The 144,179-nt window shown below is 37.5% G+C and overlaps 1 protein-coding gene across 1 annotated transcript; it reads right to left on the bottom strand.

Annotated features, from left to right (window-relative positions):
• Nucleotides 1-42,379: 42,379 nt before the first annotated feature.
• LOC149220824 (rho GTPase-activating protein 1-like) lies at nt 42,380-109,782 on the bottom strand. Its single transcript, XM_089384929.1, has 5 exons — nt 109,077-109,782; nt 88,623-88,743; nt 88,364-88,483; nt 43,462-43,692; nt 42,380-43,332 (listed from the first exon to the last, which is right to left on the bottom strand). The coding sequence occupies exons 1-5, from the start codon at nt 109,466-109,468 to the stop codon at nt 42,628-42,630; spliced, it is 1,569 nt and encodes a 522-aa protein (XP_089241055.1). The 5' UTR covers nt 109,469-109,782; the 3' UTR covers nt 42,380-42,627.
• Between the last annotated feature and the right edge of the window lie 34,397 nt (nt 109,783-144,179).

Genomic DNA, 144,179 nt, shown 5'->3' with positions numbered 1-144,179 from the left:
GGTGGTCATGGTGCTCAAGAAAGATGGGGAATGGTGGATGTGTCTAGACTTTAGGGCCCTCAATAAGTTGACAGTCAAAGATAAATTTTCCATCCCGGTTGTTGATGATTTGCTAGATGAACTCAATGGGGCTCAATTCTGCACTAAGCTCGATCTTCGCTCAGGCTACCACCAAATTCGCATGAAGGAAGTCGACATTCCAAAGACTGCTTTCAGAACTCATGAAGGCCATTATGAGTTCCTGGTCATGCCATTTGGTCTTTGTAATGCCCCATCTACTTTTTAGAGCCTTATGAACCACCTTCTCAAACCATATCTCAGGAAATTTGTCCTTGTCTTCTTCGATGACATCCTCATCTATAGTTTCACTTGGGCCGCACATCTTCAGCATGTAGATCTGCTCTTGCAACTGCTCCACAAGCATAAATTATTTGTTAAGATGTCCAAGTGTTCTTTTGGCATGGAAGAAGTTGAGTATTTTGGCCACATTGTGGGGCGTGAAGGTGTCAAGGTGGACCCCAAAAAGATCCAGGCAATGCAAGATTGGCCTCAACCTAAGACCTTGAAGAGCCTGAGAGGATTTTTGGGTCTCACAGGCTATTATCGCAAATTTGTCCACAATTATGGTCTCATTGAGAAGCCCCTCACTCAACTCCTCAAGAAAAATTCATTCTTCTGGAATGATGACGCACAACAGGCATTTACAGCTCTCAAAAATGCCATGTGTTCCACTCCAGTCTTAGCACTCCCTGATTTCACCAAATCTTTTGTCATTGAATGTGATGCTTCGAGTACAGGTATTGGGGTGGTCTTAATGCAGGAAGGTCGACCCTTGGCCTTCACAAGCCAACAACTAAGTGGGAAGAATCTGGGACAATCTACCTATGAGAAGGAAATGATGGCCATCTTACAGGAAGTAGATACCTGGCGACCTTACTTACTAGGGCGATGTTTCCAAATCCACACAGACCATCACAGTCTTAAATATTTTTTGGAGCAATGCCTATCCTCCCCACAACAAAATAAATGGCTCGCCAAAATGCTGGGATATGATTATGAGATCATTTATAAGAAAGGGCGCGAAAATAGTGTAGCAGATGCATTATCTCGCCAATTTGAGGAGGAAAGTACCCTGCTCGCAATTTCCCTTCCCATTCCAGAATGGATTGAAGAGGCTCGCAGGGAATGGTTTTCACATCCCTGGCTCTCCCAACTCATTACTCAATTGCAGGCGGATCCAAATTCCACCAAGGGCTACTCGTGGCAGGATGAGATTCTTCGCTACAAGGACAGAGTGGTAATATCACCAACATCCACCCTCAAAAGCCGCATTTTGGCAGAATTGCACTCATCCCCCATTGCAGGACATTCAGGCTTCCAGAAGACATATGCTCGCACTAGAATATCATTTTTTGGACAGGCATGAAAAAGGACATCCTTACTTTTGTAGCGGAATGCGATGTCTGTTAACGCCACAAAGGGGAGACAGTCAAAGCACCGGGCACATTACAACCGTTGTCCATCCCGGCATCAATATGGACGGAGGTTTCTATGGATTTCATTACAGGTCTTCCAAAGTCAGGAAACAAGTCGGTCATCATGGTGGTTATGGACCGACTTTCCAAGTATGCTCATTTTTGCGCCCTACCCCACCCGTTTACACCGACTTTGGTCGCTCAATCTTTCATGGATCAGATCTTCAAATTGCATGGCATGCCCACTTCTATTGTGTCTGATCGTGACCCTATCTTCGCTAGTAATTTTTGGCAAGAACTCTTCAGGCTACAAGGCACCCAACTAAAACTCAGTACTTCCTATCATCCACAAACGGATGGTCAAACTGAAGCCGTCAACAAATGTCTGGAAACCTACCTTAGGTGTTTCACTTCAGAAAAGAAACATCTTTGGGTACAGTGGTTACCTCTACTTGAATGGTGGTATAACACCAACTATCATGCCACCGCCAAAGTGACTCCCTATGAAGCAATTTATGGTAAACTCCCTCCTTCCCCTACTTCTTATATCAAGGGGTGCTCAAAGGTACAAGCAGTGGATCAACTCCTACAAAACCGCACAACCATGCTCGCTCATCTTAGAGAGAATCTTCATCAAGATCAAAACCGCATGAAGCAGTAGGTAGATCAGCATCGCTCAGAGCGCCAATTTCAAGAAGGGGATCAGGTATTTTCGAGGCTACAACCGTATGAGCAAACATCACTCAAAGACAAGGGTTGTCAGAAACTATCTCCAAAATTCTACGGACCATATCAAGTACTTCAGCGTATTGGAGAAGTGGTCTACAAGCTAGCTTTTCCACCCACTACAAAACTCCATCCAGTTTTCCATGTCTCATGCCTCAAGAAAGTGATTGGGAATAATTTCAGAATTCAAACCAGTCTACCTGAATTGGATGAAGAAGGGTCAATCTAGCTCCAACCTGAACAGGTCCTAGACACACGAGAACGGCACCTGCGTGGTCGCATGATCAGGGAAGTCCTCGTCAAGTGGAAAGACACCTCTCCGGAAGATGCAACCTGGGAACCAGCCACTATTCTTCAGCAGTTTCCGCAGCTTCAGCCTTGAGGACAAGGCTATTCTTAAGGGGGAGGGCATGTTAGGGTCCCACCCTAACCCCCTTATTTATGTAGTAGGATCGAGTCATAGTAAAAAGTCAATAAATCCCATATTAATAATTGTAAGTGGTTAACCCGCATTTAATGACGGGACCACAGTTAGTTGAAAATGGGCCATGGTATTAGATAGATGGTATTAATAAAAACCATGGTATTGATCCATGGTATTGCATGTATGAGTCATATATAAAGGATAGAGACTCCCTGCGAGGAGCATCGTGTCTTATTTTGTCATCGAGCTCTGCTCTATTGGAGGTTGCCCCCTCGAAGAGGCAAGTGAACATTGCTTTCTGAATAATAAAATAGGGTTGTTGTTACTCACTATTCTATGTTCTGGGTATATTTCTTCGCATATTCGGTATTCTGGTCTCGTCTTGCAGGTTAAGAGCATAACAAATACTGGGTATTTTTCATGCAGAAAAATGATCAACCTTTAACAAAGTTTTGTGAGTTTAAAGCATTGGTGGAGAAAGAGTCAAGCAAGAAGGTTAAGCCTCTATAGAGTGATAACAGTGGTGAGTATGTCTCAAACGAGTTTAAGAACTTCTATGTAGAAAAAGGGATTAAACAGGAGTTGACGGCACCCCACAACCCTCAACAAAATGGGGTGGCCGAGGGGAAGAACAGAAGCATAGTAGGGGCAGCAAGAGTGATGTTGCATCATCAGGGCCTGCCACTACACTTGTGGGTTGCGGCATGAAACACAGCAATTTATGTTCAGAACCATAGCCCACATCGGATACTTGAGATGAAGACACCAGAGGAGGCTTATTTTGGTAAGAGGCCAAATGTTGGTCACTTCGGGATTTTTGGGTCATCGGTATATTGTCATGTGACCAAAGATGCATGGAATAAGCTTGAGCCGACACTAGAGTTAGGGATATTTGTGAGGTACATTAATACACCTCACAACTATCGGGTGTGCTTGTCGACCAGCAGGATGACAGTGGTTTGTGGGGATGTCAAATTCGATGAGGAGAAGGCCATGCAAGTTCCATTGAGAGGGATATTGAGCTACATACGAACGAGGAGCTTTTATCTCCTAAGGTTGAGGAGCCCCAGATTGATGTGGAGTAACCACATGTAAAGGATCTGGTAGTGGAGACATCCACTCAGGAAAAGTCTTCCAGAGAGGGAAGAAAGCGCACCAAAGAGGCTGAAAAATTGTTGGATGATGCATGGGAGAATGTGGAAGCACCCACTTCTCAACTCACATAGAGGAGGTCACCTGAGAGGTACACTGGATACATGGCTCTTATGGGTGAATGTGTTGTGACAGAGCCATCTTCCTTTAAGCAATCAGTGCAGCAGCCAGTTTGGGTTGATGCCATGGCGGAGGAGTATGACTCCATAGTTCATAACAGTGTTTGGGATGTGGTCCCAAGACCGGAGGACAAGTCAGTTGTGAGCTTCTGTTGGCTTTACAAGGTAAAGCAAGCTGCAGATGGTAGTTTGGAGAACCATAAGGCTATATTTGTGGCCCGTGGCTTTTCATAGGTAGAGGGGATTGACTATGATGATACCTTTGCTCCTGTTGCAAATTACTCATCAATTAGATCTATATTGGCACTCTTAGCACAAATGGGTTGGAAGAAACATCAGATGAATGTGAATACAGCATTCCTTAATGGCATGATTGAGGAAGAGGTGTACATAGAGCAACCTCAATGTTTTGAAACCTTTGACTGTGAGTCGCATGTGTGTCGACTAAAGAGAGAATTGTATGGGCTGAAGCAAGCACCCCATGCTTGGTACACCAGGATAGATAGCTACTTCACAAGGTTGGGCTTCACGAAGAGTGAAGCGGATACGAACCTCTACCACATAATGGTGGAAGGTAAACTGTTGATCATTGTACTTTATGTTGATAATCTCATATTGGAAGGTGATGATCAGTTGATCAAATCTGCAAGGAGGACCTTGCAAGAGAGTTTGAGGTGAAGGATATGGGGCTCATGCATTACTTTCTTGGCATGGAGGTATGGTAAGGAGATGGGGAGTTGTTTGTGCCTCGGGGAAAGTATGCTAATGAGATACTCAGGAGATTCCATTCTGTGTTTGTCATACTCGTCGGCTTCTTTGCCTTTCTGCTCAATGGTTGGTACATATCTCTCTAATATAGATAATCTTCCATCTGCATCTTCCACAGCTGGTAGTTTTGGCCATTAAATTTTTCAACCCTAAACCTACCATCTTCCGCCATTTCTCCCACTCGAACCAGGAACCCTTCTCTCCTGCGAGTTTATCATCCAAATAGACCTTCAGCTCTGATACTAGTTGTTAGAAAATTATATATTATAGAGCAATGGAACACATAAAATATTGCATAAATATAAACACAAAAAACGCATAAAACAAGAGAGACACAGATATACGTGGTTCACCCAGTTTGGGCTACATCCACGGAGAAACAACCAATCCTTCCTTTTATATTATCCAGCAAACTTAAGAGATACAACCTACAGCAGATCCACTATAATTCCCTCTTCGCTCTCAATCTCCTCTCTCTACATCACTCAGAATACAGATCTACATAGACACAATACAATTCCCTCATATATAGCGAGGGGTTACCTTCTAGGGCAAGAAACCCTAAATTAAACATAACTTCTATTGTCAATCTCCGTCTAATGAACGACCCAGATTGACTACGAAATTACAACATTTTACAAGGTAATTTTACGGGTGGCTTTGCCGCCCCATTACGAACTGGGGTCCAATGCAGCGATACCTTTGAATACAGAAGATAATCAGGCTCCACACCCAAAAATCTCCCACTTGGAGACTGATTATAGCAACTCCACCGCTGCTTCATTTGCTGGACAATGAATCCACTTTGGACCTGGATGTTTCTCATCTTCTTCATCATACTTGAAGACCAATTGAAACTGAGTAGATTCTCAGTTTCTCCCTAGTTACAACTTTTGTTAACATATCTGTAGGATTCTGGCTAGAGTATCTTTTCCAAATTCAAATGTCCATCTTCCAATGCTGACCATACGAAATGGTACTTGAGTTGTATATGTTTTGTCTTAGAATGAAATGCAGAGTTCTTTACAAGATGTATGGCGCTCTGGCTGTCACTATATATCCTGCCCAACTCCTGCTTCTTACCCAATTCATCCAGAAACCTTTGTAACTAAATCATTTCTTTACTAGCCTATGTAGCAGCAACATACTCTGCTTCCGTTGTTGAGAGTGCAACAACACTTTGTAGTTTGAAACCCAACTGACAGCTATTCCACCTACAGTAAACACATACCATGTTGTGCTCCTCCTGTTATCTCTATCACCCGCCATATCTACATCAACATATCCCTGTAGAGAAATGTTTGAACCACCAAAGAATAATGCTTCATTTGTGGTACCTCTCAAATACCTGAGAATCCACTTCACCGCCATCCAATGTTCTTTCCCTGGATTATTCATGTACCTACTTACAACTCCCACTGCATGTGCAATATCAGGCCTTGTGCAGACAATTGCATACATGAAGCTTCCAACTGCTGATTCATATGGAACTTTAGACTATCAGCCATTTCTTCCTGATTCTTGGGACACACCTCCTTACTTAGTTTGAAATGGCTAGCCAAAGGTACCCTAACTGGTTTTTCATTCTACATATTAAATCTTTTCAACACCTTTTCTATGTACTCACTCTGAGACAATGTTCATTTTGTATTCTTCCTGTCACTAGTTATTCTCATACCAAGGATTTGTTTTGCAGCACCCAAATCCTTCATTGTAAATGAGTTCACTAATTTTGTTTTGAGCACATTTATTTCCTGCATGTTAGAACCTGCAACAAGCATGTCATCTACATACAATAACAATATAATATAGCTGCCATCATTTTTCTTTTTGAGATAAACACAATGATCAGAGTGATATCTAGTATAACCTTGTTCAGACATAACCCTGTCAAATTTTAGATACCACTGCCTTGGAGCCTGTTTTAAGCCATACAAGCTCTTCTTCAATTTGCACACTAGTTTCTCCTTACCTTTTACCTCATATCCTTGTGGCTACTTCATATATTTCTCTTCCTCCAAATCCCCATGGAGAAAGGTTGTCTTTACATCTAACTGTTCAAGATGCAAATCTTCAGCTGCTACTAGACTTAAAATAGTTCTTATTGAAGTCATTTTAACAACAAGAGAAAATATCTCATCAAATTCTATACTCTTTTTCTGTGCAAACCCTTTCACCACAAGTCTAGCTTTATACCTTTTTCTACCTCCATCTTCTTCCTTCAACTTGTAAACCCATTTATTCTGCAATGTTGTTTTACCTATAGGCAACCTGACTAAGTCCCAAGTCTGGTTATGTGCTAAGGAGTCCATCTCTTCTTTCATGGCTTACTCCCACTTCTTCCTGGTTTCTACCTGCACTGCTTCTTCATAACATTCTGGTTCACCAGAATTAGTGAATAATACATAATATAATGAAGGAGAGTATCATTTAGGGGGTCTACTTATCCGGGTAGATCTTCTAACACCACTTTCAGGTGTTTGAGGTGCTTTTTGTTGTTGTGGTTGTTGTTCTAGCCGTTGATTATTATGATTTTCAGGCACCATCACTTTTTCTATGATCTCATCAAGCACTGTGTATTCTCTATTTTCTTTTTCTTGTTTCTTTTCCTGCAGCCGATCCTTATACAAAACCTTTTCATTGAATATAACATCTCTGGTACTAATGATTTTGTGTTTTTCATAATCATAAAAGCAATAACTAAAATCATTAACACCATATCCAATAAAAGTACATTTCTTTGATTTTGCCTCAAGCTTTTTTCTATTTTCTTTATTAATGTGGACAAAGGCTTCACAACCAAAAGTTTTTAAAAATGAGTAGTTTACCTTTTTACTTGTCCATGCCTCCTCTGTAATACCACCATCCAAGGAACTTGAAGGCCCTCTATTTATTAGATAAATAGCAGTATCTACAGCATCTACCCAAAATTGTAAAGGTAATCTTGCATGCAATCTCATGCACCTTGCATGCTCCATGATTTCCCTGTTCATCCTTTCTGACACACCATTCTCTTGTGGTGTTCCTGGAACTGTCTTCTCTCTGCGAATTCCATTCTCTAAACAGTACCTATCAAACTCTTTGCTGCAATATTCACATCCATTATCTGATCTGAGACACTTCAACCTTTTTCCTGTCTCATTTTCAACCAAAGCTTTCCATTTCTTGAAAGTATCAAATACATCAGATTTATTTCGAATACAATAAATCTAGGTTTTTCTGGTTGCATCATCAATAAAAGTAACATAATAATGAGAGCCACTAAGAGATGATACCTGAGCAGGTCCCCATACATCCGTATGCACAAGCTCTAATTTTTCGCTCTCCTTTTCTTTCCCAACTTTGAGAAATCTGAATCTCTTCTGCTTTCCATAAACACAATTTTCATAGAATTCCAAATCAACATGTTTCAAACCTGGCAAAAAATTTCTTGAGTGAAGGATCTGCATCCCCTTGTCACTCATGTGCCCAAGCCTATGATGCCACAATGTCATATCTGCTCCTGTATAGGTTAAAGCATTAACAGAATTAGAAATACCATTGCATAAATACAATGTACCAACATTTTCTCCTTTTGCTATTACCAGGGCTCTTTTAGTGACCTTCCAGGTTTTATCTATGAAAGTAGTTACGCAACCTTCACCTCCCAACTGCCCTGTTGAAATCAGATTTTTCTTCAGATCTGGAACATGCCTTACCTCCTTCAATAGCCATTGATTTCCATTCTATTGTTTTATGAAAAATGTACCCATTCCAATGATTTTACAGGGTTTATCATCACCCAATTGAACCTGTCCAAAATCTCCTTGAACATAATCATGAAAATATTTCCTATCAGGTGTGGCATGGAATGAGGCCCCTGAATCTACCACCTAAGCATCAATAATATTTTCTAATGAAAGAATCAAAGCATCTTGCAACACATCACCTGTTACATTCGCTTCATGATTATTTTCTTGTTGCACGTCTCCTTATTTTCCCTTCCGAGACTTGTAGTCTTTCTTCAGGTGTCCTTTCTTCCCGCATTTCCAGCACACTATCCCCTATATGGACTTGGATCTACCTTTTCTTGAATTACTGTGATATCCAAGTCTCTTTCCTTTTTCCATTTTTCTTCCCCTAGTCTCTGCAGTCAAAGCATTACCTGATGTCTCACTAGAGCTTTTCCATCGCATTTCCTCGCTAAGGATTGCACCAAAAACATCATCAAACTTTAAAGTACTAGATCTAGAGACAAAGTTACTAATGGCCATAACTAAACCATTCCAACTTTCTGGAAATGAGCACAGAAATAATAGAGCCCTAACTTCATCATTAAAAGTTACCCCTACAAAACTTAACTGACTAGTAACTGTATTAAATTCATTTAAATGATCAGCAACAGATCCACCTTCTGACATCTTTATATTAAATAAATGCTTCATAAGAAATACCTTATTTGAGTCTGATGGTTTTTCATATAGTTTGGCCAATGTCGACATTAAACCCTCTGTTGTCACTTCCTTTGAAATATTAAAGGCTACCGATGCCGCTAGGCACAGCTGTATTGTTCCAAGTGCCTTTTTGTTGAGAATATCCCATTCTGTGTCTGTCATACTCGTCGGTTTCTTTGCCTTTCTACTCAATGGTTGGTACAAATCTCTCTGATACAGATAATCTTCCATCTGCATCCTCCACAGCTGGTAGTTTTGGCTGTTAATTTTTCGACTCTAAACCTACCATCTTCTGCCATTGCTCCCACTCGAACCAGGAACCCTTCTCTCCTACGAGTTTATCAGCCATATAAACCTTCGTCTCTGATACCAGTTGTTATAAAATTATATATTACAAAGCAATGGAACACATAAAATATTGCATAAATATAAACACAGAAAACGCATAAAACAAGAGACACAGATATACGTGGTTCACCCAGTATGGGCTACGTCCATGGAGAAGCAGCCAGTCCTTCCTTTTATATTATCCAGCAAACTTAAGAGATACAACCTACAGCAGATCCGTTGTAATTCCCTCTTCACTCTCAATCTCCTCTCTCTACCTCACTCAGAATACAGATCTACAAAGACGCAATACAATTCCCTCATATATAGCGAGGGGTTGCCTTCTAGGGAAAAAAACCCTAAATTAAACATAACTTCTACCATCAGATCTCTGCCTAATGAACGGCCCAAACTGACTACGAAATTACAACATTTTACAAGGCAATTTTACAGGTGGCTTTGCTGCCCCATTACGAACTGGGGTCCAATGCAGCGATACTTTGAATACAGAAGATAATCAGGCTCCACACCCAACAATTACGATATCTTGCTTCAACTTTGAAGCACACCCTGCACTGTAAAATTGTTCTCCTACTTCCTGACCTGGTTTAGCCAATACTTAGCCAATTCAATCCTCGTCCAACCTATTATTTCGTTGTGCAATCCCTGATGAATTAAGCTCCTAAATAATAGGGAAATTTCTTATTTCCTTGCGTGAAGCCAAGGGGAATTGATCACCTGCTAAGTGAAAAAGTATTGTACACTCAACATTATAAAATTATAAATACAAATGTGCCTTTTCCATCCACTCAACTATGCAATTCGATTCCCATGCTTGACTAGGTCTATTTTTAGTTGATTGACTAGTTAACTGAGAGATCAGTGAGTTAACAAAAGTCATAAATACTCAACTGAACTTTAACTCACTCAACTAATGACTAGAGCTCAGTTAGATGAGCTCAACTAACAACAAATCATTTAGATTACTAGATCTTAGCAATCAACTCATGCACAACTCTACTTCTAGCCTACAAACTCAAATTTATTGACTTAACTAGTAGACAAGGCCATGTGACTCTAGCTAACTACAATCCAAGTCATCCTACTGATGTGGAAAATCAATTTTTTTCCATTTGACTAAGGCACTAGTAAAATGAAGCATTTTCTTGCTACAATTTCAACATTCCCTCTTAGCAAGAAAAGGGTTTTTCACAACCTCAATCCTGCTACTATAGGAATGTACTGTAACAAGACTCCCTCTCATTGTTGTTGTTTCTATTGCAACAACTAAAACTCAGAAGCATCTAAAATACTGAATCAACTCTCTCTGAGCTACAACTATCTCCTGAGCATATGACTGCTACTAGTCTTTGCACTATATACTAGGAAATTTGCACTATTGTTGATTTTGCACTATGCCTCCTGCATTATTATCGATATTAATCTATTCTCCTCAGCATCTGATTCCAAATAGTCTGCAAATTTCGCTCAAGATATGATTGCATTAACTAACATTGATCTTTTTGCTACTAAATAATGTGGGACCCTGTAGCAAGGGTAATTGTCCATAAGAAGAGTATATTGCAACTGCTACTGCTCTCCTATGGACCCTACCCAAACCTTTGCAACTATGGTACTAAGGCTCTACGTCGCCCCACCTCACTCCTAGAGGTATAGTTGCATGCATGGTGAAATCTACCTCTAGCTTGTAGATATTTTTCACTCTATATCCAAACTGTTTCACTTGTCTAGTAGCAACATGCTTCAAAAAATATTTTCCCTTACTAAACACTACTTCATAACCTCTTTCCTCCAATACAGCTACAAAAATAATTTTTTTCTTCAACTCAGGCACATACATTACATTTTTCAAGTGAATATGGGAGCCTAACACCCTCTTAAAGGTGAGAGTACCAATTCCTTTGGTACCATACCTCCTATCATTTCCAAATTATATGTGCAATTTCAGATCCTTCTCCTCTAGGCTACTGAATAATTCCTTGTTTCTTGTCATATGATATGAGGCACCGTAATCTAGGTACCACTCACTCCCTCTTATTGTGCTTGCCATGCAAGAAAAGAGGGTAAAATATAACTCGAATTGAGATGCCAAAGCATCTCCTCCAACTCCTATTGTAGACTCCTTGATGAGTTTCTTGTGCAGATACTCGGTTGCATAGTGTCTATATTCATGGCAATGAAAACATTTTATTTTGTTGAGTTCCTCCTTTCCATTTTTCAGGATAGATTATGCCTCACCTTGGGCCTTCATGCCTATAGCCTTATTTCCTTTGCCAACTAGAGCACAATATTCTTCCTCATCTGCAATAGATCTGACACCATCTCTAGTGTTTCTTCTGATCTCCTCCTGCACCAAATCAGACCAAAGTCTCTCCCAATATGGTAGCTTGTCTCTTCCATTAACTAAATCCTAATAGTTGTGCCAGGATTTCGAAAGGCCAAGGAGTGCTAAGCTCACAATTTCAGATGATGGCACATTTTCTCCTACTTCTCCAATTTTATCTCGAACCTGAGTGAATCTAGATAGAAACTGAGGAATGGCTTCATTTTTCTGCATTCAAATGCTCCTAAGTTTATCTCTCAATGCCAATTTCTTGGCATCATTGTTTCTCTAGAAGATATATATGAGATTTTTTCACATTGAAAAAGGAGTCTCCTTTTCATGCAAGTTCTAAACCACATGATATCTGACACCCTCCATAATAATCCTCCTGGATCATTTTGTGTCTTTCTTCCACTAACTAAGTGTTTGTGCATCTGATGTTGTTGGTTTTGGAATATCAGTTTGTGTATAATCCCATACTCCATTATCGTCCAGGACATCTTCCATCATGTCTTTCCAGGCACAAAAATTCGAGGTGCCCTCCAATGCATACTCCAACTTTCTATTCGTTGAAAGACATTTTTCCTGCACCAAAAACTCTGCAAATTAAAATTTCTATGAGAGAATATTTGGAACAAGGTTTCTATGTAGTCTCTTGAGGCTCTGATACCATGTAGAAATTGCAACAAATTTTCTACCGCTAATGAAATTGAACTAAAATCAAGAGATATACATTTCTTATACTATTCTATAGAAAGGATAACACACGATAGAAACACATGCAATAACATGAAACCATTAAAACACAAGGAACACATTGATTTTACAGGGGAACCAAACTGGGAAAAACCCCTTTGTTGCTTTGCATTAATTCAGATGAGAAAGAGAAACAATTATAATGTCTTGCTTCAACTCTGAAGCACACCCTGCACTGTAAAATTGTTCTCCTGCTTCTTGACCTACTCTGGCCAACACTTAGCCAATTCAAGCCTCGGCCAACCTCCTATTTCCTTGAACAATCATGGAGGAATCAAGCTCCTAAATAATATGGAAATTCCCAATTTCCTTGCGCAAATCCAAAGGGAATTGATCACCTGCTCAACGCAGAAGCACTATACACTCAACAGTAACAAGTATAAATACAAATGTGCCTTTTCCATCCACTCAACTAGGAAATTCGAATTCCATGCATAACTGGGTCTATTTTTAGCTAATTAACTAGTTAACTGAGAGATAAGTGAGTTAACAATAGTCATAACTAATCAACTAACCTTCAACTGACTCAACTAATGACTAAAGCTCAGTCAAATGAATTCAATTAACAATAACTCAACTAGATTGCTATATCATAAGAATCAACTCATGCACAACTCTACTTCTAGCCTACAAACTCGAATTTACTGACTTAACTAGTAGACAAGGCCATGTCATTCTAGCTAATTGCAATCCAACTCATCCTGTTGATGTGGAAAATCAAATTTTCTCCATTTGACTAAGGCACTAGTCAAAAGAATCATTTTCTTACTACAATTTCAACATCCCAAATAGTTGATATGAAGGATGTTATAGTTTTGCAAGTTGTCAATAGTCCAACGTTATTCTTGTGATAATATCTTGTTTTATTGGATACAATGGGATTTCTAAAACGTAAAAGATCTACATTCCATCACAAATAAACATTATGGTGAATTGGAATTTGAATTTTGGTGTATGTGTGATCATGTAGATCACAAATATATCCTAGAATGAATCAAAGCAGTATGTAGGTTTTTATTCTAGAATCTAATCATAAATAAGACAAGAGTCAATTTGAGTGTGGGAAATCCTAAGGAATAATATGTCCTTACCCTCTAATTCAACCCATAGGAAGATAATATGGCTTAATTAGGGATTTTAGGATGAAAATAACATATATGAGCCCCTCTATATTCAATGAGGGTGAGTATATATCATAGGGGACATGAAAACCATGTTACATTGGCTACTTCCATTTTTTAGCCTTCCGTTTATTTTGAGTAAGAGTGGCATGATGCCTTGATGGAAGAGAGTGATGTTTGGGTGACATTTGTTTTCAAGGGGACAATGGTTGATTCCAATACTATAACAATTTCATATATGTAGAAGACAAGTTTAGTTGAGATTCAAATTAGCTAGAATATTGGTGTTGGTGAAAACACACTCTTCATATTAACTCCTAAAACTATGTTTTAAATGTTATAAATTCCCTTAACAAGCTAAAATATTGGGGCACTTAGAAATATTGTTAATGTCACCATAACAATTTTTCTTCCCTTTAGGTTGGTTCTTTTATGGCAAAAGATGGGAAACCATATAAAATGTTTTTTTTCATATTTCTTTAAGATAATATAGGTGAAACAACATGTCATTTTCTACCAAGTTGGTTGACAGAGTCAAGATAAATAATCAAGAGGGTTAAAAGAGTTCACTTCAACTATTAATAACATAATCTAACCAACCATGTGGATTTCCTTTAATATGCATAAATTGAAACAAAGGCCCTTTCAAAGGTGCACCTCTCAACAATTACAACCCAACAATACGTATTATGCAACCATGAACAAGAAAGATAGCAACAACCCTTCAACATGAAAAAATGATAGTAGCAACACATTTATTGAATAATAATAATAATAATAAACAATGAGGATTACACCTCAACCGTATCTCTTATTATTGTAAAAGAATTGCCCTTCTTCAAATATTATTATAGGAATTTTGCAAGAGTAACTTCAACTGTTAAATTCATATACAAAATGAAAGTGGTAAACCTCAAGTCAAATTTCCTTTGACTCTTTCACTCCAACTAGATATTCAACTAAGCACTTTAACTCTTCTTCACACTTTGTTCACATCCTTTCAAAAAATGAACTTTTCTCTATTTATAATACTTTATCCTAGATAAACCCTAATTAGGGTGATCCTTCACAAAGGTCATTTAAGGTTTCAAAAGTCCACACGACATTTTCTAAATGCCACATGGATTCTCCTCTAGTGAAGGCACACCTCACATGACTCTTCCAATACCCTTGCACACCTATTCTCTCCTCAACATAAGTGTTCCACTCTTCAATGACCCTTTTTCCCCTATGAATTGAGCCTTGTATGTTTATTTACACATTGGGTCGAAGCCAACCTCTTCAGCGATTTCAATCTTTAAGAATGATTTCCCTTTAAATTGGGATCTCTCTTAATAGGGTCAATCTCATATGGAATAAATACAATTCCCCAATTCACAATTTTTGTACCTAACCTCTTGTATGTTTGGGCATTCTTCCACAAGAGTCATTTATCACCCTTCCTCATTTTTTATATTCCATTGAATTAGATTTTAACCATGTCAAGGGTGCTTTAGGATCACACCAATAAGGGAATTCCCCTTTAAGCTCTTCACATCACCCAATTTTCACATCAAAGATCCATATGGTAACACTTGAAAACAGAGACTATTAGCTCTTAGTTTTCACTAAAAGTGTTTACACCATATGATGTACCCTCATGTGATGTGGGGTGCATGGTGAAACCCTATCCCCTTAATTTCATCATACACCTTTTGGTTGATGACATTTGAAAATATTTTTATAGGGGATTTCTTGAGCTTAGACATGGTGCTATAAATGGTGCATTTCTTGAGGAGGTGATTATACAATGTGGCATGTTATCTTCTACATGGTGCAAGATTTGGGAAGATGAATGTTTAAATATAAGGTGGACCTACATTGAATGATGAGCACTAGGAACGAGGAGGAAGGGTGCTTAGCCCTACAAGCATCAATGCCATGTGGAGTGCCTTAAAGGATTAGCGCTTGACTTGAGCATGCATGGGATAAGGGTAGACTACTTGGTGTTAGTTGTGTTACTTGGACACATGTTGAAAAGGAACATTGGAGCATTATATGTTGGTCATGGAGAGAAAGGTACCTTATGATGAGGAGTGTTTGACACTTGTATCCAATGCTTGAAGAGTGTACCACTTGAGCATTGATCTCTTAACATGTGTAGACCTTGGAGAGATGACACTTCACTTAGAAACCTCATCTTGTATATTATGTCGGTTTTTTATGGACATATTCCACCTCTTCTATCATTATCCTCCCTCACATATTCCATATAAATGGAGGATCTTTTAGCTGAATAAGAAATAGAGTTGTATGAGTTCCTTGAATCATTCTCTCTCGACAATAATCATGTCTTGAGTCATTGTACTTATATTAATTCCAAGGAAAAAGGCATAGGGTTTTTGAATAAAAATATAAAGAATACTTGAAGTGTTAGGATTGGTGTCCTTGCGTGAGAAGGGTCTAAGTTTTGTAGCAAAGTGACCTTAGAGGAGACTTGAAGCACTTTTCTTGGAGAGCTAATGGGAAGCAAGTTTGGAAAAATATCATTGATGGATTTATTGGAATTAATGTTAGCTTCTTGTCAAGCCTCTAGAGTGGCTAGGAGTTGCTTTATGTAATACCTCATTGGGCCATATTTTTTGGTTAAGGTTTGTTAATGATGATGGATTTTGTAGCTAGGTTTTGTATGCATCATAGAGTCTGGAATTGTGATAAGATTGAAGGAAAACCTTGGAACAACTTCATATGGATTGGATCATTATATTTTTTTCATCCATAACGATACTTTCAGGGTGGAAAAATCAAAAAAATCAACTTATAAGAGTAGTTTTAGCGGTAGGAGCCAAGTTGGAGAATTGGGGTCAAAAACCTTGAAGGCTAGTTTGAGGCCTTAAATGGCATTTTTTTAGGGATAAAACATTTTTGGGGGTAAGCCTCATGAAATTATTGTACACTCAAATACCTTCCCAATAGTGCCATAATTGTGACAATGGAAGTTCATACGCAAAATTTATGCCTCCTGGAAGTTGGCTTATCGTGATTGACCACCATAATTTTAGAGGATGCGATGTTGGCCCATGTTAGTCATGGAAGAAGGACTAGATACATGGGGACGATGAAGAATACACTAGAAGAGTCGGATTGTAACTCATGTTGAGGGCTTAATGGGTCAAATTTAACTCCTAATTGGCTATCGAGTTGTGTTATAATAGGGTCGCTTGGAGGAAAAGGAGTTCAATTCTATTCAAATGTATTAATTTCATCATACACCTTTTGGTTGATGACATTTGAAAATATTTTTATAGGGGATTTCTTGAGCTTAGACATGGTGCTATAAATGGTGCATTTCTTGAGGAGGTGATTATACAATGTGGCATGTTATCTTCTACATGGTGCAAGATTTGGGAAGATGAATGTTTAAATATAAGGTGGACCTACATTGAATGATGAGCACTAGGAACGAGGAGGAAGGGTGCTTAGCCCTACAAGCATCAATGCCATGTGGAGTGCCTTAAAGGATTAGCGCTTGACTTGAGCATGCATGGGATAAGGGTAGACTACTTGGTGTTAGTTGTGTTACTTGGACACATGTTGAAAAGGAACATTGGAGCATTATATGTTGGTCATGGAGAGAAAGGTACCTTATGATGAGGAGTGTTTGACACTTGTATCCAATGCTTGAAGAGTGTACCACTTGAGCATTGATCTCTTAACATGTGTAGACCTTGGAGAGATGACACTTCACTTAGAAACCTCATCTTGTATATTATGTCGGTTTTTTATGGACATATTCCACCTCTTCTATCATTATCCTCCCTCACATATTCCATATAAATGGAGGATCTTTTAGCTGAATAAGAAATAGAGTTGTATGAGTTCCTTGAATCATTCTCTCTCGACAATAATCATGTCTTGAGTCATTGTACTTATATTAATTCCAAGGAAAAAGGCATAGGGTTTTTGAATAAAAATATAAAGAATACTTGAAGTGTTAGGATTGGTGTCCTTGCGTGAGAAGGGTCTAAGTTTTGTAGCAAAGTGACCTTAGAGGAGACTTGAAGCACTTTTCTTGGAGAGCTAATGGGAAGCAAGTTTGGAAAAATATCATTGATGGATTTATTGGAATTAATGTTAGCTTCTTGTCAAGCCTCTAGAGTGGCTAGGAGTTGCTTTATGTAATACCTCATTGGGCCATATTTTTTGGTTAAGGTTTGTTAATGATGATGGATTTTGTAGCTAGGTTTTGTATGCATCATAGAGTCTGGAATTGTGATAAGATTGAAGGAAAACCTTGGAACAACTTCATATGGATTGGATCATTATATTTTTTTCATCCATAACGATACTTTCAGGGTGGAAAAATCAAAAAAATCAACTTATAAGAGTAGTTTTAGCGGTAGGAGCCAAGTTGGAGAATTGGGGTCAAAAACCTTGAAGGCTAGTTTGAGGCCTTAAATGGCATTTTTTTAGGGATAAAACATTTTTGGGGGTAAGCCTCATGAAATTATTGTACACTCAAATACCTTCCCAATAGTGCCATAATTGTGACAATGGAAGTTCATACGCAAAATTTATGCCTCCTGGAAGTTGGCTTATCGTGATTGACCACCATAATTTTAGAGGATGCGATGTTGGCCCATGTTAGTCATGGAAGAAGGACTAGATACATGGGGACGATGAAGAATACACTAGAAGAGTCGGATTGTAACTCATGTTGAGGGCTTAATGGGTCAAATTTAACTCCTAATTGGCTATCGAGTTGTGTTATAATAGGGTCGCTTGGAGGAAAAGGAGTTCAATTCTATTCAAATGTATTTTGTTCCATAGTAATGCAAAGTAATTAAGAGTGGATAGAGAGAGAATGGAATAGAGGGGTTTTGTTTTTCGTAGCAACCCAATGGGCTAAAAGTATTAGGTAACTCCATAGAGAGTGTCTTCTCCTTTGTATTTGCATCATTTCCATTTAGACAAAAGATAGCAAAGAGACATCACATTCTAGCTTGTTTTATCCCAAAAGGGTTTCCTAGATAACATTTTGCATTTTATTGTGATTGGTGTGTTTTTATTTCATTATTATCTATTTTTTGCATTTTATCCATTGCATGAATAAGCAAAAAAACAATAACTAATAAATCCAAAAATCTAATGAAAGTTAACCGTCATAGTATAAATTTCAAATTTCATTCTATTTTTTTCAGATTTGTTGGGACGAATTGTCCAATGGAATATCCACAATAGTTTATAGATCACAACTTGTGATAAACTATAAGTATGCACTTATAATTTAATTTGTTGTATAAATAAACTATGTTTGTTGTCTAAACTTGGTGTACTTGCAAATCTAATTTTCAAAGCTCATCTTCTCATATTGATTGAATAGTATAACATTGAACAAATTTTATTGAATAAATTCACAAGAAAGTAGAAGCTAAGATATTTGTGACTGTGACAAACCTATTGTGTATCCATTGTTTTCAAATCTATGACATGTTGGAGATTGTTCCCTCAAGGTTGGAAATCTAGCTCCCTTGATGTACATTGTTTTGGTGTTTATTCTCTTGCATCGTCTTATGTATTTGGTTGGACATAACTGGAATATATGAAGTTGTAGTTTATATTTTTTATTTTCCATGAGGTTGAAAACTCATGAGGAATGTTAAACATGCACTTATATTGAGAAGGAGGGAAGGGGTGAATCAACATAAAACAATCTTTTACTCATTTAAATTCAATCACCACAATAAAGAAATGACACATATGATCTATCAACTACAGAACATTGAACACAAGATTTACATGGAAATTTGAAAGAAAAACACAAAAATATAATTCTCTTTATAACTCTCCATAGGAAACCTAATATTACAAAAATATTTGCAGGAACCAACATATTGTTACAAATATTTGTAGGCACCAACCTACTAGAGACACCAATCCCCACTTATACAAATCCTTGTAGGTGTTGAAATTGTAACTAGGTTCGGTCTTCATAATGTATAATGTTGTAAAGAGTCAAAAAGAATTTTTTTAAGTCAAAATAAAACTTATTTTTTGTCATGTCACATTTGGACATTTGAAAAGAAAAAGAAAAATCAAATTTTTATGTACCTTTTGGTCAAATCCCAACTGTCAATTCGGCCCTCCATATGCCAAGTCGACTCAGCCTTTAGAGGCACCTTTTTGGACATGGAAACAACTATATATTGGCATATATTCTCCACCATTTGGAAATAATTCGGTGTTCTTCTATGGACAATAATTTTGGATATCTGAGACAGCTTGTGTGCAACATCATAGGCAATTCTGAGACAGTTTGTGTACAACATCTAGGGCAATTTTGAGGCACTTCGCATGGCATATATGAGGTAGAACAAAGGGAATTTCTAAAGAAATATTAAGGACAGGTATGTGGCAAAGCTATGATTGACATGTGAAAACTTATGGATAAAACTTCATGAAGACTGATGGTGAAGGGCTGACTTGGCACTTGGGAAGTCCTACTAGTCAGTTTGTATATGACTTGGATTTCTCTTTTTTACAAAGATTATATAAGGAAAGGATTGTTGGGTTTTTCCCTTATGGGTTTTTCCCTAGCCTATGGCCTAATCTTTGGTGCCTTGAAGTCCTACTGGTCAGTTTGTATATGACTTGGATTTCTCTTTCTTACAAAGATTATATAAGGAAAGGATTGTTGGGTTTTTCCCTTATGGGTTTTGCCCTAGCCTATGGCCTAATCTTTGGTGCCTTTTGTATTTTATGCATTGTGATATTTATTTTCTTATACTTGAATGGTTAAATTGATAACTACTTGATGAATAATAAAGAAAAACTAAGAAGGAACAATAAATATATTCACAAGTAATTATCATGATCAAAAATCCAATCTTGCAATCGAATTTCAACATGGTATCAGAGCTAGTTTTTAAGTAGTTTGAATTATCCCTATGAAGAGATTTTAATTTCATCTAAGATAATGGGTTGAGTTTCCAAATATATATATCCCTAAGAATTAGTAATAAGACCAAGGTCAGTAGAGGTCAGTGTAAGAGGTCCAAAGTCTGCATACTTATCAGAGCTAGAAGGAGACGTAAAGAAGTCATCTAAGATACATATCTGTGATGAGGTCTGAGTTACCTCAAAATGAATCCATCTTTGATTCGAAGATCCTCCCTGTGGATATCACTGTGATGAAGTCCAAACTTCCATGAACAATAATTTTATCAAGCCAAATGATCTATATACTATGGATATGATCCATATCTAAAAAGGTTTGAGTCCCTGTGGTAAACCAAAAAACTAATGATATCTATGTGGTTCAATACCAAGCCACCTCCTTTCTAAAACAGGTCCTAATCTATGCAATAAAATTTTGAACTTGTAGAAGGTGATATAGGCTAAACAATCTAAATCCATGAAGCACACCAAAGTCAAAATCTCACCTCTAGTTTAAATGGAATCCTATTTTGAGTCCAAGGTTCAAAATGAAGGATGGTATACAACAATCTTGAGTTTGTACTCTTGTAAAACGAATCTTTGTGGCATACAAATCTCTATGGCATATGAACCTTTGTAGCATACAATTCTGAAGTATGATCCCTATGGAATACTATCTCTGAAGTCCCAAGTATGGTCTCTATGGAATGATATCTTAGATAGATCCGCAATTGATCTGATTAGGGTGATGATAAGGACCTGCAGTGACAATCTGAGCCTAAGAGCTATTCAAGAAGGAGTTAATATTTCTAGTTACAATTTCAGACATCTTGTGGTTGAGAGTATATTGATCAGAATACAATCTGATGATAGGATTCTACCCTTAAATAAAAGAGGAGATGAGACCTAATCAAAATACTATATAGCCGACCTAATATCCTTATGAAATTGGAAAAGAAATGACCTGGTACATATATTTTCCTAATCCAAATAACTTTCAAGGTGCGTATAACTTTCAAGAATTAACTTGGTACATGTCTTTGTCTGAATCTTGACACTCAAGGTATGTATTTGTTTATTTTTAAAAAAAATTCAACAAAATCTAGTCTAGGTCAAGTCACAAAGTTGTTCTCTTTGAATCTAATGACTTCTAATCCAATGAAGCAAGATGATCTCAACATGATCATAAAGGTATGTGAAAAATAGTGGTTCTCTTTAAGTTAGAAGATTGATTCAATATCTTGGTATTATTGACAAGTATGAATGTGTTTACAATACTAAGTTACCTTGTTTTCATGTGAATAGTGACCAAAAGAGTACTTGTACCTAGAAGCCAGAAATATGGATTGCAACAAAGTATGCAAGGTATATACCATTAGGTCACATTCAGAAATTTTGGTTGAAGGACCAGGTATGAGTCTAATTCAAAGAGATTTGTAGTTAGACTTGTGGTTCTCATTGAAACTAATAATAACACTACATCTGAGTGTATCATGGATTGATCTAGAGACTATAAAGTATACTCAGAGAAACCTTCAAGATTCCCCTCATTCACAAGGAGTCTCGATCATATGATATATATCCTTGAAGACAATGTCATATGATACAATCATAATATGCGCAAGACAAGTCAAACATTTGTAATTGACCTGTTTATTTACTTGAAAAATATCACATTATGTTTAGAAGTAGGTCATTAAAGATGCATTGTATGTGACAAGACATATGTGCCTAGACCCTTCCTTGCACATGTAGGCTAAGTTTTTGTGGTACAATTAGAGTTAGACAATCAGTGAACAAAATATCGATGAGCTCCATCCCAAGTATAGAAGGCATGTAAATGAAAATTCTAGGGTTTGTAGCTAACACTTGTAGAACTTGCAAATCTAAAAGATGCCAGGTCTTGTAGATTTTGGATATTGAAGCATCTAGGGTTTGTAAACCCTAGAAAAAAGTTTGACTAAGAAAACCACATGGACAAAACCCTAGGACTAATCATTTTTGCTGACGGAAGAAGCCCTATCTCTTGCGAATGATAGTAGTAACATCATGACGATGTGAAGACAAGAATGGTGAAAATTACAAAAGGACCAAGATTAAGAGGGGGCTATTTTTTTTCAAAAGATAAGTACTCTACATCTTCTTTCTTTGATTATTGTTGTTGTTATTTTCTTAACCTTTGGATAGTCTCTTGTTTAATTGTATTTTTTCTTCCTCCTAGTGAGGATTGCAGGTTGATGACAAGGGCCACCTAGGTCTTGGAAGTAAATGAAAGAAATGGAAGAACATATCAAAGCAAGAGGACTTTCCACAGTTAGAGAATACTGGAAGGTAGGAGGAGCAGGTATTTTGAAGAATCCCTTGATTGTATCTAAAATAAGTCAATATCTAGCATATAAATAGAGGCATGGAAGAAATATTATTCTCCCATGTAAGAGGGAGAGAATCGTGATAAGACATTTGTCTCAGTTGGAAAAATTTACCTTAGATTTTTGAAGAAGCATGACTAAAGAAGACCTTGATTGGATCAAGGATGATCTCATATTTTTTTGTATCTGACGGAAGGTAGTTGTTGTAGAAGAGGGAATATGTTAATATGTTGCAAAATGTGATTCGGATGCAAGGTTACATTGACTCTATTTGGATGATAGTGATGATGATGGAAAAAGTACTACTAGTGGTTGTTTCAGCTCAAGGTATAGTATTGTTTCTTGGAAGATATATATATCCTTGATTTGAGGTGTACATTTTTGTTTTGAGGCCCATTTTTTACCTCAAAATTTCTCTAATGAAGTAGGATTTTGTTGCACTAAGCACTAAGGAGGAAGAAGATATGGAATTTGGTGTAGTTAAGCAATTTGGCTCTAACATATTTGATGGACTTTTCAATGACATATTAGATTTGACCGTGATACTTGGTTGTATAAAAATTGTCAGAGAACCTGGTTTTTTATGGAAGGTCGAAGCACATTATGATTTAATATGTGATGCATATTTGAGCCAAGAAGCTACAACATAGGTCCACGAATGAACAAGTATTTGATGTAAGGGAAGTATGAGTACTTCCAAGACAAGCTTGGGCTTGTGGATTACTCCTCCTAGGTTGAGACGGAGTGAGTTTGGACACATAGTTCTCCTTGTGTCATGTATTGTGGCTAGGACTAACAATCATAAGTCAAGTACATGAACACAAATAGGGATTGGATAATCATATTGGACAAACATTCTTAAGTCATGTATTGTGGTCGATTAGGATTAACAACCTAAGTCAAGTACATGGACTTGGTTAAAGAATGGTCCAGTGCACTGATATTTCCTTGTGACAAGTAGGAAATGGTTCTATGGAGGACATACTTTGGTAAACCTAGGTGGAGTATGTGCCTCGGAGAGGCAGTATGGTGTCCTATTAAATGCCTCCCAACATTATGCTCTAATTCAGTCGAGAAATAGAACTTACTTGTCAATGCCTTGGGAATTTGACAATTCTGGTTATGATGATGTTATCATCAATGATGCTTATCGATCTGGGTCATTTATTATATAAGTCTTCAACATGAGAAATCCCAATGAGTCATTATGAATACCTCCCTAGGTAAGAGGGACTCTTGAAATTGTAACTAGGTTTGGTCTTCATAGTATGATGTTTTAAATATTCAAAAATAATTTATTTAAGTCAAAAGAAAATTTATTTTTGTCATGTACCATTTGGACATTTGAAAAGAAAAAGAAAAAAGAAAAAAAGTATGGACCTTTTGGTCAAATCCCAACTACCAAGTCAGCTCAGCCTTTAGAGGCACCTTTTCAAACATGGAAATAGTTACTATATATTGGCATTTCTTATCCACCATTTAGCAAGAAATTTGATGTTCTTCTGTGGACAAGAAATTTGGGTATGCGAGGCAACTCATGTGGAACATTAGAGGAAATTCTGAGACAATTTGTGTACAACATCTGAGGTCATTCTGAGGCACTTCTTATGGCATATCTGGGGCAAAACAAACAAAATTTCTAAGGCGGTGTTAAGGACAAGCATGTGACAAAGGTATGACAGACATGTGACAAATTATGGACAAAACTTCATGAACACTGATGGTGAAGGGCTGACTTGGCACTTGGGAAGTCATATTGGTCAGTTTGTATATGACTTAGATTTCTCTCTTTGTGAAAGATTAAATAAGGAAAGGATTGATGGGTTTTCCCCTTGTGGGTCTTTCCCTTGCCTCTGGTCTAATGTCTGGTGTATTTTGTATTTTGTGCACTGTGATCTTTACTTTCTTATACTTAAAGGTTAAATTGATAATTTATTGATGAATAATAAAGAAAATCTAAGGAACAATAAATATCTTCACAATTATCATGATCATAAATTCAATCTTGTAATCAAATTTCAACAGTAAGCACCAGCCTACTCTTACAAATATTTATAAGCACCAACCTACTAGAGACATTGATCCCTACTACTAAGCACCAACCTACTAGATACATTGATCCCTACTACTAAGCACCAACTTAAGAGGCACCAATATCTTCTTTTGAGAAACACCAACCCTTAATTAAAATTCTTTCTTTCTTGAATATGATCTCTTCAAATAATCATTTGTGTTTCCTTCACAATTATGCTAACCCCTCCCCTCCTTCACATTGTTATTTCTTCTTAAAAGGTTCCTCTTTATATAGGATTATATTGCTCTTTGGCTCAAACTCTTTTCCCTTCAATTCTTTCTTTTTATACATCATTGTGACCCTTCACGAAGAGGTGTGTTGATTTGAAAAGACGAGTCAACTGAAAGTTAAATAATTAATTGCTTTTTATTTCACCTTTGAAAATACCATGTGAAAATACCATCGGCTTGAAACCACCAAACATATAACCAATTTATAAAATATTTATGATTTCTTTATGTGCACTTTTAGTCAAATTCATTTTCTACCTTTTCACATGCAGGCATTTCTTATATGTGTGTGTGTGTGTGCGCGCTTGTGTGTGTGATTTTATTTTTTTTGTTTTACTTCTTATTTTTCTCTTTTTACTTGAATGGAACATCTTTGAATATATATAAAAATATATATTACTTACAACTATCATATATCTTCTTTGACATCAATATATGTTCATAGAGAATTAGATCTGAAAAACCTCAAATAAATGAGATGAAATTTCTAAATTTATTTTAAACATGAATTCTAAATTTCCAAATGGAGACATTAATTCTCATAGTACACATGCCTGTGTACTATTGTAAGGAGGGAATTATTCATGTAATATGCATTCTTTCTTTAACAACATCCAACTATAAATAAACTGATATAGAGCAGTGTCTACAATCAATATATCTTGAGAAGCATTAAACATAATCTCAAATGTCACACATCCATATAATGATTAATGGCATCTTGAGAAGCATTCTACTTGCCCTTAAGTGTTTCACACATCCCTCTTTGGGGGTTCTAGTCGACATGTTGGCTAGGATGGTTTGGGGTCCCCTTCGTCAACATCTCTAAAGGGCATGTTGGAGACTTCAGGGCATGTATAAGGTATCAGGGAACATGCCCTACCTTGGGTGTGTTGGGATATAAGTTGATCTCTAGTTGAATTTATCTACTATCAATTCCATCACCATCGAAGATGTTTTGCATTTGAAAATAATCTTTTTTCTAAACATAGCTTCTTTTTTTTAATGAGAAAGCTTAATAAATATTTTTAAACATATGAAAGAAAACGATGTTGAATTTTGTTGTCACTGATGCCAACACCAATCTGATGCTTTTAATATGTCAGTGGATTACACTAATTAGAAGTTCAAAAGGACAGGAAACCCTGAAAGGAAGCCCAAAAGTTTAGATGCCCCTATGGTGTGGTCAGGTGGCCTCGCATTTGATGAGAAAAATGAATGGGAATATTAGTGAATTGGAAAGCCAGACCATCATAGGATGATCGTACTCGTCATTCCATTTCTAACGGTAGGTGGCTCACCTCATGACCCCTCTCGAATAAGGAGATATGCTCCTTCAAAGTTGAAGCATCAGAGCTTGGTCAAGGTACCCCTAATGAATTGAAAAATAAGCTCTGTGATTGGTTTAGTTGGAATTTAAAAATCATGGAAATTTATGTGGGTCTTGATTGACCAAGTCAACCATTCATAAGTGAAAAAATTATTATGAAATCGGCCTCAAAAGGAGAAAACATTCATTTAGAAATAATTTCAAAAGGGGTGTTAGGTTGGCTCAATAAGGATGTAAATTTGAAAATTCAAATTTTGATTTTGGGTCTGGTCTGCTCCAGGTTTGAAGGGCATGTCGGCCCCCTGTTGACCCCCTCCTTCAAATATAAATATGAGTCTCGTTTGACCTCCAAGATCATGAATTTAAATCTTATTATTCTTTGAAATTCCAAGGCAAGGGCAACACGTAGATTTGTAGAGGTCGTGTTTCTTAAGTTCCTTTTGGGTTTATTGTTTATCCTTTTTGAATGGTGTTTTCACTGGGGCAGAGCAATGTTTCTAAGACTAATTTTCGGCTTGTCTGAGGTTCTTTCTGAGCATTGTTTCAGCATTGTTCTAGGGCTTTCTGAGTTGAGAGATGAGATGATAGGCGAAGGTTCAAAATATGACTACGAAGGTTGAATTCTGGTTTTATGACTAGCCTAGTTACACATAAGCCCAACGCTTGTTTCGTTTCGGTTATGGTTTACTAGGGAGTTTTTGTTTTGGTTATAATTGGGGCTCGATGCACCAAATTTGCTTTCCATTATGTGATTAGAACCTGACCACAAATAGCAATGGTCAAGAGCCTGTAGTGGAGGCATTGTTTTGGTTCTAATATATACTATTTGCATATGATATGGTGCAAGTTTCTAACGCACGACAAGCGTTTCCAAAACTATTAATACATTGCATTATCATTGGACATGTTGTAGTCGCCAAAATCTGGTGTTGTATGCAAACATGGATTGACACAATAAGCATAATCGATCGGATGTGGACTAACCACAGGATTGAACTGTGTTATTGCTCTTTTCGATTCAACTCTTATATGGCTACGTGGATCAATCTCTCATGCAGCAATTGAATATTGAATGGATTGGCAGGTTGTAAATAACTCCCATATCATGGCTATGTAAGCAGAGGTGTGATGTGATTTTAGTGATTGGTTGTTATGTGAGAAAAACTATAAGGCATAAATTGAACATTGACTCGACATCCAAATTAGACCTCGTGTCCCTTTGAATTTAGCACTACCATAACAAAAATTGTTTGTAAGGATAGCTTATGCCCAACGTGTTGGCCTGGTGATTATTTCATTGTTGAAAGAATTGTGTTCTCTAGATCCCTGCATCAACAATTTGTTGAATCTATCAAAAGTCAGGTTGACAGTACGTATGTTGCAAAAAGTGCATTGATGACAAGAGAGGCTTGTAATTTTTCATTCGAGTTTATATGTTAGTTGCTACTATTCTTGACAGTGAATGCACATCCTTGTTTACTGAACTTAATGAATAAAGAGTGAATGTGTTGTTGAAGATGGTTAGTAACAAGGATGGGTCAGAATGTGTTGTTGAAGATGGTTAGTAACAAGGGTGGGTCATTATGAGTTGTTGACAGAGGTTATTTAGCTGAGAGTGAAGTTTGTTTGCTACTAGGGTTTATGTACCATTATCTAACAATGCAATGGTTGACAATATCTTGTATCCCTGAGCAAAACTAAGTTTATGGTTATGCTAGGGTTGGGACAAATTTGTTGAGATCAGGGCTTGATGTGTTGCAGAGTATAGATACTTATTGTCTTGCTGACTTGATCTTATCAGAGACCTGCAGCAAAATGGTCATTGATTATTCTTCTATGATTATAGGGTTTGCTATTAATGAGCAAAAACATATTTGTTTTGTATTATAGAGTTTGTTGTTTTGCTTTAGAAGTGGATTTATATCAGATTGATTATTGATGTATGCGGCTAGGATTTTTCATTGGATGAACATGTTGAACTGAGGTTGATTTGATCATTACAGAGAAAATTTTTGTTTTCGATTGTGCGAAAAAGGAAATATTGGGTCCAGTCTAAAAATTGTGAAACATGGTCCACTATGGTGAATTGAAGGTTGGAGCATTCAAGGGAAGTGGTGGCTTGCAAAGTAGGGTGGTGCAGGGCAAAGTTTGGAATCTACTTTAGGTTGGAGCTCGAGAACACTTCAAGGTGGCAAGGTAGTGCTAGGGCAAGTTGGAGTTTGCATGGTGTTGGAGCATCCTTTCAGTGGGAGTTGATAAAACCAGGGTATTGAGCATCCTTTCAATTGGAGTTGATAAAACCAAGGTGTTGGCGCATCCTTCAATTGGAGATGATAAATCAGGGGGTTAGAGCCTCTTTTCAGTTGTTGTTGGAGAATCTTGGAAGTTGGATATTCATGATGTAATCTTTAAGACTTATATTAAAAGTGTTCGGTGGTTTTTCCCCCAAACAGGGGTCCACCTAAAATCTCATGTGTTGTATTTGGTGTTGTGCATTGTTGAATGGCATTATTCATTGTTTAATGTTTACAATTGCATGATATAATTAAAAACGTTCATAAGTGTCCAATACTGATTCACACCTCTCTCCCCCTCCCCCCCTCTTTCTCAGTATTGGTGAATATTCCAACAAATAAGTCTTAAAAATATTCTATTTTTTACATTCTAAAATCATTTAATGAAATATATTCTGCAAAGTTTAGAGTTGATCATTAAATATTTTTAACATTTGCATTGTGAACAAATTTTGTACAAGATGACTTAGATATTAAAGCACTTATTTATTTCAGTTTAGATCCATCTTATAATTGTTGCAAAATATTCACCAATTACTGATAGCAATTCTCAGATTTCATCATCTTAGATATAAAAGGGCATTATCCATCTACTATAACTTTGTTGTTAGAAATGAATTCTTCTATAATCATCTAATATGGCACAGGACTGAAATTGGCTGATTTAGAATTCATAGTTAGGATCACATTTTATAAAAATAAAAAATAAAAATCCTCTTTTCCTCTTTTCAAAAGAAGACAGAAAATGGTCCAATAAAAGCCTATTCCCAATTTCCCAATTTCGGGTTGGAGCATAGGAATGATCCAATGAAAAATTCATTTTTTCTCTTGTTTCAAAAAGCTAGAGCATACAAAATGATCCAATGGAAATTTTCCATTATCTTCCCAAATATTCAAGGGCCAGGGCACAGAAAATTATCCAATGAAAACTACAAATGTTACAGGTAATAACATGAAAATATATAATTATTAGTTTCTTTATTAAAGGATATATTAAATATTAAGTTGTTAGTGATTAGTCAATTATGAGTGTTGAAATATGGCAACAAGAATATTCCAATTTAATTTGTCCTTGAATTAAAGTATGAATTAAAATCGAATTAGTCTTAACAATTACATAGAAATAATTAATTAATTCATTTTGAATTAATTAGTTGGAGAAATTCAAGTTAGAAGTCTTTCTGAAGTCATGCAAGAGTTATCTCTTAAATTAAGGAGATAAGATTGAGATATATTTGAGTTGTAATTAGTTAACTCAGTTCACTAAGTTAAGTCCAGTTAAATTAGTTCCAAACTGTTTGAGGAACTAATAGAGAGTTAACAGTCAGTTGATACATGCATGCACTCAACTAATGCTACTCTAGATAACTGAAGATTCCCTCATCAAAAACTCATGCATGTCTATTCTGAGAAAGATCCAGTTGAGATTAAAGTCAAGGACAGTGTACTATCAGTTGCATGTTTTCTTATAAAGAAAACTCATGCATGCAATCAAGGAATCATTCCTTAAGGATTGCGCATTTTTGACAGTGTGTGAGATCAGGAGATCATCCACTTGGTTGAAGGTGAATCATCCAAGAGGAACAGCGCAAGGAAATAGCAGCTTGGAGGGCAGAGAGGAAAGCTGGAGAGCAGCGAAGATTGTCTATGAGCATCTGTGAGGATTGTACTAAGAGCTGGCTAATTGTGAGAGCTAAGGCTTTGTATAATTCCCATGTATTTCCACCTTGTATGATAATACAGATAGTGGGGTTCTTAGCTGAGGCTTTCCCCAAAGTATTCTCATGTGTATTGTGCGATTTATTCTTCTTCTTCTAGTTATATTGTTTAGCTCGATCTTTAAGCTTCCGCAAATTGATAGCAAAAGTAGGTTAAAGTATTCTGCTTTGATTTATATTGCATTATCGGGTTAACCTACACAGATTTTCTACATGGTATCAGAGCAAGATTTGTAGAAATTTTCTACATGGTATCGAAGTTGTGAACAGTATACTGAGAAGAGAATTCAAAGTTTGAAGTTTGGGGTTGCATGTGAAAATCGAATTCATATCATACTTCAAGGTTAGCCAATGGCATTCTATGGCTTGAGACTCGAGTATGCCTTGGAAGGTAGCTCGAATTACATAGCATGGAAAGATAGAATGGAGGTTGTATTAGAAAACAATGGCTTGAAGGAATTCATTGATCAAGAAATCCCAAAGCCAGTGTCAACTAATTCACAAGAGTTCGCTGAGTGGAAGAAATGTGTGGCGAAGGCGAGATGGATCATCCTTGAGGGAGTTCGAGACCATATTGTCTTGAGTCTCCATGGGAAGGATACTCCATTTTCAATGTGGAAGACATTAAAGGACCTCTACCAGAACAGTAGCGACCAGAGGAAATTGGCGCTCAAGGATAAGCTTCGAAGAATCAAGATGGAAAAGGGCGATACTATTTCCACATATCTAAACAAGCTCACCACCTACGAAGATGAGCTTGGCAGTGTGGGAATAACTACTGTCGATGATAATATGGTGAACCTCGCTCTCCTTGGCCTTCCAAAGAGTTGGAATAGTTGTCAGGACTCTGTGAATGGAAGGGAGAAACTATTGGATTGGGAACGACTATGATCCAATCTTATGCAGGAGGAGATCAGGAGAAGACACGAGATGGTTCTTCATCCAAGAATGATGATGAAGAAAATCTGGCCTTAGCAAGTAAGGCAAGGAAAGGGAAGGGGAAGGCTTCCCATTTCAAATCTAATTCTTCTCATGGAGGGAAGAAGGGTGACACGTCTAAAGTAAGATGCTTTAATTGTCACGAGATGGGACATTATGTGACTAATTTCCCATCGAAGAAGTCCAAGAAGGGATCCTCGGAAGGATCGGAAGGTGAGGCATTAGCCTCTCAGTTTGAAATGGACTTTACCCTTATCGCATGCATGGTGTCATCGATGATGGGTTGTGTCTGGTATCTTGATAGTGGAGCCTCATTCCACATGACCGGTGATAAAAATTTATTCAGTGCCTTGGAGGAGAAATACCTCAAGATGTGCATAGAGATGGGTGACAATGGAAGGTATAGTGTTTCAGGAGTGGGCACGGTTGCTTTTCAGAGGGAACATGGAGCTCCTATCACCTTGACAGATGTGAGGTATGTGCATGGACTGAAGAAGAACTTAGTATCGGTCACGATGTTGGAAGACAAAGGCTACGATGTTGTCTTAAGTAAAGGAAAGGTGTTCCTAAGACACACAGCGATGCGTCAAACCAAGAGGATAGGGATTCGGGTGAAGAATATCTATAAACTAGAGATAGATGATTGTGCAGCATAGAGTACGAAAGCAGAATTGGTGCAAAGCCAAGACATGGCGAGTTGTGGCACAGGCGGTTGGGCCATTTGCATCATGGGGCTTTGAAGATAATGCAGCAGATATCTACAGGACTTCCCAAAGGTAAACTTGAGCAAGTTGACACATGCAAAGGTTGTACCTTGGGAAAGTACACCAAGTCTTCCTTTCATGATCGAGAAAGTCGAGCAGAGGCTATCTTAGAGCGAGTTCATACTGATGTATGTGGACCATTCTCGATAGCATCCACAGCGAAGCAAAGGTATTATGTGATTTTCATTGATGACTATTTTCGTAAATGTTGGATTTATTTCATGCAGAAGAAGAACCAAAACTTCACAAAGTTTTGTGAGTTCAAAGATTTGGTCGAGAAAGATTCAGGGAAGAATATCAAGGTCTTGAGAAGTGACAACGGTGGAGAATATGTCTCTCAAAATTTTAAGGACTTCTGTGCAGCGGAAAGAATTAAACGAGAGTTGACGGCACCTCATAACCCACAGCAGAATGGAGTGGCTGAGAGGAAGAACAGAACTATTGTAGGGGCAGCATGGGCAATGCTGCATGACCAAGGCCTACCACTTCACTTGTGGGATGAGGCAGGCAACACAACGGTCTATTTGCAGAATAGAAGCCCGCATCACATATTTGGGATGAAGACACCAGAGGAAGCTTTCTCCGATAAGAGACCAGATGTGGGTCACTTCAGGATCTTTTTCTCATTGATATATTGCCATGTGACAAAATATGCAAGGAAGAAGCTTGAGCCGACAACAGAGTTGGGGATATTTGTGGGGTACACTGATACACCTCACAACTATCGGGTTACTTGCCTACCAGTCGAAGGACAGTGGTTCGCAGAGATCTCAAGTTTCATGAGCAGAAAGCCATGCGAGTTTCCCTTGAAAGAGAGCTCCAACTACAAGCTATGGAGGAATTGTTGGTTCCTAAGGAGGAGGAGCCTCAAACTTATGCGGCACAGCTTCATGCAGAGGTTCCAAGAGTGGAGACATCCACTCAAGAAGAGTCTTCCAGAGATGGGCAGAAGCGCACAAGAGAAGCTGACAAATTGTTGGAGGGTGTGAGAGAGAATGTGGGAGCACCATCTTCTTAATGTAGACAGAGGAGGTCACCTGAGAGGTACATTGGATACATGGCCCTTGCTGGGGAATGTGTTGAGACCGAGCCATCTTCCTTTGAGGAAGCAATGCAGCAGCCGATTTGGGTTGATGCTATGGTGGAGGAGTATGACTCCATAGTTCATAATAGTGTTTGGGATGTGGTCCTGAAACCGGAGAACAAGTCAGTCATGAGTTCCCGTTGGCTTTACAAGGTAATGCAAGCTACTGATGATGGGAGGATCATGTTGTTGCAGTATGTTTCGACAGAAGAGCAAGATGCTGACGTTTTGACAAAGGCATTGTCAAAGTGTAAATTCAAGTTCCATAGAGACAAGATCGAGGTGGCAAATAATCCCTTTCTTGTTGAGAGGGAGTGTTGAAATATGGCAACAAGAATATTCCAATTTAATTTTTCCTTAAATTAAATTGTGAATTAAAATCGAATTTAGTCTTAACAGCTACTTGGAAATAATTAATTAATTCATTTTGAATTAATTAGTTGGAGAAATTCAAGTTAGAAGTCTTTCTGAAGTCATGCAAGAGTTATCCCTTAAATTAAGGAGATAAGATTGAGTTATATTTGAGTTGTAATTAGTTAACTCAGTTTACTGAGTTAAGTCTAGTTAAATTAGTTCCAAACTGTTTGAGGAACTGGTAGAGAGTTAACAGTCAGTTGATGCAAGCATGCACTCAACTAGTGCTACTCTAGTTAACTAAAGATTCCCTCATCATAAACTCATGCATGTCTATTCTGAGAAAGACCCAGTTGAGATTAAAGTCAAGGACAATGCACTATCAGTTGCATGTGTTTTCTTATAAAGAAAACTCATGCATGCAGTCAAGGAATCATTCCTTGAGGATTGCGCAGTTCTGACAGTGTGTGAGATCAGGAGATCATCCACTCGGTTGAAGGTGAATCATCCCAAAGGAACAACACAAAGAAATAGGAGCATGGAGGGAAGAGAGGAAGGTTGGAGAGAAGCCAAGATTGCCCATGAGCATCTGTGAGGATTGTACTGAGAGTTGGCAAGCTGTGAGAGCTAAGGCTTTGTATAATTCCTATGTATTTCCACCTTGTATGATAATACAGATAGTGGGGCTTTTATCTAAGGCTTTCCCCAAAGTATTCTCATATGTATTGTGCGATTGATTCTTCTTCTTCTGGTTATATTGTTCAGCTCGATCTTTAAGCTTCCGCAAATTGATAGAAGTAAGTTATAGTATTATGCTTTGATTTATATTGCATTATCGAGTTAATCTACACATATTTTCTACATGGTATCAGAGCGAGATTTGTAGAAATTTTCTACAATGAGGAGTCAGGGGGACACTAACCACCATATATACAAATAAAAATGTACTTTACACATTGTAAATTTCACTCTATAGAGAATTTATTATTTGATTTCTCTAGTGAGAATACTTGTGCACGTCTTCTCTAATATCTACACAGTGTCAGATGGAATCCTTGAAACCTGCGATCAAAACTTGAGAATTCCATTTACAAATAATCCCAAGAAGACCAAGAGAATACATGTCCAGCAAAGAAATGTGTAAAATGTTCAAAATTATATTAAAATATTCAAAGAAAGTCAAATTATTTTAACTCTCTTAAATATAGACTTCAAAATTATCTAGAAAGAAATAGCATTGAGTTTTGTTGCAAGGGAAGGATAGACACAAAGTGTTTGGCATCATAGAGTGCAATGACACATTGAATGCAAGCACCTTCAAGGGAGGCACCATTACCAGGTTATGCATAAGCAAGTAACATGGAATGTCACTTCAATTTGTGCATAGCACTAATACAAACTGAGATGTAGATGTTAGGCGAGCCGCTAGATACCCACAATATAATTGGCAAGGTGAACCCCCCAAAACATAACAGAACATCAAATTCGTAACCACAAATCAAACCCCAAAATAAATGAATGCCGCAAAGATATGGCAGACTCTAAATCATGTTTCAAGCATAAACACCAATCAGTTTAACAGGCATTAGAAATAATATTGTCCCCGATAAGAAGAGTGCTAGGCCAGGAGGTAACTCCTCAAATGAAATTATGTTTATTCATTTGGGTTGTTCATAGTTATATACATGAGGGAGTGACTGTTGAGCTTCATCTCCTGATGACTCTTCATTTTCTCTTCTTAATTATTTACACTATTTACAATTGTTCACCCAATCCCTATGATTAGGTGTCAACATTCCCCCTTAATCTGAAGGGATGTTGGTGAGTCCAAGCATCGTTCTGAATCTTTTAAGCTTTTCTCTTCCAAGCGCTTTGGTGAAGATGTCTGCAATCTGCTCATTAGTGGAACAATGGCGAAGATGGATTGTTTTGGCCTCAACATGATGTCGAATCAAATGGTATTTTGTATTGATGTGCTTCATTCGATCATGGAACTTTGGGTTCTTGGCCAACTTTATTGCAGAGGTATTATAAATCATGAGTGGAGTCGAATGTACTTGTTTTACTTGCAAATCTTCCAAAATTTTCCTGAGCCACACAATTTATTTTGTTGCCTCAGTTGCTGCCACATATTCTGCCTCTATTGTGGAATCTGTTGGAACTGATTGTTTGCGTGATCTCCAGGAGACAACGCCTAATCCAAGACTCATAGCATAACCAGAAGTAGATACCCCAGTTTCTTTGTCTCCATAGAATTCTGAATCAGAGTATCCAATCAAGCTGAAATCACCCACCTGTGTATACTTGAGTCCAAAGTTTTGCAGCAGACCAATGTCCCTCACAAGGCTTTTGCATAAACCTGGAGAGGATTCTAACAGCAAACGAAATGTCTAGTCTGGTAGTAGTCGTGTAGTTGAAACTTTCTACAAGTTGTCTATACTTTGTTGCATCCTCAAATTCTTTTCTTTCAATGGATGTGAGCTTTAAGTTTTGTTCCATTAGAGTAGTTAGAGAATTGCATTCAGCGATGCCAAACCTGTTCAACAAATCTCCAATGTACTTCTTTTGAGAAAGGAATATGGACTTCGGATGTTGAGTTACTTCAATACCAAGATAGTAATGAACATAGCCCAAATCAGTGATTTCAAAACCTTTCCTCAATTCCTTCTTTATGGATGCAATGTAGCTCTCACTGTTCCGTGTCATCAAAAGATTATCTACATATATCACAAGATATACAAGTGTTTGGCCAACTTTCTTGACAAACAAAGTTGCATCATCAAGATCATAATGTTTGAAATTCAGTTTCAGAGGATGCTCAGTTAGTTTTTCATACCAGGCTCACGGTGCTTGTTTGAGGCCATACAAGGATTTCACAAGTTTGCATACTTTATGTTCATGTCCTTTCACAGCAAATCCTTTAGGTTGAGACATAAAAACATTTTCTTTTAGATCTCCATTTAAGAAAGAAGTTTTTACATCCATTTGATGGACTTTCCAACCATTCTGAGCTGCTAGGGCAAAGAGTGTCCAGGTGGTAGCCCATTTTGCTGTGGGGGCAAAAGTCTCCTCATAATCGACCCTTTCCTTCTATGCAAAACTATTTGCCACAAGCCTGGCTTTGTGCTTGTCAGGTGAGCCATCAGCGTTATACTTGTTCTTGTAGACCCACTTGTAGCGAATTGGTGGTTCCCAATGGAGGATCAATCAGCTTCCAAATGCCACTCTTTATTAAGGCATCATACTCCTTTTGCATCGCTTCTTTCCATTCATCATGAGAAGCGGCTTCTTTGAAGGAAGTTGGTTCAAAATCTGTAGACAAATTCAATTCACAATCATAAGAAACATCCATATCAACGGGTGAATCAGAGTCATCCACATCACCTTCATTTTGTTGAGTTGAATTTCTAGTTCCTATCTTTCCAACCTCATCAGGATGAACACTTTCAAGTGTCTTTGTCAACCACTTTGGGGGACCTTTCTGAGATGGTCCAGACTGCTCAGTGGATTGAGTTGGGACTGAATCAAGATTGAGTCTCCCAATTATGTCAATCACATCACTCAAAGTATCATCAGTTGTTGGAGTTTCATGCAGGGGAGAGAGTGCTTCAGAAGAAGATTCCACAGGTTGATATAGTATAGGAATCCCCCCTTCAAGATGTGGAATCTGATTATCAAATTCTTGAAATGATTTTGCATTTGCGAATCTATCCAAGCGATCAAGTTGCTGCTCAACAACAATGTTAGCTTTGGATGATTCAAGAAATATTACATCTCTAGATACAACAAACTTTTTATTGACTTCATCATAGAGACAGTATGCTTTGGAGGTGTTTGAATACCCCAGGGAAATACACTTACGACTCCTTGCACCAAGTTTGTTTCTATGTACCTTTTGTATCATGGCATAACATGTGGAACCAAAGACCTTGAGATGCTTTACCGAAGGAATGTGCCCATACCACATTTCATAAGGAGTCTTGTTTCTAATAGCATTAGATGGCCATCTATTCTTTACATATACAACACATAGAACTGCATCAACCCCAAACATCAATTTTACATTCTTGAAAAACATCATGGAGTGCACCATATTTAAGATTGTCCTATTCATTCTTTCAGCTACTCCGTTCTGTTGGGGATTATAAGGCACAGTTGTTTGATGTTTGATCCCATGTTGGGGAAGATAGTTTTCAAATTTATTTGAAGTGTATTATTTTCCATTATCAATGCGAATAGAGCCAATATGAGATTGTGCATCATTTTCAATCCATGTATGAAAGTTCTTGAATGTTTGAAAAGCATCGGATTTGTTTTTCAATAAATAAACCTAACACATTCTGGTGCAGTCATCAATAAATGTCATCATATATTTATTTCCATTTGTAGAAGGAACGGGCATTGGACCACATAAATCTGAATGAATGAGTTCAAGTTTTCTATGTGCTCTGGAATGTGAATCATGAAAACACTGTTTGGTATGCTTTCCTAAAATGTAAGCATCACATTGCTTAAGTTTCCTAGGAATTGTAGGCAAATCAGTGACACCATTTTTCTTCAACAAGAGGGGGTTATGATAGTTCAAGTGTCCAAATCTAGCATGCCATAATAAATTTGATGGAAATGTACCTTCTTCATAATGAGAATTTTATGAGAAATTTGGTGCACGCGCAGAGGTACCTTGCAGCGTGAGAAACCTTTCTTCTTCTATCCCCGTCATGACAAGTGAGTGATCTGATGCGTTCTCACCTCAACCTTGCCACCAAACATATGAAAGGAGTGTCCTTGCTGGCGGATGTGGACCAAGGACAACAAGTTTCTCCTCAGTTGTGGGAGATATAAAACATGATGCAGAAGAAACTCTGGAAGACTGGGCAATTTAAGCCTGATTGTGCCAAGCCCTGATGGCTTGAGTTTTGATTTGTCTGCAAAGTCCATCAACATTGTCAGTGAATTCTTCAAAAAAATCTCTTCTAAAAGTCATGTGGCAAGTTGCTCCTGAATTAAGCAACCAATCATTTTTCCAAGAAGCAAGTGAAGCATTAAATAAGTCTTCATTTACTCCAATATTACAATGTGCCACAACATAGTGAGCGGATTCAGGTGCTTTACCTTTCTTTTTATCATTAGTTTTACCTTTCCTGCTCAATTCCGTCCCAACGCAACTTGCATGTGGATGCATCATGTGATCCATCTTTATTACAATGTATGCAATGCAAATCTGACTCTTCTCCTTGAGAGTCTCTGCCCCCCCTACATCTGAAATTTCTTCTTCCTCTTCCTCTTCAACCACCTCTTCTTTTGGAAGAATCTTGAGCAAGATTCTTCTCTCTATGTGCAAGACACACAGTGTCTTCAGAAGACTGAGGAGTTGTTTTCTTCCCAAAAGCTTTCTCTCTTTCAACAAATTTTTTCACAAGGGAGTCAAAGGTAATTTCTTTAAGGGTTCCATTTGCTTGCAATGACTCAAGATAATTTGAGTAAGTGGGATAAAATGCTTTGACAAAAGCTATCAGAGGAATGTCCAGTTCAACATTAGTGACTTTGATATCATGCATAATAGATTTTACTTCTGATGCAAAAGCAAGAGGATCGTCATTTTGTAATTCAAGGCTGAACAATTTAATCATGAGTTGAAAAACTTCAAGTGCAGAGTGAGTCATAAAGTTCCTTCAGTTTTTGTAAGGCTTCGAAAGCATTTGAAAATGGTGAAATATGGTGACTCGCCTCTTCATTTATTGATGATGCAATCAAGGCATAAGCTTTGCTGTTCTTATTTTCTCAAATGGTGAATTCCTTGTCTGAGGTAGGTTGTTATAGTTCTTTGTCTCTGTCTCCAACACACACCCCTTTCCACAGCTCATTAAAAATGAGAGTGTTTGATTTTTTGCTATGATTCTGGATGTTCTCCTTGCCAGTGAGAACCACTCCCACAATAGATATCAATGAATGCATTTTAAAAATATGTGTACTATAAAAAATATACTTCTGCTGCCAATGAAAAAAAATCACCTCTAGTATTAAAAAAAATGCAATTCTAGTGTAAAACTGGAAAAAAAATCACTTTGATATATAGACAGGTATTTTGTGGGGGAGGTGATATATCTAGCGGAGGGTGTATCTGGAGGAGGGTCGGCGCATTTGTATGGAGGGGCGACACTGCGAATTTTTATAACAGGGGCAGCGAATGGATATCTGAGGAGCAGCGTACAACATATATGGGAGCAGCGTACAGCGTATGGAGGGAGCAACATACTGGAGGGACCAGCGTACAACGTATGGAGCAACTGCAGCGTATTGGAGCGTTTACCACAGCGTATTATATAGGAGGAGGGGCAGCGTGGAATGAGCAACCAGAGAGGCCCGGAGGTCTGCGCACTGGAGAGGCCGAAGGTATGAACAATATAGTGAAGAGAGGCTGGAATAGGACCGATTAGTCAAGATTGGGAACCGGTTGTCATCAGGGAGAAGGCTCCTAACACTACAACCAAGAAGGACGAGAAGGTTGTCAATGTTCCCGTCAAACAGGAGGCCCCATTGAAACTATCAATAAATTTTAATGCAAGATCAAACAAAGCAACCTCGAGCAGCACCACCTTGAACACCAAGAAGCTTGATGATGAGACAGAAGTTCTCGCTCATGAAAGAGTTTCATCAAATTTGAAGAAAAACATAATGCAAGCGCCTTTACATAAAAAGTTAACACAAGTCCAGCTTGTCATGATTGTCGATGTTGTCGACCAAAACCACGCTTCAGCGTTAAGAAATCAGGAATGGAGACGTTGACTAGGAGCAGGTCGCAAGCTGAGGATGAGTCTTGGGACTTGTGCATGAATGAGTGTTACACCAGATTATCACGAAGAGGGCAGAGAGCATAGGAATGAAGAATATGGCAAACTGCAGGAAATGGAGGACAAATTTTTGAAAAATGGCAGAAGAGAGTTACAATGGCATATTGCAATGCCAAAAATGGAATTGGCTCTGATACCATGTCAGGCCAGAAGGTAACTCCTCAAATGAAATTATGTTTATGCATTTGGGATGTGCATAGTTATATACATGAGGAAGTCACTGTTGAGTTTCATCTCCCGATGACATTTCATTTTCTCGTATTAATTATTTACACTATTAACAATTGTTCACCCACTCCATATGATTAGGTGTCAACAAAGAGTCTTGTCCCTAAAGCTTAATGAAGCAAAAGCAATTCTGTTAGAAATATTAAAAAAAAACACAATGATGTTTCTTAAAACCTTGGCAAACATTGTTTGGCACGTAAAAAAATGTCTCAGGTTTGACATTCAAGAATTTGATGAGTTGAGAATTACAAATTTGGCATATATGACAAATAGTGAATTTCATGATTTGTGAGCAAAGGAAAATTTCTTAAAAAGTGATGAATACTTAATGTATAAAGCATGTTCAAAAGGTTAAAATCACATTTATTGAGGATGAAATAAAACAAATAACTCCAAAGTTTAGAGGAATATGATGATATTTGAGTGATGAAGAGGGTATTAACGGTGATGGGAGGCATTAGTATTTCTTCTAAGTCACCTTTTTAGGTGCCTCCTTTGGAAAGAGACTTAGAGATGCCCAAAATGAATCCTTGCACAACTGAGTTCATGGCAGTTCATGGCTCCAATGTTAGGGTATAATTTCAACTTCCAATAGGAGGGTGATTTACAAATTAGGGGATTCTATTTTCATTTTCCTGAAGGTAATGGCAACGTGGTTCCAGATATGTCAAGGGGAGGAAAGAAATATGTTTATTAGTGTATGTAATAAGGGAACTTTCAAACACCTATAAATATCTCACACTTCACATGAATTCCACTTTAACGTGTTAAAATCATTTGCAAAGTATAATAGTGGATTTGATTCATGATAAAACATCAAAGAAAACACTTCCGGAACCAAATAAAAAATGCAAAAGACGAGTGATAAACAAAACAAAACAAAAACAACCAAAAACAGAGAAACCAAAAAAAAAACTCTATAATGAAAATGTGTTTTTTTTCTTTTTACACACTGGATTTTATCAAATGATGACCAGTAACTGAATGCACAGATTAATAGACTTTTTTAAAGATCCATAACTGTTCTGGGTTCTTTTGGATATTTCCCTTGCAAATCCTGACCCATTTCACCAAGTATCTTATAACTCAACAAACCCTAACCCCAATTACCAATCATCCAATAACTGATCAAGTTTAAACAAAACCAAACTGTAGCACTAGATAAAGGCCATAAAATTAACAAATCAATTTGAAACACTAGTGCTAAAAGGAATGGCAACCATTGCCTACCATACAAAACTAAGTACATGCTCTCTAAGCTAGATCTGCAATCACATGAAAATAAATATTATTACAAATAGCTCTGCATTTCAAACGGTTTCAAAATTATTCATCTTCTACCAGATCTCGTGCCATATAATTTTGAGATTTAAAACGATGCAGAATATTGCAGACCAAGATGATAAACAATAACAATGGAAAGAAAAGCAACACTAAGGACCTTGATCAAATCTTATTTATAAAGAAGAAACAGAAAGGAATAGTATATTATCATTATGCATTTCAAACCAATCTAGAAGAAATCTACGAACACAAGCATCAAAAGGAATAGCCTAACACATTGCCATCCATCATGTGCTACGATTGGACCAAAGTGTGGTATAATCAAATAATTTACAAAAGGTTACATAGTTATTAGGAAACAATGGGAAGACTTGGCTGTGCACTGGTCTACTTGAGAAAGAAGAATTCAAGACCACTGCCCATTAACCACACACTGAGCACAAATTGTTCAAAACTGTCAAATACCAAGACTCCTCCCATGAGAAACAGCAAATTCATCACACAACATATAAGGTTTGTAAAAAAATGAAACCAATGTAAGTACATATTCATCGCCAAGCTTCTGCTCGTTCAATCTGCTGATTGATTTGGTTTATGACACTCCTGCCTTTTGATTTCTCTGTTGGCTGCATCACTTGAACCATGCACTGAGTACACTGTTTCCCAGCTCCCTTGGCAGTATCTGCATTGTTCCTCCAAAATGAATCACTTGTAATCTCATTGATAACAACAGAATCACCTTCACTTGTGCTTGCCCCCTCATGGTCATTTTCTGAATTATACATCATAGCACCTTTTTTAATGCCAAAAACATCAGATACATTAAATCCCTCTATTCCTCTAGTCTTCCTTAGTTTGTTACTAAGACTGTCCCTTGGACTGAAGTCATCTACTTTACCGTCAATGGGAATTCCATCTGCATCAGAGATATCTTTCTCACCAAAAGTCAAAAAGCTCTCCTCTACATCATTAACTGATTCATCCTCAGTGCTATGTGAATAGCCATCCAAAGGAGACTCAACACTGCCACATGCATTTTCATCATCTTCTATGTTATGCCCTTGTTCGTGTTTTGCCCTTAACCCTAGTGGTGCATTATCATGATCATTTTCATCATACGGATCTCTACAAGAAGAGTCTGGTCTAGGATCTAATGCTGCCACTTGTCGATCTCTTAAAGTTTGCATAATTAAAGTCTTCAGAAAATTCATTACTTGTACAGCATACATCAGAGCTGTTAAAGGGTCAGCCATCTGTAGGAAGACATGCAAACCAAATTGCATTACTTTTCATATATTTATCATAAACATTTTGCATTCTTAGAACCTAGATCACTGATCCAGCAAAGCATTAATTGCATGACTGTAGCATGCAAACATTACCTGGGTCATGTTGGGTGCAAAGACCATTGCAATGTTCCGTGAATTCATCTTGTTGTATTGCTCTTCTTGTACAACATCTGCCATTAGATTGATGGCCCAGTCCAAGAGAGCTGCTTGAGTGGGAGGTAGACCCCTGACCAGTTCAAGACACTGATCTTCAGTATTGCATTGCATTACTTGTTCAGGAGTAAGTGAGTCTAACACCCCCCTTGGAAGCTCCCTGAACCATGCCTGCAATTACAGGGAGTTGATCAACATTAAAACTCGGCAGTATTCAATACAGTAGCAAGAAACATAAACATATTAGTCATGTTTCAAAAGTTATGCCAGTATATTCATTACAAGGCTAGGTATAGATAAGACTTATTTTAAATAATAAATCAAAAGACAAACATGCTAGCAACACCAACCTCCAGATTAAATACCAGCACACAGTTTCAACCTCCCAGATAGGTCGAATTGATAAGTCTTTGACTGTCATGCTTTTACTATTTACCTAAATTTCCTTCAAATGTAATGGCCTCTGACAAAAGGAAATGTTTTTGCAGAAGAACTTGTTTTACTACAGAGGTTGATTTTTCTTAAAAACAGAATTTGTTCAGATTTTGGGTTCCATTGCATTATTTATTTTTCACTTGATGATGCCATTACATGTTGGAATGTTGGAATAATATCTTGATTGCAAATGGATTGATTCATAGTTTTAAAGGAACAAGATGTGGACGGAGCTCATTAAGCTTTTAGTAGAGGCTAATCAATACACCATGACTACAGGAAAGACGATTTCATTGAGACCCCATCGAAGGACATCATCACCCACAACATTCCTTTATAGGCTTCCCTCACACAAAAGACCTGTTCAAAAGGTTTTTGAAATTTGTTTGTAAAAATTGTAAGAATACAATGTCCATTTGAATTCAGATTGAAGACAGCTCATTTTCTCCCATGAATGAAATGTGTAATCAAATTATATTGAGTGTCCAGTTTATAACACAACATATGATGGAGAAATGTGCTTGGAGCAAAATAATTGTTTGTTTTCTGTAGGTAACATGTTCACAAATGAGGGAAACACGTTAAAAATAGCATCAAAGTTTCTGAATGCAATTTAAAAACAACCACAGCCTCAGCTGTTCCAATGGGGAAAGTGGCAATCATTTTTTAACAGTGTGGATCTGCCCATCTGAAGGTACATTCCCCTTCTGTGATTATGCTCACCAACTTGGGATAGAAACCTCTACAACAGAGCTGTTGTGTGTCTCCTCGAGAAGAAATCACTGTGAAGAGTTTGATCCAGGGAAATGGGGAATGCAAAGTTCTTGTTTTCCCTGCCTCTCCTATAGTTTAGGAATGCAAACACTGTTTTCTCTTTGCTTATTTTATATATGTCTTGGAAACTTATCTTGACCGAAGACAATTGGTTGGAAATTTACATTTTAAGGTACATTCATTAGCCTCACTACCGTGCCCCTTGCTAATTCTGCTTTTCCCATGAACAGAACTGTTTCTTTTACATGCTTCTGATTACAATACAAGTAGCCTATAAAATTGGAATCATAATTTTAAAAACCGGCTGGCTTGAACCGGAAACCAGTCAAAACAGCCGGTCCATTGGGCGACAGGGTCAAACCGGACAAAAACCCGGTTGAAGGGTCTATTTCGCCCAAAATTCACAAAAACCAGCCCTAACCAGCCGGTTTAGGACGGAACCAGCCGGTTCATTGCCAGGCCAGCTATGGACCCCACAGAATGCAATTTTTGAATTTTGTGAGTTTTGGAGCTGTTTTGAGGGAAATTTAGGATTGTTTTTCTCCAAACATAGCCCCTCCAAGAAAAGCATGCCTACCCTCTCATTTGCTTGACACATCTCAACCCTAGCATGTTCGCAATTAATGGTAATGTTAAATTCTTAAAGTAAAAGGAATCATTTTACTTAAATTTTTAACATTACCATGAAATGTCTCAGGGCGTTTGAGAGTGGTTTCAACCTCATTGGATTTCATATGAAGAACCTAGAATTTTAGATTTTACTCAAAATTCAGCAGACTTGATGGTTTTCAGGATTTCAAGGTTTGAGGGTTTGCAATGTTTCCATTTGATTCTATAATGTGTGAGGGTATGAAATTGGCACTTGATCAAGAGCATAAAGTCCTTTAAGAACTTTGATGTTGGTGCCATTGTTTGTTGAACTTTGTTGATGTTGGTGGTATTGATTGTTGAACTCCTATACCATGGCCTTAACAAGAATGTACCCTTCACTCAAAGGAAAACAATTGGTTAGGCATGCTAATCTTTTTCTACCACATTATAAGGTTGAGGAGATGAAACCTTCACTCAAACCAAAATCATTGGTTAGGCATGTTAATTTTTTTCAATTTCTATCATGTTATAACTTAAAAGGTCGAGTAATCCAAGTCTGAAGACTTTGAGCTAGATGATGTTTATGTAACTCTTGTTGATGATCCCATTTCTAGTAGCACTGAATCAATGATGAGTATCATGAGTGACCATGTTGATCACTGATTTGTAATTTTGATGTCTATTTTTGCTGCTACTACTACTAATAAAGTTGTAGAGGAGTTTTAGGAGTCCTCAAACTCTGAGTCATATTATTTATGTAGCTCATGATAACGATCCCTTGTCTAGTAGTGGTGATGAGTTTGATCATGATGAGGAGTGATCATGTTGTTGATCACTGATATGTAGACTTGTAGTAGGTCAGTGGCCCCATAGCTTAGAGCGTCGTTTTCAGACTCTAGAAGCCATTTAGAGCCTCATTGCTTATGTATTTTGTCGATGATATGTATTGCACTCAGTGACATTTTGATATATTCACCTTTACATGGTATATAGATGAACAAAATTTGCATATTTTGTCTCTATTGGCTTGGAATCATGGTTTTAATTCTTAAAAATAGTTTTTTTCATTAAAAATTAATTATTTGATGTATTTGTTTAAAAACCGGTTCATTGAGATCTGACTAGTCCTGGTTTGACCGGTTCCAGTTTGAAACCCAGTTTATTAGGTGGACCGGTCCAGTCACTGGTTCTGGTTTTTAAAACTATGGTTGGAATCATTGATCACTTGCCCTCATTTAATGGAGTCAATCTGTGGGTAAAGAATAGCCATAATTTAGCATTAATTCACACATACAGTACACATTTATCCATAATGTCAGTTGGGTGGCCTTCTAAAAATTGCAAGGTGTGTAAAACTTCTACGTGCAACATTGTGACACACATTGAATTTGTATTCTTAGTTTTTCTTCACTGCTTCAAGGTACCTGCATAGGGAGTTGTGGGACTTTGAACACCTGAAGGTAGCCAGCATAGACTACAAAGGATTTGTAATTTAATACATATTCTTCTCAATCCTAAGAAAAATGGCCAAACAGATGCCCCATCCCAATTTAAAAAATTTGAGTAAATGGAGATGACAAGAGGATAATATGGGTGGCAGGAGCATGGGGAATACTTTTAAATCCAAGGGAAACACAGGTAGTAACCTATACATGGGGCCTAGTAGCACTGTCAAACAATGGGAAAGAATCCTATGCTCTTCTAAGAGGTCTGATCTTAGCCAAAGAGTTCTAATAGGTTTGGTCTTAGCGAAAGAGTTAACAGGTCACCTTGTTAATTGTAGTGGAAAACTCTATGTTGGTCATTAATGTAATGTCGGGAAAGTCTTATCTGCTGGAAAGTAGGCTGACCAAAGTCATAGGACAAGCAACCAAAGAGGCAATAACAATTAGCACCATTTCATTTTATCCTGCCAAATGAGAATTCAACAAAGAGGCTGATAAATTGGCCAAAAGAGCCACAGAACTAACCATGGGCAAATTGGGAAAGGGAGGAATTGGGGGAAGGGAGGAGCGAGATATATGGAACATCCCATAAATGATCAGTTAATATGGTTGACAAGAAATTAATTGCGGCCAGGACTTCACCTCAAGTAAATATGGTAATCAATCTCCACTGTTTTGAAACAAGAGCACGAATGAAAGCTCCCACACTGTCTCATATGTGAATGCTCAATCTGCTCTGGAATATTGAATGCTGTAGAATAGATGTCCACAAGTGTGGTGGATATTGCTACACAAGGGAATCAGGAATAGCTACTAGCTTGGCCATCACCTTGGGACCAATAATATTCTGGTGATTTTCATGCTTTGTTTTCAGCGGTTTGCTTGGGATTCCAGATTGTTCATCTTATCTAGTAGGAGGACGGCCTGTTTATTCTGGGTATGGATTCATTTTTGCAATCCTCGTGGTCCCTTGGATTCTTTGGTCCTGTTCTGGGCTGTTGCAAAAGCTGTGTCCTCTCTAAATTGGGCTCTTTCCCAAGGGATTAATGTTGGCCTGGCCTTGGTTTTCCTCTCAGCAGCAACCTGATTATGATTTCTGTTTACTAACTAGCAGAGTCTTTTGGATAACTTATTCCAGCTAGCTATTGGATGGTGCGCAGTGCAATGACTCTTCAAAATTGGGTTCTTTGACGAAGGCTTAAAGTAGGCTTGGATTCAATTTTCCCCTCAGTAATGGTCTGGCTGTGGTTTCAGTCTGGTGACTGTTATGGTTATTTGGATAGTTGGTCTGTCTCTAGGTTGTTATACAGAGCACTTCCTGTCTGAATTGGACTCTGTCAAAGGCTTTAACTGGATTGGCAAGAAACTTTGGTTCAAGGCCTTCACTTAGCCAGCAATTTTTACAATGGACGGGTTTTGTGGCTCTGTCCTCGTTCAGGCCTTATATTTTGAGTGTAAGTAATTATCTCTGGCTCAGTTCTGGTATTTGTTGCCTTGTTCGTTGGACTTTTCACTCTAGTATTGTGGGTGCAACAATGGAACACAGGGATATGATGGCCATTAAAAACGTTTTGAGGATGCAAGAGGACTTTATCCACTGTAATAGGACCTCACTGTTTTCAGTCACCACAAAAGTTCATGAAAATGAACCTGTGTTACTCAGCATGCTTCCCTAATGAAACTGCGAGCTGATCAAGTAGAGGACGGTGATCTTGAGGCAAAGTGTAACATGCTTAGAAATCTAGTGATCAACATGCACAAAGATGCTTTCTCAATAGCCTCGAATAACAAAACCCCTGTGAACTCCATTCAGGATGATGCTCAAGAAGAGGAAACCATGCAAAAACTCAAGGATTCTATGGAAGTCAAGAAGCACTACTCTCCCTACACTGATGTTAGGATTAGAAATTCCGTGTCTCAGGCTAGGAAGCAAATCTGGAATGTCTTGCATGCGAAATGTAGTAAAACTTGCTATGTAGGCAGAGAGCTATTTTGTGATCAGCTCTAAATATGTTGAAGCAGGCCCATGTACTCTGTTGTAGCATTAGCTACAGCCTTTATAAATTCCTCGTCTCAGGCTAGGAAGCAAACCTGGAATGTCTTGCATGGGAAATCCGGAATGTCTTGCATGGGAAATCCGGAATGTCTTGCATGTAAAACTCGCTATGTAGGCAGAAATAGCTATCTTGTGATCAGCTCTAAACATCTTGAAGCAGCCCCATGTACTCGGTTGTAGCATTAGCTATAGCCTTTATATAAATAAAGATTTTTAGTTCTGGATTAAAAAAAAAAAGATGACAAGAGGATAATGAAGAACGAAAACAGGGAAGCATGAACATTTTTTGGTCAGCATGCGCAGTTTCTTTCTATCAGCAGCAAAACCGTCTCAGATCTGTCCCTGGGAGACGGACTAGGTCCTCCAGACCTCAGCAGTGCGCAAACTCCCCCAGACAACAAGTTAGTGGACAGTCCGCACCTCCCACTGGCCCTTCATCAGGCCAGCAAACTTTGTGGAATTTTTTTCAGTGTTCTTCAGTCAGCCTCGGATGTTAGGAGAGATGGGTCTGATCCTCAGACCCATTAGCCCCTGGATCTTCTCCGTCAAGGCATTCCATACATTGTATCTTTTATGTTCCTGCATTGTACCTTTTATATTCATGCATTGTATTTTTTATAGGAGACCATTTGGTTCTCCCGCATTTTATGGACATCATTGTACTCAACAGTCCCTTTGACCTACTTTGTGGTCATTAGTTGGACATAAATATTATTATCTTATCTTATCTATCATGCATTAGTATCTGTTACACAATGTATTGGATGAGATCTCCAAGGACCGTTTCATGACACCTTGCAGGATGATGCTAATGGACTTCCTATTTACCAGTTACACAACTAGGGGGTATTATCATACTGTATATGTTATTCTGGCACTACCCTTGTAGCTTACCTGACCCTTGGCCAACCAAGGGGGAAGGTGACATTCTTACAGGATGACTCGGCAGTATTATGTCATGCTATTTATTCATTTCAGCTTTATCAGATTGATTGGTCATGTTTGTACCTTTGGCGGAGGTTGTTTCAATGGCATATCACGTATCTTCGTCGTCTTACAGGTGCTACTCCATGGTTGATTATTGGTGGAGAATTCTCATATTATCTTTCTCTTGTGCTCATAATGTTCTAATCATTGCCTCACACTTGGTCATTGCATGATGGGTTCAAGTATTATTCCTAGTAGTCGTGTCTTCCAGCTTGGTGGGGTACTTTCCTAGTGGTACCCCCCTTTTGTTATTACTCTGTCATTTTACCTAGGTACCATCCATTATTTCATCACACTATCAATTTACCTAGAAATAATTCATATTATGCCTATATTCCATTATTTACCCACTCCCAAAGGGTGCAAGATTCTTTTCAGCCATTTTCATATACATTTTCCTTCATAACTAACCTCTCATTTGACATATTTCATCCTTTCACATTTTCCATGTAATCTATTAACTGTCGTGGATATTCCACTAGAATATTTTCGTCATAACAGATTTGATAAAATACTAAAATCATTACTATGAAGGTTAATTTCCTTTAAATCTCAGATTCTTTAATTACTAGTTTTATGCTTAGATGTATGAAATAGCTGAAATGTGAAAAATAGAAAATAAAAGAATACACACGCACCCTCCACAAACAAACACAAGATTTACCCTAGGAAATCCATACAGGGGAAAACACAACTAGAAGGCAAGACCACTCTATTCTCTTTTCTCTAGTATGGAAATAGGTAAGTACAAAGAAAGAGGTACTCTCAATGGAGTTACTGAAGACTTATGGCCTACACAGCTGCTACAGAATATTACGCCCCTGTTCTACTCTCTGGCTTCCCACTGCTAGATGCTCTGCTCAACTATGGAACAAATACAATGACATATAATGGAACCCCTTCTCCTCCTAGTAATCTGATATTTAACGCTGTCTTATGATAATTTGGGTGGAGGTTTTCGACTTCCTCAACCCTCAATTAGAGTTACAGTTTTGGACATTCTAGAACCTTCCTGAAATTCCACATGTGTCTAACCCCACATGACTAAGTAATAAGGGTTGATGTGGCATCCTCTTGTAGCATGGTGGCCAACACGGTTGCAAAGCGCTCTGAATGTAGATCAACATCAACAGGTTTTCTCTAAAGCCAAGAGAGTTTTGACTCCCAAAAATGTCATTTGATGCCTCAAAATTGCTCCAAAATGTTTCAAACCACAATTTTCTTAACAGGGACCTACAAATTGATTCCTCCAATTTTTCCCAACTTGGAAGCATCGAGATAGATGACAAATAATATAATGATCCAATCCAAATCATAACTCTCTGTTTAGGGAGGCTTTTGGTCACCAAAAGATTTACAAAATGAGGTGAGGAAATTTTTCCTCTACCTTCTCCCTGGAATAATACTTTGCTTTGCCTAGAAGTTGTCCTTTGAACCCTACAAATCAATTCCTTCAATTTTTTCCAATTTGGAAGCATTGAGGCAGATGACAAATAATATAATAATTCAATCCAGATCATAACTCTCTGTTTAGGGAGACTTTTGGTCACCAAAAGATTTACTAAATGAGGTGAGGAAATTTTTCCTCTACCTTCTCCCTGGAATACAACTTTGCTTTGCCCAGAAGTTGTCTTTTGAACCCAAACTGCCAAAGGTCATGTTGCCCCTGTGTTGTAGTTTTGGACCTCTTCTACAAACCTATGTCCTCTGCCAACTTTGCTTGAGCATCTAGTGCTTTGCCCAGAAGTTGTCTTTTGAACCCAAACTGCCAAAGGTCATGTTGCCCCTGTGTTGTAGTTTTGGACCTCTTCTACAAACCTATGTCCTCTGCCAACTTTGCTTGAGCATCTAGTGCTAAGTCTGTTGTAGAAGGCAAAACCTGCTCCTCTTCCTAATCCAAGATGGAAGACTCACAGTTTGAGATTCTCCACATTCATTGCTGAGTAAATGTGCATATATGGGGGTAGATTGAATTTGTCATTTTCCAATATCTCAAAAGGACCATAATACAGAGCCTTGATCTCCTTAACAGGACCCTGTACTCTTTCCTTGTTCAATTGTAACCAAACTTTGTCTCACACTCTGAACATTTCATCTGTTCTGTGTTGATCATGTTTGACCTTGTATTTCTCTTGTGATTTCTTCAACATTTTCTCTACTTGCAAATGGATCGACCTAATTTTCTCAACAATTTTCTCTGCTCTCAATGCATCTCCTATGAGGTCCTCCCTTACTCCTCGTTAACCATATAAAACATCCAAGAGTGAAGATGAAAAATATCCAAAGCATGTTTCAAAAAGTGACTTACTAGTAGAAGTGTGGATTGTTCTATATAAGAATGTTGTATAGAGATCAAATTTTCATCCCAAGTCTTCAGATGCTTCTAATTGTAACCCCTCAAAAATTCAACCAAAGTATTGTTGACTACTTGTGTCTACCCATCTGTCTATGGATGGCATGATGTAGATATCTTCAACTTAGTGTCCATTTTCTCCCACAATGTAGCCCAAAATGCACTGAGAAATCTGGTATATTTGACGATGCTCCTTGGTATCTGAAAGTGCACCCAGACTTGTTCAAAGAACATGTTTACTACTACTAGTCCTTTGATGGTCTTTTTGCAGGGCATGCAAATGCACATCTTGTTGAACCTATCAACTACCACAAATAAATAGTCATGTCCCTTCCTATTGATTGGTAAACCTTATACAAAATCCATGAAATGGTTTCCCAAGGTTGAGAAGGTACACGTAAGGGATGGTATAGAACTTGCTTCTTGTTATTGGGCTTGCTAGTACAACAAAGCATACATCCTCTAATATATTGTGCTACATCATCTTGCATTATAGGCCAATACACATACCTTTGTAAGTTGGCAACTGTCTCACCAACACCAAAATGTCTTGCAACCTTGGAGGTGTGAGCCTCTCTAATAAGCTACAATCTTCCAATTTAGGAACATAGAGCTTGTCCAACTTGTAGAGTAACCTATTGAATCATGAAAATGGCAATATTTTCACAACCTTTTTACCATTTTTTATAACATTTCCCTTGACTTTTATCATTTTCTACACTTCCATAACCTTGTTTTACAACATTTTTATACTTATATGTGGGATTAAGCTCAATATTTCCCATGCATTTACTTTAGTATTTTTAAATAGGTTTATGATTAAATATTAGAAAAATAACATGTTTTCATTTATCTTTGAAGTTGGGTGAGTTTGGTAATGGTTATAGGTATACTTGGAGATTCCAACGATGCAAAATTTGACCATTAAGATCCAAATTCGAATTTCCTCTTCAACCCTTGAAGATTTGATGAGGATTTGGGAGGATCACTCATATACCTTGGATGGAGAAGAATCATGGAAAATTTACTATCAAATATTTTAGAGAGCTTTGTGGAAAGAGTTTTAGACATATTACTTCTTAATTATTAGTAAACGGTTGTAATCGCACAACAGATATGTGGATCTGGATTTATTGTTGGTTATCTTAATTTTTGTATAAATAAGAGTGCCCACTCCATTCCAAAGGGAGGACTCTTGGAGCATATGTCCAATTTATGATGGAATAGAATAAATTTCTTGATATTTCCTTTCACACATATTGTTGTTTTCTCTAGTTTTAGATATAGTATGTTTTCATTTAATTTATGATGTTATAAAGTAGTTTGTTATCTTGTTCTTGGGAGAATTAAGCTCATTTCAAATAGAACATGGTGGTCTTATGCAATCTCACTCCATAGTTTTTACATTGATGCAAGTTTGGTGTGTTTCCTTCTATCAAAACTTGCTAACAACATGAGCAATAGTTCATGGAAAATGATGCAAGGGGATAACCTGGTAATAGTGGGATCCGTGTTGGAAAATGTAACTAGGTTCGGTCTTCATTAAATATATTTGAGTCATCTTGTAATGTACTTGTTAAAAGAATAAAGAAAAGAATTTTTATTATTATTATTGTGACTTATTAAAGCATGGGTTTCATGCTTGGGTCAAAGTCCCCATTCAGGACTTCTAGGATTGATTCTAAGTCAATAGAGTCATTGTACTTTTAAAGAGACCCTTCTTGGGCTTTTGAATCATGTAAAAAGGTTAAGTATTGAGTCAAATGTAATTTATGTATCCTCCACATCAAGTCGGCCTAGAAGAGATCAAGTCGGCCTAAGGACATCAATTCGACCTCCCTTGAAGCAGATAAATAGAAGCTAGTCGAGTTCATTTGGAGCACTTCATCTCAAGCAAGCTCGATATCTCCAAGGAAGATAGGAAGTGCAAAGTACGAAGCCGGGAAGCCAAAGGAAGTGCAAGTTGGGTGGAGTCTAAGGAGAAGAAAAAAAACAAATTTTGGTGCTCTCTCTCTCTCTATTTCATGCCCTAGATCGAAGTCTTCCAAGTTTTGTTGATGCTAGAAGCTGCCTGATGCTGAAAGCTGCTACATAGTCGAAGTTGTTGGAAGAGAGGTCGAAGATCTGGGAGGCTGACTTGGTGTGGAGGGAAGGTTTGGTCTTTGTCTAGGGTGAAGAGTCTTAAAGAATACTATTGAAAGGAAGAGAATTTTGATTGGGTTTTCCCCTTGAGGGGGGTTTTGCCCTAGCATAGTGCCTACATCTGGTGTCCATTGTTTTATGTGCTTTCGCTTTGGTAATTGCTTGATGAACTAAAAGAAAGAAGATATAAATAATCGTAATAACAAATCAAGAACATCACAAGTAATTATCAAGAATAAGAAAATCTTTCTGCCTTTCTGACTTTGTAACAATCCATACCTAATAGCATAATTGATGACAAGTACATTAATATTGCTAGGATTGATTAAGCTTGTTTTTGTTTTATCATTTTCTTTGAACTTTTCTCTTATACATTTCATATTTTACTTAGTCTAGAATTTGAATTGAATGCATTCTTTTAAATTATGATTTTGTTATGCATGGCTTATGATTACTTGCGTAGATTCTTCTAATTATTGGTTGAAGTAGTGAAGAGAGTATTGTCACAAGAGACATCTAACCACATAGTTAGATAAAACCCTATGACTTACATTGCTACCATTGAAGCTACAATAAAACTCGATTTGAAGATTAGATTTCATTTCAAATTGGCATTAGGATAGAATTTATGTTTATGCAAATAGATAGTTCTAGAAAGGTAGATCATATTACAAATCTAATTTTGCACATACATTGAGTTTACAAACTCCGGGTTGATAATAAATGTTACACAATTTATGTAAATAAATTTCCTGACATAACCCATTCTAGAGATGATAATTAACCTTGTTGTCACCATATTCTACATGAATCTGGCCCTGTAGTTGCTAAAACACCTCCAAGTCCTCATATTTTTGTGTGTGTCTCTCCATATGCATCATGGGTAAAAGGCTCCATGTGCATCAAAATTCCCAAAGTTGTAATCTCGGATGTAGGTGGTCTTGAAAGCATGTCTACCAACCTATTTGTGTTTCCCTTCTTGTACTTGATGACTAGGTGAAACTGCTATAAAACCCCATCTACTTGAAATGTTTGTTTTGTTGTAGCTTAGTCTAGGCCTACAAATACTATAGAGGCTAGTGATCTATGTGGATGATGATCTTCTTTCCCATCAGAGAGTGCTTCCCTTCTTGACAGCTTGAACCACAGTGTAGAGTTCCTTGTCATGGGTAGGGTAGTTGAGAATTGCCACCTGAATATTTTATAATGACAGTAAATAGGGCTTCCTCCTCGCATCAAGACTACTCCCATAACATACCCACTTGCATCTGTCTCTACTTTGAAGGGCTCTGCAAGTTTGGTAATGTGAGAACTAGTGCTTGATTGATCTTTCTTGTTAGCTCATTGAAAGCATTTTGTTGGTTCTTCCCACACTAGAAACTCTTATTGCTTGTTGTTATGTTGTGGGGTGGTGCAGCTATTACTAAAAATTGTTGAAATTCAAATGCAATGTTGAATTTCTAATCATGATAATCACCTGTGACAGTTATATATGTTTTCCTTTTAGTATAAACTTCATTCAATTAGGTCATCAAGCAATTATAGATTCAATTATGCACATATAAAGACAGTAGAAATCACAATGCACAAAAAGACGAGACGCCAGAAATTAGGTCGGTGGCTAGGGAAAAACCCACAAGGAGAAAAACCAGCAATCCTTTCCTTATAGAATCTTTGTCAAAGAGAGAGATCCAAGTCATAGACAAACTGACCAGTACAGTAGAAAAATAGCCATCCTTCAAGTGCTAAGTCCACCCTCCAAGATTCAAGGCAAGTATTCTTTAATTCTATCTACAAGATGTCAAATGTTAGTTACAGATTTGTCCTCAAAAAGATTCTGAAAATTATCTTTTGTTCCAACCACAAAAGCTTCGTATAACTTCAAGCTGCCACAGAAATTTGTCCAAAACTTCGTATAGGTATGATGGATGCATACCCAGAACTTCGCTTGAAGGAGAGATAAGAACTTCAGATTACTTCATATAGAACTTCAAAGATGTAGTGATTTGATATACTCCATGAAGGAATGTGAGTAGGCCTATTATATAGCCTTCTGTCCATGTGAAAAGGTGCCACTTGAGCTAAGTCGACTTATCTTCTTGAAGGGCCGACTTGGCCTACTTGAGGGACAATTCAATTATTCTTTCTTATAATATTTTTCTCAAATAAAATCCTTTTGAATCCAGTATGAAGAACATGCTTAACAAGTTATAATCAATGACAAACTATACATTATGAAGACCGAACCTAGTTACAATTTCAACAAAAATGAAGCTATGAACTTCCGCAAGTACTTTGTTACCCCAACAGAGCTCCTAACTTCAATGACATTTGTAGGAACTGGACATTTCGTGATGGCTTCCATGTGAGATCTATCTTGAGCTCCCCTCCATCAATCACATACCCCAAATACACCAAAGGTTGCTATGCAAACTCACATTTCTTGAGGCTAGCCAGTAGTTAGTTATTCTTTAGAGTCTCTAAAGTCTAAACAGTTGCATAATATGTGAGATGTGCTCCTCCCAGGTAGCACTATAAACCAGTATATCATCCAAATAGACTATAAAGAATGAAACCAGATATGGGTGTAATACATCATTCATTAGTCTCATAAATGTAGTTAGTGTGTTGCATAAACCAACCAACATAACCAAACATTCATACAAACCTTGCCTTGTCAAGAAGGAAATCTTCCAGATGTCTTTTTCTTTGACTCGAACCTAGTGGTATCCTAATTTCAAATCTAGATGGTTGAAGTACTTGGCACGTTGCAATTGGTCTAACAAACCATCGATCTTGGGCAGAGGGTACCAATTCTTGAATGTAAATTCAACACTTTGTAATCAATACACATAATCCAAGTCTCATCATTCCTAGGTACCATAATGATAGGTGACCCGCAAAGCGAGGTGCTTGGATAAATCACTCCATGCTCCAGCAACTATTGCAATTACTTCTAGAACAAACTGTCTATACAACCCAATATTTGGGAATGGGAAATCAAGTAATAATTGTATCTTATGCTCCACTTCCTCTTAAGACGGTAGCCCCTTAGGCTCTTGGAACACCCATCTATGCATGTAGCAACTCCTCCAAGTGATGTTTCTATTTTTTAGTACACCCCTCCAAGGATTCACTCTTACTAATTCATCACCTAGTTGATTCTCCCTTAAGAAAAGTAACACATTTTATATTTCTTGGCTTTGTTGGCACTTACTAGTGAGATTTTTGCCTTGCCTTTATGTGCATTGATGATGTAGAATTTCCATCCTTGATTAGGCGGTATTGGTTGGCTCTCTGCATGAAGATTGCATCCCTCATAAACATGTAAGGGCTTCTAAACACTACTCCACATACATCAAGGGGTACTACATCCAATTCCACATCATCAAAAAAATCAACACTTACAACAAATCTAATCTTACATTGTCTCGCTATGTTGATCGTTGCATCCTTGTCCACCCATCCCAATGGATATGGGCTAGGATGATCATGAACCTCCAACCCAAACTTGTTGACCAAATCCATTGTGATGAGATTAGTTTGTGAATCAAAGTCAAACAGAGCAAGTCAAACAGAGCATTTATCTTGGTCTTCTTGACTTGGATCTTGATGTGGAAGAGTTTGGTCATCTTCTTCTCTCCCTGGGGATGAAGGCTACTCAATTCACCTCCTTATTCACTGATGTGCAAAAAAATCTTCTCATCCACATTGGAGCTACTTTCAACCTAATTGATCAAATTTGTGGCTAGAAGATTCTTTTTCTTTATATCCTTCTTGTGATACTTTAGGATCAATTCTAAATGTAGGTTTCATCACGTTTCTTCAATGTAACCATTAATATTGCAATGGTTACAATGGTTACTAGGATCCTTACACTGATGTGGAATGGTTATTGTCTTCTTATCCCCCCCCTTCCACTTCCTCTATTGAGAAACCAAGTGCTTGAAGATAATGGTTGATTTCTCTTAACTTGATAATTACTTGTGAATATTTGTTGGCTTCTTATTACTTATATTATCTTCTTCATCAAGTAATTATACAAATGTGCAAAACATAAAGATCACAAAGAGACAAAGAACACCAAAAATTAGGCTCCAAGCCAGGGCAAAACCCCACAAAGGGGGGAACCCAACAATCCTTCTCTTATAGAATCAGATCAAAATGAGATATCCAAGACCCAAGACCAAAACTGCCATAAGAATCCCAAGTCAACCCTCCTCCAAGTCACCTCCAACAAGTCAAAGTCAATGAAATTCAACGTTGGTCAAACTCACAGAAATTTGGTCAAAACACAAAAAATTTTGGACCTTCAGTGGAGGTCGAATTTTGGCACTGTAATTACCTCAAAGTTGCCATAGAATCTTCGCATGTGTGAGCCAAAACAAGGCAAAAACCCTGAATTTTATCTCTCCTTTGATTTTCTTCTCTCTCATTTGACTTCGGCTCTCTTTCTTCTTGATTAGGCACAGAAATTGATGGATGATGTGATGAGTGAGTGAATGAATCCAAGAGGTCAAGTTGACTCAAAAATATACTTGTTCAAGACGGTCAAATAGTTGCCACATAGACAGACTTGTCCAAGGAGGGCCAACTTGGTCTTGTGTTGACTCTTTGACTCAAAATAAAAATCTTTTTCTTTTCTTACAAAAGTCCAAATAGGACTTGACTCGAATACATTTTCTTTTTTGACTCAATAAATTCTTTTTGACTCTTTTGACTCTATAAGCATGAAGAACATGCTTTGACCAAAAAAATAATAATGAATATAATAAATATGTCAATGATAAAAATTACATTCTATTACACTATGAAGATCAACACTAGTTACATTTTCAACATCCTCCCCTCTTTTGAAGCTTCTAAGTGATCTTTCTACTTGGAACCACTTTGTCGGCCTCTCATGTGGCTTATGCTTTCCAAACACTATGCATGTACGCATGCCTCATCCATTGTCCTTGGCTTAGAAAGAATCACTTCCTTTCATAGATGGTTATGTGGACCCCCTAGATATTTGAAGAGTACATCTGGGTTCTTGGGAAACATATTCACATGACGGTGATCTTTCTGAACTTAGTGGTGTACTCCTCTACACTATGCCATTTCTTGTGCCTAAAATAGTGACACCTCCCCTCCTTTGAAGCTTCTATGTGATCTTTCTGCTTGGAACTACTTTTTCGGCCTTTCATGTGGCTTATGCTTTCCAAACACTATGAATGTACGCATGCCTCGTCCATTGTCCTTGGCTTAGAAAGAATCACTTCCTTTCATAGATGGTTATGTGGACCCCCCAGATATTTGAAGAGTACATCTGGGTTCTTGGGAAACATATTCGCATGGCGACCATCTTTCTAAACGTAGTAGTGTACTCCTCTACACTGTGCCCTTGCTTGTGCCTAAAATAGTGACACCTAATCCATTGGTACTTTTCATACCCAATGGAGTAGAATTGGGACTTAATGAGCGTTTTGAAGTCCTCCCACCTAGTTATGGGTGGATCACCCTCTAGCCTAGAGGTTCCATATGGAATTCTTGCTAGGTTAACGCATGGCCCTCTAACTTCATTCTGGCAAATGATATTTTTTGTTCCTCACCTATATGGTGTACATTGAAATAAGCTTCTAATTGCTACAACTAATGATTCAATTCTAACGCATTGAGCTCACCTTGGTACTTTTGCTTCCATCCTGAATAGTGACTATGAAGGGTTAAGGGCACTAGAATTCAACTACCCTTTCTTGTGTTCTTTTCTTGACTACTTTTATGGGTCTTCATTATCTCCTAATTTTCCCTCTAATCTGATCTTTGAGTTAGACCCTCTAGCCTCTCCAAATGGTTCAATCTTTGCTTGCTAAAGCCACCACGAGGAGGTTCATATCATGATTGATATTGGCAACTTGTGCTTCCAACCTCGCAAATCTCTCTTCTGCTAGATCTTGGGGGTTATTGTGAACAAACTCATTTGCCATGGCTAGGGTTCTACGACTTTCTTCTTAAACTAATTTATGTATCCCTGCAACTTCCCACAAAATACCCCAAAGGAAATTGTTATGATACCAATATGATCTGTAAATTGTCATGGATATTCCACTAGAACAATTCGTCACAACAGATTTGATAATATACTAAAATCTTTACTATGAAGGGTACTTTCCTTTAGATCTTGGATTCTTTAATACTTTTCTTTATACGTAAATGTATGAAATAGCTTAAAAGTATCATTGTGGGTGCTATGTTTTATTGTAATAGTACCTAGATATATTGATATTCACATAACAATTACTGGGGAATGGCATCACAGATACCAACAACCTTGGATACTTTAATTTCAACTAGTTTAGTGTGCTAATCCAATAAGCTTTGATGTAGCACCCCTACGATGACCTTTATGTTGTATCTGTATATATTTCTATTAGGTTGATAAATCAGTTTGCGTTGGGTTTACGTGCACATGTATATATTTGTTTTGGTGCCTGTAGGCCAATGTTTATATCTTTTGAGGCAAGAGTGCCTATGCAATTAACACCAGTGAGCCTAACAATGTAATATAGAAATCACACCCATGCTATAAAATACACCGTTGTTGTCGACCGAAAAAGACATGAGAGATGGGAGGGGCTAGGACTCTACAAGAGAGAAAATTGAGGGAGTGGAACCAAGACATGGTTACTAAGCCAAGTAAATAATAAAATATCCATAGTCACTTTACAAATATAACCCGAAGTCATAAAGGGCATGGTATAAGCCTAAGTCATACCTTGGTATTTTATCCTATGTCTAAAAGTGCATGGAGGTATAGTCTAATTGACTTCCAAGGTGGTGGGGCTAATTTCTTTGAGAGACATTTGGCGAAAACGACTTCATGTGTACTTAAAATGTGTTTTCCATGGTAGCCAAGATCTTGTTCCATCATTCAACCACCATTAGACTATCATGCTTCCTTATTGCTTGTTGGTTTGTGTTGGGATTGGTCATTAAGTGAGCTTGGATAGCTACTTGGCCTATAACCTAATAAACCTATGTTAAATTCCTAGGTGGAATTTCTGTGGCCATTTCTCCTTGCTCGCCTTGGGTAAGGTTGGAGCTTGAAGGGGGAATTGATTGGGTAGAATTTTCCAATGTGAGGCCTAAGGGGTGCCTAGGAGATTCCTAAGGGCAATTGGAACTCACCGAGCTACAGTGTTTTGAGACTTTTTAACTAGTCTATGCTAGAAGCCCAAGAAGAGTAGGGGCACAAGGCGATGGACTACAAAGATAGAGAAGGGGCATATTAACCTTAGGTTGTGTAGGTTGGAGGATGTGGGACTGTAGTTAGGAAAATTGTTGGAGTTGGTACCTAGCCTAGTACTTGTTTGGCAGTATATGTATGATCGCAATTGGCTCTAGGTGAGCCTTTGCCCTAGTGGAGTCATAGCCCCAGCTCAAGGGTGACCCACTACTAAGAGATTTAGAGCAGTGAGGTCTATGGATAGGTGGAAAATCTAAGGTCAAAATTTAGCCGGTGAATTACATAATATAAGCATATTTATTATGTGTTCAAATACTTAATGATGTGTTATTTCATGCGTGTACATGGTGTTTGCATATTCTTTGTGTTGTACACATTTATATTGTCATTTTGAACATGTTAATTGATGCATAGCATGGTAGTATGCATGAAGTGTTTATGACAAATTTGAATTATGTTATAGGGGTACTATAATAAAGAAAATGAGCATAGTAATGCACCTAAAAAATATTGAAGACTTGTCAAAATGTTGTTGACTATCATTAGAGTCTGGTGGGCACAATTATGAAACAGTGAATTCATGTATTCAGTGGTCAGACAATCGAAAAACAACAAATTCATTATTTTGTTGAAAAGTAGTCGATAGACAACAAATTCGTTATATTTTCAATAAGCAGTCGACGTATAGAAATTCTATTTATACCATCGACGGATAACCAATTCATGTAGACGATCATAAAACAACAAATTTATTATTTCGTTGAAAAGTAGTCGACAGACAACAAATTCGTTATATTTTCGATAAGCAGACGACGTATAGAAATTCTATTTATACCATCGACAAATAACCAATTCATGTAGACGATAAACAGGAGTTCAACTTACCAATCAATCTGTGTACTTGGTTAAGGGGTAGTCGACAGAAAACACATTGACTAACTAGTCAACACCTAGTCAACGGGTAATCGATTCTTGTATATGATCAAAAGATATGATATATTCCTTGATTGCTGAGTGAGTCGACCACTGAGACAAATGTGGTAGAGTTGAGTGCTAACGCCCCTCAACTAGGGGCTAGGGGATTGTTACATTTCATAGTGGACATCTATGCATCTGCCCGAGCTACCTATTACCCACCAAAATGTGTAACCCCATAAGAGAAAACTTTTTCCTCTATTTTGAATAGCCAGTTGGCCATCATCCCTACACATTTGCTAATTGATGATGATATGCTAGTTTCCTCTACCATCTACACCAGTCATACACCTCGCACCATCCAATATTCCGCTTGGATGAAGGTGGTCTACCACTTAGCAAGTACTTTGACCATTTTGCAATTGAGTTTTTTGCTTTTGTTTTGGGCATTTTAGTATGGATAAGGGGTGATCTAGATGATTAATTGATCTTAAATGTAACTTGTTCTCTCATCCTACCAGGGGGGTTAATCTTTAGCCCTAGTCCAGTGGGACCTCCCCTAAGGCCTTAGGGTCATAAGAGGGGCACTACTTGAAAAACTTGGATTGAAGTAGGGTGTCCATTCTCCCTTTCCATACTTAACATTTTCCATGATACAGCATCTCCTTTGACATCACCTCCATCCTTCAAGTTAACTGTCATTGGTTTGTTGGGATTTGGCACTCACCTATCCACATCCTTGAGTCGGGCCAAAAAACATTTCCCTGGAGGTTGGTGCAACTAAAAGAATGAAAAAGCATAAGATGGCCACAATGAAAGAAAAAGAAAAGTTAGAAAGCAAAAGATGGTTGGAACATAAGTTAGCGCATGGGAAAAACCCTAGCATGAGCTCCACCCCCTCATAGCCATCACCCTGTTCTTGAGCACTTGATGCTCATTCTCTTCAAAAGGAACCCTTGCATGCCCCAACCCTGATGAGTGAGAAACTACCTCATCTTAAGGGGTAAAACAAATTCTCATGAAGAGCAAGCTTTGATCCTTTAGCTCTGCACCAATTAAAAAAGCATTATCAAAAATAAGTAAAAGGTGCACCATAGGGATGGAAAAAGCAATCCAAGAGGGGTAACTCATGCCTCCATGATTGTTCCCTCCATTACATCTATACACTCATGATGTGGACTCTCATTAGTTGGTCCCCTGACCATGGCACTTGGCCATGAAGTCCTTCCCCTTCATTGCCATCTATTCTCACTAAACCCATGGACTGAACGGTTAACCTTGGAAATGCCATTTCCCCTTGGGGGTTGGAAGCACCTAATAGGGTTGATTACTTAGCCACCCCTACAAAGGTAGGGAACACTTTTATGGGACTTGGTCTAGTTAGATATTTGAAGGTGATCTCGGTTTGAAGTATTAATATGCCTTTAACACTTAAGTATGGTCCATTTAGATGCATTTATGGTCTTAGTCTCTAATGAATGGTTGCTTTCACTTGAGTTTGAGATGGTTTTGCAAAGTGGTCCAATGCAGTTAAGGCCTTGAGGGCACCCTACTCCACATGATACCTAGGCCATACTACGCTCCCAAAGAGCATGATGATCTTGCAAATGCAGCGTTGCCCCTATGAAGCAAGGCACTGGGTACTTTGATGATCTTAGCAATTGATGTATACCCCATAGCACCCCAAGATGCCAAAACGCTAAGCTTGTCTTGCTTGGCATGGAAGATCCCTGATGATGTACTAGTGGACCCAACATACCCCCAGGTTGGCCTTGACACTTCTTGATAGGAATGCCTTGATCCAGAGCCCAGATGAGGATGGTCATCCCCAAGATGATTAACGAGGCCTTGTTGCACCTAATGGGGCCCCAACGCTAGAGAGAGCACACATGACATTGTCCACTTGGCACCCATAGCTTGATTTTGAACACGTGAAGATGCTTTGAGACTTGATTTGAGGACCTTCCCTCAAATTGAGGATGATCATGATGCCTGGAGACCTTTGTAGCCCTTCCAGTGCATTGTCGGAGCATTTTGAGCCCTAAAAGGGCATGACGCCATCCATTTTATAAGCTTACGGCTTGCACATGTGGGATTCTATTAGCATATTTAGTTGTTGAGCTAGTGGGTTGGCTTGTAACCCAATTTAACGATGTCTACTCAAAATCAAACTCGTTTTAGGGGCTCATAGTCAATAATTAGAGGTGATATACCTCATATAAGTAGAGGATCACCTCTCATTTGTTCATCATCACACTTGTGGATTTCAACCTCTTTAGAAGAGGCTCAACTTGCTTTGTTGTACTTTGCTACTCGTGGAGATGTGATCTTATGTGGATTTTGGGTATTGGAGACTAATATTTGTTATGGAGACATCATTTTGGGATTCAAAGAAGGCATGTTCTTAGATAAATTGAGAGTATTTTGCAAAATATCTTTTAGAGTTTTGTGTGTAATGGAATATTGCTAGGGTTTCTATTGTTCACTGTCTAAATGCATATGTTTATTTTAAATTCTTGGTAATTATTGCATGTTGAATCTTTTATCCTTGAACTCCCTACAAACCCCCCTAGAGAGCCTTCTTCTAGTGAATCTCACCCTCATAAAATGCTAGCTAGGGTTAGAAAGTGAAAGCTAGGGTTCTCCCCCTTACTCCCTTCAAAGATTTGATATTTCCATGGTTATAGTCCCTAAGACTCCATCACCCAAGCAGGAAAAAGGCACTAGAATCCCTCTTGACAATCAAAACTTTGAAAATTGATCTTTTACCTCTCTTTCTTCTATTTCCATCCCTTCAAGGCAAGCAATTAGGGCTAGGGCAAGGGCCAAATTCAACTAGGGCATGCCTCAAATCAATGTTGGAGCCAATTTGGCTTGTTTCCACCTTGTTTGACCTTGCTAACTCAATATCTAGCCTTTCCCTTAGTGGAGATTGCCTAATTAGGGCTAACATCATCAACCCTATGCAATTTAGGTCTCTAAAGCCCTATTTTAGCAAAAAGGCTTCAACTTAAGGCTAATTGAAGGTTTGTCATTCCATTTGTTGATCCTATCTTTCAAAGCAAACCTTTTCTTTGTGTTTGTATGCCTAGATGTGCTATTGTTGAAACATACCTTGAAACCCTAGGGTTCAAGTGCAATTTCTTAGGATTCTTTATTGGTACGTTGTTCCTTTATACAAAGAATTGTGTCTGGTTCCAAGTGAAAAGTACCTTGATCAAGCCTCCTTTACATCACCTTGATCCTACTGACTTAGAATCCCCTTAGGCGATATATACTAGGAAGTGTCTCGTGAGATGAAATTCCACTAAAGAGCAGGATGTGGAGTGCTAACGTGATAGTGGCAGCCTCACAAGGCCTGCTAGATTTTGAGGAAACACTACCCACAATTGCTTTTTACTTTTATAAATTTTAACCTCTAATTCAATTCTAAGATATTCCTAGCCAGAATGCTTTTAATACATTTTGTAATATGAGGCCACCTTGTTGCTTCAAATAACCAACTCCTTTCAATTTGGCCTTGAATATGTTATGAAATTTACAAATACATAAGACTGAAAAAGCTTGATATGATTTTCCTTTTTATTAAGTTTTATGAAGGGCTTCTGCTATTATATTAAAAAAACCCATTTTATTTACATCAAATGTTTCATTTAGGAGCAAAGTTGTAGAACTTTGAACGCTTGAAGGTAACTGGCATGCACCATTAGGGCTATGTACTTTAGTACATCTAGAAGTCATTTTGCCAATCTAGACAATCGCAACCTTCCACAAGATCAATAAGTTAATAACTAAACAAATCAAGCAACGAATTCATTCGAGCCGCCAATGTTGGCAACTTGGCATAAGAGTAATTCTTGTGATGTGAAGATGTGTTAATTAAATGACTGAAGGGACATGATTGATAACATTAATAATTTATGTGAAAACACTAATCCAATTTTAATTATAATTAAATGGTATCATACATATCATATAAGTCAATTAAGACAATATTATATTGAAAGTACTATTTTGACCACATTATCAATTATTGAAAGTATCATTGTGGCACCATTATTAATTAGTGGAATTAAAAGGAGTAAGTTTTGGGTCCAATTCAAAGCAATAAAGGAAAAATTTGAAGTAAGAAAAATGAATATACTAAAGAGTATAGTATAAAATACAAGGGAAAAAAATTTCCTATTTTTTCTTTTTTCGCCTTCTTTTCAAGACAATCACCAAGTACAAAGTTTCAAGGGGAAGAAGGTTCAATTTAAAGGATACTATAAAAATGTTATTTAAGTAATAAAGTATTAAGCCTAATTGAATTATTACAAGATCTTTGACTAAAGCAAAATGAGTTTATTAATGAGGAAAAAGGAAGATGACCTAAAACCTCAAAAAAAATGAATTCCAGTGCTACTTAGAATCAAGGGGGCACTTAAAAGGAAAGATATTGATATTTCTATTGATCATACTATATATAACAATTATATTACTACCGAATGTGCTAAGTTGCTAACCACTTAGCGATTCCCGAGTCAAATATAATTGAAAAGATAGACTCATGAGACAAAAAACAATATGACATAAGCAAATTTACAACTAAACATTGGAGATTATACTTTTATATCACAATTCATTGTTAGATCCTTATTTTGTGAAGAGAGTGACATAATTATGGGTTCATCCTTGGTGGAACCACTAGGAGGCTTCACCTTAAATACAAAGAAGTTTTTCACATTCTCCTACAAAAAGAAAAAAATAGTATTATAGGACATTACATTGGAGTCAAATTAATTAAGCCTAATTGAATTATTACAAGATCTTTGACCAAAGCAAAATGAGTTTATTAATGAGGAAAAAGGAAGATTACCTAAAAACTCAAAAAAAATGAATTCCAGTGCTACTTAGAATCAAGGGGGAACTTAAAAGAAAAGATATTGATATTTCTATTGATCATACTATATATAACAATTATATTACTACCGAATGTGCTAAAGTTGCTAACCACTTAGTGATTCCCGAGTCAAATATAATTGAAAAGATAGACTCATGAGATGAAAAACAATATGACATGAGCAATTTACAACTAAACATTGGAGATTATACTTCTATATCACAATTCATTGTTAGATCCTTATTTTGTGAAGAGAGTGACATAATTATGGGTTCATCCTTGGTGGAACCACTAGGAGGCTTCACCTTAAATACAAAGAAGTTTTTCACATTCTCCTACAAAAAGAAAAAAATAGTATTATAGGGCATTACATTGGAGTCAAATTCACTAACATCAAAAGACCTTAACAATATATCAAAGGTGATCATTCAAGATAATCAAAAATCAATGCAAAAGTTGCAAAAAATAGTCAAAGTTATCATAGATAAAAACGAAGAAAATTCTCACCTCAAGAATCATAGTCAAAACTTGATCACATCAATTGAGAAGTTGAAAGGTGAAAAGGAGTCATTGGAAGACAAGTTAAAAAAAAATTACCAAAAACAAAGCATTGAATTGTTCAATTGAAAAAATCCAAGTCAATGAGGTGGACACAAACACAAGATTCAGTTAATATCACAACTCGACAAGATCCCAACCCGGTTATAGTAAAGACATACTCATGTGTTGTTAAATTTCCACAATTGAGAATACTAAAAAATACTTGGTGAATAACTAAAAAACTAGGCAACCAACACTGAAACCAAACTTCCTTTCACAAATACACAAAATCTCTTAACTGATAAGTAGCGAAATAAAACGCAGAGATAAAAACACAACAGACATATTTACACAATTATTTTTCTCAAGAACCCAACTGGGAAAACCTACTTCTTTGTTTGTAGTATTTTATTGATAGAGCTTAAGCAATTGAATATCTTGCAAGGCAATCTGTCACACTAAGAACAACCTTGTTCTCTCCCTGAACTAGCTCAAACTCACCCTGCAAACACCTGATCCCCTGCTCCTACTTCCTTGCGCTCAGTTTGCCCCTATTTCCTTGCGCATAGGCCTCCTATTTCCTAGCGCAGAGGGCCTCCTATTCTTTAGGACTCGGCTCCTACTTCCTAGCGCAGAATTGCCTCCTAATTCTTAGTGCAATTCTGCCACAAGAAAGCCTCCTCAATACTGTGCACTAGCTCCTCTAAGGTACACACTCACAAACAAAGATGATCTCACACAAACTTGTGCTCTCTCTCACAATCTCGTGAGTTGTGTCTTGTCACAATCCTTCATGCACAAAACAACAATGAATTCCTTGTGCCTTCGTCCTTGCTTTATAGATTCGATCCATGCTAATTTTGGGCCTTGTTCAAATTTAGAACTCGAGTCTCTAACTGGAAAGTTAACTGAGTCAAACTGGTTCTCTCTCCAATCATAATTGGAGTCACAACTCGTCCTTACTTCAATCAATGACTGAAGTTCCCAACTCGTCCTTTTCTAAACTCGAACTGTAGCTAATCTGAAGAAGGGTCCACGTAACTGATCCTTCAACACTACACATGAACTTGTGAATATTATTCCCACAAACTGGAAATAAACTCACCATCTCCATGAACTCGCTCCATGGTCAAAGAAGGACAACTCGTGGTCTTTCTGGCTAAGGCACGCACCAAAGAAGACCTTCTCTCGCTACACTTTTCAATGGAAGTGGAGTACAAACGATGGAAACTTTGAGTGTAACAAGAAAATGCATGAAGAAGAAATAATATCGAAAGTAAACTAAAAAAATGCTACAAACATGATAATGGAGAGTCCTATTACAAAGACACATTATCGACATCCCAACCATAAGAGCAAGTGTCTTAACCAATCAGTGTATCAACATCATTCAAGACGGAAACAACAAACCTATCTTCCGAAGAATATTGATATCAATGTCATTAAGTCGCATGATAACAATTCATCTTGGAAATCTATAAGCGCAACATTTCACAAAAGGTCAAATTAAGATGGTCAAATCATTTTACAGTTTAACAAATTTGTTCAATGCTCAAAGGTCTATATTGTCCATATCAACTATGATAGCTCCAAAAACAGAGAACGATGCAAAGACATTACAAGCCATGGAAAAAGACATCAAGCCTTTCCATAAATATGCTTTGAAGACAAATCTTTTATAACGGGGAAGGCAATGTAACGAATATAAATATCAATAAATAATAATTAGTGGAGGAACAAATCCTAATGAAAGGACATGTCTCAACTAAAGGACATAACTCTTAATGAAAAAGCACTCTCACTTAGGTATTTATATGGGGCTCTCATTTGTAACCCGATCATATCATTTCTCATACATTTATTCCATATATATATATATATATTATCCTAAATGGATTTCTTTATATTCCAAACATTTTGGATGTTTAAATGGTGAGCGAGATTGGTTGTCACAATCTAGCATGCCATGCCCTTATGGTAGCAGAAGTATACATAATGCCTTGCCATATTGTTAATCTTGAAATGCACCCCACCATTTTTCAATGTTCGCGAAGCACTTCTATTATATTGAAAACCTAAGTTGCCCTGAAACGGATACGGAAACAAGGTTTGAAGCAGATACGACAAATTTTCAAAAAATCCAGATACGATACGGCAAGGAAACAGCATATATATATATGACAAAACAAAACTTTCATATTATCATTCATCTTTTAAAATCTAGATTCTATATTTACAAATACATAATCATCATCATGAATTCAACATAAACAAATCATTATCATCAATTCAACATAAACATTATCATCATCATTAGTGATTATTATAACATTCAACATATCATCAAGTTTTTGTTTCCAATTTCAATCATCAACATCATCACCAAAATTAATAATGCTAAATGCACACTACATAGTACAAATTATAAAATGAGCTATGTCTAGCAGTCTACTATCATATGACATATTATAGTATTCAATGTTCATTGTTCAAAAGTTTAAAACATCATCATAAATTACATTTACATATCACCAAATATGTGATCTTCATCCATGTAGTTATGATCCACATCAACATTTGGGTCCTCTCCATGAGTGGGAGCATTGTTTCTATTTCCACTTGAAGATGCAATTATTGGTGCCTCCTCATCAAACAAAGTCATATGAGACATGGTATTCAATGTCATATCCAAGTCAGGCAACTTTGGAAACGGATCCAAAACCCTTAAAAATGCCCGAAACATTTTATAAATAGGATCCCGCGTTTCCAAAAAAACAAAACGTTTCAGAAATAGGATCGTGTTTCCAAAAAAACAGGAATGTTTCAGAAATAGGATCCTGCGTTTCCAAAAATACTGAAACGTTTCCGTGCCATTTCAGTGTCGTTTCGTACCCATTTCCATTTCCGAAACACTGAACAGCGTTTCTGGGGGTTGGGAGGGACGTTTCCCGTCACTTAGTTGAAAACACATTTCTTTACATCAAACATTTCATTTAAGAGCCAAGTTGTGGGAATTTGAACACCTGAAGATAGTTGGCTTACACAATTAAAGCTTTGCAATATGGTACATCTTCTCTTCTCAATCAGAACTTTGAGAAAAATTACCAAAACAGATATCGCATCCCAAAGTAACAAATTTGTGTAGAATGAAGAAGACGAGAGGGTAATGAAGAACAAAATTAGAGAAACATGAACACTTTAGTTTAGTATGGGTAATTTATTTCTACTAATATTCACATAATAATCTTATTGAGGAATGGCTTCATGGATGCCAGCAATCTTGGCTGCTTCAGTTTCCACTATTTTAGCAGGCTGATTCAATAAGCTTGGATAGCAGACAACTTTGCATCTGCCTTGGCTACCTAAAATTGCTTTTTATTTTTGCAAATTTTAGCCTATGTTTCAATTCCCATATATTCCCTACCTGGCATTGCCCATTTTGTTGCTTTAGACAACCAACACCTTTTAATTTGGCCTTGAATATATTCTGGAATCTAGAAATGCACAGAAAAAACTGAATGTCCCAGTTAATAATTGTAGAAATTTCTCATTTCCCCCCCCGGTTTTCAGTTTCTCCTTATTTCTCCCATATAGTTAAATGCCCTTTCCCATAACCATACATTTAACAAGCTGGAAAAAAATAAATTTGCTGAAAACACAAATTCTGGAAATTTTACAGAATGCAGGAAATTGCAGAAATAAAAATCAGCAGTAATAAACAGCCATTAAAACACATTTAAACACTGAGATTTTTGGTCAATGTGACCCTGGAAAAACCCCCTACAACTCTTGGGGAAAACCAGTTTGAGAGCTCTTCTTTATTTCTGGAAAATGCCTTTTTACAGTAAGAGAAATATTCAGCAAAAATCAGCAAGCAAACTTTTACAACTTATCTCAGCCTTGCTGAAACTCAGCCTTGCTGAAACTCCGCCTTGCTGAAACTCTGCCCTGCTGAAACTCCGTTGTACTGAAACTTGCTGAAACTCCACTGCTGAAACTCCGCAGCTCACTGTCCAGAAATCTCCCTTGCTCTCTTGCTCTCCTTCTCTCAATCTGCTCATGAAAGAATGAATGACATTTTCCTCCTTTTCCTCCTTTAATCTAACCCCAAGTGACTTTTGGGTGATCCAAGTAACTTTTGGGTGATCCCTAAATCCAATGGCTGAAATAGATTGAGATCTAAGGCTGAGATTAAATGCTCATTTAAATCTCACTTTTTATTTTTTAATTCACCCCACTTTAATAAAGACCCACTTAGTCATTTATTTCCAAAGTCACTTTTCCTTTCTAATTTTTCATTGACTTTATAAAAGTCACTTTAAAATTAGACTTAGTAACTTTATCACTTAAAGTCACTTTTAAATTAGATTTAACTTTATAAAATTATAAAGTCACTTTAGGAGAAAAATTAAATTAATTTGGACACTTTTCCCTAGGCCAAAGATCAAAGCCTAAGGGAACCACCTGTCCTCCGGTACCAAATTTCAACAATAATCGTGGCATGCCTCTATGGTAGCAAAAGTACAGAAAAAAATTGTCATGTTGTTAAGCTTGAAATCCTTTTCTTTTAAAACTTTTGGAGAAGCACTTCTATAAACCCATTTTTTCTTACAGCAAGTGTTTCATTTAGAAGCCAAGCACTGACCACAAAGATTTTTCCTTAGCCAACATAGGTTACAAATGCCAGCATGCCAGCCTCGTCTCTCAGTTTCAAAGAATTTATATCTTTCCGGAAGAAACTGAGCCTAGCCTGATCTGGTTTGCTAACTCAACTTTAAAGAAATCTGCTGGGTTACTAATGGAGTTCTCCACACCTCTGACACCAAAAGAAAAAATGTCATTTAAGTTAAATCGTTTCCCAAAGATCACTGCCATGCAATCTAATAATCCATTTATCTCCTTTGTTTATTCTGCATAGTTCTCCATTAATATACCAAGACTGTTGATAACCATCATTCACTTTGTCTTAATTATTAAATGGCTATCTTGTTCTACCTCAATACAAAAAAAGTTATATATTCTGTGAAGGATTGGCAGGAACAATAACTATCGAACTAACCATATATATCAGAGATTGTTTGTTTAGATAACCCTGCAGAGACTGTTTAGATCCCAACATATTCAAGAGGAAAGAATATTTTAAGAATCACTTAGTCCAAGTATCAAAAAGGCAATCAAAGAGTCCTGAAGAGGCTAGACCACACAATGTTGCTTTAACATGAGAATTTATATTTCAATTGCAACGGGAACAGAGCAATCCAAGTATTGGGAATTGTCACCCTCTCAAACCCCCGCCTATTTATTTCTTTGTATCTTAGGGAACAAAAATGAGAATTATGAAGCCTAAATTTATTCTAAATGTATCCCATCTATAAAACCAAGGTTGTATCAATTGCATTGGGAGAATACAAAACCTCCTTCCCAAGCCAAGGGGTATCAAAGAGAGGATTATTTAGTGGGAGGATGCTTTAGTGTGAACAATCTCCATTACAAAGGGTATAGGCACCAAATTGCTTATGTTCACCCAAGTGCCACAACACTATGAAGGAGGTGCTTGAACTCCTTAGTCAAACTCTCTAGAGCAACTCCTTCAATGGGGTGAAGAAAGCCAAGATTATCAAGCTCCAACACTCGCTAAAAATTGATGAGATACATTGGGTAAGAGGAGCTCAACTGAGAGCCCAACCTCATTGGCTTAAGACAGGATACAAGTGCATGAAGGATTTCTTCAATGCTCGTGTGCCAAGGATGGAATCCACAAAGAAAATCTCAATGTCAAAATTGTAAATGCTCATATCACTAAGCGAGAAGATATTGATAAGAAGTTTCTTAGCCACTATCAATCAACTTTCAGTAACAAAAACTCACAAAGGAATGCAAGTTGTCCATGCAAATTAGTCTCAACATGGTTCCTTATTGACTGTCTAAGAAAGACAGAATGTGTGAGCGATGATTGACTTTGGATGAGCTGGCAGTTTCTCTAATGAAGATGGTCAAGGACAATTTGGCAAGATTGGAAAACTTTCCATGCAAATTCTAAAAAGCTCCATGGAACTTTGCAGGGCCTAACCTCCTCATGTACAATGAAACCATTAAAAAGAGATAATTAGGTGCTTGCATCCACCAAGGTCTCATCAGGCTCATTCTAAAACCTGCTGACCTGAAGCTGACAATCCCCCACAGATCAATAGCTCCTTTGAATGTCCCATATAGAATTATGGTTAACGCATTGGTCTTGCACATCAAGAACATTCTTTCAATGATAATTTGCCCAAAATAGACAAGATCTATCAAAGAAGATTTCATCTAGAAAAATGTCACAGTTGTGTAGGCCTTGGTCTCAATGTTTCGTTCATTTCAAGAAAGCCTATAATAGGGTCAAATGGCCTCTTATCTTGATCATAATTAAGGCACTAGGCTTCAGACAATTCTTCCTTAGAGTTGTTAAGACACTTCTTTAAGACGCATCTCCATGTCTCTCCAACAAATGCAAGCGAAAGAAGGTGGGGCTCTTCAAATCCTTACGACATGGATGCCTCCAAGCCCAACCCTTTATGCCATGGTAGAAGAGGTCTTGGGCTATCTCATTTACCACAAGTGGGCCAAGACCTCATCCAATGCATTCACCTCACCAAGGAGGGAGTTCGGTAGTGGGTTAATGGGCACTTGTTGACGACTCGTTTATTACAATCCTCAAAGCGATTGAGAACACCGTGGACTCCCTCCAAATATTATATGACACCTCAAGCTTTAGAATTCAACGGGCTGAAATTTATACAAAGTTTGAAAAATTTACTTGTATGCCTAATAAAATCAAGAAAAGTGATGGATTTGAGATGACCAAATCTTCAAGTTCCTTGGTATTTCTTGCATTCCAAGCTTATACAAAAGAACTTTGAGTTTTTGTCATATAAAGAGTGGAGAGCGATTAATAAATGGTTGACATAGCCTATGACTTTGGTTGCCAAATCCCAAATAAATGAAGGTGCTAGGCCCAACCATGTGTATGTTAAATTTCTAATACCAGCCAGATTTATTTTCACGTGGTAATTTAATTTATCCCCAGTTTATTATTTACTCACCCAAATAATAACTGAATCACCAAAAAATAAAATCACTGGTATATTTAACTTCTAGAATCAAAATATGCAACGGAAATAAACCAGAAAGATCAATCATGCATTGCAAAAATTAATTAACCCACAAACAATTCTCCGTCATTTCATTGTCTGGGAAATCTAGGATTTTTGACCCGCAAACATACAAGGAGAAATGCAATTTGGAACCTGCAACTCAGCTCCCTCAGAATGAATTCGGTCCAAGTAAATTTGCCTCAAAGAAATCTACCTCCAAATGAAATTGCTCTGAAGAAATCAACCTCCAGCAATCAAATTTGCACCCTCCGTCAACTCGATTTGCACCATGCCACTAATGCGTAAGGCACATTGGAAAAACCCCTACACTCCAGCCACTCGGCCTCCCCCGACAACCTCGATCCCCTTCCAGCAACTCAGCCCTGCAATCTCCTCTGACTCGGCCCTCCTAGATTCGCTCAAACCCACTCAGAGTTCTCCTCCTCTACGCATTGGTCACTAAGCCACTCGCACTGTAGAGAAAATCACTCTCTCATGATGCCTTGCTCACACACTTGTGCTCTTTGTTGTGTCTTCACCTCCATCCCTAGCCTCCATTTATAATCTTCATTGAGTCCAAATCTCTAACCCCAATCACCCTTCTAGAAACATCTTGAATCTTCCTTCTAGAAATATCTTAAAGATCAACAATTGAGATTATTTCTAAGTCACTTAAATAATTAAATTATTTATCATTAGAAAATAACCCAATAGTCCATAATAATTAATTTACTTTAATTATTGTACTTTTCCTAAGTTAAACTTAAGAAAAAAGACATAAATCACTAAAAGAGGCAAATAATGTCTTCCACATGCTAAGACACCAAGCAATTGTAGAAGATATTCCGATGCTACTCACATCAATACTCCCTCCTAGCAAGGAAGGGATTCTCCACCACCCCCAGCTTATCCCAGTACTTCACAAACTCTCCCTTCACTAGATGCTTTGTGAGAACATTTGCCCCCTGCTCCTCTATAGAAATGTACTACAATCTCACTGTGCCCTTCTAGCCCCTGTCTCCAATGAAGTGATATCGATATGCTTAGACCAATCATGAAACAAAGGATTCTCAGAGAGTTTAATGCAACTCTGATTATCACAGTGTATCACCATTGGCCCCATCTGCAGATCAAATAATCCTACAAGCATCTTGCGAAGCCACACTGCCTCACAACTCACCATACTCGCTACCATGTACTCTACCTTTGTTGAACTGAGTGCCACTAACAACTACTTCCTACTAAACCATGAGATCATGGCTAATCCCAAGCTGAAACAACATTCAGATGTGGACTTTCTATCCACCACACTCCCTACCCAATTAGAATCTGTGTACCCCTGCAACTCCACTCCTCCAACTCTGACATATCTCAATCCAAAGTCTATTGTCCCATGCAAGTATCTCAGCACATGCTTCGCTGCCACCCAATGAACCTGTCTCGGCTCCACCATGAACTGGCTGAGTGTGTTCACAGCAAAACATATATCTAGCCTAGTGTTGACCAAATACATCAAGGAACCTATCAGTTGCCTATACAGTGTGGGATCCACTAGTTCACCTTCAGAAGCGCTTAGCTTCTTCAAGTTAGTGATCATAGGTGTAGACATAGGCCTGCAATCCTCCATCCTGAATCTCCTCAATATCTTCATTGCATACTTGCCCTACCCAACGAAAACCTCTCTTGGTTGTTGCTACACCTCCAATCCCAAAAAGTAGTGCATCAAGTCGATGTCCTTCATGTCGAACTCTGAAGCAAGGTCCTCCTTGCACATCTCTATGAGCTTCTCCAATCCTTTCAAGAAGAGATCGTCCACATACAATACCAAGATGAGCGGTTCACCCTCAGCAAGTACAAAGTACAAGTTGGGATCTTCCTCACTCTTGGTGAAGCCCAAGCCAAGAAGATAACCATCGATCTTAGAATATCATGTGAGCGGAGCCTGGTTCAACCCATAAAGGGCCTTCTTCAACCTACATACATGGGAATCTCTCTCATGCACGTCAAAACCCTAAGGCTGCACAATATACACCTCCTCCTTAATCACTCTATTGAGGAAAGCAATCTTCACATCCAATGTGATGTATCCTACACTCCATCTCTGAAGCAATGGATATAACTGCTTGAATAGATGCATATCCAGCGATGTGTGAATGTCTCCTCATAATCCACTCCCTTCTTCTGGGAGAACCCTCTTGCCACGAACCTCGCTTTATAGTTCTCAATACTACCATCAGTTGCATGTTCGATCATGTAGATCGATTGAGAAGTGACCACAGACTTCCCCTCTGGTCCTCTATCATGGCATCTCTCCAGACCTACTAACCTATAGCCTCCTCAAAAGTGGATGGCTCAGACTCGTAGACACTACACGATAGTGTTAACTAACTAGAATATATGGTTGATGGTTTGCTCTGCCTGAAAGTGCTGCTAGGAGCCTTCACATGCTCCTCAACATCCCTCAATGTCTATTCGGCCCATATCGACTTCCTCCTGGTAGAACTCGAAGGAATATCCAACTCATCCTCTAATTCTGCTAATTGTGTCCCTGTTGGTGTTGTTGGTCCCTACTCAACCTTATGAGCCTCTTGCTCCTTCTCCTCTACCACTGCTGGCTCTCGCTCATGAGATCCCCTAAAGGTCTTGTCCTCATCAAATCCGACATCCCAAATCAAGATCACCTTTCTTTGTCCTCGAACGTAGACTCGATAGGCCTTCAAGACCTCACTGTAGCCAACAAACATGCCCTTCTCAGATAAGGGCTCCAACTTAGTCCTCTTCTCTGTAGGCACATGGACATAAAATTGGACTACCAAATATGCGCAAGTGACTCACATCCGGTTTCACTCCTGTAAACAACTCCTTAGGAGTCATGTCCTCCAACACCCTATGAGGACTCCTGTTTTGCACGTACACAGTTGTATTGTAGGCCTCCGCCCACAAAAACATAGGCAACTCTTGATCATAAATCATTGCCCTCACTGCCTCCATGATGGTCCTATTTTTCCTCTCGGCAACCCCATTATGCTGAGGATTGTAAGGCGTGAGCTCCTTCTTGATTCTAGCCTACCTGCAAAAGTCCAGGTACTCACTGGAGGTGTACTCGCCCCCATTAACTGATCTCAGTACCTTAATATTCCTCCCTTTCTAGTTCTCCATAAGAGCTTTGAACTCCTGAAACCGATTGAAGGCCTCATCCTTGGTCTTTAGGAAGTAGATCCAAGTATTCCTGGAATAATCATCTATGGACGTCGCAATATATAAAGACCCTATGATCGACGTCACAGACATAGGACAACAAATATCATGATGCACCAAGCCTAACACACCCTTTGACTTGGTCTCATCATGAGGATATGCATTCTTGGCTTGCTTGCCAAGTGCACACCCTTTACATACTCCATCTCACATACCCTGAATCTCTGGAAAACCAGCAACCATCCTCCACACCATCGGAAGAGCTTTTTAGTGTAGGTGCCCCATCACCTTGTGCCAAATCTCGCTCTGGTTGTCACTATCATGGATGAGAGCCTTCACCAGTTGTCCTCTGAACAGATAAAGATCTCTCTCCCTCCTACCGATCACCCGCTTCTTACTAAAATTGGTCCCCTTCGACCCAACAGCCACTTCACCTCTTGTAAAGCTAACCTCCAGTCCTCTGTCTTCCATGGTTGAAACTGAAAGGAGATTCTTCTCCAAACCCGGTACATATAACACTTCGTTCACCTCCATGATGCCACCTGGGTCCATCTTGAACGCAATACTCCCAGTGCCCTCGACTGCATACTTGGTCTTGTCACCAAGATCCACATTTACATCTCTAGGCCCCCTAATCATGCTAGTGAAGAAGTCTCTCGATCACATCATGTGACAGGATGCTCCACTGACCACAAAACACCTCTCATGACGGTTCCAGAAATGCAAGATACTAAGGCAAAGTTTTTTTATCAAATTTCTTCGTCGTCTCCTCTACACCAATGTGAGCAATGTCTACATATCATGTCTTAACTCTTATGGTTCAACCCTTTCTGCTAAAGGCATAATTGCTAGGGAGGTTGCAAGATTTGTTCCCACCAACCCTTTCAAGTTATTAGCCGCTAATGTTGTTGTCGATTAATACCATCCTCCATCCAAAAAAGTATGGAAAGTGCAAGGGGGGGGGGAACTTTGAGGGGCACTAACAAGGTACCAACTTCCTCACTTTGAACACTTAATATGTGAGAGGGTGAGGGCAATTTATTTCTAAGAAAAAATATAAACCTAGATCCCGACTTTTCAAAAAAAAGGAACCATCTCGAGATCCATACACTTGTAACATACATTATTAAAACTCATTTACAATGCCAAGTACTATGCACCAAATTGGTAATTTGGGCCCTTGAAAGGAATGAAGCCTAGAATATGCTTTAAGAAATTATCTTTACTCCAAAGCTCCCCTTAATGAAAAGTCATGGAAGGGTCTCAATCTTTGGTGCTCAACATATTTGGAAAGCTCAAGAAGTTATGGATTCTAACCTCACCTAAAAAGGCAAAGCAATCAATCTTAGATTATACGTTATTGACCACTCGCTCTAGTGGTCTCTTGTCTTGTTGCATGATGAAAAGGTATTGAAAAAAAAATCTTGGTTTTCGTCCCTTTATGTTTTTAGAAGTCTTAACTCTATTTGAGACATTTTTTATGACCATATCAGATTAGGTGCCTTGCACTAAATCGAAAGTGAACTTCAGGTTCACAAACCCAAACCACTTGATCCTTGATCACACGAAGGATATTATTCCTAACTATTTTTACAAAGATTGGCCAAACATTCAACCTTAGTTGAAATATTGGAAATTTAAAAGATACAAGCATGATGATACAAGCTTTATCATTAACCAATTCTTCATGATCAGTCAAATGAGCTTTGGAGATTAAACTTTAAGCAAATGACTTGCCTTTAGTGATTGCATAGCATATAGAAGGTGCTCATGGTGCCCGAAAAGATTTTTTTGGTGTATCTCTTGTTTTGGGTGGTCTAGCTCTTGGGATCCCCAAACCTAAATGCACTTTATGTGGTAGATCTGAAAATCCCATATATCATTTTTGGTATTGACTATATGCTAACTTCACCTGGGCATTAGTCAACAACCAACGGCCCTCTTACCCCTCATTTCAACAAGGGTACATATGATCAAGTTTTCACGTTGATAACACCATTGTAAGTCCAAAGGATGCAAGTTAAAGCCTTGTAGGCCATGTGAGGTTATGTATTAAGGTATCCTGGGCCGACCGGTCCCTTTGGTCCCCACTCTTAGCTTCGTTCGTCCTAGATAGGATTGGAGAACTTGGAGTGGATCTCATTAGGACTCATGTTTTGAGGGAGGCTTTGGTTATGTAGGGGTGATCGCAGTTGTAGAGCCAGTCTATCCTATGTCTTGTGCACTTGTCTTTCCACATGGTCATATGTCATAGATTCTATATGCATCCTTGGCTTTGGTGCAATGTCCATCAAGCAGTTCTCAACATGGCAATCTCTCAATGCTCAACATTTCATGTTTCTCGAGGCAATGTACCTTTCCCATCATATGTGATCCTACTCTCAAAAAGTCAATCAAGGGGGCAGCTTCGCAGTTTCCGGGAAGCATAATTCCCCACATAACAGTTTGAAATCCCAAGTCAAGTCCAAAAAAAAACAAGTCTGTGGAATCATCCACCTTTCTCCCGGATCTGCTTGCGATCCACGGCCAATCCATTCTGAAACCGTGGATCAAACCATCGTGGTTCCATTTTTCCAGGAATCGCAAAAAAAGGTGAAATTGCAGATCTAGGAAGTGTCTAGGGAGCATCAAGGGGGTGCCTTGGTAGTGTTCGAGAAGCATTATTCCTCACATAACAGTTTGAAAACCCAAGTCAAGTCCAAAAAAAAAAATCCCAAGTCCAAGGAACCGTCCACCTTTCTCCTAGATTTGCTCGCGAAACGCAGCCAATCCGTTCTAGAACTGTGGTTCGGGCCATCGCGGCTCCATTTTTCCAGGAACTGCAAAAAAAAGGTACAACCGCAAATATGTACGAGACGCAAATCAGCCTCCAGATCCAGGGGGAGGGAAGAATCCTGCAACATGAGCCAATGCCCTGTAAGTCTCTACATGTTGTTACTGCATGAAGGCATCAAGATCAAGCTTGGGAATATTTTCATCAAAATCATTTTCATTCTCAAAAATTCTCAATGGCACACCCACTAACCCTCGTTTTTCCCTCAAAATTGACAAGGTGGTCAAAATTTTGCATCCTTGGTCAAAGGGAAAATTTATTTTTTGAGGTGTAGTTCTTGAGGGGAACATTCCCTACTAAGTCCCCCACAAAGGGGGATGTGGGGAACATCCCCTTTGGAGTAGCCAAGAGCTAGGAGCCATAGGGAGCATAGTGAGTATGCCCCATACCCTCAGGGACAGGTCCCAATCTAACATTGGTTTGGTGATAGTCGTTGAAGGCTTGTCAAGTTGATTGTTTCATTGTTAAAGCCCCTCATGAAATTCCACTTATACTTTTAAGTGTCACTCCCCTTGACTTCAAAGTTAAAATTTGATTTCATATCTAAATTTCATCATTCTTAATGTCATTTCATTGATTTCATATTCTATAATTCATTGCAAATTTCAATGTTTAAGAATGGTAGATCATAGAAAACCCACAAATGGGTTATGTTTAAAACGTGATGGATACAGGCAAGGAGGCCATTAAAAGCACATATGGGGGCATTCGAAGGAAACACACACCTCTATGGGATATAATCAATCTATTAAATAAATAGCTACAACCGCTTGAAAATGTTTTTGGGTAACTTTTAAACCCAGTGTACTTTTAGGATCAAGATAAATTTCATTAGGATGAAGAGACGAGAGGAAATGTACACATCTATGGGATTAAGTGATGCTAGTCGGGATAGGAAGCTACATTTCTTTGTACATGTTGTGGGGTACTCTTTAAAGTTTAAACCCAACGTACTTTTATGATCATATTAAATTCCACGACGATGGGGAAGTGACAAGAGGCTTATTGGCTTGCATTGAGAGGTATTTATGAGATGATTCAATTCAAAGTCACATCATTCAATAGCTACAAAACATCACAGGGTCCCATTAAAATTATTTTCCATTATCAATGAAATTAGAGAAAGGAAGAATATGATGGTAGGTATAATTTCTAATTTCTTAAAATTTTATGGAATTAGTTTGGATATATATTTCTTTAATTTTATGATTAATGTAATATGGCATATCATCTATGCTATGTTATGTTTATGGATGGAAAAATTTGGCTCCAATACCCCTACACCTGAGAAATTTCCCATAGGTATCTTAAGTCATACTTGTAGCAGTTCTCGTTGTGAACACAATTGGAGTATGTTTGAGAAAATCTGCTCTAAAAAGTTGAACCAATTCGTAGAAAAGTGCTCAAATGACATGGAATGTGTCCACTATAATCTTCGACTTTACATCCAAAACATACAAGATGAGGACATTGAGTTTTGATTCTTTTATATGTTCTTTTATATTATCATATATCTGTTAATGTAGATTCTAAAGTTTAAAACTTCCAACATTATCACTACAGGAGGCATTGTTTGTAAGAAAATTCAATGGAATGACATAGATCCAAAACTCAATTCACTAGTTCAAAGTGAGAAGGCTCCTCTCATACCACAGAACTCAAATTTCCCTTAAGGTTCACGCAGACTGCACTACAAAAGCGCCAAAAGCATATACTTCCCCTTCTTAAGTCAACTCATGAATTTGATTTACTTCAGCCAATCATCGAAGGTTGGTGATGGACATTGAAGACAAGAATGATGTGTCTATCTCTCTCTCTTAACTAGGGATGATCTACTCATTCCTATAAAAGGAATATACCCAAGCTCCCTCTTAAAAAGAGACTTGTTACCAATAGCAGCTCTCGTCAGTGGAGATACTACCAGCTGCTTGTAGAGCTCCTTTTTGCATCATGTCATGAACTTCAACTTCTTCATCATGGAGCCTTCACTTCCCTTCAATGAAACATTGTGTTGAACCAATAGTCATGTCATTTTTTTCTTCATCAAGGAGTGACCTTCCAGTCCACATCTAGCTATCCTTCATACAGCTACCTCTTCCCAGTCATGTTACTTTCTGGATCTTCCATCCAATCTCATGAGTACAACTCTCTTTTGGTAGACCCGTTTCAACCCAAACAAATGATTTTTCAAAAATCAAAATAAAAATCAAATCTAAGTTACCCTTTTATGATGGCCTTTTGTCATAGCAGTCGCTTCCTACATCAACATCCTCTCGCATATTGTATAAATCCATCCCCAAGACAGACATTAATAAGGTTTTTTCTTCTTCCAACATATCAGGGTCTTCATATCTTTCTCCAAGGAGGTGTGATAGCTAATCCTTCTAATTATCAGATGTTGATTACTTGAGACAATAGATGCTTCTTCTTACGAACTCTTCTCTCACCTTCTTCACTTACTGCTTCCTCAAGATCTTCCATAGTTCCTTCATCATAGGAACCATAGTAGCCAACCACCTCATATTCTTCATGATGTCATATTATCTTGTCATTATGCAGAAGAATTGAAGCCACATTGTCTACATGCCTTCATGCATCACCCTAATGGAAGAGTTTCTTCTTCTTTTATCATGTTCATGAGATAGAGCATTCAACCATTCGATCTGCAATTATATGATGACATGACTTTATCTATCTATTACCAAATACAAACATACCTCTTCCTTCATGTGGTCATCTCGACTTCCTTCTAGCAACTTCCTCTCCTTGCTTGAAGATGAAAGTACTTCAACCAACTTGACATGTTGCACTTCCTTGTCACCATACCTTTATCCTTCTTAACCAATGGATCCCATGTTGAGAAATCTATAGGGCAATGATTATAGTGATTTCTCCTTACTTGATAACTACTTATGATGTCTTTTTACTTATTAGCTTTGTTACTTATTATTATATGTGTGTATCATCATATAGCTAACAAAAACAAGAAGAACAAGAACACAGAATATAGGTTGCAAGCTCGAGCCAAAACCTCTTTACTTGAGAGGAAAACCCGCAAATCTCTTCTCTTCCTTATAGATTCTTCAATTGACGAATTCCAAGACCTTAAGACTGACTTCAGAACCCTCCAAGACCAACCTCTCCAAATGATGTGCTAACCTTGATCCAGTGAAACCCAGTCAAATCTCTTCCAATAGCACTTTTTCGACCTCCAACTGCAGAATTTCGACCTTGATCTGAAATTTCAACCCCCCCAGCCGTTGTTGTTGCCACGCGTGTGAGCTTCGATCTGCCTTTTGAGCCTTCCTTTGACCTTCGCTTGCCTTTCCCTCACTTCTAGAGCTTGAGGATGACCCTTGGCGACCTTCGCTTGACCTACTTGCCTTCTTTTCTCCAAGATCAAACTTGTAGATAAAACCCTAGTCCGCCTTAGCACATGTGAGAGAGAAATAGCCCAAACAAAGATCTTCTTCCTTCTTCGTTGCTTCTTCTTCCTTCTTCTTATCTAGAATGAGGGATGTGTGAATGTGTCTCAAGGAGGACGAGTTCCCTCCTATATATAGGCTCTTCAAGTTGGACGTGGCTCTTCCTTTTAGGCCAACTTGCCAGCTACCAAGCCGACATGGTCTTGGAGGGTATCTAGACGCTTTTTAAGACAAAAATTATTTCTTTACAGGTTACAATGTGCCCGATGGGGTCTTCAACCTATGACAATGACTCTTTTAACTTCTTAACCTAGGACAAACCCTAGAAGCACTCAATGGGTGCTTGACCTATAAAATAAAAGACCTTGAGCATGAAACCCATGCTCCAAAAATAATAATAATAATTTTTCTTTCATTTTACACTTTACAAGAATCAAAAGTACATTTCCTCTTTATGAAGACCGAACCTAGTTACACATTTTTCAACATCCCACACAAGTTGGAATGTAGAATATCAAAGAGACGCTTCTTCTAAGTAGAGGTGAACCTTCTAATGAAGATTCCAATGGAGGATCTTGATGGTGCTCATTCTGCAAATTCTTCTTCCTAATGATGATGATGTATGATGATCTCTTTATCTTCTATCTTGCTATATGACTTTCACCAACCATATATACTGCTACTTTGGTTGTCCTTATATGCTTCCAATGAAGATTCCATGAGCTACTTCCTTTCTATCATGATGATTGCTTCAACCATATTGACTTCTTACTTCAACTATCCTTTCATGCCTCTATGATGATGTCATCTCTATCTATGCTATAATGCATCCTATCATATTTGTGATGCTTTCCATCATGATTGCTAACTTCTATATGTTGAAATGAACTAAGTGAAGGAGGTTATTTCAGTCATAATAAAGATCTTTCACTTCCTCCTTCTTTGATTTCTTCTTTTTGGGTTCTTCTACTTCTTCGGTGATATGGGCTTCATTTCTTTCCTTTCTCTTCTTGTTGTCCTTCTTGAGTTTAGGACAATTTCTTTTGAAATGCCCATATTCATTACACTCATAGCATTGGATCTTTGACATATCAATTTTCTTGTGAAACTTCTTTCGAGGCTCAAATTTCCCAAATTTTCCTTTCTTCCTTGTCGATGCTACATATGCTTGTGTTGGTTCAGTTGATCCAACATCATTCTTTGCTTTTAATCTAGATTCTTCAATTTTGCATAATGACCACAAATCACTGAATGGAGTGGTTTCCTTCTTCCCATAGATGCTTGATACAAAATTCCCCCATTCATCAAGTAGTGCATTGAGCACAATGGTGGTCATTTCACAATCAGACATTACTTCTCCAAGTTCTTGTAGTTGATCTCTAATTTCAAATACCTTCATGAAATACGAAGCTATCCCTTCTTCCCTTGAGATTTTCATCTTGTATAATTTGGTTCTTAAAGATATGATTTCTCCTACAGTGCTCACGGAAAATAGCTCCACCAATTTGTCATAGATCTCTTTTGTTGTTTCCAACTTTGCAACATAAGGGATGAGAGAATCCTTGATTGACTCTATGAGGATCCTTTGTGCCCTTATTTCTCCCTTCATGTACTTTAACAGTGCTTGGGATTGCTCTTGTGATGGTTTGGTGATGGAGCCCTTTACATATTCAATAACTTCATTCTCCATGAGAATTAAATCAATTCTCTTCTTCCATGCAAGGTAGTTTGAGGTCCCAACCAGTTTATTGTTCTTCTTGTAGAATGAAATCATTTGGTTTGTAGATTGAGACATAAAAATATAGAATACTTACTTGTCAAGTGAAGATGCTCCTTTGAAGATGATATCTTCAACTTGATGCCTTCTTGATGATGTTGACAATTGAAGATGCCTTCTTGAAGATGATTGCTTCCTTGATGATGTCTTCCTTCTTCAAAGATGACAATACTTTTTTTTCTAGATGATAAGAGATGTCTTTCTTCAAGTACGTTTGAGATGAGATCATGTCTTCAATGAGAGGAAAATCACCTTGATTTCTTTGATGATGATGGCAATGCTTCTTCTTGCTTCCTTTGGATGTAGAAATGTAGAATGTGGAGACTTCAAGATGCTTCAAAAGTGTTAACTCATTTCTTTGAGAGGTAGGGTCTTTGAGGTCTTCTTCCTTCTTCCAAGAGTTGTGATAATGTGATCCTTGTGATGTGATGGATGGTCCTCCTTGACGCTTGATGTAATCCTTGATGATTTGATGTCCTTAATGCTTCTTAGTCCTCCTTGATGATCTCCTTGCGCTCGGCCCTTGTGAATACTTCTACAAGCTGCTTTTCTTTTTTGTAGTCACCTTTGGTCTAATACCATATTGAGAAATCTATGGGCAGCTAGATAAGGTGATTTCTCTTATTTTGATAACTGCTTATGATGTAATTTACTTAATTTGATGTTCTTGTTATTAGCTTCTTCTTTCACTTGATTATTATTGTGTTTTCTATCATCAAACAGCTACCAAACAATGAAAATCAATGAGACAAGAGGACACAAAATGTAAGATGTTGGCCAAGGCCAAAACCTCTCCTCTTGAGAGGAAAACCCACAAGAATTCTTCTCTTCTTATAGAATATTCAGATGATGAATTCCAAGACCTATGACCCAAGACCAAAACCTCTCCATGACAAGTCATACCTCTTCTTTGATCGGCTTCTCTTCGACAAAGTCAACGCTAGTCAAATTCGCTTCCCAACTTCAGTTTTTGGCCCTTACTTCAGATTTCAGTGACTACTATACAGTACTGCACTTTTCGGCCTGCCTATACCTTCTGCAATTTCGCACATGTGATTGTCTTAGGGCAGAAATTAAATCTTTTTCTCCTTCACTTGGGGTGCTTCCACTTCATTAACAACTCGGCTATCTTACTTGATCCTTTTGCTTCCAGATTTCAGCTTCTTCTAAGTAGGCCTGCAATTAGGTCTACCTGCAACAGATTGATGCCCTAGCTGTTTCGCACGTGCTAGGGATTGTAGCCCAAAACTCAGATTTTCAGTTTCACCTTCTGTCTCTTTGTTTCTCCTTCTTATTTGCTTGTCTAAGGTCTTCATTTCTTCCTTGATCGAACTGCTTGGATGCTGCTTCACAAATGAGGTCGAGTACCTCTTATATATAGGCTGCTTGGAGGCTCTTAATAGGCTGACTAGTCATCTCTTGGAGGCCGACTTCACTGCTTTATAGGCCGGCCTCTCTTCTTGAAGGATGACTTGTCTTAGAGGGTGGCTTTTGACATTTTGACTTTACAATAAGTTTCTTTGACTCCATACATGATGCCCTAATGGGGTCTTTACATATTACAATTACTCAATTGACTCCTAGACTTTATGACAAAGCCCTAGAAGCACACCTTGACCTACAAACAAAATTGACCTTGAGCATGAAACCCATGCTTCAAAATAATAATAATAATAAAAAGTTTCTCTTTACATCAAATACATAAAATCATGATTGCATTAGACATTATGAAGACCGAACCTAGTTACACATTTCAACAAGAACTTGGAGTTTTATTGTTGCAAGTTGCAACATAAAGGTTAAGCAACAAAGAGAAACTGTCAAAATGAATTTCCTTTTATAGTATCAACTAAAATGATTTTATGGAAATTGATATTGATTACACACTAGTGAAATGAAGATATCAGAGAAGCTATGAAACGGAATATAAGAAGCTTCAACTGTTTTGTAAAGCTAATCCCTAACTTTCAAACTGGAATTATTTCTATAATGTTCTAGGGAAAGCCAAAAATTACTTAGCTTACACTTGATGATAGGTTATGTTTCTCTGGCAGAAGCCATATATAGATAACATTGCCCTTGCTTACTCAACAGGCAAATGAGACAATAGAAAGCAATGTAAGCATACCTTTATCAAACCTGCCAAACAATGCAGATCAATATCATGTGGCACAATCCCTTTGTTTAGTTGGTTCCTGACATGCTCTTCTTGGCTATTCTCTGCGTTGATTCGGAATATGCCCTCTGCCTGGAAACTCAATACAGCACCAAATAAGGAGCTAATTAGCCTTTTAGTCTAGCATGATCAAACACAACATATATATTATAACTCACTAGGATTTCAACCATGCATATTAAATAATACTAATGTTCAATAAAGTGCAAACCTTTAGACCTCCTTGGGCATACAACCTCTTCTGCATAAGCAGAAGAATTGTGGGCACACTGTTGCCCCTTGAATCATATGAACACTGCATTGATTCTGCAGAAACTCCAAAGACACTTACACTGCAAACAAAGACAATAAATGCCACTAAGTTCTAGCAATCTGTAGCACTGCTAGCAAAGTCTCACTGACTTTAAAGGAAAACAAATTGCAGATTAGTGACCATGAACAAATAGCAGCAGTCACTATGAGTGAGATAACATATTGTACAGAACACAGAGAGAGGGTGGGTAAACATCTTACATCCAAAAATGTAACAAGAAATTTGAGGACTGTAATGAATATGAATGGTTGCAAACACAGAATCAGAATAAAATCATGAATGAAAATTAACTTATTGGCTGATTCAAAAGTTATATCGAGGGACACCATTGTAAATTAGTGATAGCCTAGTAAAAACAGGAAATAAATGAATTTCAAAAATCATTTTACTGTTAGCCAGCTGATTCCCAGAGCCAGGGTACAAAAAGGCAACCACAATAACACATGGTATTTGATGACCCAATCACAACATCAGGCAAGAATTAGGCAAACAAATCACAGCCCTTTGTTACAAAGTTGAACAAACCCAAAGTCTGGTGTGCTTGCTTGCAGAAAAACGGTCAAACAAAGTAAGAAGAATGAAGGTCATACAAATGGCATGGATAAAACTAACCACAGTTTGTTGATGCACGTATGCACAGGAGTGCTTGTCATAGGAGGCAAAGAAATTTCAGTGGCATAAGTAATGAAAAGCACCCAACAAGTCAACAAATGCGAGTTCAGGAAGAGATGTCTCTACTCTCAATCCTCCACAGTCTACCCCTAGGAGACTTAGGGTTATATGGATAACCCTTCAAGTCAGAAGATTAACACTGTTAGGAAACCTAAGTTGCAGGATACATTACAACCCCTCACCCACCACGCCACCAATATTCTAGGCCAGAGACACGCAGAAAGACATTTTGAAAAGGTTTGAAAACATTTCAGGGAAGTTTCTAGAGTTGGAACTTGGAAATGTGCCCCAACATGCCAAACCGAGTTTGCAAAACATTTCATCCCAAACAGGGTGCATTTCGGGCCCAAAAATGATTCAATGGTGCATGGAACCTGCAGCAAACACAAAAAGCCAAATGGCAGGAAAACAATGACAATTAGCCTGGAACCTAATTTTCTTGACCATTTTATTCAAATTTGCAAGATAAGGTGCTACTTCATTTTCAAATCTATTTTTTGAAATATTTATATTTTTTCTATTTTAATTTTTTTTAATACCACAGTTTGGTGTTTCCAATATCTGGGGGGTTACATTTCCTACAGCATACCCATTTCCATGTTTTGTGCAACTTAGTGGTCAACTCAATCAACTCATCCATTCTGTCGTGAGCAATAAGAATATCATCAAACACAATAAGCCTTGCTGATAAGCAGAATCCCTAAGATCCATTCATCCTGAGGGTCAACTGCATCAAGGACTATCAAACAACAACAATGTAATTACCCTTGTCTATGAATCAATTTTCAATTAGAGAAGAATTATTACATATACATTGGACTTTGTTGCAATGGGAATGATTGTTAATAATCTGTAAACTGACATGGATATTCCCCACTATAACAGTTTATTACAACAGATCTTACAAGTTTCTACAAAAAAAGATATTCAGTGTTTTACTTTGAGTCAGATTTAATAATACTAACTTACTGCTTGTTACCTGCTCATATGCACATGGCAGGAAATGAAGACCCCATTGCCCAATGGACAGGACACCTGCAAATTTTTCTTTTGAAGATCAGAATTCCAACAGGGCATTTTGCCTCTCTTCTCTCTCAAATTCCCTACCCCTGCAGGGAAGTTGTAATGAATGACACTAGCATGATGAACTTACGTAACAAACTTAGACAACTTGAAACCCAGTTACTAAAAGAGTCCACTCTAGAGTGTTATTTTCACTTGACTAATTATTTTCACTTTTTAGCAATAAATAACTAGTCAAGTTTTTTCACTCATATACCTCCAAAGCTGGAGTGCGGCTTAATAGTTGGGCCTTGAGTATGTTCTAACATCTGGCGTAATGTATATTACCATGCTAGGCATTTTGCAGAGTCTTACGGAATTTGACCAAGTATTTTTAAGATTTTTTAAATAATTAAATTTCACGCAGGGCAGGATTTTTAATTAATTTTGTATGTAAGAATGTAAAAAGTGGCATTAAGGAATGTTGGTGACATGTGAATGCTCAAAATTCATGCTCAGAGCACCAACATTATCCTAGTGCCCACTTTGGGATCCAAAAAATAAATACTTCCTCACCAAAATCTACTTTTACTCAAAAGTGAGGAAAAGAGAAAAGAAAATTAAAGAATTAATAAACTGGGGACATAATAAAGACATGCTCCAAGTCAAATAAATGTCAAAGGATGACTTGGCCTGTCAAAGTTGAGTCAAAAGCTGATTTGGAAGGCCAATTAGGCCCACGAGTTGAAGCCTAGCTCACTGCCACATGGAGGTCAAAGTCAACAGCAGTCAAGGGGGACAGTTCAGTTATCTTAGGGGGTCGAGTTTGTGCCATGAATGCAAGATCAGTTAAATTGTTGAAAGGCTGTGTTGGCACAGAGTTTAGTGGGGAGTTGTCTCCCCCTTAACTCCCCATCCTCTACACATGGTAGCCAGCCTGCCCATAAGCATCCCTTCTTTCCTCTATGCTGCCAGCAAAACAGTCATACGCAGGACTATGTATCAGCTGTCTATAGACATGTTGATTGCAGAGTTTATTTGAAAATGTGTCACAAATTAAAGGGATACTTCTCTCCCACTTCGCTGCCACTCTTACTACACTTGTCCCACTCTACCATATGCATCAGCTAAAGAGATCAGCGCTGTCCAACAGAGGAGAAATACACTCAGCCACTTGTGGTCTATACACAGTGGTCCATCTACACTTGTAATTCGACTTGGCATTGGGATCTTCATCATCTTTGACACTTGGAGAGTCTCTCTTTCTTGGGATTTGCTCCCAAAATTGTATAAATAAACCCTCATTGCTCATTGCTTTGGCATCATTGAAGCTTTGAAGCTTGGGGAACCTCTGCTAGTTTGTATACTTGTTTTATCATTAATAAAAGAAGGCTTTGGAGGCTCATGCTGTTTGGAAGTTTGGGGAACCTCTGCTAGTTTGTATACTTGTTTTATCATTAATAAAAGAAGGCTTTGGATGGTGCTTTGAATCTTGTGTGGTTGCTTGGAGTACTAATGGAGGTATATATGTTCTAAATGCTTTGCTTTAGATTGTTGTTGTAATGGGCCTTTGAAGGGGTGTTGTCACCCATTACGAATAGACTTTCGAATTCGGTTATTTGCTAGTCGATTTGCTTGCTTACACTTTGAAAATTTATATTTTATGTTCATCTCAGTTGACTGACGTATTCTTGAGATCTCGTGTAGGGAGCACCTATCTACTAACAATTTGTCTTGGCAAGGATCTTAAGTTTACAGGTTTGAAGATTTGTTTATCTACTAAAATTTGTTTACAGGTTTATTTACTAACAATTTGTTTGAAGATTTGGGATCCTCCTTGGTTGGAGTACCCATCTTCAAGAACAAAAGAAGCTTATTCCCACCTTTGCATCAAGATCACCTCCAATCCTTCGAAGATTTCTCCAAGTTTCTTGTCTTCTTCTCTTCTCATAAAAACTCTAAAGAAATCTCTCTCATTCTTGGTTCAATTTATGAGACATTATTGTTGAATCTAGCAAGTTAAAGGCTCATATTTGTTGTTGTCCTAACAGCAACAAATCATCCAAGAAAAGCTGATTAATTTCAGCTCTTCTTGGTTGTTCTAGAGTAGGAATTTTCCTTTATTTAATCCAGATTTTACCTGGCAATTTTCAGACAATTTTTTTACTAACAATTGCCGGTGTTCCAAAGTGATTTTGGGTATCTTTTGTTTTTGTAAGCTGGGCAGCACTACATCTTCATCATGTCCAATATATCACCCCGATCAAGGTGGGGAATTGAACCGGTGACTTCACATTAAGGAGTGCCTTAACAGAACACACGATCACTGTCTATCCAAGACACCGTGGACGATTTGGGTATCTTTGACTTTGCTTTGCTTGTTGATTTTTCACAAATCCATGAAAGTACAAGGAGAAACATTGGTTGATTGTGCCCATTTTTTAAGAATTGGAGCACCCAAAGGCTACCTTGAACCATTATTTGTAAAACCAACAATTTGTACCTTGTAACTCCCTTAAAGGGCTTGCCTCATCCTTTCATCCTTCAAAGGATCCTTTGTAACCTTCTATTGATTCTTCTCCCATTGCCAATAAGGGAGCTTTTTCCTATCTTGATCTCGACCGCTTTCATTCGTAAGGGTCAAATCAAGCATCGTAACCTAATTTAATAAAGTGTTGATTTTCTTGGGAGTTAGGGGACTTCCCCCCTAAGCATCCCTCTTCCACATTTGGAGAAGTGTCTCATGGTTGTTCTTGAGTGGTTTTCTTTTTCTTGTCATTAACCAAATTAACATAGAATAGAATAATTACACTAGAATAGTTTGCAACTCCTTTGTTTCATGCAATCTATTTTTGCTTCATTGGAACCATCTAAATGCAATTTATTTCCATTTCCATTTTATTGATGCAAGTTAGTTAGATTTCATTTTTCGCGCAAAGTAATTAATCTCCACTATTTGCTAGTTGAATAGACTAATTAGGTACCCTTTCCCTCTTATGACTTTTTATTCTAGGATTGGGGGAAATTGGTAAACACTTGACTTGCTAAATCAGGTTGGGTTACCCAATGTTGGATCTACTTGCAAGTGGATTGCTTGTGAGAATCTGGGGAGCACATGGAGCCTTAGCTTCCTCCTTTGGACCTCCCTGCAGTTTTCCTTAACCCAACGAGGATAAGGCCTGAAAGGAAAGCTAAACATTAGATTAGTTTTGGTCTTTTGCAATCATCATTGAAATTAACTTAATCTCAAGCGACAACCTAATTTAATCTAAAATGAATCAAAACACACTCCAAAACATTTTGATTTCAGCAATCTTATACTTGATCATTTGCCTTTGCTTTCAAAGTTTTGTCATTTATATTTCCAAGGCATTTCCTTTTCAAGTACTTTGTTATTCACGCAATTATCTTTAATTTCAAAGCATTTTACCTTTTGGTTAATCATCTTTTTATATCCAAGCACTTTACTTTCAAAATCATTGTTCTTTACTTGGAATATTTACTTTTACAAGTACTTTACATTGGGCACTAGTCTACATTTGCTTCATCTTGTTTATTATTGCAATATCTTTACTTGTGAATGATTATGATTATTATGCCTATGAAATTGATGTACATGCCTTGAATTCATTTGCTGCAATTTACATATTGAAAATTGGATGTATCTTGGTTATTGTAATTAACTCCTAGAACTTGACTTGTTTAACATAGATTAGTCAAGCCTTAGCTTATTTTAATAGGGTCCACCCCCCGTGGCTTCACTAAGAGTTAGTCTAGATGGAGGAGTTGAGATTTGAGTGACAGTGGCTCAACTCGAAACTTGCCCCTAAAGCCACACCAAGTGGAGTTAAAGAATTTCTCCACAATATCCCAGTTGTGGATTTAGGCAGCAACAGTGCTCAAATACAAATATAAGATGAGAATGAAATAAAAGAAATTGAAACAAATACCACACAATGAACACAAGATGTACCCTAAGTAACCAAACCAAAAGGTGAGGACTAGAACTTGCTCTTTTCTTCTCATATATGAAATGTAAATACAGAGAAAGATGAACTCGCTATGGAGTCACCATTAACATTGTGACTTGTATAACTAATACACAGTCTTGCACTTCCTCTATTCTGCTCAAAATATACCACTCCCTTGCTTTGCTCATGGAACAACGATAAATACAACAAGAATGGAACCCCTTCCTTTATTAACAACTCAATATTTAACATGTTTTGATAGCCATCTATGGTTAGGGTTAGGGTTTTTACATGGCTCAAACCCCAAATAGGATTAAGGTTTTGGACCCTCTAGAATCTCCTTGAAAGTCACACATGACTAGCTCCACATGTGTAAGAAATGGGAGTTGGCATGGCATCAACTCCATACCATGATGGTCAACAAAATAGGTCAATTTGCAAGGAGGAGGCATAGCTTCCTCCTATGAATTCCAATTGAGATGATCTTTGTGCCATTGGAAAGCCCTCGATGTGTAGAACGATGACAAGAGGCTGCGAACTACATCCACAAAGCCTTGACCACAAAAATAGTGATTTAATGCCCAAAATGAGCTTTGAAAGTTCAAGACCCCAATTCAACAAAATAGGACTTGCCTCTAAAATGCCCCTACAAGTCAATAGCTTCAATTTTTCCACTTAAAAGGTACCAAAATAGATGACAAATTATATAGTAATCCATTTCAATTTAGTTAAGAAATCACTCATGAAAATTGTGCTTCTATAAAGGAACAAATATTTCAATCATGTAACAAATCAATTTTGATATAAACAAGTTCAATATTTTTGTATAGTATGTTAAGCTATAATTGTTTGCCGCAAAATATATAAATGGTGTAGGCTGGGTCATCTTTGACCTTAATGGAAGGCAGGATCTATCTTTTATGCCACCAACAATGAAGCCCAAGCTTTGGTGGTGTTCCAAGGACTCAAGCTACTTAGAGACAATGTTGCATTAGATGTCATAATCATTAAAGACTTGTGCATAATTATCTGATCCTTCCATATTTGCTCCTTAACCTCCTCTGCCCCCATTTCTAGAATTCTACCAATAACTTCCGGATGGATTCAAGGTTTTCACAATGCCACCATCCTAGTGAAATACAATTTAAACCATGACACAGATGCCATGGCCAATGCACGGGAAATGTTGAGAGAATGAATGCTCACTTTTTAAAATCAAGAAGGCCTTCTCTCCTTTGCACACACCATTGATCAAAAATACAAGTCTTAACATCTCCCACCGAAGATGTAAGATTAGAACCACCCAAAAGTGACATGCAAGTCATGAAATCAACAAGAGTAGGATAACACCCCCATCCCATCCATTTATTATGTCTGCAATCCACTAATGGGAAACATACCCTTCTTAGTAGCCTTACCCATGACATCTCTAGCAATCTCACTAGATTCTTGTAACCCACACCACCCCAAGCAAAAGAACTATTCATGCCCTCCTCTTCTCTACAAACCGCACTCTTCCTTGTTAGGTTTTGGTAGCATCAGAAGTGATCTAGCCTTGAAAATAGGTGGAGAGGCTAAAGCACATGAGTTCTAAAGAACCCAGAAACCGTTTGGTGAAATTCCACCCAAATTGTATTTTATTAAAATAATTAATATTTTTAATGAGGTTCCTAAGTCTAAACTTAGGAAAATTAAAATATTAATGGGTATTAATCAAAATATGGGTGAGAATGATCTAGAAGGCGGATCAAGTCATGTTTTAATCTTAGCCATTGATTAAAGACTTAAACTCGGTTGTTGAAGACTGAACAGGAAAAGTATAAAATGGGGGCTTGGGGTTCATTTGGAAATACACACAGAGAGATTGAGGAAATCGATTTTCTAAGATGAGAAGTTCTCAGGAGGAAAATCAATTAGGGAGATCTTGCAGCTGAGGGGCAGAGAGAATCCGGAAGGAGGACTTTCCAGAAAATATAGAACTGAGAGGCAGAAAGAGCTTGCAGAGAGGCAGCGCAGTAGCCGAGAGAGTTGATGCCGAAAAATTGTCTGTCACATAGAATCCAGAACTATCGGAATAGCCGAAACTGTCAGGAACTGTCGGAACAGCCGAAACTGTCAGAATTGCCAGAACAACCGGAAGAGCTGACGCAGAGGCAGCGCAGTAGCTGGGAGAGCTGACACAGAAAAGTTGTCTGTCACGCAGAATCCAAAACTGCCGAAACAGCTAGAACTGTCGGGAACTGCCAGAAACTGCAAGAACATCCGGGAGAGCTGATGCAGAGGGCAGAGAAGGTGACACGGGGCTGACTTAGAGCCAACACAGAAATAGTCGGGGTTAGCCAGTCTTGTGCCAGATCAACCGAAATTCTACCGAGTGAAGTGAGGTAAAACTCACTCAGATTTTCCACCAGTATTTTCTCTGTAAAGGATTGCTAGATGAGCATCCTAGATTTGTATTCAGATATTTCTCCTGCATAATAATAAACCCTCAAAACTGTTGCACCGGTTTTCTCGCATTGGGTTTTTCCAAGGACTATTGTGTCCAAAAATAAGTGTGTCCTATGTATCTTGTTCTTTGCTCTGTTTTTTGTTTCATGAGATCAAATATTTAATTAGTGTAGGCTGCAGAAGTAATTTGCTTCAGTATTCAAAAGAATAACTTGATGAATGTAATTTAAAAATCAAGTAGGTGAAGTAGATTCAGATTTGTTGCAGTAGGGGTTCCTTCGAGTGTAGGAATTTTCACATGGTATCAGAGGATTGATTTTGAAACAAGAGAGTAGATCCAATGCTGAGCAGTGAAGCTGAACGCTGCAGTTGGCAGCAATTCGAATCCCCTTGAAGGGATTGCGTAGTCCTTGCCGGGAAGCAGATTCGAAGAAATTTCTCTCTGAGAGAGACAACAGAGAGGTAAGATTTCCAGTTCGTGAGTTTGCAGAGGCAGAGGGAGTGACGCAGAGCCTCAGCGCAGTGCTTGAAGGGCGCAGTTTCTGTCGGGGCAGAAATCCGTTGGAAAAGAACGAAGACACATAGAAGGGGAATTTTCTCCTCAGAGAACTTTTCGCCAGAAAGTTCGAATTTCTCACTTGTTGAGCAGCTGAGCAGTGCTAAGTAGTGACTAGAGGAGTCAGTTCGACAATTGGGTGAGATGGCATCGCATGGGCTCAGAGATCAGGACAGGTTGGAAGGTGCTTCCAACTATGTCATATGGAAGACCAGAATCTTAGCTGTTCTGGAGGAATATGATCTCGAGGCCTACGTCAATAGTGTTGTAGTTGTTCCTGCTAACAACGATCAAAAGAAGAAGTACAAAGCTGAGCAGGGGAAGGCAAAGAGGCTCATTCTCAATGGAGTTCGAGATCATGTGGTCTCACACTTGCAGGGCAAGGATACAGCCCGAGAGATGTGGGAAGCCTTGTCTTCTCTGTATGAAGGCTCTTCCAAACAGCGGAAGATGTATTTGGAGTAGAAGTTGCAGCGAACTTTGATGCAGAAAGGAGAAGGGGTGAACCTCTATCTTCAGCATCTTCAAGACACTAGAGACCAGCTTGCTGCAGTGGGGTCCACTCCTCAGCCAACCGCGATGGTGAGGATAGCCCTAAATGGAGTCTCGGATGAATGGCAAGTTTTCGTCCAAAGCATATTGGGCAGAGAAAAACTACCTTCATGGGAGGAGATGTGGGCGGCTCTTCAACAGGAGGAGTTAAGGAGGGACATAGTGAAGGTCAACCTTAGTGGTTGCAGTCGGAGTGACACAAAGACGAAAGAGGAGGCAAACAATGCAGCTCTAGCATCAAAGGGACAGCAGAAGCCGAATCGAAAGAAGGACATTTCAAAGGTGAAATGTTTCAATTGTGGCGAGATGGACCACTATGCATCCCAGTGTCCTATGAAGAAAAAGGACAAGGATGAGAAACATGATCCTAAGGTTGCTTCAACAAAGATTGACAAGGATGAGTTTGCCATGAGTGCCCACACATCTCCAGGAGGAAGATGGGGCAATATTGAGCTGTAGTCGGGAGGACTACGTGTGGGCAGAATCCTTGAGGAGTCCACCTCTTGGATCAGTTCCTTGCTACGGGAGCCCAAGATTCAACAGTAGCAAGCTGGACTTAGTGTCAGATGATGCAGTGGATTGTTTGGAGGACAGATGCAGTAGTTTGGGACCAAACACTGATCAGTGCAGAGCAAGGTTGGCAACAGTATAGTTGGCATAGTGCAGGAGTCAGCAGCAGTGCAAAAGATTCAGAGGGTCAAAATCAGCAGCAATCAGATTCTGACATTCATTATATTGTGCTGAACACAGTTAAGTTCAGCTAATTTTGGATTTTTTCAATTGCTTCTCTCGGCAATTGAGTTGCAGTACGGATGCACTGTTAGTAGTGGCAGTGCTATCAACATATCAGTCTTCAGATGCAGCGTTTGAAAGGGAACTGTAGTACAGATGCAGCAGTGGCAGTGGCAATGTCATGAGCAGCAGCAGCACAGTGTTGGTGGCAACAACAATGCAGAAAGGAGGTGCTTCAGAAACAAAGCAGCATGCAGGTGGACATTGTTGCTAGAGCACTTTCCTCGCTAAGAGGGAGTGTTAGTTTTTGGTAGCATCGAAAGTGCTCTAGCCTTGAAAATTGGCAAAGAGGCTAAGGCACATGAGTTCTAAAGAACACAGAAACCGTTTGGTGAAATTCCACCCGGATTGTATTTTATTAAAATAATTAATATTTTTAATGAGGTTCCTAAGTCTAAACTTAGGAAAATTAAAATAATAAAGGGTATTAATCAAAATATGGGTGAGAATGATCTAGAAGGCGGATCAAGTCATGTTTTAATCTTAGCCGTTGATTAGAGACTTAATCTCAGACGTTGAAGACTCAACAGAAAAAGTATAAAATGGAGGCTTGGGGTTCATTTGGAAATACACACAGAGAGATTGAGGAAATCGATTTTCCAAGGTGAGAAGTTCTCAGGAGGAAAATCGATTGGGGAGATCTTGCAGTTGAGGGGCAGAGAGAATCCAAGAGAAGGACTTTTCGGAAAATACCGAATAGAGAGGCAAAGAGAGCTTGTAGAGAGGCAGCGCAGTGGCCAGGAGAGTTGACGCAAAAAAATTGTTTGTCACGCAAAATCCATAATTGTCGAAACAGCCGAGCTGTCATGAACTGCCAAAACTGCTGGGAACTATTGAGAACTGTCGGAACTACCAAGAGAGATGACACAGAGGTAGCGCAGTAGCCGACAGAGCTGACGCAAAAAAGTTGCCTGTCACGCCGAATCCAGAACTGTCGAAACAGCTGAAACTGCTAGGAACTGTCGGGAACTGTCAGAACAGCCGGGAGAGCTGACGTAGAAGCAGCATAGTAGCCGGGAGAGCTGACGCAGAGGCAGTGCAGTAGCCAGGAGAGCTAACGCAGAAAAGTTGCCTATCACGCAAAATCCAGAACTGTCGAAATAGCGGAAACTGTGAAGAACTGCCAGGAACTGTTGGAACAACCGGGAGAGATGACGCAGAGCCAGCGCAGAAATAGACGGGGTTAGCCAGTCTTGTGCTGGATCAGCCGGAGTTTTTCCGGGTGAAGTGATGTAAAACTCACTCAGATTTTCCACTAGTATTTTCTCTGTAAAGGATTGCTAGATGAGCATCCTAGATTTGTATTCAGATATTTCTCTTGCATAATAATAAACCCTCATAACTGCTGCACCATTTTTCCCGCATTGGGTTTTTCCAGGGACTATTGTGTCCAAAAATAAGTGCGTCCTATGTATCTTGTTCTTTGCTCTGTTTTATGTTTCATGAGATCAAATATTTAATTAGTGTAGGCTACAGAAGTAATTTGCTTCAATATTCAGAATAATAACTTGATGAGTAATTTAAAAATCAAGTAGGTGAAGTAGATTCAAATTTGTTGCAGTAGGGGTTCCTTCGAGTGTAGGAATTTTCACATTCCTCTCTAAAACCTCTACGTGTTACCATCCACCTTCACTTCTAGAAGATGCTCCTGCAACTTTTGCACCATATCCAAGGAGGTAAGGCATTGAAGCACAACCTAAACCTCTACAATCATGATATTGTTCAAACTTCATACTCAAGGGGAACCTCACTCGTATGGCCCTTCAGTGAGCTCCATGGAAATTGTAGAAATGGAGGAAAAACGAGGAGCTTACAATGCAGGTCAAGATGTGCAAATGCAGGTAATGGAGAATAAAGGAACTAAGAATGAGACTACTTTGTGTAGTCTAAGGGCGAATAATATGGATCTAGAGATATCAAAGAATACCCACTTCATGGGATTTCCAATCCTGGAAATGATCCCATCTAGACTGCCATGCACTGGGTATGTAGAAGAGCAAATAGAAGACATGGTATTGAAACCAAGGTCAAATCAATGGTTCTGGCAACCATGAGGTTTTATCATATTATAATTTAACTATGTATTGTCGTTTTCTTTGTCTTGTAGGCCAGTTTGTTAGACATTATTCCTATAGCCTTTGAGGCAGAAGAACATTACTATTTTTGTCAAAATTTCTCACAGAATGGACCACCATCTTTACAATTAAGGAAACTGAAAAATTGAAAGAAACAATGGTGGGGGTCCAAGTGGAATAGGCGAGTGGCCACCAATATCCACCTAGATCATCTACAATGTCCTATTTTTATCTAAGAAAAGTGTAAAGTATGGCTCAAAGGATCACTCAAAATTAGGGAAAGTAGTTTTTGGTTGTTGGAATTAGATGTGGAGGAACTATCAGAAAACGCTTCTTTCTAGATGTCTTTATCTAGAATTCTCATCTTGCTTCCTATTTAAATGTCATGTGGATAGACCTCAACTCCAACTTTAGTATGCATTACTTCAAGAATAATTATCTAGTTTGTATGATGAATACTTCACTATTCATCACACAATATTTATAGAGTTTCCAAGACAACCCAACAAAGAATTTTGTCAATTACCAAACTACAATTCATGTCACTTTGAGATGTTGCTACCATACCTATCTAAAGAATAAAGACCAACCGCCATGCCCAGCAAAAGACAAAATTTATTATAAAAGTCCCATTTTGAATTCGAAGGGCTATCATAGTGTGTATAAAAAATTAGAAGTTGTATGACAACGTTAAAATAAGAGAGATTATGGATATTAAGATCAATTTTATCAAAACTGGATCGGTTGTTGAACCAGTAGACCCCCCAGACCGGGAACTGGTCATAACCGGTAAAAAAACTAGACCAAAAAACCAATCAACCAAAAACACATAAAATATTCAAATTTTAAGGAAAAACACGTATATTCATGTGCATCCATATGAATCCAAACCATTTATACACAAATAAGAAAAAGTTCTCCTTTATAGAGCATGTAAGGGTGCACATAACCAAAATAACACCAAGTGCAATCCATCTTTGAATTGAAAATACATCAAAAGACAAGACCTAGATGGCCTCTAGCATCCAAAAATCTACATATCATCAAAATATTTGCCTAAATTGGGATCTTCGTCATCAATATCCCTCTAAGCATTAAAATAAGATAAGAAATGCTTAGCATGTCAATTCAAGATTTGGTTTGAGTGATGGGTACATTTTTAATAGCATCATGATAGAGGAATTCAACAATCAATGCCACTAACATTAAGGTACATAGAGGGATTAGTGCTCTTGATTAAATGCTAGTTTAATACCCTCATACATGACAAAATCCAAACGAAACTTTGCAATCCCCCCAACCCTAAAATCTTGAAAAACTGTTAAGTCTGCTGGATTTTGAGTGAGATCTAAAATTCTACTATCTCCATATGAAATCCAATGAGGATGGAACCACTCTCAAACATCCTATAGGCTTCAATATTAGGCACCTATTGTGGGCTAGTGCCCAACTAAGACAAAAACTAAAGGAAAAAAAGCAAAACAGGCCCCACTCGTGTTCTGCAAGATTGCAGGTGGGTCTCCATTTGGGGCTTGGTCTCCCTATATGGGGTCCTAGCCCTCTAGAGGGCCACATTAGCACTTGTAGGGTGAGCGTTGAGAGCCATGGGCCTCCAACATAGCAGTGAGTACTTCATGGATCCCCAGCACCACTCGTTGATTACTCGTGTTCCACCTTTTGGATGAGGATGATGTACCTGGTTCACTATGCCCAGTCGGCTCCACACTTGCACCGTACACTTGGCAGATGTTCCAAGATCCCGAGGATGTCTTCCGCTGAAGAGGGAGGGATTACATCATCATCCTAGCCCTTACAGGTAGTCTATAGGCATTTTTGACCCACTTGGAGACCCATGATGATGTCCTTATGCCCCCACACCCACTTGGGAGCACCACGGTTTCTTGCTTGGAAAACAAGGGGCCAACCCCTTGTCCACTATGTTTGGAGTCCATCTTCACATCATGGCACTCCTTGGACTTCGTTAGGCCTTCTCAGAGGCCCAACGACTCACTAGGTTTCCCTTGGCTAGTGTCTTCATGAGGATCATTGAATTCAAACCTCAAAGAAAATTTGTCCTTTGATCCTCTTCGCCTCCCTAATTAGGTCAAGCCCCTCATTGGGTGATCAACTCCAGAGTCCACACCCTTGACCTAATTTTGAGTTCGCTTGGTCCTATGTGGTCCCACAACCCATTGACGTCAATTCCACAAAGATCACACAAAGTCCAATTCTCCATAGGGATTTCCAGGCCTAAGAATCATCTTTGCAAGATATATTCCCAAACCCTAGCCTTGAAAATCCTTTTAGCCCTTCCTAGAGAGCATATCGCCTTGCTTCCCAAACAAGAAATCCATATAATTGAGCCTCTCTTGCGAATAGGCCTTAGGAATCAGCTAAAGCTCCCCTTTATATTAGGTCTCTTTCCACCAGTGAAAGTCCGTAAAGAGCGGGGAGCCTTAGCTGAGGTGACAGTGGGATATCACTCCATTGTTGCCCACAACCTAGTAGTTGCTCTATACGATCCCCCACCTAGGACCCCTGCTAGTTTGAGCGGTAACAAGCCCTCAAGCGCCTAGTTTCTGCACACAAACCCGACGTTGTCCTCATTGAAGAAACTATGTGCTATTGAGAAAAAGCTAGGAAATCCTTGAAGGGTTTCTTAAAAGATTAGTCTTTCAGCCATTTGGACGCAGATGATCACTCGAGAAGTCAAATCCCTAGTTGGAATCCAAATTGCTCTATGATTTCTTCCTCTCTTCTCCCTTCAACAATTCTTCTAAAATTAAAAATCAAAACTTCAATTTCAATATTTCAGTTTTAAATGTATACGAACCATATATCAATCGCACCTCATACTGGGAGGATTTGGCTACAATAGGTGCCTTCACAAATTATCATACTATTATGGGGGGCGACTTAAACTACAATATTTCTCTCCAGGAAGTATGTGGTTAGAATTCGCGTCTGAATCCTCGAAGTGTTTTCTTTCAGGACTATCTATCTCTTCACAATTTAATTGATATTGAGCCTATCAAATTGGTGCCAACTTGGAGAAATGGCCGATTTGATGGCGAGGAAGTAGCTAAGTGCCTCAACCGTTTCCTCATCTCTAAGGAGCTCTGGAATTTGGTCGTACCTTTAAATCAACTGTAGAAACAGGGGGAATTTCGAACCACAAGCCTATATTGCTCCATATCAGTCCTAGGGGTAGCAACAATTCAAATCCATTTTGTTTGAACCCCACACCGCTTTTAGAGGAGGATTGTTGCTCCCTTATTCACTCTTCGTGGACCCATTTGACTCCTCGAGAGGACTCCTCATATATGGCACAATTCATGGAGAATCTCCATACACTTAAGAGTGTTTCTTGCAATTGGGCCAAAGCCAATCATGCTAAATTGGTAAAGGAATTAGAGGAGGTCGAAGAGAAGCTCTCAACTATTCACCGTACTCTTGACTCTGGCCCAGTCTTTGTAGAGTCTCTACAGGAGCTACGCTTCCTTGAAGAAGAAGACGTTCTCTACTTTTATTGGAAGAAGAGCAATGGCAACTTAAGAGCCGCGCAGTCTGGCTGGAATTTGGAAACAGTAACGCTTACACCAATTAGCCAATTATCATAAATAGAGGAATACCATTTGGAGATAAAATCGGAGGATGGTACCACTATAAGCTCCTTCGCAGAAAAAACAGAGGTGAGAGCTCATTACTTCCAATCACTCTTTCAGGCACCTCCAGGATCCCTATCCAGGGCATTCTTCAAGTGGCTTCTCTTCTCCCTTCTTCCATCAATGAGGAAACAAATGCCTCTTTAACTGAGGATGTAACAGAATCTGAGGTCCTTGTTGCCCTGTGTTCAATGCGAAAATCAAAAAGTCCTGGACTGGATGGATTTCCGATGGAATTTTAATTGGGCTTCTATGACTTATTAAAGGATGATTTACTCAGGGTTGTTCAGGAATCCAAAGAGCAAGGCAAAGTATTGGGTTCAGTAAATGCAACATTCCTATGTTCCATCCCTAAGGCACAGGATGGTACATCCTTTGCAGATTGTCTCCCAATTGCCTGTTGTAATGTACTTTATAAAGTTATAAACTCATATCAAAGATCATTGCAAGAAGACTTAAGCCGATCCTAAGTCTGTTTATCTCTCAAAAGCAATTCAGGTTTTTAAAAATAAGAACATTCTGGATGCAATGCTATTGCACAGGAGGTGTTACATCTTACAAAAATCTCTAAATCCAGTACTTTCTTTCTAAAGCTTGACCTGTCAAAAGGTGGATTAGACTTTTATCAAGCTCCTTCTCATACAAATGGGCATGTCTCTCTCTGCAGTCAAGTGGATTATGGATTGTATGATATCTAGTCCATCTCCTTTGCAGCGATGATTAATGGTGCTCCTTCAAGATTTTTCACAGTATCTAGAGGGCTCGCCAGAGATGTCCCCTTTCCCCATTACTATTTATGTTTTTTGCTGAAGAACTAAGCAAACTCATGGAGATACATAAAGTCACAGGAGATATATAAGATATTTTTCTTTTCTGAAGTTGTTCAAGTATCACACCTCCTTTTCGTAGATGATGTTCTCATATGTCTACAAGGCACTCAAAGAAATATTAGTATATTACTACTTTCAAAATTATTTTGGATCTATTTTATAAGTCTATTGGAATGTTAATAAATACTCAAAAATCAGCCCTAATCTTCCATGAAGCCTCGAGCTCGTCTTGGCTTTTGGCTACTAAAACCTTTCATTTTCCTGTCAAATCAATGGAGGAGTGTCTCAAATATCTTGGGTTTTAATTTTAAACAAATACAGAAAGGTTTATTTGCATTGGCTCAAATTTGAAGCCTGGATTTTTGTTTTGACCCATCATCTTCTTTCCCATGGAGGTAGTCTGTGTTAGAAAGCATTCCAGTCTACTGGCTATCAATAGCCTATGTTCCTAAGGGCATTCTCAATTGTATTTGCAGAATAAGCTCCAGATTCCTCTGGACAAGTGCCAGACCAAAGCCTGACATGGCCCTTGTAAAGTGGTCAAAGCTTGCAGTGCCAAAAGAGCTCGGTGGCTAGGGTCATAAGAATCCTTTTCTTTTCGCCAAGGCCCTGGCAGGTAGGAATTATGGAGGCTTTTAAAAGGCAATTCACTTTGGACACAAGTCACAGTAAGCAAATATTTCAATGGGCTTTCTATTGACTGGATCCACCTTCCCAACAAATCATCCAAAGGTTCAAATGTGTGGAAAGCAATGATGGCCTCTTTTCCTCAAATTGGGAAATGGCTTGCATGGAAAATTGGAGATGGTTCGCAAATCTGGATCGGCAAGGATCCATGGTATGGAGCTGGCAATGACTATGCACTATCTGGTCTATTATTGCAGATGTTGGGGGCGGCCAATATACTCTGCTTATCATATGCCTCTATGCAGTATCCACAAGTCTGAGGCATTGCAGGGTGGAAATTGGCCCAGTTCTTAGGTCTAGAAGGGGATCTTGCTAAGGAATGAGGCCGATACAATTTCTTTCTCAAAATTTCATCACTCTCAAGCCAGATATTCCAGACATGCTCTGCTGGTCTAAAAATCCCTAGTCTAGCGAGTTCACAGAAAAGCTAGGATACAAGGCGCGGGTTGAAGAGGTCCTTGAGGGTCCCAAACAATGGTGGTGGAAAGCCATCTGGAAGGTCAATGCACCCCTTAAAACTAAAATTTCTGCCTGGTTGGTAATCAGCAACAAACTCCTCACTTGGGACGTCCTCACCTCGCGTGGATGGCAAGGGCCTAGCAGATGCCCTCTTTGCAAGTCTCAGAATGAGTCAGTGTATCATCTCTTCATCAGATGTTCATTTGTTTCTCAGGTATATACTTACATACAGTCAGAATTCTACCCTAAAGTTTAAAGCCTGCTGGATTGCTCCTTCTCTTGAGGGTATCTTTTGTCAGTAGCTCTTAGATAAATCAGTTCACTCTTACTCTGGATTGCTTTGCATTCTCATTGATAATATCTGGTGAGCTTGCGATACATTATTATTTCAGAACAAAGAAACTTCTCCGGAGCTATGTGCCAATAGAATAATTTCGCTTGCTAAGGAATTCAAGACAGAACAGAAATCTACCTCTCAGTGAGCCCCTCAAATGCCAGTGCTCGACTATGATATCCCTTGGGGATATTTTGATAGAGCAAGTCAAGGATATCCCCCCCTTTGCGGTGTTGGCGTTGTCATATACATTAACCAAACACATTTCATTTACAGCAGGTACTCGCCAGGCAGAGGCTCCAATAATAAGGCTAAATTTATTGGACTTTATCTACTTCTGGAAATAGCAAAGATGAAAAACATCTCCAGGATACAAGTTCTCAGTGACTCCAAGTTAGTCATCGACCGGGCAAATGGCAGGGCTACTGTTCCAAATATTGTGTTTGATCGGATCCTACAGGACATTCAGAAGTTAGCATCCACTTTTGAGTGGATTACTTACAGCCATATATCACGAGAATTAAATGTGGAGGCAGACGCTCTCTCCAGAGAATCACTGGAGCTTCCGCCGGTCTCTTCAGGCATATATGAATACAGCAATGGGGAGGAGCTTGATGCCATGGAGTTCCAGCTGTAACTCTTCTACCTTTCCTGCTTATAGATGACTGTGCCTTTTGTACGGCCCCCAAATTTGAAAAAAAATCACAAAGAATGTAAATAAGATATGAGATAGGAAAAATGATGTAAAGAAAAAAGGATTTTTTTGGACTCGAGGATTGCAGGTGGATCAATGAAACTTCCTGCAAAGTCCTCTCAGAACTGCAGACTGCAAGGATTTAAATGTATATATTCTTCCATATGAATATATATGTTTTTTTTCTTTGAGAAAAAAAAATCTCTCACACCAACTGAATTATTCTGTTGTCTTTAAAATTCATCAGATCTTATCAATACAACAACTTTTAGACAAGAGGAACACCATATAATAGTTACATAAACTTGTCTGTAAAAACATAAAAAGCAATCACGCATACTGGGAAGCTCTGCCTTGTTGATCATTCTTTTCATACTTTGCAAAGGATTTCTACTGGATCCTTCTCTACAAGATCCAATGCAATACACCACTAGAACAAACTCATAAAATTTCAAAAAACACACTATGTCCAGACTTTATAGGAGCCAATTAATTATCACATCCTGCATCTACAAAGCTGAAATTTTTTCATAACAAAAGAAAGTACAGAAAAAATACATCACAAAAGAAAATCCAGTACGGCTCGAATACAGAAATATAAATCTTATGGATAGTAAAAACATACATTTTGTCCCAAACTTTAGAAGAATTTCAGCCTGGGAGAAAATCATTCCTTAAAAATTTGGCTATTTAGTTTATATCTGTAAGTTTTCTCGAGGGTTTTTGTTTATATTTTTTTGGGTTCAGAGGCAGACATACATCAAAGAGATGAAGCAAAGAAAATGAAAATATGCTGACCATACCACGTCCATACTGTACGGGAAACACACCGAATGTCATAGTGCTACCGAATTTCGGTACAGCAAAGGCCAATATTGCCAAATCTTGCTACTATGCTTCGATGTATATCCGAAATCCATTTAGCCAGCATCATTTAGGACTTGAATGTAACACAAATCATATGGGATGGTTACTTGGCCAAATCTTGCTACTATGCTTCTATGTATGTCCGAAATCCATTGTGCTAACATCATTTAAGATTTGAATGTAATCCAAATCATATGGGATGGTTACATGGCCAAATCTTTCTACTATGCTTGGATGTATATCCGATATCCATTGAACCAACATCATTTAGGACTTGAATGTAATCCAAATCATATGGGATGGTTAGTTCACGACTTATCAAGCAACAACATGAACCCTGCATTTTATGGGAATTCAGATGAAGTTCAGGTCACATGGGAAAATTTTATTTTGAGCTGGTGCAGCTCAGTGCCCAAATGTAGCTTATAAGGTATTCACACTAGGCACAAATAGGAAGTTTGCAGTATGTATTGATCCTACTGACCAACAAATTTTCGATCATCATGGTCTGTCTTGGTTAGAATTTTGCTCATAGCAACCCCATTGACCCGGGATACTCTTTCCTTCCAATATTCCACCCACTTCGGTCATTTTGGGCCCTATCCAAATACAATTCAAGTAATAGCAGAGTGTCATTACTTCATTAAACTAAAACCAAAACTTCAATCCTGACCACTCCAAAGCATGATCTACAGCCCCAAGTCCTGAAATTCACATCGCACACACAAATATTCAGTAGAGGGCATACCTGGCACTGGGAACCCTTCTAGGAACTTCAAGCTCAAACTCCACAGGTAATCCCAGGAAGCCATGGAACCGATCAAACGTGACATGAACAACATGCCTGGCATTTGTCGGCCAGCTGATCTCCATAGAACAGGAATCCTCTCTGGTTGCTCTGCAAGCCACAACGGACTTTCTCAGGGCTGCTAGGACGAGAGCAACAGCAGATAACTGAGCTCTGTTCTGGTCCACTCTCTGAGTCAGCTGCTGGTCCCTTATTCTCCGGTCGTGTGTGATAAGAGGGGAAGTGGTATTCAACACGGTCTCATCGTCGTCTTCGTCTGAAGGAGGTGAAGAGGAAGAGGAGTCGTAGTTCGGAGCAGTATTGTAGTGTTTTGAAGGGAGGACGTCTGTCATTTTGGGCAGCTTGCAATACTCCCTTTTTGGTTTTCTGCTTAGAAAAATATGGCGAAATCTTGTGGTGGGGAGAAGTTACAGAAAAAAGGGCGGAGGCGGGGACAAGGGCGGCTTCATGATGTGAAATCAAGGCCAGCAGCGCCCGTTTCTCTTGCTTGATGATGAAGGAGGAGAATAACAAAAAGATGGCATGATTTTGGGATTCTGGATTGCTTGGATGGGAAGGGAAAAGCCATGATAATCGTTGATTCTTCGAATGATGAGCGGAATCCAATTAGCACTGAAATCGGATTTAGTTAGGAAGGCAGAGGGGCTCATCCCATTTTTGCCTGATTGCGATGGTTGTGAATGCCATGAGGGCAGCTGACGTCGTCTCATGAATGAGGGTTAAAGCGTAAGTGCTATGCCGTGTAGTCATTGTCGGTGAATGGAGAAGTGGGGGCCACGGAATGTGAATCGGTGGGACCACGGGTCAACGGATGCCCTTTCGTTTTTGGAAATCTTTTTAATACAATGTGATGTAGTTAGGTGTGTCATAAAGGGCAAGCCTTCAGTACTGGACATAACTACCCTGAATGTCAAACCTTAGTCATAAATAATTGTTTTAAATGTATTTTTGGGAGTTTTGTTGTTTTTTAATTCTGCGTATATCCGGATTGCATATGTATTTTTATAGTAAGTTTATTGACTGTTTTTTTCAGGGCAGAAAAAGCATTATTTTTTTATATAAGAAATATAAAAGAGTCCAAATGTACATTCAGCCAGGAAATAGTATATGTTTTAAAGATAGAGAAACTGTAGCATCAGAGAAACCATATCCTGATTTAACTAGATCAGGCCAGAGGGACCATGACGATAGAACAAAAAAGAATCATCGAAATGAGACCATATACATAAGCAGGAGCGGTATAAAAGGACTCCGCCTGTATGGACAAAGAGAATCTGAGAGCAGTCCAAAGAAAGCCTGTTAAATATACGGCAAAATTTTAATAAGTACAGTTTTAAGAATTTACAAATTAGGTTGGAAAATAATGGAAATTTTTATAAGATTATGACAAAATTTTGTAGAATTTTTTTAGAATATGGGTTATAGTTGTCAAATTTTAGGATTTTGGGTGTTCATGAGTCAGTGATGATGTTGAATCCATTTTCACCATAAAAAAATGATTCAAATATTTTAGCATTCTGCCATCTAGGCGAATTTGTGATGTGACAATTGCATTTTAATATATATAGGGTTTTTTTGGATTTATTAATAGAAATAAGAGATTTGTATTTATGGTTAAAAAAAAAAAAAATGGTATAAACACTGATTTATTAAGAGCCATTTGGTAGAGTGAGAATTTATTTTTTATGAAATATTTATTGTTTATTTTAGGTGTCCTAGTTTTATGTGATTAATGTTAATGTGTATAGTAATGTCCATAAACTTAATTTATGGTAGGTTTTATCACTTGAGAATGTAAGTTTTTAGAGTTATTTATAATAAATTTGAATTATGTTTAAGAGATAAATCATGTATTAGTTTCTAAAAAGTTAAACATTTTAAGTATATTTATATAGTATAAATGATATTATAAGAATATTTGGGATTGATTTTATATTATTATCACTATTATTATCCAAATTTAAGGTCATGGTCAAGTTAGACATCGAATTGGTGTACCAAACCCCCTTGTTTGTGGGACAAAGGACATTTACTTTTTTATGTAATATTTATTGTTTATTTTGGGTGTCCTGGTTTTATTTAATTAATGATAATGTGTATAGTAAGGTCAATAAACTGTAAATTTTTGATAGGTTTTATCACTTGAGAATGTAAGTTTTTAGGGTTATTTATAATAAATTTGATTTATGTTTAAGAGATAAATCATGTGTTAGTTTCCAAAAAGTTAAACATTTTGAGAATATTCACATAGTATACATGATATTATAAGAATATTTGGGATTGAATTATTATTATTATTATTATTATCATCATCCAATTTTAAGATCATGGCTAAGCCACACACCGAAGTGGTGTATGAGACCCCCTTGTTTGTGGTACAAGGGACCCACCTCTGCGCAACAATTTGACTGTTAAGTCTACGAAGGCATATATACTCTACCCCCCTCTGGTTTTGAACATGTGACCTCTTAGGAGGAAACACATGCTCTTAACCATTAGGGCCAGTAAAGTTGTATAATGTTGAGAGAAATAAAAGCATAAATGATATTAGAAGAGTGTTTGGGATTGAATTTATAATGAGAAATTGTAGAAAGAAAAAATACAAAATGAGATATATAAATAGAGATAAAAACAAATAAAGATTTTTTAATAAAAATTGATATCACAAGGTGACGCGGGGGGGCAGCTCAGTTGGTAATCTGAGATATGTGAAATCGTTGAAACTCAAGAGACCCAGGTTCAAATCCCTCTGTTTGCGACCCGGTTTATGGAGAGGAGGACAGGTCGTAAACCCCAATAGGTTTACTGGTAGTTACGTGTCATGGGGGTTGCTTGGTTCCTCTGGGTCACAAAAACAAAAACGAAAAAATTGATATCACAAGTGGCGATAGAAATGTTTAAGGAATAAGAAAATATGAGCGATAATACATATAAATGATAAATTAAAAAAAGGTCATGAATAAAAATGTTTAAGGAATAAGAAGATATGGAAGATAGTAGGTGTCAATGCTAAATGAAAGAAAGCAAGGAAAAGGGAAGAATGTAAAATAATATAATTTAAGTTAAAGAGAATAAGGAATATGTAAAAAACGTCAATTGGGGTTATCTCGAGTGGTTGGGAGGAAGGAATGAAATCCTCTTGGGAACCCAAGTTCAATTCCTGCAAGTGACATGATGGATGTTGACAATATTGACAGTATGCTATGAAAAAGGAGGAGGAATAAAGAAATAGGATGGTTCGAGTTAGTAGATACTAATAAAAAAGAATATTGAACAATAAACTTCGGAAGATTAATGGTAAAGTTGATGAATAATGGGTTTTTATAATTGGTTAAGTTTATCTCTTTTTCACTTGGAATAATGCTTACATTTGTAAATAGGTAGGATTGGGTTGTTGGACTTTTGTTAAGAGATTTTCTCAAAATATTCTCCTTGTTTGAGTTCGTTGTGTTGAGCATTGTGTGGAGACATTGTTGAATCAAACCTTCATATATTTGAGTTGTGGCAAAGGCGTAATGCATATCAGTCACTTGAACCCGTTTATGAGCTTCTCTAGCATTTCAGTGTCGTTGTTATTGGTTTTGATTATCGTGTTAGTGTGGTTATATTATTTTCATTGGAAAATAATTTTTTGTTATGAGTGGTTGTGAAATTAAAATTATATGATTTTGATTATGTTTGTAAAAAGTGCAGAATCAATTATTAAACAGGGAAATATAAGTAAATTAGTGGTTCTCTTCGTTCTTCGGTGTCAAGAGAATGTATCGTCAAGTTAATTGTGTGAATTTGTTATACGTTGATGGGTATTGTTGTGCTTCGAGATTCAAGAGCATCAATTACAAGTTATGATATGAAATTTATGTGTGTAGAAAGTCAGTTGCATAATTGACTGTTGGATACATTCCAGTATTGAGATTGTCCTTCGAGAGATCGAGAAGCGTCAATTATACAAAGTTCATCAAAAAAGGTTAGAGGCGATTATGTCTTAAATGAGTTGAATGAGAGGCTCAAATATTGTGGTGGTGAAAAGAGCATTGTCCCAGAGACTTCAAAGTGGGGATAAGTGTCGAGGAAGATCAGTCAGATAGATGTGACATGTGAATTGTAATTTGTCATTTTTATATTAATCTTTGTAATAATGTAATGTAAGCATTAAAGGGGGGACTTAGAATAATGCTTACATTAGGAAATTGGTAGGATTGGGTTGTTGGTTATTGGAGTTTTGTTAAGAGATTTTCTCAACAATATTTTCCTTGTTTGAAATCTATTGGATTGCATGAGCACTATTTATGTGGCTCGTAATTTGGTTTTGATTGCAATATACAAATTAATTTTATGTGTAATCTATCCACCATGTCTGCTCTACCAATATCTTTGTTTTTCTAGTTAAAGTTATGAGGATGCTTTTTAATTTGGGGGATTTTTAAATGATAGGCAAGGAGTAAGAGGCTATTGATGAGAGAGTTTTGATTTGGTCAAAACAAGTTTTTATAATTGGTTAAGTTTATAACTTCTTTTCTAGTTAAATTTATGAGGATGCTTTTTAATTTTTGGGGATTCTTAAATGATATGAGAGGAGTTACAAGGTGTTACTGAGAAAATTTTGGTTTGGTTGAAACAAATAAACTCTTTGGAGATATTCAAGTGTTTAGCAATAACAAATTTGGAAGTAAGGTTGTGAGAAGTATCTTCTTCTTTTTTTGTAAATTTCGTCTATTGATTTCTATTCATACCAAAAAGGAGGAATAAAGAAATAGGGTGGTTCGAGTTAGTAGATACTAATAGAAAAGAATATTGAACAATAAATTTAGGAAGATTAATGGTAAAGTTGATAAATAGTGGGTTTTTATAATTGGCTAAGTTTATCTCTATTTCTAGTTAAAGTTATGATGATGTTTTTTAATTTTGGGGATTTTTAAATGATATGCGAGGAGTAGTAGGCTATTGATGAGAGAATTTTGATTTGGTCAAAAAAAGTTTTTATAATTGGTTAAGTTTATAACTTCTTTTCTAGTTAAAATTATGAGGATGCTTTTTTAATTTTTGGGGATTCTTAAATGATATGAGAGGAGTTATAAGGTGTTGATGAGAAAATTTTAGTTTGGTCAAAACAAATAAACTCTTTAGAGTTATTCGAGTGTTTAGCAATAACAAATTTGGAAATAAGGTTGTGAAAAATATTTTCTTTTTTTTGTAAATTTCGTCGATTGATTTCTATTCATACCAAAAAAAATTACATAGGTAAGACTTCACGCCCATACTGGAAGATCATGAGTCGCTTCCAAAATGACTAACACATAAACTGATCAGAATACTCTTTAAACAACCCTTGAACCAAGAAATATATATATGAAAAACCTTAGATTTATGGTGAAAAATATCTTCAATATAGAAGTATCTTCCATATGCGCTTTAAAGTAGCCTTTGAGAAACTTCCCAATTTAGACCATATATAATTTTATATATAAAAAAGAAATTTAGTAAAGACAAAGTTAACTATACATTTAAATTTATTTTTGACCATTTTTAAATAAAGGTTAAACTTTAAAAGGAATTTTAATATATTTTATATCAAAATCTTAGATAATACTTTTGAATGTAAAGAAGAGAGAGAAAAATGAAAGGTACCAAGAAGGATAATAAATTCATTAAATAAAAGAAAGACAAAAATGAAAGGTACGGAGAAAGAGGATGAATTCGTTAAATAAAAGTATAAAAATCTTTATTGGAAAACAGCATAACTATCCATTATAAAAACTCTTTCCTTTTCGAAAAATTAGGAAACAAAATTTCTAAATAGTCAAAAATAAACATTTTTTTGAAATTCTAAATCACAAAAACAATTTCATATTACAATTTATATTTCCCATATATATTATATAAATAATAATAATAACTATAAAACATAGCATTGAAATCCTTATTAACCTGAAGAAGTGGTTTTATGTATCTATTTTTATAATCAAATATTTAGTCAATAAAATCTTCTCATGTCATATTTAGTTGTTGAAGCGATCCATCGGCAACGTCTGTATTTAACCGACAATATTGGATAATATCCACCAAAAAGCGGTTCCATGGTCAATTATTAGTTAGTTACATGATACGTGACTTAACAATTATTGGAAAGGGTTATAGCGATGTCAAGAATTCAAAGTATATCAAACCTAGAAATGTAGGTGAACAAACTTAGGTTTTATTTGTTAATATAGAATTGGGTTTATAATATCTGATATATGGTTAAATAAATATAGTTTTGGTAATAGAAAGAAATGTTGTTATACTTTATCATAAATATTGATTTATTTACTTTTTAATAAGTACATTGTTAATAAAAGTCTTGAAAATTTATATAATTTATTTTATTTTTAAATAATTTTATCAAAATAAAGAGATTTGTTTAATAGGTTTTTTTTAAAGGTTTAAAAAATATATTTAAAAATGAATTTGATTTATTTGTTTTTTTGGTGAAATGTATTATCTTCAAAAATAAGAATTATATAAAAGAGTTAAAAGTTTTAGGTTGATTTTTTTATTGGGAGATTTACTTGAAATTTAAAATGAATTTTATGTATAGAGGTGTAAGATAACAGAGTGGTGGAGTGGTCTAAAATCATACAAATAAGAGTATTGGGCCTAACTAGCCAACATTAATCTGATAGAACAAAATACTAATATAGTAATACAATGACATACAATCAAGTAGATGTGTCTGAGTCTGTGGCAACGACGTGGATGGGATCTTTGTTGTTTCGAGTTGTGCTCTCCATTGAGGGAGGAATCCTGAGATGCTACTCTATGTGCTCCATTCATTGGTCAAGGTCCTTCATATGTCGGTGGAAGTGCTCAAGGGAGTGGAGAATGTTTATCCAGTGCTCATGTTGATCCAGGAGAATTATGCCCAATAAGAACCTCATATGCTTGTTAAAGTCATTTGTCTACATAAATTGATTATACTTGTCCCGAGTGTGACCTGTATCAAGAACTCTATCTGTCAACTCTACAAAAACCTTCGTGTTTAAGAGATGAAGTAAATGAGAAGAACCTTCTCCCTCGACACGAGTGAGCGCTTCCTAAATGGGCAATGGAGTGAGGTCTTGATAATGGGTGGTTGCTTCCTCCAAGTAGTGATGAATATGTGTGTTTCCCTTGTGGGCCCTTTCTTCATAATAAGTCGCTCCCTTGCGCACTTGGCTTACTATCGAGGCATAGGAAAAGGAGTAGAAAAGCAAAAAGAGTATGGCACTAGAGATGGGGAGGAGAAGGTTGAGTTAGCACCAAAGAGATGCCATGTCACAAGAACATGGGAAGGGGAGACACCATCGGTGGAATGGTCGTCATGGGGAGCTTCCAATTGTGTTTGCTAGTGGCAAGGAAATTGACTATAGGGATGAGGCACTGACCAACTGTGAAGGGCCTGGGAAGGACTCACCAGTAGCACCCAAAGGTGCATAAATGTGAGAAAAGGGGGAGAGCGCAAGTCAAACAGATCCTAGAGGATGAGAGGAAGCACAAAAAACCAGAGGGGGGAAAGAGGTCAGGAGATGACGAACACAACAGAGATGCAGAGGAGCCCATGAAGGGCAAAAAAAACATGCACATGAGTGACTTTGAACCAAATCAATCTATAGAAGAGAGACAACTTGAAAAAAAAACAAAAATGATTGTGGGGAGGAAAGATATTGTATGTAGTGAGCTATAATTAAAGTTGGTATTATAATCCTTTCGGGCTAAGGTGAAATGCCAGTTGAGGAGGATGTTGTTTCCTAAGCCAAGGGGTTGAAGAACCAGGAAGAAATAAGCAACTAGTAGAGTTACAAGTCTTGACAATTTCCCATATCAGTCTACAGTCCCCGCCAAGCACAGTATAACTAAAAATAATCCATATGGTAATCCCTAAGCCCATGGATAAACGTTATCTCCACTGGATGGCACGAGTGAGTCATTGAATGACCATTGCAATAATTAGAGTGTTGCTAGGGCCAACTGTATGTTAAGTTGAATGATGGTCGACGTGCTCCAGCACAGTGCCATTGGAACTATCACAGGGGCATTCTACCACATCCCCTAGTCCTTGGGCCAAGTGGGATGGCGACAGGCCCCCCCCCCCCCCCCACCACTCTTTTGTCTTAAAAACACCCCATCCAGGGAAAAAGGAATTTGGTTTCGAGATATAATGTAAAATTAATTTTATTTGGCTAAGAGTTCATTTTCCTTAAACATAAAAAATGTAAGGAAACATGTTAATGCACTGATCCAACCCAACATCTAGAGGCATTTAGCAAGAGTGAAACTTGCGCACTTATGAATCACTAGTGGATTATTCATGTCGCCTAATTTTCTTTAAAAAGGAGTGATGAACCATAGTTCATTTGTAGATGGCATCCAATAATGACTTCCCCTATTGTTAATTGAGATATGATAAAGCTTCTCACCATTATTCAATGGAGTTTATTTCGGGTGGTTGGGAGGAATGATTATTATCATCCCCACCTAGATTTAGTTCTCACAAGTGATATGATGACTTTTTTTGTAATGACTTTGAGTCTTTTTATTAAATTTAAATAATTCTTTGAGAACCAAAACATGTATATTCCTCGTATAAAATATAAAAATGTTTTCTATGTAAGAAAAGGATATAATCTTCTTATTATTCAAAATAAAAATAAAAACATAAAACATAATCCTTTTAATATTTGGTTTATTAAATATTATTATAATGAGAAAACAACTCTTTTAATATAGCCTCCACCTGTTGTCATTTTCATGTTCCGTTATCTGGCATCGAGGTCATCACTTGTTATCTGGGCAAATGTATGTTGGCATTTTTTCTAGGTAGCATTCCCCGCAGGCTGTTAACCAGAATGGAGGAAGACATGGTCGATTATACTAAGGACCCATATGCCTCGGTGCCCATTTGGATGGTCTCCCCCCCACAACTACTGGTCACCACTACCAAAATTTCACTGCAGATTCCCTCATCGCTGGCTAGTGATTTGAGTGTCTATACGGTTCCAGAATACCCTTCCTTTTCTCTTCTGGCTCAACCGTTTTGCCCACCGACCGGTCCGTCCTCTTCCTCGTTGCCGAATTTTGGGATTCCTGATGATGCTTTTTTCGCTCCCAGACCTGATTTTTCCCCGCCTTCCCTGACTTCACTTTAGTTTCTAGCGACCTATCTAGACCCCTCCTCTGCTTCATTCTCACCAGAGCCCCCTATTTTCCCCTCCTCTAGGAACCTATTCCTCCCCTCTCCACAGAACTGGACCCTCATATCCCCCCTTCCATTTATCCCTCATCTTCCATCCCGCTTCCCCTTATTTCAAACCCTCCCACCTCAGGCTTTTTCGTTGGTACCTCTCCCCCTCTTCCGGATTCAGTCAGGGGTCCTCGGGTGGGTACTAGTACTGGTCCTACTCCCTCACCATTTGTTATTCGCTCCATTGGCAAGTCAGTCATGCTTGCAAATAAGTACAAAGGAGTCAAGGTTGGGACTAAGAATATCTCTCTCACCTTCGACGACGATCTCCAGATGGGTGATGTGCTTGATACCTCTAATCAGGTATTGGTTGGGCGGCTCTATGGCAGAGCATACTCGGTTGCTCGTCTGCGTTAGTGAATTCTGGAAATTTGGGGTCAAGTACTTAATGAATTACCATCTGTGGTAACTTTATCTCCTGGCTGGCTTGCGTTGCGCTTTCAGTGCCTTGAATTGATCCCCTGGGTTTTATCAAAGTATTGGCATATTGAGTTTGCTTCAGTTCTGCTCAAGCGATGGAGTCAACTCTTTGATCTGGAGCATGAACATTTGGGGGCTTACCCTATTTTGGTTCGACTACCAGGATTACCACTTCACTTCTGGTCGGAAGATGTCTTCAAGAGAATTGGGAATGCCCTAGGTACATACTTGGACTGTGACAAATCCTACATTGTCACTGGGAACATGGCTATGGTGCGCATCTTGGTGCATCTAGACACAAGAGAGGGTCTAGAGGAGAACCTGTAGATTCACTGGAGAAATACATGTCGTGTTCAGATTTTAGACTATGAAGGAGTACCCTATCGATGCTGGCGATGCCACAAAATTGGGCACTTATACAAGGATTTCCCTCTTCTTGCATCCATCTCTGCTTCAGTGGTTCGACCAGAACATGTTGCTAAAGAAAATCTGGTTGACATGCATGGCAAGCGTCCTGCACAGGTCGATGACCATCCATCGATGCCTGCTTAGCCGAACTGTGGCGCTCACATGGAGACTGTTCGCCCCCCATCCCCACGTATTACGAGATCTCATGCGACTGCCTCTAATACGGGTATTTCTTCCACTACACCCTCTCTTAATTATGTTATTTTATCTGATTACATCACATTGTATCCATTTCACATTGCACTTTTGCACTTGCATTTTGTCCCCCCTCCATTTTGTGCTCAATGGCTCCCTCCCTGCCTATTTTCCCCCCACCCCCTTCCATACCTGATGTTCCTAGAACTGTCTCATCTGTCAAGCCTTCCATTGATTCTAGCTGGATTCATCACTATAACCTTCGTTCCCTTTCCTAGACTTCTCCCGGTGATCGTTGTGGCATCAGAATAGTCCCTCCCCCTCTGCCCTCTAAAACTACTCGAGGTCGACACTCCAATATGTCCAAGGCTATATTCCAGGCGGGACTGGATGTGGCTCATGGTTGACAACCTACTATTGACAAGGTCCTTAGAGCACTGACCTCTCCTCCCCCTGGTTCCCCATGAAGTGGCTATCCTTCAATTGTCGTGGGTTGGCTAGTCCCACAAAGAAACTAGCCTTTCGTCATTTGATTGATACAGAAATGGTGGACATCATTTTTCTTCAGGAAACACTTTCACCTTGTACATTGATCATCCCCACCCTTGAGGCCCTTATCTCGGGTTGGCATTTTAATGCATTGGATGTTCGTGGGCGATCTAGTGGTCTGGCTCTGGGATTCAATCCTCGGGTTGTTAAACTGTTGAATATTTGGGGTGGGGAGGGTATCATTGGTGCTGATATTTTTTCCTCTGAATTTGGGAAGGAGTTGAGACTTATCAATGTATATGGCCCCTGCATCAACCAAGCACATTTTTGGAACAAGCTCCTAAATCACACATATATGCAAGTTGATAATCTCATTATTGGGGGTGACCTCAATTTCTCTATTGGCCATGTGGAATCCTGGGGTCACAATGCACAACTCAACCCACTATCTGAACATACCATCTCTCTCTTGGAGGATCATCATCTTTTTGATATCCCCATGGCTCAGTTGCAACCTACCTGGCATAATCAAAGGACTAGTGATGCTTCACTTGCTAGAAGCCTGGACAGGTTCCTTGTCAAGGACCCTCTTCTAGAACACCTTTCTTTATATCGACAATGGGTGGGATTTGGTGGTTTGTCTGATCACTCGCCCATTTACCTTGAATTTTCTTGTGCTAACCATAAGCCTAAAGCCCCATACAAATTCAATTATACCTAGCTCAAGGATGAGGGTTACTTTAATATGGTTACTGAGCGTTGGAATACTTACCCTCTTACACTTGGTCAATCTGTTTCTGAAGTATTTGCCAAAAAGATGCTCTCTCTCAAGCAAAAATCCATTGATTGGGCCCATGAAAAAAGACACAAGGATGAACAGACTTTAAATGACATCGAAGTGGAACTTGCTAATTTGGTGGACAGGAATTACCATGGATTTGTCACCATTGAAGCCAAAGTATGACTCATCAAAATAGAAGCGGATCTAAACAAAATCTTGAAGGATAGAGAGGAAACCTAGAGACTTCGAAGTCGCACCATTTGGCTTCAGTCGGGTGATGAAAATATAAAGTTTTACCATCGTTTTGCAAATGGTCTTCGGGTTACCAATACCATCTGGCATCTGGTGGATGATGCGAGTCAGCAAGCAAATTCCTTCCACCAATTGGCTACCCTCGGTACTTCTCATTTTATTTGGCTATTCAAAGCTACACGGGATGCCAATCTTGCAGAGATCATCAAGGTGGCTGGTCTCTTCCCTAGGTTTGTAAATCAAGAAGCGGTTGAGGACCTTGTTTTTCCTGTTACTATGGGGGAACTGGAAGGCACACTTAAATGGTTCAAGAAGGATAAAATCCCTAGACCGGGTGGCTGGTCGATTGAATTTTATCTTGCATTCTTCGATATTTTGGGAAACGATCTCCTACAAGTCATTGAAGAATGTCGGACGGGGAAACGAAAGTATGATGCATTTAACTCTACTTTTATTGCTCTTATCCCCAAAGCTGATGATCCTCAAACATTTAATGATTTCCGGCCTATTTCACTCTGCAACTACATATACAAGATTATTGCTAAGATCATTGTAAATCGCCTTAAGCCCATCTTATCTAAGTTCATATCTCCGGAAAATTTTACTTTTGTTGACCATAGGCAGATCCATGAAGTAGTTGGCACTGCATAAGAGGTCCTTCACTCCATCAAAACAAAGAGGCTTAAAGGTATGATCCTCAAGATTGATCTGGCTAAGGCATTTGACCGCACTAGCTGGCTCTATTTGAGGATGCTATTGACTCATCTGGGCTTTCCTTTACCTTTCATTCAATGGATTATGTGTTGTATTACTAATGTCTCATACAATGTTCTTATCAATGGCTCAACATCATCATCCTTCCATGCTGAGAGAGGCCTTAGACAAGGTTGTCCACTCTCACCTCTCCTCTTCTTGCTTGTCATGGAAGGGCTGAGTCATCATTTAATAGAGGAAAAAAAGATAGGGCAAACTGATGGGTATCAAGATCACAAATAATTTCATCCTTACCCACCTCCTATTCATTGATGATATTCTCATATTTCTGAATGGATCGATTGGGGATATTACTGCTTTCTCCTCTGTTTTCCAATCATTCTATTTTGCCACAAGCATGGAATGCAATCACCTCAAATCTACATTGGTTACTACGGGATGCACACAAAATGAAATCCTCTCTGCTAAAAAACGTTTCCCATACACCTTTCTCCCCTTTGATGAAGGGCTCAAATATTTGGGATTTTGACTAAAGCCTACAAAATACATGATTGCATATTGGGTTTGGTTGTGGTTAATATTGAAAGGCGACTGAATATTTGGCACCATAGATGGCTTTCCAAGGCGAGCATACTTGTCCTCATCAAATCTGTTCTGGAAGCTACTCCGGTATACTGGATGTCACTTGCTTGGATTCTGAAAGGTATCCTTAGCAGAATACAACAATTGTGTTGTAGATTCATATGGAAGGGCAAACAAGAAGGGCATATATTCGCTTGGGCTAGATGGGATAATCTTGCTCTCCCCAAAAAATGGGGTGGATGGGGCATGAAAAATCTAGATGTATTTGCAATTGCTCTAGCAACCAAATTGGGATGGAATGTACTTACCTCCAGGAATATTTGGGTAGAGGTGGTCTCCCAGAAGTATATATCCCCACTCCATCCCCTTGATTGGATCTGACAACCTACTTGGGACAGATCAAACATTTCAACGGTTTGGAGGGTGGTCCTTAACTCACTTGCATATATAAGGGATGGACTGACATGGAAGATTGGAAATGGAAATCTGGTACGAATTGGGTTGGACCCATGGACTAGATGCGAGAACGCTTATCAACTACCCCTGGATCTGCTACACTATCTCTCAAATGCAGGATTTACTAGACTTTCCCATATTGATGATTAGGGCGACACTACCTTTAGACAAGCCTAGAAATCTTCTGTCATATTGGACATCCCTCCCATTTGGCATACCATCTGGCAATCTTATACAAATTATCTTTTGGAATCCCACATCTAGATCACTGAGGGGGAGGATGAGCTTATATGGGCTCACTCACTTAATGGAAAATACTCCCCTAAGTATGGTTATCTTCATATATTTTCAGATCACAAGCCTCCTATCCTTGTTTGGTGGTGGAATGTTCTCTATAAATTGAAGGCGCCACCCAAAGCTAAATTATTCATGTGGTGCATTCTCCGAAATAAGGTTCCTATTGGGGATAATCTCCAAAAGCGATCCTATCATGGTCCATCCTGGTGTTCACTTTGCAAATAGGACTTGGAAATTGTTGATCATCTATTTCTTACATGCCCTATAACCACTGCTATCTGGCAAGAAGTACTTACACTTCTTCATCTTCAATCTAGATGGCAAGGGGTGGACATCTTAGAGGCCTGGCAACTGTGGTGGTCGACTGCACAAACACATAGGATCCAAAATCTACCCATTCTGATCTGCTAGAGTATTTGGCTTCAAAGGAATAAAATCATTTTCACTGGCACCATTCCTCAATGGCCGCATGTCACCTTATCTCCATATATCATTGCATCCAGGAGGAAGACCGAGCCCCCACAATGCGCATCATCACTGCTGAGATTATTGAAAAGAATACTCCATGGGAATATTTTGATGGCTCGGCTCAACATCATGGTTGTGGCGGGGGCATCCTTTTACACATCACTAGTAATCACTACTATAAGATTCATATGAGTCTGGGGGATGGGACAAACAATTTTGCTGAACTTATTTATCTCCATCATTTATTATTTTTTGCACTTGAGAAAGGCTATCATCGCTTACAGATCTTTGGTGACTCTAAACTAATCATAAATTGGTTTAATCATAAAACTACATGTCACATTCACATACTCCAACATATTTTGGATGAAACTATGATGCTGAAAAATCATTTTGACTATATCTCTTATCATCATATATACAGGGAGCGCAGTCAAATTTTCAGTCAGCTATCCAAGAGGCCTCACACCAGCCACGGGGGATCTGGTTGATACAGGAACAGTCTGATAAGGAATTCTATAACTACTACCATCATCCATATGAGGATCAACAACAGAATGGGGCCAACAAGCCCTGATTATATTGTCATATCTGGGATTTTTGATGTATTTAATTTTTGTCTCTATACATTTTATGTTTATATATTTATAAGAACATATCATATGTAATTATTTAATAGACTCCCAAACTTGAGATAGATATATTTTTGGATAGAACATCACATTCAGTGGCTTTGACCACTCATACAACATATTCTTCTTGCATCTACAACATGTAATTTTCAACAAATCAATGAAAATTACGATTTTTCCTTGGGGCAAAAAAATCTTTTAATATATATATATATATATATATATATAGATGTGTGTGTGTGTGGTGGTTGGGGGGGGGGGGGGGGAGGGGGGTGGGGGAGGGGTGGTGGGGTTGGGGTTTAAGAATGTGTGTTAAAATTTTAATTCATACTACCCTTAAATATGCTAGTTTTAACCTTTTTCCTTTCTTAGATTTTTAATTATATATTTTATTAAATAAAAGTTATTTTTTAATATTAATATTTTGTAATTCCCCTTGATGGATGTATATAAAAAGGGCCACTCTTCCCAATTTGTGATGATTGTCGCAGACATAAATGAAGAAAGCATTTTTCTTTCCAAATGGAAACTTCCATGGCCTCCCGTATATAAGACCCTGGAAGCAATGTGAACCTGCCTATGGGAGCCTATAATGCATTTTCAATCGATCATGTGGAACTTGGGAGCAGTACAACCCAGCTGGATCTCAACTTGCAAGGGAATTTCATGAGTTAATATGGAAAGAATTGGGGCTTGGCAACAACATGATGATAAAGTGTGGTTGGCTAAGGACATATATACATGACTCGACACCTATTACATGCATATAATCCATCAACCATGGGTACCAGGAAGCCTATGTGGTGTGATGATCCTAGAAGGATGATTCATGGAGGTTTTGAGGAATACAGGACTTGTAATCATTCTCGGCTTGAAACTTTTAAAATGGAGCAATTCCTTCATTGGAACAGCTAGCAACAATCACCACCTCTACGAGTTTGGTCTATTTGTCATGCTGATTTGGAATTATGTTTCAATTTCAGATTTCATCCTTGCAACATTGAACTAGGATTTTGGATTTGTGTGTTTCTGGTTTTTTATCCCATCCCTGGGGAACAATTATTCTAGGGGGATTTCTTTTTTCACTGCGGTGAATTCCTTTCCTTCTCATAGTCCTCTTCTTCTCCATCATTGAGGCCTCCCTTGTCTATCACCCCCCAATGCTTCCCTAGTTTCACCTCTCTGTGTTTACCCCTCATGTGCTCTGGACTACTAAACATAACACTCCCCCTATCTTTATTTTCCTGCATAGCTCTCTTGATATTCTATCCACTTGCCTTTCACTCACATTTCAATTGGATCCCCCTCTCTATCTTAAGCCTATCACTATGGCTAGGCAATGACAATTCGCTTCTCGACATAGCTGCGAACAAGGGTGTCCTGGTCTCTCCCGTCTTTCAAAGTTTAGTCCCTCTTTGGCCCATCAAATTTGGGCCCAAATCCCTACAATAATTCAAAGAACCATCTTATAAGTGGAAGAGCAAGTTAGGCAATCAAGACGCTACAATCCTAACAAACATGTTAATCAAGAAACAAGGGACTAGATTCCTGATGTGGGGAATTCTGCTAGAGCTAGGACTACCTCTTACATGTAAATGGTTAATCTCCACTGGCATAAAGTCCCTAATGGGCAAAGCCCTGGTTGGCAAAGCAAATACACAACAAGAACTGATTATATGCATAATAAAATTGCTAAGCAAAGTTGACAGGCTCAACAGAAAAGTCATAATCCTTGCCAAGAACTTGAAAAACCTTGACTTTTCCTCCTCTTGTCTCATCTACTTTTGTGTATGTTTTTCGATACGAGTGCATTTGAAAAATTATATGATATGATAGAATAAAAAAATCACTAAAAACACATAGTTTCATCAGGTTTTTCTTTTTAAGGGAAAAAGCAATAGACAAAATAAAACATAATAATTTTCTTAGAAGCAAGAACATGTAAATTTATATTTTGGAATATAATTTTTTATTTATTTATTTTTATTTTTATTTATTTATTTATTTATTTTTTGCGTTTATTAAAAACTTTTTTTAAAGAATAGAGATTTTTAATTTAAATTTATTGTTTTATTTTTTTAAATATAAAATATTAAAATAATTTGTCTTTATATAAATTATAAATTTAGTAAATCAGATTTAGTTTAAGTGGGTGAGAAGAATAGTTATTATCTCTTCACTCTATTTTAATTCTTATTAATAACATGTTGAATTCTTAATAAACAAATTTTATTTTTATTTTGACACCAATGAGTATATTTGATATTAATTATGCACCTGAATGCAACAAAATACCTAGTAAATGTTTACTGTGAATTCCAAACATCAGGTTCTTCAAAAGGGAACAAGGAGGCAGTTCCAAAGTTTTGATCCAAAAAATTATTACTAACAAACATTCTACCTACCAGTCTACAACTGTAAGTTCTGCAAAATTGACGAGAGAGAAAGACAACTTTACAAAATGCTATCATAGATCGGGAAGGATATCATCAACCGGAGGTTTGTTAAGGTTAATCGACAATTTTTCTTTCTAGTGCCAAGAAAGGTTGCTTGTAGTGTTGTGTTATTCACTAATTGTCCTTTGTATTTGAAGCTCTTCCAATTTGCAATGCAGGGTATCAAGTTCATCTTCTCGTCAGTTCGATCGGGCTTTGAATGATTGCATTTCCTCCACCAAGAAGTGAATAGAGTCGAACTGCTATATAATTTTCCAACGGAGGGTCAAGGATTCGACGTGCTCATTGATAAGGATATGTGAATAATGGCTATTGGCGTGGATGCCACCTAAAGCGACTGCAGAGAGTTGGCTATGCTCCATAAGAGAATTAACAAAGGGGGCGAGCTACAGACTAAGGAGGGCCAATATCCAAGGGAGCTTAAAGAAAAAAATGGAGGAGCATGAAGAAGGTGAGAAACTGACCAATGAAATGGTGCCCTGAGAGACAAGATACATACAATTTAACAAATATGAGGGAGAGAGTCAGGCAATCAACCCGAAAACCTGAGAGAGAAGCAATGGGCTGAACAGGTCTAGGAAAAATTCACCTTTAGAATTGACAAGAAAGCATATCAAGAGGTACCTTAGGAAGATCTGCGATGCACTATTAACCTAAAGGAGTCTGTAATGCCTAGAGCCTCCAATGCATAGATTCTGGAGCACCAAAGTCGCACAAACCTACAAAGGAGTCCATCATTATCCAGAGCAGCCACTTAATCCGTTGAGAAGAAGCCTAGGAATGACCTCTTGACTATTGAATTTTGTAGCTATGGTTGGTCTTCATAATTAATATATATTTTCCCTTGATATATTTGTAATGATAGTATAAAGCATATTCTTCATGTTATTTTCAAAAGAGAAGTTTTAAGGCATGTTCTTCATGTCCTTTACAAAAGAGAAAATTTGATTTTGAAAATTGATTTTTTGGCTCCAAACAAGCCAAGTCAACCCTCATCCTAGTTAAGTCGGCCTAGTTAAAGAGATACCCATTCAACCAACCATAAGACTATATAAAGACACCCATCCTTTGTCATTTGGACACACAATTTGGAACACACAAGTAAGTATCTTTCTATTCATCAAGCGAAGGAGATAAATATAAGGAAAGCCAAAGTTGATCAGAAGAAGTTTGAGCTCTCTTTCTCTCCATTAGCCCTCTCACGTATGGATCTAATCTCCTTTTGTGACTTTTCATGTGTGATAGGAAGGACCAAACTTCTGAAGCATAACAGAGCTACATGACCGAGATTTTTGGGTGCAAAAGGAGGCCAAAATTTGGCCCTAGCAGACCAGACCAGACTGAGTCTATGGGGCAGATGTTTGAATTAACTAGGAGGGAGTTGGACCAGGTTTGACCAAGTCTACTTTGCTAGTCAGTTTGACCTTGTGATTGACTAGAAGATTTAGGTGTATCTCTTATTGAACTGGACAATTTCTCTAAGGAAAAGATTGTTGAGTTTTCCCCCCATGTGGGTTTTCCGAGGGTAAATGTTTGTGTTCTTATTTAGCTGTCTCTTTATGATCCTACTGGAATTTAGTTTCTACTATTGAGATATTTTGTGTAATTTCTTTGTGATGAATATAAATGCAATATAAGAGTATCTAAAGAAATCATAAGAAGTAATTATCAGTTGATAAGATCTTATAAAAAAATCAACATGGTATTGGAGCTTTGGTAAAAGAGGAGGCTTAAAAGAATTCAATCTACTTCAAGTTATATTCTAGGGCTTGTTATGTGATCAACCCTAGAAACCCTAGTTCCTTTCTGATTGTAAAAAGGATTAAAACCATTGATCTGCCCCGTTGCTCATGTTCCTAAAGGAAAAGCATGTTTTGTCTCTGAGCTAAAGTATTAAAGGGTCGAAGCTCTAGTTAAATCTCAAAAGGTCAATTTTTTGTTGTGGAGAAAGGAGTCTTAGTTGAATATCATTATTTGAAAAAGGAATAAAGATCTATCTGTGATTTTTGGAAGAAGGTTGAAGCCATGTGCCTCAATCCATCTAAATAAGGGACAAAGAAGTCTAGTAGGTTAGGTAGGCCAAGAGAGTTGGAAGGTAGAAATTATTTGAAGCTAGGCCTTGGTCCAAAGTGCATCAAAAGCCTAAAATATTTCAGAAGTCGAATATGGTTGGAGGAGGCCGAATATGACCCAATAACCGAGAAGGAAGGCCTCAGAATTTGTCTCAATGATCGCGAAAGCTATAAAGGTTATATATGTAAAGTAAAAGGATTGCACCTTTATATTAAAGTCTCTGAATCATAGCACATTAAAATCTCTGTGCAAGTCGAATCATTTCAAAAATTGAAGAGGCCATATCCCGTAAATTTCTCGAAGGAGTCGAGCTAATGTCACTTTGGAGGAAGCACCCAAAAGAAGTATGAAAATATTTTTATCTGAAGATAAGTCAACAAAGTCATCCTTTGTGCATAAGGTCTACTTGATCCTTGAGTTATGGAAGGGAATGTACATAAAAGAAGGATTGGAGTGATGTCTTAATTTGAAGTGTTTCATGGACCTCATGAACCAATTCTCCTTGAAGATTTGTTATGACTACTATGAATGATATACAAACTTTGGTTCCATTCCTTGTTTCCATGCCCAACACATTGAATGGAAAACACATTACAATGATGAGTTGTTGTAAGACGAGTATGAGGTATGGAAATGGAATCCTATAAAGAAACCAACGAAATTATAAGTTTGTGATTTAATGCTTGGAATGAAAGGTATGTATTTATCTAAAGTGATTTTATTTGGATCAATGATCTTATATACCACGACTAGACAATGATTTCATTTGGATCATTTATATGCTTGGAATGAAAGTCTCTATCAAGATTGTTTTAAGCTTATGATCTACCCCTTAGAAAGATCATAATATTTGTATCAAAGTTGTTTTCATGAGAAAGTAGATAGGACTGTGATTTGCTCCTTAGTAAGATCATAGGAATATATTTGATATGTTGCCTTCTAACAATGACTCCTTGAAGAATTCATTAAGGGCAGTTATGGATGAGTCCCTTCACCTTACAAGTTTATAATATGTAGCATGAATTTCATATTGATATTTCAAGAAGAAATGACAGTTTGGATTGTTGCTTAAAGCAAGATAAAGCGACATAAGGGAAATATGTGATAAATACACATGTAGAACAATGGACCTGTGTGTCTCCTTGAAAGATGTTGCATTGTGTTCATAAGCAAGATATTGAAGTTACAAGATCTTAAAAGCCTTGGAAGACGCATTATGATGATGCTATGGTATGGCCTATGTTGTAAAATTTTTATATGGACTCTCAATATTGGAATATATACCTTGCACATCAAGACAAGAAGGAAAAAGGATCATTGCCATGCTTTTGAAGAAAACACACCTTGATGGAGAAAGTTCATCAGATATGAGAAGCTTACAATAGGCAGATTTATCTTTCAAGTTTGAGAACAAAAGTCCTCTAAAGAAAGATGAGTGATTTGCAAAGCTTGGTGTGTCCTTGTGATGAAATATAGGCTACTCGGGTTGAAAGGTCCGGAATCTATGCCTAGCTGAGAATATATGGTTGCTAGAATACCATTGCTAGTAATGTTAAAGCAATCTCCAAGTATGATATGGGTCTGTCACATTTCTCTCTTGATGAAGACATCCCATTAGAAGATCCCTTATTTGGACACATTTGCTTAGTATAATATCAAGAGAGAATATCCTTGATTGTTTTTTGAAGCATGGGGAATCTATGGTTTTTGTACATTTGAATATGAGCATTACAAATCCCATTGGACTTGCAAGAGGTGTAAAATGGAAAACTAGGGTTTACCCTTGAAGAATAAAAGTATTGGATAAATAAAACCCTAGATCTGGATTAACAACATCATGTTAATTGTGAGAATGAGATCGATGATAAATTTGCAACATGGGTGCAATAAAATAAGATCAAGAGGGCGCTGACATTTCCTATGATCCTCAAAACATAAGTAACATATATCTCTCTTCCTTTATTATTATTGTTGTTTTTACTATTAGTTAGCCTCTTGTCTTTGTTTCATTAGTTGAGTTGTAATCATTCTTCCTTGGCCTCCATGTGAGGATTGTGGGTACATATTGAAGGATTCTAAGACTCTCGCAGCATATGGAAGCAGTGGAAGAACGAAGAAAATCTTATGAGGACTCTCCCAGAATTGGTGATTTTTGCTAAGAGAGATATCGTAATAAATGAGAACTAAGCTTAGAGGGAGCAGAAAATATACCATGATTGTGTCAAAGGAAAGTCAATGATGACTTCTAAATGGATCTACAAGATCTAGCGTACAACATATGTCAACGTAGATAAGTACAAAGTGAGAGTTGAAAATAAAATGTTCTCCTAGAAAGAGAGAGAGGATCATGATAAGGTTTTTGCTCTAGTTGTCATGTACGCTTATGTTAGCACTATTATCATTGCTTTGAAAATTACACTAGGTGGATGCAAAGATTGTTTTTCTCAATGGAGTAATTGAGGAGTAAGAAGTGTACATAGAGCTACCTCAGGGCTTTGAGGTACATGAGAAAAAGTCTCATGATTGAAGAAGGCTTTATACGATAAAAAGCAGATACGTTGGTTGATCTAGTTTTATGCAGGAATAAAATGGAATACAAACTTAAACATAAACATAGAGCTACAACGAAAAATGAACTTCAATTCATTAATAACAAAATTATCAAATTGTTTACATGCATAATGGAAATAAACTAGCTCAGGAAATGATAACTTTTATTTGAGAAGAGATGTGATGGCTACATTCCTTTTGAACTGTGTTATAATGAGCCTCAGAGGCCTTTTTATTATTGAAAAATAATGGAAAACCTTAAACACCCAAAAACCTAACCCTAGTAGATGAAGCGCCAAAAGTTTGTGGGCCTCGTTGGGGTTAGTTGGTACATCAACTTCCCGGGGTCATAACTTTGGCATACGATCTCCATTTGATGCATACAATACCTCGTTATAAAGATTTATTCGAGGATAAAATCTTTAGACTGAAGACCCTTGTTGTAGACTACGAGTCTGCCTATTAAAAAAAACTGCCTCATCTGGTTGGGTATTTTTGGATTAATGGATCAAGGTTGATCCTATATGATTTTTCTCTAACGAAAGCAGAAGGACTCATGTGTCAAAGGGAGAATTTGTAATTTCTTCTATAATGGAGGGAGCAACTGTAATTTCTTTTGTAACAGAGGGAGCAATTAGAGAGCCTTGTTTTAGCTTCAAAGGAAGTTGGCCTCTAAATTTGAGATGATGGATTGCCATTGACATTGTAAGGATAGATAGTTGATATGCTAGAAAGCAACAGTGGCAGAGGGAGTATCCAAGCTTGCCACAATAGAAGTTGTTTCGAAAAGATCACCTAGTTAGGGGAACTAGAAAATAGCCGACTAGCTTATGATTGAGCCAAGGTATGAAGCTCAACATATGTTGAAGTACCAACATGGTACAATTGGTTATGGAACAACCAATTATGGTTTGGGATATGTCTCAAGTAGTGAAGTTGCAGAAATTCACAAATTCTGATTGAGAATAGAGTGCAAAATACATAAAGAGTTCATCAATATGTTGCTTCAATTTGGACTATGTTATGATTTCTTGAATGAGCAGGAAGTAGACATTTGTTGCACTCAATATTGCAGAGGTTGAGTATTTTGTAGCTTGGTTGGAAATTTAAGAAGTAGTATGGCTTCATAGGCTACTTGCGAGATTGTCTTGATCTAGTGTAGGTGATGACCATGATGATAGGTTGAAGAACAGTGAGATCTAGTACTGAGACATTGTACAGAAGGAAGCAGTGTGGCTTCAATACTATTCTATAATCAAGAATATTGCTAACAAAGCCTTTGTCCTGGGATGAAGTTTGTATACTTTGAGCACAATATTGAAGTGATTGAGTATACCTTTCTCATCAAGAGGGAGTGATGCAATTACAACATTAAGGATGATCATTCTCCCTAGGCCAGGTTGACTAGGATTAGGGAAAATGGTCCAGAGTGTTGATGTGATAACATCATGGACATACATGCTCCCTGTGCCAAGTATGTTGATTGAGAGTAGGGAAAATGGTTCGATAAATGACAATTATTCTTCTTGTGTCAAGTATGTTGACTGGAATTAGGAAGAATGATCATAGAATCTCAGAATCACTCAGTTGAGTGAGTGCCTTTTAGCATCAGGCTCAGTATAGTCTCCATGTAGGTTGAGTGAACCCATTTAATATTAGTCTTAGAATTACCCAGGTAGAGTGTGGCCTTTGGAGTTTCTCAACGAGTCAAAGAGATTGACCAAGATGATGGTGAACCATGACTAGTTAGTATACCATGGGTCAAGGGCGCCGAATAAAATCATGGTGACTAGTTGATGCTAATGATGTACCATATGTTAGGAGTACTGACTAGTGAGGATACATCATAGATAAGAGGTATCGATTGAAATTATGGTAACTTGTTGATGCTGATGATTTACCATGTGTCATAGTTGTTAGTTGGGATTATGGTAATTGGATGATGCTGATGCTAATGCTGATGATGAATTGTTATAACCTTTTCTTCGAGAAAATTATCAACACGAGAACATTTAGATAGTCATTATGAATACCTCCTTAGTTAAGAGGGATTATTGAATTTTGTAGCTATGGTCGGTCTCCATAATTAATATTTTTAGTCCTTGATGTATTCGTAATGATAATACAAAGCAGGTTCTTCATGCTATTATCAAAAGAAAATTTTGAAGGCATGTTCTTCAAGTCATTTTCAAAAGAAAAAATTTGAATTTTGAAAATTAAATTTTTGGCTCCAAACAAGCCAAGTCGACTCTCCTCCTAGTCAAGTCAGCCCAATTATAGAGGCACACATTCGACCAACCAGAAGAATATATAAAGACACTCATCCTCCATCATTTGGACACACAATTTGGAACACTCAAGCAAGTATCTTTATGTTCGTCAAGCGAAGTAGACAAAGATAAGGAAGACCAAAGTTGATCAGAAGAAGATCGAGCTTTCTCTTTCTCTCCATTAGCCCTCACACATGTGGATTCGATCTCCTTCCATGACCTAGCACGTGTGACAGAAAGGACTAAACTTCTGAAGCATAATAAAGTTGCAGGATCAAGATTTTTGGCTGTAAAAGGAGGCCAAAATTAAGCCCTAATAGAGCATACCGGACAGAGTCTCTTAGGCAGATGTTTGACTTGACTAGGAGGGAATTGGACCAAGTTTGACCAAGTCTACTTTGCTGGTTAGTTTGACATTGTGATTGACTAGAATATCTAGGTGTATCTCTTGTTGAAATGGACAATGTCTCTAAGGAAAAGGTTGTTGGGATTCCCCCCCATGTGGGTTTTCGCAGGGAGAGTGTTTGTGTTATTGTTTGGTTGTCTCTTTATGATCCTATTGACATTTTGTTTTTATTGTTGAGATCTTCTATGTAATTTCTTCGCGATGAATATAAATGCAAGATAAGAGCATATAAAAAAATTATGAGAAGTAATTATCATTTTAAAATATCCTAAAAAAAAAAATCAACACTAACCCTCTAGAAAAACCATAGACAAACCAAAAGGAATGAAATCACACCTTCGAGTCGGGCGAGAGAAAGATTTAGCTTTGAAATTGAATAGGGGTGTCCCTAGAGCCCCACCACTTTTCCTTGCAGAACAAGATCTCCAACATTACATAGATTTGTCGATGATGGTTAGCCACTGGCACAACCACTTGGCAATTTCCATAACAATCGATGGAAATTTCCCAAACTAGAATTTCCCTCCAACACTAGGAAAAATGAGAGAGACACCCATAAAAACACAAATTACTTGCAAACCGGAAATGAATTTCCCATACACTGTCCATGGATATGAACACATGACCCATATGCTCGCACACTACATAAATCGTTTCAATATTGAAGGTCATTAACTCCCACCACCCTAAAGCCATCAATAATATAGGTATGAGGGTGAAGACAAAAATGAAGAAATGTCTAGAGAACACATGTGAACATTAAGGGTACCAGATATATGCATGGGAATCTTTGCCTCTACTCGCCACCACATCAATGAAATTAAGCCCCCAAATTGCTTCGAAATCCTTATGGTTACCAATGTAAGGAGAGGATGGAAGTGTAAGGGTGTTAACTTTGAGGCCCTTGAAAATTAGCACACCCTTTAAAACATACCAATAGGCTTTAACATTTATATAATGAGAAAACATAGGGAATGAATCACTCATGGAATAGATTGCCATCCTAACTTATCATTGTTGATGGTCTGCCATGCTTCTAGAAGACAAGCCTTGTTTGTCTATTCATCTGCTTCCTTATTTAGACCTTTCAAGATGTGATAAAATGACTTCTGATGAAAATAGACTAGAAGACTTTGAATTCTATGGAAAAGAAGGTTGAGATTATTATTCTTTGGAACGAAGCCTCGGTGTAAATTCTAGAGGGTGAGAATGGAATCTCCTAGGATTACTATCTTAGAGATATTCCTCTGTGTAGCCAAGAGAATCCCAAACAGAAGCCCATACATTTTAGGCAGATTCTTTGTCCTATTGCCAAACCCTTAGGAATACTTGACTTCTAGATTTCCTTCGGGATTGAAGAAAATCCCTCCCCCTTGAGCCACCTCTTAATAAATATATTATATCAAAGGTTTTAAGGCTTTTATTTCGTAAGCAATAAAAATAAAAATAAAAATACATATTTTTGTTTTAGTTATTACATTGATAGGTGTGTCCATTTTCGAATAAAATTTCTAGAATTTTAATGTAATTATCAACAATTATTTGGTAGATCATAAGGATTTAACCTTCACAAAATATTTTATAATATTTTTAGTAGTAACCATAGCTCAAAGATTAATATTCATCTCAAAAGTAGTTATGTCCTTTTTGCCCTTTTAATTAAATTGATTAATTAAAAAAAATGTCATATAGACATGTGCCATATCAACATGAATTATGGTTTTTTTGGGCATGTGGTATTAGTAAGCCATGGTATTGGCCCATAGTATTATGACAATTTATTTATAGGTTAAGAATCTCCATGGTAAAGTGGGGGTGAAACTCCATGGTTAAGAATCTTGTTGCATATCTTATTAAATGTATATATGTTTAACCCATATATATATATATATATATATATAAGATTTATGATTTAATTTATATCTTGGCAATATGAGATATATCATGAGGTAACACTAATTTAATTTATATGATTACCCCAATATACTCATTTTTTTAGTTTATCTGGTGAACAATAAATAAAAACCACACCAATTGATCATTAAATCTAAGAAGCAAACTATGTATACTTTACATAATTTGTTAAATATAAATATAACTTTCTTCATTATTGAAAATAGAACAATGCACACAATTTATTCCAAAACTCATTTAATAATATAACTAGTTGTGAAATCTTCACTCTATAAATACCAACCTAAATTCATCTTAAATTCGGTTCTCCTAAGTGTGTAGTGGTATCAAGTCTTGAATTAAGCTGAATCTAACATGGTACTCTTGCATTTCATAATGGATTTCTTCAAACTTTTAAATAGGCTTCATCATGGCAAATACCATGAACTAATTTAACTTTATTATTTTATAGTTAAAATTATAGTTTTTTTTTTTTTTTATAAGTCAAAATGTTTATCATATAAGACATTTACATTTCTTTCTTAATAAGTAAACATTCCACACACAATATATATGAAAACAAAATTATTAATTATTAATTTATTATGTTTGGGTTCTTTAAACCCTGATAATAAAAATTTTGGAAAGTAAAATGGTTTTAAATAAGTTAACCGTTATTATTAGAAATGAGGAGTCCTTATAATATAGTTTTTTTTTTTTAATTGCAAGTTGGTTATTTATTTTTATTTTTTAAAAATTTGGGTGAGTCTTTTTTTTAATCATCTTGTTAAAATTTAACATATTAATATTTAACTTAAAATTTTAAGAAATATTTTTATATATTAATAAATTAATTTGTCGTAGTTTAACTAACAAATGAAATATTTTTTTGGTGTGAATATTATAATACAATTTTTAGTAAGATTGTGATTTTTTATTATTCAAAATGCATTTTTGAATGCATAAACGAAGTCAACACCCTAGAAAACCCCGAAGAACTAGATCTTTGAAAATTAAACAACTTAAACTCAAGATTTTTAAAAATATCTAGATTTTGAACAAAATTGACTAGGAAAAATATTTAGAAAATGATCATTTCCTCTATTAGTTAGACTACATCATTTAATTTGCAGGGATACTAGGAGGGGGAGGGGTGCTCTATGGCTTCCAGGAAGTTAAAGTTGCAGAGTATTCACGGGGCTTAGGATGCATGGCAAACAACCAAGCCAAACTTATTCCCTCTACCAAAGATTCAGTTAACCAAAAAAACTACTACATTCTCACATTGCTTTGAGAGACCCCCTCTTTCTTATTCAACATTTGGTGAAGGGCTCCTCTTCAAGGGAAAAAACATTAAAAAATCTTAAGTAAAGAATTAGGAAAGTGCGAAAAGGATTCTCTTCAATAACATATTTCCATGTTCTTCGTTATCTCAATAAAGATGTAAACTTATGTGTTAATAAAGGGTGTAAATTAAGATGAAGATTTAAAAATTAATGGCTAAACTAGGTCTTTCCTATTCCTTAGAGCTAAAGGGGTTCGCATTACAGAATTGTATTATCGATAACTTATATTATGACATGTAAATTTTGTTTTTTGGTGGATAAATTTTGTAAGGTATATACCTACAAAACCCCATTTTTTGTTGTCTAATTTGGAATCCCTATGGAAAAAATTGTAGTTTGTTAGATAAGAAGGCATGTATTTTTTTTTGAAGATACAACTATGTACAACTTGATGTATTTACTACAATCCAAATGCAGAATTACATATAAATAATGCAAACTTACATATAAATACAAAATTCTGATTAAAAAATAAATAATTCAATTTATAATTTTAACAAATATTTTAAATAATGTAAAAATGTAATTTATAAAATAAAATTTTAATATATGTAATTTATTTTAAAATTTAATATATTATAAGTATAATTGTTTTTATATATAATTTATAATTTATAAAATAAATAATTAATAATAAATTAATAATATTTCACTTTCGCTGATCCCAAATAATCGGTTTAATATTACTATGCATAATATATTTTTAAAAGTCACGCTTTTCAACTTGTTTTAAAAGGAAGGAACTCTCAAGAAATGTGACCATTAAGCAATTATGAAGCAATGTCCTATCATAAGGTTGTGTATGTCTTACACCATGATGAAGAGCCCCTCTTTTGTACATTTTCTATGATGCATTTTGGGTAGATGAACAAAGAATTCAGGAAATTATGATGAGTTTATGAACTAGGAATTATGTTACCTCTTTAGGTCACTGTGGAGTTAAACCATGGTAAGAGAAGGGAGAGAATAAATAATTAGGGTTTTGTTGTTCTTAAGCCCTCATACGCATGCCTTTGGTCATGTGAGATAAGAAATAAAGTAATAATTTTCCATGTCACTCTGAGAAGATGTAGTGACTTACAGGGAGTATTGTTTGTAAGAAATAATGTAATAATTTGCCATGTCAGTCTGAGAAGATGTAGTGACTTACAGGGAGTATTGTTTGGAGGAGGAAGGCCTCTATGCTATAACTTGCCTTTTAGGTGTTGGGAAAACTTATAAAACTTTTTTGCAAGGGAAGGGGTGAGGGCATCTTCATGATGTAAAAGTAATGGAGGAGAATAAGAAAAAGTGGCATGTTTCAAAAAGAAAAGGCTGAGATGATTCTTGGTTTTTTCTAGTTGCTTGAGGGAGAAGACAAGGCAAGGGAGTGTGGAAGACATGATAATGAATATAGTTGAAATATTGAATTCAATCAACATTGGAATTTGGATTTAGTTGGAAATACGAGTGGGCTTATCATGAATTTGGTGATAGCGATGGTCTTGAATAGGAAGGTACTTGATGTCATTGATGCTATATGCATGGTGGTAAGAACCATGAAATGTGAGCAGGTGGGCCTTTTGAATTAGTGAAGTTTGAGTTGGCGGGCCCTATGAATTAGTGAAGTTTAGATTTTTTTAAACGATGTGATGTATGTATAAATTACATGATGAGTAACATTCACATGCTTTAAAAGAGAGGGTACGGAGATATTTAATCTATTTGTGAATGTTTGGGTGTAAAAGTGCCCATTGTATAGATGTCGGTGTATATTTTTTAAATATAAATTTCGTTAGGAATAAAAAGGGAATGTTTTATATACATATATATGAAAACTTTAATCATAAAATTTTATTTTTATAAATTTTAATTTATTTTATGAAGACTTATTACAATGTCGGTGTATATTATTTAAATATAAATTTCGTTAGGAATAAAAAGGGAATGTTTTATATACATATATATGAAAACTTTAATCATAAAATTTTATTTTTATAAATTTTAATTTATTTTAGGAAGACTTAGATTATAAATTTTAATTTATTTTAGGAAGACTTAGATTATTATAAGTAAAAAATACAATTTATATATAATACTCATTAATTTTTTGATTAAGGTGAATAATTAGTTTTGGAGTTATCACTGTTGTGCTTAATGCATCTCACTTGTTCTCTGACAATGATGTTAGACACTTGTTTTTAGACGAAGAATTCCCTGGAAAGAGCAAGGTAAATCAATCGATTAAAGGGGAAGGCGATATGCAGGGTTGAGGTAGTTGGGCGATGAGAGAGGGAGGTGGTGGATGTGTATGGTCTCTTGCTTCTGTGCATGGATCATACGTTGTTGTGGGGGGGATTCTAGTTGTTGGAGGGTCTTTGGCATTCAAACTGGCACAAACAGAGCTTAGTTTGAAGCTTTGAGTTGCGACCACTGTGTTTGGGACCTAGATTCAGTGGGTGTGTGTCCTGGGAGCTCATCCGACGACCTGGAGGAGGAGAATTCGTCTGTTGGTAGCACACTCTTTCATTTGAGGAAGGTATTTAAGCTATCTCCAAGTAATTTTTTGTGGGATTGGGTAACTTTGTTGGTTTTGGTGGTTATAGCAGGGAGGGTGGTACCCCTTCCGTGGTTACATGGAATGCCTTTGACTACGGCTAGACATAGTGTTTTGGTAGGAAACTTTTGTTCTAATAATAATGCTGTTTCGAGAACCGTGTGTTTAGTTTATTGTAATGTTCATTTTTGGGGTTGGGTCTTTTCCTTGGGGCGTGTCATATTTCTCTAGGTTTTGACTGTTCTAGTTCCTCTTGGTGTCAGCTAGAGTTTTTGGTCTTTCCTTGCTAGGGTGGGGGCAAATGGGTGTTTCTCTTAGCCTTTTGTGAGTCTTGTTATTTTATGTGGAGGCATATGTGCTTGTCATCATTGCCTAAAGCTCAAGAATGATGCATGTTCTTGGTGGTGGGTGGTTTTGTCTGGAAGTTTTTGGAGTGGGGGAGTTCTGAGTGCAATGTTGTTAGGTGTTGTTACACATGGAATTTTTTGCGTTCATTGGTGTGTGGGTAGCGGGGTATCCGGGGTTGCACGTGTTCATTGGCTCGGGGGTGTGGGAGGTGGTCAGTAGCATCTCGAATTGTTTCTTTAGTGTGGAGCAATTTGTGGTGGTGCTAGTTTTTTAGGTGGGTGGTGGGCTGCGAGTCTAATGCATAGGAAAAGGGGCTGCCCTAGACGTGGAGGAGGGACGTGAGTGAGGATGGATGGTCAGGCTCGTCAGGGAGCCCACGTTGAGGATGAAGGGGCAGTAGTGGAGGATGTTCAATGAGCGAGACGTGAGCTTTCTATCGGCTAGATGGGACAATTGCCTTCCCTCACTCTCATGAATGAGCAACTCAAAGGAATTCAAGCTTCTTTGGATTTTATGGACCAACATCGACATGAGGACAAAATCAATTATGTGGCTTATTTCAATGATCTTCAAACTAGCCAAGAGGAAATTCTAGAGGCCCTCTCCTCCCTTCGCCGGAGTCAGAGGAGAATCATGGACAAATTATACGAGATTGAGGCTCGTGTGGCACACATGGAGTATCACATTATGGCTGGGACTGGTCCGCTAGTGAATCCAGGAAATAATGGGGGTCGACCTTCTTGAATTTGTAATTGAAAATGTTATCCATGTTTTGCTTTTTTCTGATTTTGCAGTGGGTAGTAAGGCGCCTATAGTTGGTTTTGTTCTTATGGATCATCATTGTATGACTTTGCAGTAGATAATTCTCTTCCCCAACAAATCTGGTCAGATTGAGGGGAGGGGAGGTGATAAACGTTATGATGTAATCCATTTTCTAAAGAATTAATGTAAATACTTTTACCAACAAAAAAATAAAATACTCATTAATAATTTCCTCATAAAAGATTAGACTCATGTTACATTATTTTTAGTCTTAGAAGTTGTAAGTTCTTTAAAGCTTCAATAAGAAGCTCTTCCCCAGCACAACAAACACACTTTTTTTTTTTCTCTTTCATATCAAATTCTATATTTCAATGGAGTGATAAAGGATGGAGTTTAAACATTCTATATTTTAGCCTTTTTCACTAGAATTTGGTCATACAATTATTGGTGAGATTGTAATGTTTTGATTTTTAAATTGAATTTTTGAATGTATAAATGGATTTAACGCCTTAAAAAAAGCTTGAAACACAAAGATTATTCAAACTAAATAATTCAAATATGCAGTGTCAACAAATTTGACATGATTTAGAGTAAATTTGATTGGAAAATATGCTAAAAAAATGGCCAAAACATAAAAGGTTTAAACTACATTGTGATAAAGTACATCTTATTTAAACAATTCCTTTTACACCTAGTAATATTAATTAAAATATTTAAAATTTCAATTTTCTCTACCTCCATAGAGTGTTTTTCCAACAACTCCATTATGATTTTGATAATGTCTTTCGAATTTATCACATCATAAGTTGTTGGCAACTCCATTATGGTTGTGTACTCGCAAACCAACTTTTATTTAATATATATTAAATAAGAGTCATAATCATGAAGACAAAGTCATAAAAAAGTCAAGTAACAAATATTTTGAACTCCATTATGGTTTTCTACTCCCAAACCAACTCTTATTTAATATATATTAAATAAGAGTCATAACCATGAAGACAAAGCCATTAAAAAACACAGAAGTAACAAATATTTTGAGATACTTCTTTGATGAGAAAATGATGGGTAGGTAGTTTTTTAATGGTAAAAAATGATTGAATAACAATATATTAAATAAGAGTCATAACCATGAAGACAAAGCCATTAAAAAACACAGAAGTAACAAATATTTTGAGATACTTCTTTGATGAGAAAATGATGGGTAGGTAGTTTTTTAATGGTAAAAAATGATTGAATAACAATTTTACTTCACATTAAATAACATTGATAGTTCTATTCTATGCTAAATGAGAAATATATATTTTTCTAATACAAAATATATAGATTTAATTATATATTTTTTGTGTGGTTCATTGTATTGGAGATCAATATTAGCTACATCTATGAAAGGTCCACTCGTGTTTAGATGAACCGGTTATCTTTCATGTAGAAATTACTCTCAAAAATAAATATGTTAATCTCAGTGAAATTAGAACCCGATAGAGAGAATAATAACAATTCCTCCCTACTACCCAAACTACACCCACTTAATTTAAAATATATAAATTAATAATATAACTTTATAGATTAATAATATAACTTTGAATTAATATTGAGAATTTCCTTTTAAAAAAACACATATATATCGCCATTTATACATGTAATTTTATTTCATTATAAAATAAATAAATAATTTGAATTTCCCTTATTGGTATATTATAAATGTATAAAACTTTACCATATTTGAAAAAAATAAAAGGAGGGAAATTAATTAATTAATTCACTTGTTGAGTCACTCAAACTCTTATACAATTACCAAACTTCTTTGTTCAAGCAAAAATATGGAGAAATAATTAATTGTATCTCTACCTTTTCAAGTACGATGTTGAATTTGGTATTATATTTCCCCTAGTTGTCATTAAGGTGGTCCCTCGATCAATTTATGTGTGAGGTGTGGGAACCACAATGAATGAAGGAGGGTAGGTTAGAACATAAAATTTGGGATGCCTAGTGCTTTAACTTGATACCATAAAGGGGAGATAATTTACTTCCACGTGGCATATCTAGGTTTGTACCCAACCTAGCCATGAGTTTCTTCTAGGTTTTACCTATGTAACATCCATGCTCATTTAAAATCAAAATATTAACGAAGGGGATGTCTTGTTGAGCACTTAAGAGATGAACGGAGGTTACTTTGCTCTTAATAAATAATGATGGAGGGAAGATAGCTTGTATGACAAATGAAGCTGTGAAAATGGATGGACCACATGACACAATATGTAATAGAGAGTCATGTCAAGAGTATATGGGAAGTGATGGTGATGTGTCTTCGATTTAAAACAAGTGGGTACCTGGTTTTTGATGTATCTTTCAGTTATAATATTTGGGTCCCTTGTTATTGATGTGTCTTTGATTTATAACAAGTGGGTCCCTAGTTTTTGATGTATCTTTTAGTTATAATATTTGGGTCCCTTGTTATTGATGTGTATTTAATTTATAACATCCACATTTGGGTCCCTTGTTATTGATGTGTCTTTGATTTATAACATCCACATTTGGGTCCCTTGTTATTGATGTGTCTTTGATTCATAACATTTGGGTCCCTTGTTATCATGGCATCAAAGGGTTATCAATATAGAGAGACATTGAATAAATGATTAATGATACAAGCATTTGCTCGTTTGAACTTGAGAATTCAATGGAAGTGGTGAAGGCTTGTAATATGTGAGGGAAGTTAAAGTCATTGTCAATGTTAGAGAAGGGGAAGGGGAAGGTCAAAGTTTTGATCTAATAGAAGGAAAATTACATATGTGTGTGAGAAATATGTAATTGTTAATTTAGGAATGTAAACTTAAAATTATGTATAGCATATTGAAAATCAATAAATATTATAATTAATTATAATAAAGTGGTGTTAAAGTTTTATTTTTTTATAAAAATAAATATTTAATTAATCGAGTAATTTGTTTTTTAATAATTTTTTATAAAATATTATTTAAATATAATTATATATATATATGAGAAATAAAATATGTTTTTTTTTAAAGAAATGTAAACTTAAAATTATGTGTGGTATATGGAAAATCAAATAAATGTTATAACTAATTATAACAAAGTGTTGTTAAAAATTTATTTTTATTATAAAAATAAGTATTTAATTAGTCATTAATGAATAATTTGTTTTTAAATAAATTTTTATAAAAGATTATTTAAATATAATTATTCTAGAATATATATATATATATATATATATCTTTTATTTAAATATAATTATTCTAGAATATATATATATATATTTATTAAATTTTGGAGAGAGTAAAGTTTATTTTCCTCTCTTAAAATTAAGTTTGCTTTTAAAATTATTTATACAGTCATAAAAGAATAAACTTTAATGTTGGCTATGCAATTATTGTGGACAAGGGGTCTTTTGTCCCACAAACATGGTAATATCATACATCCATATTCTTTTTC

The sequence above is a fragment of the Pinus tabuliformis genome, chromosome Q (genome assembly GCF_031772625.1).
Source record: "Pinus tabuliformis cultivar Carrire ecotype Pingquan chromosome Q, CPIR1, whole genome shotgun sequence".
NCBI classification, from domain to species: Eukaryota; Viridiplantae; Streptophyta; class Pinopsida; order Pinales; family Pinaceae; genus Pinus; species Pinus tabuliformis.
This window is presented reverse-complemented; position numbering and strand designations above follow the sequence as displayed.

Coding starts and splice junctions, on each gene's coding strand:
- LOC149220824 (XM_089384929.1), bottom strand. CDS start 109,468: ATGACAGACGTCCTCCCTTCAAAACACTACAATACTGCTCCGAACTAC. Junction 88,484..88,622: donor ATGCCCAAGGAGGTCTAAAG/GTTTGCACTTTA, acceptor TTGAGTTTCCAG/GCAGAGGGCATATTCCGAAT. Junction 43,333..43,461: donor TTGCACCCAACATGACCCAG/GTAATGTTTGCA, acceptor GTCTTCCTACAG/ATGGCTGACCCTTTAACAGC.